This window comes from Xyrauchen texanus, chromosome 4 (genome assembly GCF_025860055.1).
Source record: "Xyrauchen texanus isolate HMW12.3.18 chromosome 4, RBS_HiC_50CHRs, whole genome shotgun sequence".
NCBI classification, from domain to species: Eukaryota; Metazoa; Chordata; class Actinopteri; order Cypriniformes; family Catostomidae; genus Xyrauchen; species Xyrauchen texanus.
Window position 1 is genome coordinate 26,196,916 of NC_068279.1, and position 102,214 is coordinate 26,299,129.

Below are 102,214 nucleotides of genomic sequence, written 5' to 3' on the forward strand. Positions count from 1 at the left end.
TCACATTCTTAAAATAAAGTAGTGATCCTAACTGACCTAAGACAGGGAATGTTTTCTATGATTAAATGTCAGAAAATGTATAAATGTTTTTTTTTTTTTGTATTTGGCGTATGTAAAATTCTGACTCGACTCAACCCTACTGACCGACTGGTGTCAGTAGGCTGTGTATTTGCTTGCTGTTTAAAGAATATTTCACCCAAAAATGTAAATTCTCTCATCATTTACTTACCCTTATGCCATCCCAGATGTGTATTACTCTCTTTCATCTGAACTCAAATTAAGATTATTAGTAGAAGTGTCTCAGCTCTTTTGGTCCATACAATACAAGTGAATGGGTTCCAAAAATGTGATGCTCCAAAATCCACATAAATCAGCATAAAAGTAATGCATAAGACTCAAGTGGCTACATTTAAATTAACTTGCATTCTTTGGCCCAAAAGAGCTGAAATATTCTTCTAAAAATCATAATTAGTGTTCTGCAGAAGACAGAAACACATACACATCTGGGAAGGCATAAATGACAAGAGAATTGTCCTTATTGGGTAAACTATTCATTTCATTTGGAGGTAAATAGTCTTTTTGACTTTGACCCTCTCAACGCTACTGATTAAAACAGATCGGAGGCGCTGTGATCTCTGCTGCTCTCTAGAGTGAAGCAACGGAACTGCAACACGGGAGTCCAGACCGGATACAAAACAACCGGAATAGACGGAAGCCGACCTGGCACATAAAAACGTTTTGAGAAATGGCGGCTGCTGAAGATAGTAACTATTTACAGAATCCCAGCGGTTCAGAGGCTCCGAAACTGTCGGATTTACTAGACCGGGGCTGGAAACTGTATGACGAGGTGGACAGCACTAATGAATCGAGCAGCTCAAACGCCGTGCAGGTGAAAGTGAAGCGCGGCATCATGCAGCTGGAGGAGGCGACGAGGATGGTCAGTCAGCTGGACCTGTTCAGGTTAGACAACAACGCACTCTGGTCGCACCGTCTCCACACTGCAATTAAACTCTCTCTCTCTATAATCAACGAGGCTGTCTTCACTGCAAGCGAGACACGGGCTGTTTATAATAGGAACTTTATATATTGCAGCGTAATGTCGCCAGCAGAGTGTGTGTGTGTGTGTGTGTGTGTGTGTGTGTGTGTGTGTGTGTGTGTGTGTGTGTGTGTGTGTGTGTGTGTGTGTGTTAATGTTAATGTTAATGTTTTTATGGAGTGTGATGATGATTCATAGTTCCTCTGTCACTCCATACATTTCAGAATCCACACCTCTGCTGCATTAATCTGTATTGAGAGATGGTGTGGTGCTCCGTCACGTCCACCCTCTGTGTGGGGTTGTGTTTGTTTACTTGGGGCATATTTAGGCTTTCATTTGTAAATGGAAACCCTCCTTACAAGAATATATGGCTATGTAATAAAGATTTCAACGCTCTCAAAACATTTCAGTAATAATACAGAATTATTTCTGTAATTATGACAAGATAATAGCTACTTGATTCTTTATTTGTCACATGATTATTATGAAACCACATTTAGATTAAAAGCATCACAGTTCTTATAGAGTTCTCTCATTATATACTGCAGTCGTAACGAGGCACTGGAGGAAATGGCCACAGCGGATGTGAAGTACCTTCTGTTGCCGGCTCTGCTGGGTGCTCTCACTATGAAACAGGTGAATCCCAACAAGAGACTGGAGCATGTGCAGACAGCCCGTGTCTACTTCATGGACTTCCTGGAGAGGTGCAAGGAATATGAAGTGTGCAGTTTCATGTTGCCCAGATCCAATGAGAACAAAGCCGACACTCCTACTGAGGAGCAGCCAAATCCAGTTGTCCCATTGCCAACATCACAGCCAGACCTTATTGCCATGGCAACACAAAGACAAGCCAAAATAGAGAGGTGGGTTAATTTGCTATGGATTTTGTATTTGGTTAATATTAAAATTAACAAATTGTGTTTAAAAGAAATGACATGTAGCCTTTATTTCTCACTTAGTAAATATTGCTTGTGTTTTTCAACAAATTATTCAAGTAAACAGTCAGTAAATAAGAACAAAGAAAAGCTATTTTATGTTTATTCTTCATTCACTTAAGACATAACCGTCAGTGTCTACATTGGCCAAACATGCAAGAAATGCATTTGATCATTCATGCGTGCAGTTGCATTATTGTGAATGCTGGTCACAGAAAATGCACACAAATATTCAATTAAAAAAAAAATAGTGTTTTGAAGCAAACGCCAGACTGAGTCTGTACTTGGTAATTCCAATACTGTAGAAAGACTTGCAGTATATAGTCAAATATTTGCATGTTAGTTTCAAAGTGCTGGTACTTTTGAAATTCCATGATACACTTAGTTGCTGCAGAATGTTTGTTTCTTTCCATAAATCATGCTAATATTTATGTAACGTTTATGTGCCGTATTTACTCTGTAAGTTGTGTCCAGGTTTAACCAACGTAAGGAGACTGAGGCTAAACTGAGTGAGATTAGAGGGCTGGTGGAATCCGGCTCAGCCGAAGAAGACGTGGTGAGAGATTTTTACCTGCTGCATGTGCGCAGGTGGATCACACTAGCACTGGAGGAGATTGACTCCATTGGCCAGGAAGTAGAGATACTGAAACGGATGGAGGCTTTCAAGCAGGTATTTGATTACCACTCTGTGTCTGAATGAGCACATGTTCTGTTAGGACTTTGTGTAATTATCCTTTTTTGTTTCTGTAGAGCGCGCCTCAGCCATCTCCACCGAAAAGACTTCCCATGAAGCCTTTTATCCTGACTAAAGATGCTGTGCAGGCAAAGTATGTGTGCATTTGGAATGTATCTGTCTGTGTAGTTGATATTGGTGTTTTTGAGTTTTTTTTATGTGTAATGTTTTCTCTGCGTACTGTAGAGTGTTTGGTGCAGGGTATCCCAGCCTTGCCACTATGACCGTTGATGACTGGTATGAGCAGCACAGACGACAGGGCTGTTTACCTGATCAGGGTGTACCACGCAGCGCAGGTGCTTATACTCATACAAACACATTCGGTTTAACTGAATCATGCATAACATAAACCTTTCTCTTTTGCAGACTTTAACTTCAATTCCTTTACGTTTCAATTTCTAATTCTTGTTTACACATCAACACACTGCAACATTATGCTTTTTTTTATTTTTATATATATATATATATATATATATAAGAAATTCACTTTTGACTGATGCATTTTAAATGTACAGATCCTCTCTTCAGGGAATATGGTCTAATATATGAATGCTTGCTCAGTTTTTAGTCCAATCAAATGCTCTCTAGAATAAGTATGCCCCTCCCCTAATACCATCTGTAATTGACAGGCTAGTAGCAGTCAGAACATGTTAATGGCTTTGATATAAAAATAAAGCCTTTTGGCTATTATTTCTTTTATTTTTTTAAAGGGACAAGCCTTTTGAAATGTACCATTCAAACATCCTGTTTTTAACAGAAAAATAAACATAACAGAAAATATGGAATATAAACTTTAAAAAAAACAATAAATAATGCGCACACGCATTTAAAACTACAAATCCCTCTTCACTGCCCCACCTGAGAACCCTTCCAAAAAGGCCAAATATCTACCCCAATTCCTTTTAAACAAATCTAGGTTTCCCAGCCTTCTGCATGCCACCCAACTTCCTGTTTTATTAGGAAATGGATCAACACAGGAAAGCCAGTTTGTGGGGCATTTAAACTAGCAGAATGCTTTGTCTTTCTCTCACAGCAGATGGTAATGCAGTGGATGACGAGAGAGCAGAAAGAGAGAGAAAGGAAGAGAATGATGATAAAGAGGCATTGCAGAAGGCACGTGACTGGGATGATTGGAAGGACACACACCGGAGAGGATATGGCAACCGCAAGAACATGGGCTGATCTCACTCTCTCTCTCTCACACTCACACACACATACATATACACAACCCTTCTGTTCCCAAAAATAAATTTCTCCCAATTCTGCCAATATGTGAAATGGACACAACAGAGGATGGCACTGTTGTGTTTAATTAATTTGGTTACATTTTTTCTAAACTGAGTTTGCATATTTGACATTCTTTTTATAAGGCTATTTAATTCTTAAATGTTGGTGAGCTGTAATGAGACCTTAACCCCTGGATCATCTTTAGAGATTTAAAAGGTGGATGCGTCAGTCTCTTTGCATATCTCTACTTCACTCTTTCCTATATTAGTAATCGTTTGTCTTTTCATGAATGTTGTTTTGAGTTCAACATTTGTGCTGTAAATTAATCCCAGTTTCAGTATTTTTGGATCATCAAACTAAAGTTTTCCTTATACTGTCAGTACTGGTAGCTATTTTTGTCAGAATCAGCCCACTCTGAAGATTGTTGTCACCCATACAATTACAATTATGTGCTATGTGATTTGGAGCTCACTAAGGTTGCATGTTATTTAACTGTTAGCAAATACTTGTAAGACTCAATGTTGTTTTCAGTTTCCAGCAGAGACAAGAGCAGCTGGATCCAGAATCAGCACTTTCCTGGACCCGGATAATGGGGTTCAGAATGGCTGAAGAATCTGTTGAAAATTTGGAACAAAATGTCTAGACTGCCTTTTTATTCTTAAATGTATTTATTACATTATCTGGAACTTTTCTTGTTCTCTCTCTTTGAAAATATTTGTAAGGTGAACCCCTGGTTCCTGAGTAAACCTAAAGGAAAGTTACCTATCTACAGCCTTATTCTCTGTTTGTGCCTCAGTACTACATATGTCCCTTGTCCCATATTTGAATATGCAGATTACTTTTTTTTACCCTTATAATGTTCAAGGGGGAAATAGTTCACCCAAAAAACTTAATTCTCTCATCATATATTCACCCTCCAGCCTTCTCAAACTTGTATGAATTTGTTTATTTTGCGAAACACAAGGATATAATGTAGATGAAGGATATACAGTGTATTCAGACCCCTTCATTTTATTTTCACATTTTATGTTGCATACTAAAATGCTTTAAATAATTTTTCACATCAATCTTCACTCCATACCCCATAATGACAAAGCAAAAGCCAGATTTTTGATAACTGCAAATTTATGAAAAGAAAAAACTGAAATATCACATTGACATAAGTATTTATACCCTTTGCTATGACACTTGAAATTTAGCTCGGGTGCATCCCATTTCACTGGATCATCTTTGAGATGTTTCTACACTTTGATTGGAGACCACCTGTGGCAAATTCAATTGATTGGACATGATTTGGAAAGGTACATGCCTGTCTATATAAGGTCTCAGAGCTGAAAATGCATATCAGAGCAAAAACCAAGCCATAAGGTCAAAGGAACTGCCTGCAGAGTTCTGAGACAGTATTGTGTCGAGGCACAGATCTGGGGAAGGCTACAGACATTTTTTGACTGCATTGAAGGTTCCCAAGAGCACAGTAGCTTCCTTAATTCTTAAATAGAAGTTTGGAACAACCAGGACTCTTTCCAGAGCTGGCTGCCTGGCTAAATTGCAATCAGGGGAGAAAGCCCTTGGTAAGAGAGGTGACCAAGAACCTGATGGTGGTTGAACTCCATAGATCATGTGTGGAGATGGGAGAAACTTGCAGAAGGACAACCATCACTGCGACACTCCACCGAAATGGGCTTTATGGCAGAGTGACCAGACTGAAGCCTCAGTGCAAGACACAAAATAGCACCTAAAGGACACTCAAGACTGAAATGAAGATTGAACTGTTTGGCCTCAATTCCAAGCATAATGTTTGGAGGAAACCAGGCACCGCTCATCACCAGCGCAATACCATCCCAACGGTGAAGCATGGTGGTGGTAGTATCATGCTGTGGGGGAGTTTTTCAGTGCAGGGACTGGGTCATGGTTGAAGGAAAGCAGAATGCAGCAAAATACAGAGATCTGTAATGAAAATCTGGTCCCGAGGACTCCGGAACTGGGCAGAAGTTTCACCTTCCAATAAGACAATGACCATAAGCACACAGCCAAGGGAACTCGAGATTGGCTTAGGGACAACTCCATGAATGTCATCGAGTGGCCCAGACTTTAACCCAATCGAACATCTCTGGTTAGACCTGAAAATGGCTGACCACTGAAGGTCCCCATCCAACCTGACAGAGCTTGAGAGGATCTGCAGAGAAAAATCCCCAAATGCAGGTGTGCAAAGCTTGTCGCATCATACCCAAAAAGACATGTGGCTGTAATCACTGCCAAAGGTGCTTCAACCAAGTACTGAGTAAGGGTCTGAATACTTATATCAATGTGATATTTCAGTTTTTTTTCTTAAATTAGCAGTTTTCAAGAGTTTTTGCTTTGTCATTATGGGGTACGGAGTGTAGATTGATGTGAAAAATTAATATTTTGAAGTATTTTAGCATAAGGCAACATAACAAAATGTGAAAAAATGAAAGGCACTGTATGTGTTTTTGTCTGCACAATGCAAGTCAGTGTCGTCCAAAACTCCAAAAAGGGCATAATGGACATCTATACAACTCAAATGTGGTTTGATTCATGTCTTATGAATGTCATATGATCGTTTTGGGGGAGAAACAAGGAATATGCAATATTGAGTAATTTTGTAGTCGAGTACTCTAACCCACAAAAAAACAAGTAATTGATTACTTGTAAATAACACGTAAGACGTACATGAAATCTATATTTTGTTTTATTCACAAACGATACCAAGAATAGTTTCAAAATAAACATTATACATTGTAATAAACACAATAAACACGCAGGGGGCCTGGAGATGGACTGCGATCATCATAGGGGTTTCGGCTGGGTGAATCTTTGGCATAAGGGTTACTAACAATTTAACTCCAACCTGCTGCATTGCTACAATCAAATAGAAAAACATACTAAATTAACCAGGATAAAAAATTATAATATGCTTACACACACACACAGAAGATCTCAAATAGGAAACATCGATGAATAGGTCAAGAAACAATTTATAGTTGCTAACATTTTTAATTTAAGATCCAAGAAACATTTAGATTCATAAAAACTGTTTAATAAGCTATATATGCTACAAGTAGTAACTACAATATTACATTAGCTCTTGTGTGTCAAGTCAAATTTCACTTTAGATCTTGATGTAGGAATATGAATGTATACAATGTTTTATGATCTATTCAGTAGTTATGTTGGCTTGGCTTCCTAGATGAAGACCAACATTTCTGATTGTAAATCCTCCGAGCTTTTAAGCTTCATCCACCAAAATCAGCACATATCTTCAGACAGTTTTGGACTAGTGTTCTATGTCTTTTCCAACTGATCAGAGTTATGGGATTCGCAGAGAAGAGAATTTGTAAAAATCCTGTAGACTTGCATTGACAATATTCAAATGAGTCCACGGAATGCACGTTAATTCAAACTCCCACTGTCAAAAGTTAAAATGTAAATAAACCCACAAAAGTCTTTGATCTGCTGTTGCTCACTCTCTTTCACTCCATCTATCTATCTGACAGTTTATCTGACTACAGCTGTGGCCAAACATATTGGCAGTGACATTATTTTTGTGTTTCGCAAAGTTTTCTGCTTCAGTTGTTGTGGTGTTGATTCACATTGTTTCTAGATTATTGTGCAGAGTGATCTGATGCATTTTAAATAATTGCTTTATCACAAAAACCCACATTTCACAGTTTTATGGCCCTGGCACAAAATGACCAGCTAACATAATTTTACTAACCATATCAGCAGCATCTGATATGTGTATCTGCACGCACAGTGAGGCGAAGACTTTTGGACAATGGCTTGGTGTCAAGAAGGGCTGCAAAGAAGCCACTGCTCTCCAAGAAAAACATCAAGGAAAGACTTAGATATTTTCTCTGATGAAGCCCCCTTCCAACTGTTTGGGACATCTGGAAAATCCATAGTCCAGAGAAGAAAAGGTGAACGCTACCATTAATCCTGTGTCGTGCCAACAGTGAAGCATCCTGAGACCATCCATGTGTGGGGTTTCTTTTCTTCCAACGGAGTGGGCACTCTCACAATTTTGCCCAAAAATACTGCCAAGAATAAAGAATGGTATCAAAACATCCTGCAAGAGCAACTTCTCCCAACGATCCAGGAGCAATTTGGTGATGATCCGTGCATTTTCCAGCATGATGAAGCACCATGTCATAGGCCAAGAGTGATAATGAAGTGGCTCGGAGATCATTACATTAAAATTTGGATCCATGGCTGGGCAACTCCCCGGATTTGAATCCCATTGAGAACCTGTGGTCAATCCTCAAAAGGCGAGTGGACAAGCAGAAGCCCACAAATTGTGATCAACTCCGAGCACCAATAAGGCAAGAATGGATCGCCATGAGTCCAGATTTGGCCCAGAAGCTGATATCCAGAGGTTATGAAGAACAAGGGTTAACTCTGTAAATATTGCAAAACTTTACCTATCAAGTTATTTTAATGTAGCACAATCAACTACCTAGGGGCGAGCTGGACCTCCCATTGGAGGATCACGCATTCGACTTGACATGGAAAAAAAAGCTGCAGCACTTTTAGTTTTATGCTATTTTATTAGATGCTAAAGAGACCTGTCAGATTAGGTAACAGTTTGGCATTCAGTGTGAATGAAGAATTTTTGTCACTTAGAAGTTCTGTGAAAGAAAGAGAGTTAATAGTTTATCAGGTTAGTTTCTGTACCACTTACCTGTATGGCTCATGGTGGGGTCTTCCATCAGCCATTCAATCAGGAGATGGATGAATACTATTGGATTAGCTGAAGAGTGATTAAGTACTTCGATTTTACAATACAAGACAATACATTATTAGAAGACAAATTACTTTCAAACACTATTCAGAACAAAGCTAACAACATTTGGTATTTCAGTTATTTTGTACAACATAGTTAAAAGAAAACAAATCACTTGAAATTTGAATTTTAAACCAAAAAGGCTTTAAGGTAGAAACATTCTAGCACTGCTATCTGTATCATTTTTTTTTTCCTTTTTGTATTCTGCATCAGAATGAGCTTTATTGCCAAGTATGCTTACACATGCAAGGAATTTGTCTTGGTGACAGAATCTTCCAGTGCACAAACAATAGGTCAGCAAGACAAAGATAATAATAAAAATATAGAAGAAAAGTGAATAGAAAATAAAATATATGCATATACACGTATGTATATTCATATTTTTCAAAATACAAATCTGTTATATACTGTGCAGTGCTAGGGAATGTAATGGCAGAAGAGGTGTGGTATGTTTGATAATATAAATCGACTAAGCTGTGTATTGCACATTAATTAATGCTCAATGGGGCAGTTTTAAATGTTCATGAGATGGATAGTCTGAGGGAATTTTTTTTTCCTGTGCCTATGTAGCATTACCTGGCCAAACAGGACCTATAGGGGTGGTTGGACATGGTTGTCATAGGAACATGTCTTGTACAGGTTTTGTATTCAGAGGAGGTTGACCCTTTGAGTATAAAAAATAATCACATGATATGCATTTTTAATAGTTTAAGGGTCACACAGTACGATCTTATGTCATATATCTTTTCTGATTAACAATTTTTGTATTGATTTACATACTGAACAAAGAAAAACAAAACATATATATACAGAATCAACAATTAATCCCCACTATCACCCCTTCCAATCCCCAACACCACTCTGGCCCCCAACAACATCCTAGTGGTCGTACATGATTATAGACACACACACACACAAAAATAATAATAGTAATAATCACACATCCAGCGATGTCAGATATCTGCCCCATTTCTCCATAAACAAATTACATTTCCCTAGTCTTCTAAATTAACCTTCTTCAAAAGCCACCACCCTCCCCATCTCCGAGCACGACTTCTGAAACAAGGGCACTCCAGCTGACCTCCAACCCCTTAAAAGAATCTGTCTGGCGATCAGGATGCTGGTTAGGACCAGGGGTGGAATACTGAAAAATCATACTAAAGTAGAAGTACTGTTACTTCCCAAAAATGTAGTGTAAGCAAAGTAAAAATCTCTACTTTCCTGGTAACTTATTATACCAATTAACACACTCTCTACATCAGGGGTCGGTATTATTAAAAATGAACAATATTTTCAAAAAATATTATTATTAAAATTTTTACCGTTTTATTCTATTACATTAATACTTTTAAAGCAACTAAAGTTATTCAGCCAAAAGTAGTGAGTGGTTTTCTTGTTTCCTTGTTAATGTTGTTTGATTAATAGCCTTTATATGACATTTTGATGCAAATACACTTTTTGTCCCACTGTTTAAATTAACTTTAGACATAAACGACTGCATTTACATTAAATCCTTATCAAGACGGGCATTGGTGGATTTGATCATTTAGCGCATTAGCGCACAAACATTAGCCGCCTGTCAATCAAACAACACGCAGCTACAGACGTCAGGAAATAAAAAGTCAATATTTTATATTTCATCGTGATCAACCAACCAGTGGTGCTCTTGCTATTGATGTAATGAACACCCCTGTTTTAGATGTAAAACATAGGCTAAATATAGAAAACTACTCTAAGTTTGATCGTGGACATCTCTATTTTCCGATAAACATCTAGATAATTTTATTGCCCAGTCCTATTGAAAACATTGCATTAATCTCTCACAGCAGCCCAATAATCTCAGTGATAGATAGTTCAATTACAGGCTACATTATAGACACATATAATCTAGTAATCAGAAATTTACCTCAATATGTTTCTTCAAATTAGAGGCAGAATTAATGCTGATATCTGGCTTGAGCAAGTTAAACTCACATGACACAATCAAGCAATTGGCCTTTTTCACTATGAAAAGCCCTGTCAGGTGCGGCCGAGATGTTCAGCTGTAAACTGTGCTTGAGGCATTCACCACAGTATGCACCAGATCTGCAGCTGCCATTCAAGTTTTTTACATGTGATGTGATGTGATTTGATTTGACGGGAGTCACGAGACTCTCCAGAGACAATAATGTTGAATCAGGACAGGGAAGTAGTGAACACAGACAATGGGAAAATAGCCCAGTAAAAGTGCAGTTACAGCACTTAAAAAATACTCAAGTAAAAGTATAAAATTTATAAACTACTTAAAAAAGTAAAATTCTTGGGGGAAAGTAGTTAATTACAGTAACGTGAGTATTTGTAATTCATTACTTTACACCCCTGGTTAGGACCCAACTCTTTATAAGTCTATTCTCAACATCGATGACCGCCCCATCGCCCAGAATAGTCTGGGGCAAAATGAAACTTGAGTGCCCAATACATCACACAGAAGACTCTGAACCTACAACCAAAACCCCTGGATCTTAACACACCCGCAAAAGTCATGGGTTATATCTCCATCCTCTGATTGGCATCGCCAGCAGGTGAGTGTGTTTTTAAGACCAAACCTATACAATCTAAAGGGGGTCCAATAGAATCTATGTAAAATCTTGAATTGCATAAAGCACACCCTTGCATCTCTAGATGCAGACTTGATGTTTTTTTTTAGAATACTAGCCCACTCTCCCTCCTCCAATACCAAGTTTAAATCTTTCTCCCATAATCTCTTGAGAGAAGTTGAAACTCTGTCCCCCAGATTCTGAATTAGTAGGGAGTAATACACTGATGCCTCATGACCTTTTCCAAAACAGTAATCACCACTCCCAGAGTATCTGCCACTTTAGGGGGGTGTATGCTACTCCCAAAAAAAGTACAGAGCAGGTGGTGCAGCTGTAAAAATCTAAAGAACTGAGATCTGGGAATCCCAAAATGTTGAAGCAGATTTTCGAATGATCTCAACATTCCGCTCTCATATAGCTCACAGAGTGTATTAATCTCCCTCACAATCCACTCTACATAATCTGGTCCATACCGAGTGCAAATGTGAGATAATGGGGTGTAACTTAACTTCTCCGATTAGTTTGATAGAAAGGCTTTGGAATGGCGAAAAATGGGCAAGAACTTCCTGTTCAATACAAAACCAGGGAGGGGCTCTCTGGAGGAAGCGACCAATGAGCCAAATGTCTGAGACCGAACACATAATAATACAACCAAATCTTGGGTAGGCCTAGCCAACCTTTGTCAATCGGCCTATGCAGCTTACTGAAATGCAATCTGGGACATTTCCCATTCCAAATGAAGGACTTCACTATGCTATCAAATTGCTTGAAATAAGAGAGGGGGACATCTATAGGTAGTGACTGTAGCAGGTAGTTGAATTTTGGATTCATTTGAATAACATTAACAATAACAATCATCGTTAAAATTTAATGAAGCCCACTTGTCCACATCGCTCGAAAACCTTTTTATTAAAGGGTCAAAATTAACTTACTAAATCACACAAATTTGCTGGGAATAAAATACTAAAATACTTAATGCCCTGTTTGGGCCACTGAAAGGCACCCTGCTGAAAAGCCGTTCTCTGCATTATGTTGTAAGAGCCAAAGCTTCGGATTTAGACAAATTAACTCTGTATCCTGAGAAATTAGAAAAGGAATTAATAATAGAGACAAGGCATAGATCTAGAACGGTCAGAGATGAATAATAAAATATAATCTGCGTAAAGCAAAAGCTTATGAGCTACACCTCCCACCATTACCCCAGGAAAATTATCCTTCTTTCTTTTCGCGGTTGCTAATGGTTCCAGGCTAAGACAGAACAAAAATGGGGAAAGAGGGCAACCCAGCCGGGTGCCCCTATCCAGAGTAAAATAATCTGAAATTAATCAATTTGTTTGTACCGCCGCTACCAGGTGTCTATAAGGTAACTTAATCCATCCAATAAAAGTATTCCTGAACCCATATATTTCCAAAATCTTAATAAGATAATCTAATTTTACCATATCAAACGCCTTTTCGGTGTCCAGTGAGATGGCCACGACTGGAGTCTGATCATTCGCCTCTGAACACATGATATTGATGAAATGCCTAATGTTATCAGAAGAGCTGCAGCCCACAATAAACCCAACCTGATCTATATGTATAAGAGATGTCATAATTTTACTTAATCGGTTAGCCAGAATTTTTGACAATATTTTTACATCTAGCTGGATCAGGGAAATTGGACTGTAACTCTTACACTCACTTGGATCTTTGTCCTTTTTAAGAATCAGAAGGATCCGGGCTTTTGACATGGTTTGTGGAAGCTTTCCATTCTTTAATGGTTCCTTATAAACTTCTAACAAAAGTGGATCCAGTTCTGAAGCATAATATCTAAAAAATTCAGTGGCAAAACCTGTAGGCAAGGCCTTAATTACCTCGCCAAACTCCTCCAAGTATATCTCATAATAAAGATAATTTTTTTGCTCAGTCATCAGTTTAGGGAGTTCTAATGGTTCCACAAAGTTTCTAATATCCTCATCAGAAGATGTGGAACTATAAAGATCAAGAATTCTTTAAAAGCATTATTAATATCAATGGCTGAGGTAAATATTTCACCACCAACAGATTTCCCTGAGGGAATGGTTGAAAAAGACTCTCTCTGCTTATAGAAAAAGCTTCCCTGCTTTGTCCCCTGACTCCAAGTATGATTGTTTTGCGCTGAATATCCAAAACTCCACCTTCTGCAACAAAATAGTATTAAATCTGGTAAATTTTCTGAGGCTATCTAATGACATTCGGCACTTCAGCTCTGCCTCTGCACTTTTAATATTTTTACACATCCTGTGAAGTGTCAATGTTGCTCTAGGGGTCTTACACACTTTTGCTTCACTATGATCAAGGACTGAGTCCATCAAAAGATTAAAGCCTCCTCACAATATTATATCATGAGGGGTGCCAGCGGCTTGCAACATCCCATCAAGATCTATAAAAAAGCCCTGATCATCAACGTTTTGTGTGTAAATATTAGCCAAAATCAAACTTTGCCCCTGAATTTCTGCTAAAACAAAGACACTTCCTAATGTATCATTACTCTGTTTGAGACATTTGAATTGTAGATGTTTGCTTATCAATGTAATGACCCCCCTGCTCTTACTTAAGAAAAAATGTCCACCCCATATCTTCCAAACTTTTTCAGCTTCCTGCGGGGAAAGATGCGTTTCTTGAAGAAACACTTTATCATATTTTTTACGTTTAAGAAAATAAATAACCTTTCTTCTTTTTATGGACTGCCCCAACCCATTCAGAATCCACATTTGAGAGAGAGACAATCCACTCATATTAACTTTTGACATATTGGAAAAATAGATTGTTTCAAAAACAAAATGATAAAGACCACATTCCAACATTAGAGCAACAAACAAACCCCGAACTTCCCCAGATAAAAAAATATTTAAATTAAAACAAAAATATAATTAAAATAAAGCAGAAAAAAGAAATGTGCGCATTAACCCCGTGCTCGACAGCGCCAACCGGCTTCCATCCCTCTAAACTCAAACAGTCCAATATACACCTACGAGAGTCCACGTGACAACATTGCTCAAGTTTTATTGCTTAAGTCCGGTGCTTCTATTCAAATTTTGGTGAGACAGAATTACACAACAGAAAATAATCTATAAAACAAACTTCAGCCCATAGGCGGGATTAACACAAAGATGTGTAGATTCATCCACATAACTATTCCGAAGGTGTGTTCCTCCACAAAACAAAACTCCAGCCGCTAGGCGGAACCAGCACAAAAAGAAAAAAGGTGCCCAGTTTCCTCGGACAGTGAAGTGAACGTTCATTGCATCAGGCTCACTCGGCTGTTACATGAGTGCAAAAAAATGCTCTAATCACTCCAATGTTTTGCAAGAAATATTCCACAGAACAAACTCCAACCAATAGGAGGTGTAAGAACAAAGAATGTGCAGATTCATCCACAAACTGTACCGAAGGAGAGTTACACCTTAAAACACACTCCAGCCACTAGGTAGAACCAGCACAAAAAGAAACAAAGAAGGCACTCAGTTCCTCGGACAAACAAGTGAATGTTCAGTGAGTCAGGCCCACTTGGCTGCATAGAAAGTATCAAACAATGACCTACTCACTCATTTTACTTTATGAAGGACATTGTTTGCTGTGGGCATGCAAATATGGTGCGGCCATCTGTAGTATCTATTCTCAATTTGGCAAGGATCATCAGTGCAAAAGCAACCTTCCATTGATGTAAGAGTTTCTTGCATTCCTTGAATCGATCACATTTCTCTCTTGTTGAATTCGCAACGTCTAGGAACAAGAAAATGTTGTGGTTCTTCCAAGAAAGCCTTGCGTTACTCAAGATCTTTATCGGATGATCACAGAAATTCAGCCAGAACTGATCAGGACCTGTCTCCCTCAGTGGATCACCAAGCCAGAACCCTGTGAGCTCGTTCGATTTCCAGCTTATGGCCTGTTATGTTGAGCAGACTCTGGAAGAGTCCGTCTAGGAATTTCACCATATCTCGTCCTTCTTCATTCTCAGGAACTCCAATAATTCAGACGTTGTTTCACAGGCTACTATTCTGTTAGTCTTCCAACTTTTCCCAAACGCATTCCAAGTCAATCTTGGTCGCTAGCGGGTTAGCAGCTAATTCCCTCTCTGATGACTCCAGATAATCAAACTGTTTCTCAATGTCCGACGCTCTTGTAACCACCTCAGAGAATTTAGTTTCCATGGCAGTGATCGATCGAAGTATTACAGCAAAATCCTCTTAAGTCAGCAACGACCTTCGCCAGCATTGCCGTCTTGCTTGACAGTTGGCGCTGAATCTCTCCCACCGCACCATCCAAACCAAGTCCCCAGTCTGTGGCCCTGTCTGAGGTATCAGCTTGAGTATGTAAGCATCTTTTAATGTCTCCAGAGCCCGAGGATTTTCAAAAAACAGTAATGGATGAGGGTGTATAGAATCTCCGGTTTATGCCATAAAAAGTATTAAAAACTAGCAAAGTGCACAGAGCTTGCCATCCACACGTCCAACCCTTGCATGCACCATGCGACTCTCTTATGTCATTTATCTTAATAGCCCTCATAAAGTCAAAAAATGTAAGAGAAAAAGTTCCTCCAACACTCCCATAAAAACATTCTGCTCTTCAAAATCAATTAACTTTAACTACATTAAAACAATTTCTAGAGTTACGTTTCTCGTTCTCACTCTAGGTTGCTCTTGGTTGATGATGACTGCATTATTGCGTAGACAGTCACCACCAGGGCAAAGGTCACTGTCGTCCATCTCTGAAAATGGTTTCCGTCAATGTAAAACTCACTTACTTGGTTGTTGCACCTACACAGAGAACAGAAAAAAAGGATCATTATTGGAACAAGCGTGAATTGTACAGGTGAAACTCGAAAAATTAGAATATCGTGCAAAAGTTCATTAATTTCAGTAATTCAACTTAAAAGGTGAAACTAATATATTATATAGACTCATTACAAGCAAAGTAAGATATTTCAAGCCTTTATTTGATATAATTTTGATGATTATGGCTTACAGCTTATGAAAACCCCAAATTCAGAATCTCAGAAAATTAGAATATTGTGAAAAGGTTCAGTATTGTAGGATCAAAGTGTCACACTCTAATCAGCTAAACACCTGCAAAGGGTTCCTGAGCCTTTAAATGGTCTCTCAGTCTGGTTCAGTTGAATTCACAATCATGGGGAAGACTGCTGACCTGACAGTTGTGCAGAAAACCATCATTGACACCCTCCACAAGGAGGGAAAGCCTCAAAAGGTAATTGCAAAAGAAGTTGGATGTTCTCAAAGTGCTGTATCAAAGCACATTAATAGAAAGTTAAGTGGAAGGGAAAAGTGTGGAAGAAAAAGGTGCACAAGCAGCAGGGATGACCGTAGCCTGGAGCGGATTGTCAGGAAAAGGCCATTCAAATGTGTGGGGAGCTTCACAAGGAGTGGACTGAGGCTGGAGTTACTGCATCAAGAGCCACCACACACAGACGGGTCCTGGACATGGGCTTCAAATGTCAAACGTCTTACCTGGGCTAAAGAAAAAAGAACTGGTCTGTTGCTCAGTGGTCCAAAGTCCTCTTTTCTGATGAGAGCAAATTTTGCATCTCATTTGGAAACCAAGGTCCCAGAGTCTGGAGGAAGAATGGAGAGGCACACAATCCAAGATGCTTGAAGTCCAGTGTGAAGTTTCCACAGTCTGTGTTGGTTTGGGGAGCCATGTCATCGGCTGGTGTTGGTCCACTGTGCTTTATTAAGTCCAGAGTCAACGCAGCCGCCTACTGGGACATTTTAGAGCACTTCATGCTTCCTTCAGCAGACAAGCTTTATGGAGATGCTGACTTCATTTTCCAGCAGGACTTGGCACCTGCCCACACTGCCAAAAGTACCAAAACCTGGTTCAATGACCATGGTATTACTGTGCTTGATTGGCCAGCAAACTCGCCTGACCTGAACCCATAGAGAATCTATGGGGCATTGTCAAGAGAAAGATGAGAGACATGAGACCAAACAATGCAGAAGAGCTGAAGGCCGCTATTGAAGCATCTTGGTCTTCCATAACACCTCAGCAGTGCCACAGGCTGATAGCATCCATGCCACACCGCATTGAGGCAGTAATTAATGCAAAAGGGGCCCAAACCAAGTACTGAGTACATATGCATGATTATACTTTTCAGAGGGCCGACATTTCTGTATTTAAAATCCTTTTTTTTTAATTGATTTCATGTAATATTCTAATTTTCTGAGATTCTGAATTTGGGGTTTTCATAAGCTGTAAGCCATAATCATCAAAATTATATCAAATAAAGGCTTGAAATATCTTACTTTGCTTGTAATGAGTCTATATAATATATTAGTTTCACCTTTTAAGTTGAATTACTGAAATTAATGAACTTTTGCTCGATATTCAAATTTTTCGAGTTTCACCTGTATAGCTGTAGCTGTAGATTATCATTGTAAGCCAAAAGGTGCAGATTACCGACAGAATGGTTGTCCATTGAAACCATTACACATGCTGACTTTATCATCACAGTTCAAAGTTTTTGAACAGGGGTGAACATTTTTTACTTCAGCACAGCTAAAGAAAAAAAAATTAACATACTACTGTAAGAGCAATGTAACTCAATTCATAAAACTATTTAATGTATTATAATGTGTAACTAGATATGCATATCAGCACACATTACATTTATTTATCATAAACTCAGCACTTATGTGCTCATACACAAATAATACATGCTTACATTGTGATGTCTGCCCAGTCACCAATTTTGCAACAATTAAGATGAAACACAGGTACAGTAAGACCTTCATCCTTTACCTCACAAACACTGCCTGTTACCTGACCTCCACCGCAGGCAATTGCAGAATAGGAACTTTGCACATGTCTCAGGTTTTTTATGGTGTGTGTATACACACCCAACTGAAATGTAAGAGCCAGAGCATGTGTATACAGGGCCGTGCAAGTTTACACACTTTTGAGAAATGCTGTTCAAAAATAATGCAATGATTTGTATTTTTTTTTTGTCAATGAACTTAATACAAATGGCAGTAAACACAAACAACTAAATCAATATTTGGTGACCACAATTATGCCTATAAAACAGCAGCAACTCTCCTAGGTACACTTGCAGTTTTTCAAGGTTGTTCCCAGCATTTTGGAGAATTTGCCACAGTTATTTTATGAACTTAAGCAGTTTCCATCTCTTCATGTTTTTCCAGGCTGACTCAATGATATTGAGCTCCAAGCTGTGTGGGGATCATACAATCCCTTTCAAATATTCACTTCAAATTTGCAGCAAATTCACCACAGATAAACTTCACATGCAAATGAGCTTTGTGGCAAACTTGCGGAAAATTGTCCATTGTTGCCAAAGGTTTGCCTGAGGTTCACCACTACCGGTGAATATCAGTTTAAAACCCTGTCTTGTCCAATTCACTATGGTAGGCCTTCGCTAATTTTTTTTAATTTAAAAGCAGTCGGAAAGGATTTGGCATGAAATTGCAGGCATACGTCACTCATCCTTGCATGTTAACGTCATGTAAGATCAGAAGAACAGGTTCGGTTGTATCACGACTCACAAACCGCTTGAGTGTCGGGGAAGCGCTAATCCATAAAGAGTCTTCTAGATTACTTTTATGTTTCCTTATTGTGATTTTTGGAGCTACAAATGTCTGATCACTATTCACTTGCATTGTATGGACCTACAGATGAGATATTCTTCTAAAAATCTTTGTGTTCTGCTGAAGAAAGAGAAAGTATTACAAATCTGGGATGGCATGAGGGTGAGTAAATAATGAGAATTGTATCTTTGGGGTGACCTATCCCTTTAAGCGTGCATCTGTCTCTCTATTATAAATCTACTGCCAAATAAATGTAAAATTTTATTATTGTAATTGTTATATTGCATATTATTTTCATGCTCAATAAAATATACATCATTATTGAATCTTTGTTTGTGTGCGTTGCATAGAAATTCTGTTGCAGTATTATGGTTCACTTGAATTGTAGATTACAATTTAAAAATGTAGTGTCTTGAATTTAACTCATATCAGACAGTTCACACGTTACACAGACGTTTTCGACAATACAAATATTAAAGTGTATTGTGCCATGGATAAAACACATGAATAATCTTATTAAAATATAATTGAGAGTTTGTTATCTTCCTCAAAGTAATATATCGGTTATAAATGTTTAAATGAATAACATAATATCAATGTGAAAATAGCACGTCGATTCATGACTCCAGCTGGTAAATACTGTATCTCAGAGACCTCAAACAAATGCGATTAATCCACGCAGAAGAGTAGCACTGAATCATAACTGGCATAAAACGTTGAAAGACAACCAGATCTTCTAGCAGATATTTGCAGGTGTGGTGACAAAGTGTGGCCCCAAAAAGTATTTAGGAGGGACAAAGGGTTTATGAATGACAACAATCACAATGCGTATGGTTCAGATCCATAATTTATTAATGACATTCTTCATCACTGAACCTTTTGGAGCCCCTCAAACAGGCTCAATAAGTCAAATAAAAATAATAACATGTAAAACGCAACCATCAGAACAGTACAAAATACAGTACAAAACAACTATGTGCAACACCATCACCAGCACCAAGACAATTTGGGCACACGTGACAGAGGCTTAATATAAGCGTGTTAGTTGTCTGAATCCATGTCACTGTCTCCTCCAATGGATCTGAATTCTTCACTGTCCTCCTCATCACTGAGCTGAGCCTGAGTGAGAACACTAGGCCCTCTCCTTCGCTCATCCTCATCCTCCTCTTCACTCATCCCATAACACCCCTCTCCATCCTGTTCTCCTGTCCCGGGGCTGGACACCCGTCTCTGCATCTGACTGTCTCCATCATCATAGCTACCATAGCTACAACACACAAACAGTGTAATGAGTGGGAGAATGTATATGTGGTACATGGCTGGGTACTCTGGGGTACTTTTTTTATTTTTATGTATGTGTTAATATAAATATAACATAACAAAATCAAAATATCCACTGAAACACAAAACAAACAAGCAAAAACGTGGTTAGTCGGCCACCAAAAGACTGCAGCATTCTACAATTCTGCAAACTGTATTACCATTTCTGAATATATAATAACGGCATTCTTAGTGCATTATAATGCATTCCTAATGCCTTATAATATGCCTTGCACACAAATGTTCTCATTCAATTGTGTGTGTGTCAAGTCAAGTCAAGTGGTTTTTATTGTCGTTTCAACCATATACAGTTAGTACAGTACACAGTACAGTGTGTGTGTGTATATATATATATATATATATATATATATATATATATATATATATATATATATATAGCACACAAAATAATGAATCCTAGTAACTATATTACTTCACAAAACAAATAAACAACAATGCAACAGTCAATAGCATAGAAACAAGCATGTAAATTGTCAGTTTTACACTAAGCTAAAATGTTATTTCTAGCAATTTTACATGCACGTTACCAGACACAATCACATTTTCTATCAAGAAAATTCACGTTGGATCATAATTTCTAGGAAGACTTTGATATTATGGAATTTTTTTTATTCTTGATGATAATTTTTGTATTGTTTTCCTGTAAAAATATCTTAAGATCCTTAAAACAGGATCAACTTGATTTATCTTGTTTTAGAAACAACACTGCATAAGATATTTAGGTTTTTCAGAGAATGTATTTTTAATGTATATTTTATGTGTATTTTGTCTTACTGTACTAGCAGAGTTTTTATAGTTGAATAGTGAAAAAAATCTACCAGTGCTGAAGAAGTAATCCAAAGTATTAAGAATACGTTACTGACCTTGAGTAATCTAATGCAATGTTCCAAATGACATTTTACTGCATGTATTCTGTAATCTGTAGTGGAATACATTTCAAAAGTATGTGTATGACTTACTTTCTTCACCAAATTTCTAGAAAAATAGAAAAACATCTTAGCTCAGTAGGACCTTAAAATGCAATTGAATGGAGATTTCTCTTTTGAAGCTCAAAAAAAAAAAAAAGACAGTCAGTATAAAGGTCATTCATACGACACCGGCAATTAAATTAATGTCTTCTAAAGCAACACCATTGGTTTTGGTGCGGAAAAACATCAATATTGAGGTACTTTTGTTTTTTTACTCTAAATCATGTTTCCGTTCTGCAGAGGTACGCGTGTGTGACGTAATCGTACTGGCATTTAAAACACACGAGAACTGACGCAAGTGCATCGAAGCCAGAAGAGCAGTGCTGTTTTAAAGTGAAGAGCAGGAACGCTGTACAGAAGCTTGGTTGGTTTTGGTTAAGATCTGTATGGACAATGGTGCGTTTGCGTACTCATCCTGGATGTCTCAACCAAGTGGAGAACGTGAGATTACGTCTGTATCCATGGCAATGCAAATACATCACACAAGAGACCACTTGGACTCCACCCTCTCATAATGCTCAATTGGATTATAGTTAAAAAGTACTTAAATATTGATATTTTTTCACACCAAAAGTGATAGAAGCTAGATTAGTAGAGACTAGAGATATTTTTCTATAGAATTAGACCTGTCTCTGCAAGCATGTTTTGAGTCCTGGTAAAAGATTCATAACTACCTCCTTCAGTTTCTAACTACCACATTCTGATCACTCATACAAGGTCTAAAGCAGGGGTTTAACCCTTTCAAGACCATGGACTCCCTTGGTGGATAGAGAGGAGCAGGGACCCCCTGTTACATAATGTATAACATTGAGTGTCGCATTTTAATAAGCATTGCCTATGATAACATGTATATAATACTAGGACTGGGTAAAAATATAGATTTTCTGATGCAATGCAATGTAATCTTCAATGAATGATATCAATATTTATTCTTATATCCTAAGATTGATCTATTACTCTATGGGAAACCCTCCACTACAACAAGTAAAGATCACTCGCATTTGCATCAAATACAACTAAAAATATCAGTGGTTGGTAAAAGTTCATATTTCACTCACCAGTGATTGTGTAGCAAAGTGAAGAAGTATTCTAGCATGTTCAACAAATCAATGTAAATAGTACAAACTATGCATGTAAACAAACATCCAACAAAATATAATATATGCAATATAATATCATATTTATTGATGAAATACATTGATTTGTTCATTTTTAAAAGCTAAGATGTAAAATAATAATAATTAATTATAATTATTAAAATGTGTATTTTTGTAATGCACCTAGTTAGAAGGTCCCCTATATAATTACCATTATAAGCTGGGAGAGAATTTCTTTCATATGTAAGCAAAATGGGCATTATAACTGAAATATACCCATTTAAAAAAATATCAAATCGAAAACAGAATCAAATTGAGAGCTTCTGAATCAAAAAATCTTTATCATTACCCAGACCTAAATGGGTTTGAAATCAAACAATTGGCAGAACCCCTGAAGTACTGCTGTGGACACCACTGTTGAAGACCCCTGGTCTAAAGAGACCTGTGATTACTATGGTACAAACAAAAACATATCAACACATTCTTACATTGAGGTAGTCACAGTGCACAGTTGTCCCCACACGTCTTTTCTTTTTGGGAGGAAGCTGTTGTTTTCGGAACTTCAGGACCAGAGATTTTCACCTCACTTCATCAGCACTACAACTTTACATTAAACAATCAAATATTAAGCCTCAGGACAATGCTACAGTGCCTAAATTCTAACACACCTCCACCACTGGTCAAATAAAAGTGTGTTACCTCTCAATGAGCTGCTTTCCGAGCACGATCTTGGTTCCTTCGACTTTGATGAGTTCTTCATTGTCATTGTGGATTACGGTCTTCTCCAGCTCCTCTTCCTGTTCTTCAGTCATGGCCACAGGATTAGAGGGCAGGGCATTGGTTTGGTAATACAATGGGCAAAACTTATTAGTCCTCATATGGCCAATTGCACCACAAGCTCCACATTTCAGCTGGAGAATGAAAAGAGTATTAGTTTCTTCGTGCAGGCAAAGATCAATGAGGAATGTACTCTTTTAAACAGTAGGAGACTTTCTGGAGAACATTTTTGCGAGTAGCAAGCACCTTCAGGTCTGGTCGTTCTTTGGCCTTCTTGGATTTTTTCTCAGGTGGACATTTAAATTTGTCTTTCTCCTGATTTCGTTTGAGGCGCCGCAGTTGCTCCTGAATCCTTCTGCGTTCCTTTCTCATCTCCTCTCTGTGCTGATCGTCAAACAACACAAACTTACGACTGCAGACACGCATACCCAGACACACAAAAACAAAGTGGTAACGCACAATTTAGAAAGGCTGGATTTCAAAACTTTCCAACAATATACAATTAAACAAATCAAAGTATCATCACTCTTGAGAATACAAACAGACTCTTACATGAAGTCATCGTCCTTTGTAGTGCATATCCGCAAATAAGCATCAATTACAGATGGTTTGTGGATAGTCTCACAGCGCACATACTCTTTGCCATCCTCATCACGGAATGTGCGATAAATCTTCAGTCTTCGCCCTGTCGCAGAGTTTAGGCTAGTGACGGAGGATGCGTCATCATCTTTGTGAGAGCTGATAGAAAGGGCACTCGCTACAATACACAAAAATATACTGTGTAATTAGGTACAAAGAAGGACATGGATCAGGGTATACAAAAATTTACCCTCACAGTAGCAAAAATATTATGGTACTACTAAACATTATGGAAGTACTATGGTACCATGTCCAAAAAAACATGGTATTTTTGTACTGCAAGTATATTTTTTTGTAAGGGGCACTTTAAAAAGTACCAAAAAGTATCATGGTACTTTTTACGTCTTTTGGACAAATACCATCTAAACACCATATTACGTGAATTTCAGTACTATATACATATATGTCTCAAAGTACCATGGTGTTACCATCTGATATCTTCACTGTACCATGGTACCACCACAGTCCTTTTTTTGTAAGGGTAGACATGGTCTCAAACATGCACACATACAGCCTTTGCGTCGTTCCTTGCGCCCCCTCTCTCTCTCATTGTCCTCTCCCATCAGCATTCGCTGAAGTTCTTTCCTCTCCTGTTCTTCTCTCTCTGCTCAGCTGAGAACTGGTCTTCTTATTCTGCAGCATGTTCTCAATGTTTTTGCCCATCTCCTCAAAATCACTGTCCTCTGCTGAACTGCTATCGGTGTCTGTGGACAACAGCTCTGTGGACTCCAACACCCTAAAACACATAATGTACTTGTGTTAATTGAGACTAAAGAGATAGTCTACCCAAAAAAGAAAATTCAGTCATTGATTACTCGCCCCTTTGTTGTTATAACACCACATGAATTTCTATTTTTCCTAAACAAAGAGACTCAGTGATGTCACACAAAATTACTATTCAGAAGTCGTGTGGTGGTGGTGTAGTGGTCTAAACCACATAACTGGTGAACTGGTAATCAGAAGATCGCTGGTTCGATCAACACAGCCACCACCATTGTGTACTTGAGCAAGGCACTTAACTCCAGGTTGCTCCGGGGGGATTGTCCCTATAATAAGTGCACTGTAAGTCACTTTGGATAAAAGCGTCTGCCAAATGCATAAATGTAAATGTAAGTCTAATAAATTTGTTCATGAGCGTTCACAAGAATAGCAGTTACACTGCACCCACTCGCGAGATGGGGTACTCCTGTTTAAACTCGCTTTGTTTATCTAAAACAGGTCCACCACAGTGATACTAAAAACGTTACACCACTGACTGTTTTTGCAGAGGTCTTGCTCTCTTTAGGCAGAGGTCTGTCTCACACACACACACTGGTTCAGAATGGAGAATAAGGCTGGGCATATAAATACATCTATTCTTGGACTAAAAACTCTGCAGACATGTTTAGTAAGTTCTGTTCTCTGGTTTATGTGTAACTTTGTTGTGTTCTGTTGTTAGTATGGCTGGGGCAGACCCGTTTTTAGATAAATAAATTTAGTATTCACCTGAATGACATTGGAATAATTTTTTTGACTTCTGAATTATACTTTTGCATTCTTCTAAAGCTTGAAGAGGTTGTCACCATAAACTGCCATTGTATGGCATCACGGAGCACAATTTTTTTTTCACAAGTACTCCCTTTGCATTTAGAAAAAAGAAAAAGTCACATTAGGCTATCACAATTATTATTCCTTTAACTATTCCTTTTAAGCAGAAGTCATCTGGAATGCAGAGAGGTGTAGGAGGCTGCAGAACCCTGCGGCATTCGCTAAAGTTCTCACTTGTTCTGCAGGTCAAATATTTTCTGGCACTCCTCTTTATAACGTTCCTGATGTTCTGCTATGGAGAACCGAGACCCACGAGCAAATTTACTCATAGGCCCCTCCCCTGAACGAGCCTGCTCTGTAGACATGGTCCTCACGACATCGATTACCTCCCAACGGGACAGTTTCTTTATCTGCATACACACATGTACATATTAGAAAGCTGGCAAAACACAATTTTAGTGAAGAAACCACAAAATTATCACCAAGAATTGTAATCATTAGGAATCACTAGCCTGCAATCAGTGACTTGGTATCTATGATTATATATTAGCACGTTAAGAGGACTTTCAGTGTCACCTCTTCCTCAGGAACTCCAAATTTGCAGAGCAGCTGTTTGGCATTTTTGAGTGACAGGCGTCTCAGATCTGCATCGGTTCCGGTAACAGTCTTTTTCTCTGGCTGGGGCTCTCGGTCATCCTGAAATAATCAGTGAAACACAGTGTGTGAAGTAAGTGTGTGTAGAATATTCTCATTTGTCTGAGACATTTTTAATTGGGCAGGAGCTGTGCCATATGTACCTTCTGCTGTGTAGGTTTATTAGGGACTTTAACATATGAGAATCCTTCTCCACAACCGGTGGGGTCTGCGACGCCTGTGACCTCCAGGAGACACTTCCCCTTCATGGCTGCAATGAATGCCCGGGTTGTGTTCCATGGAGCAGTGCGCACCTGATCATACACGTACATCAACATAAGCAAACAATCAAAGCAGACTTCCTCCAGTACAGAGACAATATGGAGATGTTCTCAATAAACTCCTTACCTCATCATCAATCTTCATCTGGAATTCTTCTTCATTTTCTTCCTCAGGTGCAAAGAACGACTTCTCACCGTACCCAGCATCCTGAGAGAAAAAACAGTGTACATTAGCTGGTGTGAATCGGTGAGAAAACATTGAAAGAGTCTGTGCATGCGTTTGTGGGCATGTGCATCTGCAACGCATGTACCTTTAGTCTCTGCTCTGCTACCTGCATACTGTAGTATGCACAGCACTGCTCAGGAGAGACCACTGCTCTGATCTCCTCTTCAGTAGGAAGCCGAAAATCAGGCTTCAGTACCCACCAGTTAGAATCCATGCCTGAAAAAGTGAACATGAGAACAGGGCAAACAAGACAGAGTTGAGTCTTGCTTGTGTGATTTTTTTTTTAATGGGATAGTTCACTCAAAAATGAAAAATCAGTCTAGGGGTCCAATTTTCATAATTTGTCTAATTATCGGAATCAGGGCCGTAACCACATTATACTTTGAGGGGGACAAGTCCCCTCCAGTAATCGGATATGGCCAGATATTTTCTTCTTTATGACTTTTATTAATTCAGAATTCTCCCAGGAGTCTTCTTTTAAAAGAGACTAAATTTAAAGGAATAGTTCACCCTTATGTTCTTTAAAATCTATATGCGGTCACTTTTTAGTGAAACATGAAAATAGCTATTTTACGCAGTGGTCCATATGAAGTGTTTTCTTAGCATTAGGATTCCTGAAGAAAATACTGTGTTAAGATTCTACTGGGAGAAAAAAAACAATGAGGGACAACGTGAAGGCAGTAAATCATTTTGTGTATTTTCTTTTTGCAAGCCAGCTGAAAATTACTGTCATGTAATTATAGACACATCAATGATGAAAATAATTTATATTTATATTTGTCTTTTCTTTTAGACAGCACAAAAAAGAATGAAAAGATGACCGAAACAGGCAAATTGCTAGCAATGCAGACACAGTGCATTTAGCGCCTTTACAATATTGAAGGACCAAAGAGGACCAACATATTTGTGACTTCAACACCCGTGGTACAGTTTAATTAAACAAATAAATAAATGTTCAAGACATGGTTATGGCCTTGATCAGAATCATCATTTTGTCTGATCTGATTGTCGATAAATTTTAAAATGTGCCCTGTTATCTCTGATGCTCTACCTACCAATTGAATGTTCTCTCTTCTTTCATCAATTGTTTGTCTATCCCTCTACTAAATGCCTCCATTTCACTGAAATAGTAAAAGTTGGGGGGATGGGGGGCACCTGAGACTCGTAGTGACGGATTAATTGACAACTGCTGTCAGACTCTATGTTATTATTATTCCTCACACGGTCGCAAGACGACATGTACATGAATCTGGCGTGGTGAGCTGGAACCTGCTTACGTCAGCTGTCACCGCTTACGTCACGAAGTACCGCAACAGCCAATAGGAAAATTCAACTGCAGTAGCCACTGTTCAACCTGAAGAGGGCAGCACTCAGACGTTTTTACACCATATATTGTAGAATTAAAACACTTTATACACAAATGTCAAAAAAATTACTTGAATCAATGACCAGTACTAATAAAGCCCCATGCTTACAGATCATTAACTAAAAAAAGTTGGTTTAGGGTTTAGTTACCCTTTAAAAACAAAAATGTTTATGGGAAGCTGGCATATGGGACATTTTTCCTGTAGTACTGGCTTCACATGGACCCTTTGCATCTGTCCACTTGTGAAGGTTGTTGGAGCTGGAATGTTGGGAGTTATTGGAGATGGGATGTTGGTGGTTGTTGAAGCGGAATGGTGGGGCTTATGGAAGGGTGCTTCTCCTTACACACATAAGTCAACACAGAGTTGGGCTTGCCAAAATCACTTTTTCATTAAACAAATAAACAAACTGGCTAACAGTTTGATTTGCAACAGGCTATCAGAAGCTAATATATGATTGTTTGTAGTGCCTTTAAGACTATAGTTAGCAACTCTAAATTCGGCTATGTTAACTTTGCTGTCCAATTCAAGACACCACAATTGTTTTTAACATTAAACAAATAAAACTTGATTCACATTCAGTACTCACACTCTGATTGTTGTCCATCTTGTATTAGTGTTAGAAATACTAGAAATACAGTCCTTGGTCATCCAATTCGCTAGGTGGAACGGTCACCAAAAAAAAACTAGGGTCCTGAAACTGCGGCCTCCTCTACTGCAGGATCAACCTACTCGTGATTCCACCGCCTCTCTGAATGGTTACTGCTTGTAGTCTGGCTCAATGTCCAGCCCACAGTTTTATTGGATTGGTTATATGTCACGAGTAAATAGCCAATCAACACAGTACTCTGTATTCATGGGAGAGAGGAAAGCAGCAAGAGAAAGGTGAATCACTGAGAGGACAAGTTGTTTTCAAAGGTTAGAATGCAGATACTGAAGTTGCAATAAACATCACAATACTCTACGCCACCGGTCACCAACTAGAGGACTATTTCTTCCAGCTGGACAGCTATAAATAACGGCAATGGTTGCACATATCACCATTTCTACACTTAAGGTTACTTTAAGGATAGCAGACCGTAACGGAGAAATACAGTGAGCAGCAATACAGATGGGTGGAAGAGATAAGGACTGATTTAACGTAGTTCTCGCCCGGATGAGTTGGTGTTTTTACATGTTATAGCTGATGATGGCATTGATAGAGGCTGCTAGCTAACCAACCTTAGGAGGTATAGCAAACTTAACGCCAACTTTGTAGCATTAAACCTGCGTTGTGAATAAACGTTGCCCTTTTTGCACTTGACAAAACGAGCTAGCCAGCAAACTACATGAAGAAACATCAATAATGCTGATTCTTGTCTGTTATCACATAACATTCAGTTAAGAACGGATTAGTTCATTATTTTTATTTATTTAAAGTTTCAGTTCAAAAGAAATGCTGCTAGGAGCTCCCTCCACTTTATTTTTGAAAAGATTAATAAATAAATACAAATTTAATTTTGATATGTTGTGTTAGAGTATTTTTCAAAAGATAATATTGAAATATTCTGTTTTGCAGAATTCATTAAACACACGTTCATAGGCATTTAAAAGGATGTTTAGTGTTAGTGTAAATTTGGACACAAAAATTAAAATTTTTACTGCAAATGTATATCGGCCCCAAATATCATTTATCGGTCTCCTTGATTACTAATAATCATTATAGGTATCAGCCCTGATAAAAAAAAATATATTAGTCGACCCCTAATTCGGTCACCATTTATTCACCCTCAAGTTGTTACAAACAAGTATGAAATTCTTCCGTAAACACAAAAGGTGTCAGTTCGAATATTAGTCTTAGACACTATCAAGGCCGGAACCATGTCTTGAACAATGGGGGGGAAACAAACAATTTTGGGGGTGTTGGGGGTGTTGTGTCATGGGTGTTGAGGTCACAAATATAATGGCACTCGGTCCTTTAAAATAGAAAAGGCGATAAAATGTTCATTTTCTGAATAAAGGCTTTAAACGTGTTAATATGTTTTTTAAATGCAACCAAAATGTGATAATTTTTGGTTTTTCATTCACACAGTACAAGACAAACACTGGGTCAGCATTGCTAGCAATTTGCCAGTTTCTGTCATCTTTTCTTTCATTTTAGTGCTGTATCAAAGAAAAGATTAATATAATTTGAATTTATTTTCATCACTGATGTGTCTGTAAAATGACACGGCATCAGCTGGTTAGCAAAAAGAAAATATACAAAATTATTTACTGTCCTCATGTTGTCCCCCACCCAATAGAATCTTAACACAATGTTTTCTTCAAGAATCCTAACAATGCTCTTTTACATACAAAAACACTTCATCCTACCACTGCTGTCAAGGTCCAAAGAGGAAAATCATAATTAAAATACCATAAAAGTAGTCCATACAACACAGAGCTGTTGTATGGCCTCTGAAAGCTTGGAACATTGTCATAAGTCATTTGGACTACTGTTATGATGTCTTTATAATGAACCTTTAATAGTACTTTATAGTATTTGTCCTTTTTGAAGCTCGACAGCTCCTACTCACCATAAACTGTTATTCTATGGAATAGAGCTGCTTACAATATCTATTTTTATGTTCCAAGAAAAAGAACAAAAAAAAAAAACAGCATATGGGTTTTGAACATATGGGTGAGTAAATGAATGAGTAAAATGTACATTTTCCATTTTTAGGTGAACTATTCCTTTGACTGGTGGCTCATTATTTAAACACAGACCTAACAAGGACATCCTCAAATAAAAAAAAGATGACTCTTATCTGTTCTAATCTTAGGGTGATAACGCTCTACTTAGTGTTTTATTGATCATTTTCATAGAAGACAATGTCAAGTGAATTTTCTAAAAAAACTCCTTAAAAAACCTGCCAGATTACCACATTCATTCTATTCCTTTACAATGTACACACATTTGCGCTTTATCTTAAGCCTGACATGCTACTCTGTTAATGTTTACACATTCACAATTATGAATGACCTCCAAATCACGTACTGAACATGACATATTTTCAAAACGGCGAATTTCGTCCAAATGGTGAATAGTTTACTTTTGGTTGGTACAACATAGTAATCATAAAACAGTGGTCAAATTTAGCATGTTTAGTTATACACATTCATCTTACATGACACTAACACTCTTAACTTGAACTGCTTGCTGATGCGTGCCACTGGAATAATCCATGAGGTTTCTGCTTAGCTTCTGAAGCTTGAGTCCCACCTTCATCGATTTGATTGGATTTCAAATGACATTGACGAACATTTTAGACTAATGAGCACGCTAAAATGTCAACTTTTTTAAAACTTTGTTATTCCTGCAACAACTTAATGACAACTAGAAGGCGGTGCATAATTGACTGCAGCAGAACAGCAACAAGGATATCAATTATTGGGGGGACAATCTGGCCAAAATCTGATTACTAATGGGGACCCCCTTGATGTATATTGTGGTTAAGGCACTGGTCACCAGTCACTTTTATTGCATCTTGTTTCCATACAATAAAAGGGCAATGTGACTAAGAGTGTCATTCTGGCTAACATCTCCTTTTGTGTTCCACAGAAGACAAAAGAAAAAAGGGTTTAGAACTAGGGCTGAAACAATTAGTCGATGTTATCGACAATGTTGACAAAAAAATTGTTGATACAAATTTCCATTGTCGAATAGTAGTTTTGATCTCATTTAACATAACATGATCACATTAAACATGAATGATGATGCACGGCAGCAGCACTGCAGCTCACGTCTGACTGAGGAGAGGAAGAATTACACAGCTCATAGTCGAGATGCACTCTAAATTTTCCAAACAACTTCAGGTGCATTATAGATTGCGAAGTACAAGGGAATTATACAAAAATACCAAATAAGTAAATACAGAAGCACACTCGTTGTGGAATAAGCAGAGCCAGAGCTCTTTAACCCTCTGGGGTCTGAGGGTGTTTTAGGCCCTGGAGAAGTTTTGACATGCCTTGACATTTGTGCTTTTTTCAGTTGCTTAAAAACAAATTAATGGCTAAAGTCTGATAACACTGTATTCTGCACAAACTGGGCTAAAGTAATATGTGAGCAACATGTGTACACATGTTTGTATTTTTGAGAAGATGAAGAACGTTTATGCATGGTTTTTGAAAAAACAAAAATTTTAAGTCATTGAAATAAGGCCATATAACACATACTAAACATTTGTCCACAAGTCTTTTGAGAACTGGATCTTGTAGCCTAGAGTTTTTGCTACAAATTTATGTGAAAACCATCCTGATCACTCATTCATACAAAACAATATAGTATCATATATAGGTCATATGCAAGGAGGCATGAGCTATAATGAATATTGATTGTAATTCACACCTGAGGAGACAAAAGACCCCTCCCCTGGACCAATCAACGAGGAATGTGACAGAAAGAGAATGAATGTGAGGAGACTAAATGATAAAAATCAAGTTTTAAGTTAAAAGAAGTAATCTGACTATACCTTTACTTTACATAAAGACTTTACTTAATTTTAGACACTACCATATAAAAGTTTTAGAAGAAGTCTCTTCTGCTCACCAAGGCTGCATTTATTTGATCCAAAATACAGTAAAACAGTGATATTGTGAACTATTTTTACAATTTAAAAGAACAGTTTTCTATTTGAATATATTGTCAAATGCATTTGTGATCAAAGCTGAATTTTCAGCATCATTACTGCAGTCTTCAGTGTCACATGATCCTTCAGAAAACATTATAAGATGGTGATTTTCTAATATGCATTTTACTCATTTAACCTGAACACATATTTGTAAGCACAAGCTTTGTTGATGATAATGAAGCAGCATAAACACTAGTTAAAATATAATCTAAACATTCATATTAATTTTATATCATATTGCATATCATATTTACAGCAGTTAATTTAAATACCTGCTTTAGCCAAAACAGCATTTAAATGTAAATAAAACTTGCTTATTAGGACATATTTCAAATGTCAATACTCTGAATCCTGGCTGCCAAGTCTGGAAACAGTCCCACTAGCAAAATATGTACATATTTATATAAAATAGGATGTCAACTAATGAAAACTAAATGACTTACTCGTCCAAAATTGTATCCTGGGCTGGATCAAGTCTCTCTTCAAAACACAAACGTTCATCGGAGTCCCACTCTTCTTCTGAGGAAAATTGTAACTCTTTGTCACTATCCATGAGTTTTCTCACTTGTGTATCGTGCTGTTTTTCAAACGTGCAGAAAAGTGAATGACTTTGTTTTTAAGGCACAGTCGGGGGCATTTACCATTTGCATTGATCGTCTCAGCACATTAGCGTATAAATGGCGCGCTCTGCTGGTGGGTGTGATCACATTAGAGATAATTCGCTGAGCCAGGTGAAACTGTACATTGCTTTGTTTCATACAGATTACATTGCAGGAGAATATTTGTTTTAAATTTGAATTATTTTATTTAAAAGTAGACATTTTAAGCTTTCTTTAGACATATGTTTCATGTTTTTGTGATAAGTATTTGCAGAGTTTCAGTTCATTTTTGTGACGCATTTCAGATATATGCTCGCAAACCCAGAGAGTGCTGACAACTCACCCTTTTTATTTTCTTTATTTTACAAAAGCACAAGATTTTGTTGTTATTGTGAGTGCACACAAATAAAAGTAGACCCTTTATAGTCTCTAATGATGTCTTCCACTTATCTGTATGCCCAAAAATGACGGAGAATTTTATGCTGTTTTTGCTGTAATGACGAAAAAAATCCAGCAGGACGCGCCGTCAACCCCAGAGGGTAAAAGGAAACACCTCGGCATTACATCTTAAATGCAGTTATATTTAATGCATTATAGCTTTATTTAAGTTCAAATAATATGGAAGCAGATCGTGTAAATAACACATTTCTGTGTGTGGTCAGCGCCTCTATGAGTTGCGTGAATGTCTCGATCTAGGGGTGAGAGATTGAAAATGGATCCGGCTGATGTACACTATGTCGCGGGGACGCTCATCACCCCCTCTCACAGAAGTATAACCAAGAGAAAAAATACACAAAATCCTTAACACAACATACGTTCTCTTAAAGCAAGTCTAAATATATTATATGTTGCTTAAGTAAATGTATCTTGTTTTAAGGAATTTTAGACAAACAATCTTGATAACAAGAGGATTTTTTTTTTTGTAGTGAATTTCTTTACTAAATTAAACTTTATAAAAAACAATTGTCCCTTTTTCTCCCAAATTGGAATACCCAATTCCCACTACTTTGTAGGTCCTAGTGGTGACAAGTCTAAGTTGCCGCCGCTTCTGAGACAGTCAATCGGTGCATCATTCAATCCAGCTCATTGTGCATGACACCATGGAGACTTCGCATGTGGAGGCTCATGCTACTCTCCGCGATCCACGCACAACTTACCACGCATCGTGACCATGAGGAGGTTACTCCATGTGACTCTACCCTCATTAGCAACCAGGCTAATTTGGTTGCTTAGGAGAACTGTCTGGATTCACTCAGCATGCCTTGGATTCGAACTTGTGACTCCAGGGGTGGTAGTCAGGGTCAATACTCGCTGAGCTACCCACCCCCCCAAAAAAATGTTTGCCTTTAATTCAATGAATGTCATTTAGTATTCTTAAAAGATGATTTGTCCACTTTTTTTGTTAGTAAGCACGTTTAATACAACCTTTTAATTCAGGGCGCAAGCTGAATAATCGGTTAAGAGCTAATAATTAATCGTGGCAATAATCATCAATATAATCTTTAGTTGCAGCCTTATTTAGAACAAGATGAAGGGAATCGTTTTTGATTAAACTCACCAGAGTTTTGAATCAATTCAGTGAAATTAACAGTTCAAACTGATTCATAAACTGAACTAACCAACTCTAGCAAAAATTGTGCAACAAAAGTTTAATTCAAATCCTTCCAGTACATTTCACCATCATAATCACTGAAAAATGCCAGTTAGTGAACTTGGAAACTTCATCTGAGGAAACTATTTTATATATATATATATATATATATATATATATATATATATATATATATATATATATAAAAAATAAATAGCATATTATATATATATTATATAAATTAGTGCTGTGAAAATGTTTTTGCCCCATCCTGATTGTGTATATCTAATACTAAATTTTTCAGAAATTTAACAAAATCTAACAAAGCAAGGGAAATCACTGTAAACACAATATACAGTTATTAAATGATAATTTTATTTATTGAAGCAAAAAAAGTTATCCAATACTAAAACTGGGCATGTATGAAAAAGTATTTGCTCCCTTGAAACTGAAACTGTGTTCATAATGGTGTTCAGCTTGACTAGACACATCCAGGCCTGATTACTGCCAGCCCTGTTCAATCAAATAAACACCTAAATAACACTTTTTCAACAGCATGAAATTGGCAAAAAGTTCTCACCCAGTAGCACACTATGCCAAGGTCAAAATAAATTCCAGAAATGATGAGGGAAAAGGTGATTGAAATCTATTTCAAAGGATCTGGGACTCCAAAGAACCACAGTGAGAGCCATTATCTCCAAATGGAGAAACTTGGCACAGTAGTGAATCTTCCCAGAAGTGGCTGACCTTCCAAAATTCCTCCAAGAGCACAGTGACGACTCATCCAGGAAGTCACAAATAAAAAATCCAAAGACAATATCCAAGGAACTGTAGGTCTCTCTCACATCAATAAAGGTGTGATTTGCCAAAACACACATTGATGATCTTCAAAGCTTTTGGGAGAATGTTCTGTAGACTGATAAGTTGAAAGTGGAACTGTTTGGAAAACAGGGGTCCCATTACATCTGGTGTAAATCAAAAAGAATTCCACAAAAATAACATCATACCTAAGGGTCAAGCATAGTGGTGATAGTGTGATGGTGAGGGGATGCTTTGCTGCTTCAGGGCCAGGGTGACTTGCAGTAATTGAGGGAAACATGAATTCTGCTCTCTACCAGAAAATCCTAAAGGAGAACATCCGGTCATCAGTCCGTGAGTTGAAGCTCAAGCACAACTTAATGCTTGATTTATGTAGCAGGACAATAATACAATGTCCACCTCTGAATGGTCCAAAAGAAGCAAAATGTAAGTTTTGGAGAGGTCTACTCAAAGTCCTGACTTGAACTTGATTGAGGTGCTGTGTGGCAGGACCTTAAACGTGCAGTTCTTGCTCGAAAATCATCCAATGTGGCTGAACTCAAACAGTTCTACAAAAAAGAGTGGGGCAAAATTACACCACAGCGTTGTGAAAGACTGATCTCCAGTTATCGGAAGCGTTTTGTTGCAGCTGTTGCTTCTAAAGGTGGTATAACGAGCTATTAAGTTTAAGGGGGCAGTTAGTTTTTCACATGGGTGATATAGGTGTTGGATAACTTTTTTGCTTCAATAGAATATATATATATATTTAAAATTTTTATTTTGTGTTTACATTTGCCTTTGTTTTATGTTATGTCTCGCTTGAAGATAAAAAAATATTTTGTACAAAACAATTTACAAAAATAGAAAACATCAGGAAGGGGGCAAATGTGTGTGTGTGTGTGTGTGTGTGTGTGTGTGTGTGTGTGTGTGTCCACATGAGAGAGAGAGAGAATTGAAGTGCACCTGTGCGTTTGAAGTCTGCACAAAGTTTGAGGCGTTTGCGGGTGCTGCTCTCAGAGTGAGAGGGAAAAGCCTTCTTTATGTCCTCCATACATATACGCCGAGGACGATCTTTACTCTTCCAGAACAGACGATATATAAACACCTACAGAGAGAGAGAGATTATTTAAATACACAAAAAGAGAGGGGGGGGGTAGACAATTTCAAACTTCTATGACTTCTGTGTTCCACAGGAACCGATCATTTTACTCCTGTCTTGTATCATCAGCACTGGTTAGCTGTCTTAGTCGGTCTCCAATAGACAAAAACTCTAACGTCCAAAGCTCTTCAAGCCCTTGCACATCTGTCTGAGCTACTCACAAATACACTGGTGCTTAATACTTTTCATTATTAACAGGCAAACATTATAACATGGGGAGAGAGAACTGGGTTCTGGTGTTACCTGTAGGAAGTCTCGAATGTATGTGTTGGCTCGTTTTGAGTTGGGTCCTGGCACCTCATAGAGAGGACACTCCTGTCCCACCACAAATATGTCTACCAATTCTCTGATGAAGTAAAAGATAAATAGGAAATCTGTCTCGGGCATCTTATGCAGGTAGATCGGAGTTCTGAACAAGTTATTTTCAAAGGCCTATGACAAACAAACATATATATATATATATATATATATATATATATATATATATATATATATATGTTTGTTTATATATATATATATACACACACACACACACACACACACACACACACACACACACACACATGTTGTGTTTCCATGTTTCATGGGGACTTTCCATAGAAATAATGGTTTTTATACTGTACAAACTTTATATTCTATCCCCTAAACCTAACCCTACCCCTAAACCTAACCCTCACAGAAAACTTTCTGCATTTTTACATTTTCAAAAAACATAATTTAGTATGATTTATAAGCTGTTTTCCTCATGGGGACCGACAAAATGTCCCCACAAGGTCAAAAATGTTGGGTTTTACTATCCTTATGGGGACATTTGGTCCCCACAAAGTGATAAATACACGCTCACACACACACACACACACACACACACACACACAAAAACACAATACATTTTAATTAAATTAATCAATAGCTAATTCATTTATAAAAAAAGAATGAAAACATGAGCTTAACACAGTATGAAAAGAGAGAAAAGTGTATGTTGTAGTAGTAACTGTCCAAATTGCAGTGTCATATTGTAAGAGTACGTGTGTGTGTTACCTGCAGCAGTTGTCCAGGGTGCAAAGATCCCAGGAATGGTGATGTATGACAGTAAACAGTCTATCCATATTTACAGTCAGGTGCTCCTGGGTCTTTACCTGGTTTCTGCAAACACAAGCATTGACAATGCCACCATTATCAGCATCTCATTAAAAAACATCACATTTACATAATTCCCAACACAATAGTAAACAATCCTTCGCAAAAGTTACAACCTCTGCTAATACCATAATTTTACCATAGTAATATTTCAGTACCTATGACTGTAATAATCATGACTGCTGTCACCATTTTCTTAGCAGAAATCATGGTTTTGATACAGTTAACCATTGTTTTATGCAGTAATACAGAAGTATCCATTTAGTAACCATAGTAATTATTCAGGGATGCAAATTCATGAGAGATGACAAAAGCCATAGCAGGTGTTCCAGATGTGTATTTGAGTTGATTTGTTTGTTGTGATTAAAGCTACACTATGTAACTTTATTTTTGTTAAAAATTAACAATGGTATTAATGAGGGAGTTAAAAAAAATAAAAATCCTTCTTCCAAATCATGCAATTACCCACTTTTTAATACACTTTGATAAACCTATAATAATGATTTATATTTTAGAGCTGTTGGGACGGATTTCATGGGAAATTGCATACATACGTCATTTGCCTGTGCATGTTCACGTCATTTCCATACACAGAGAAATTATACTTCGGTTACTGTAGCACGTGTGTGATGTGGGAGTAGCGTGAAGATGAAAGTTTGAAGCTGAGCATAGCAAATACCAAACCGTACTGAAACCGTGATTCTAAAACGCGATACAAACCGAAACGAGAGAAATTTTAACTGTTACACCCCTAGAATTTATAGTGACTCACTCTTTTGTAGTAGTTCTTGATCTTCGTCGCCATGCCGACTTGCATGAGAAGGGGAGGATGCTCCTCACTATAGTCTGCCAAAATCAGGTCTCCATCTTTTCCTGTCAGATCCTGTGCTGTACACATGAAGAACATGTCCCCTCCGCCCGAAGCCTGACGCTCCTGCTCTCGCATCTGAGAGAGATTTAAATTAAGTACATATTAGGACAAGTGTGAACTTGCATTAAATATAATTAAGTTACATATAAATTTACTCTGTCTCTGTATGTCTCTGACTAATGGTCGACAGATATGGGCTTTTTAATGGCCGATGCCGACATCCAGAGAGTAGGGTGGCCGATAAAATCTCAAAATGTTATATAGTAAATAACATACAACATATAATTGCTAAAAAAAAAAAAACTTTAACTTTGTAAAAAAAGGATCTAAAAAAAATATTGTATTTTAAAATGGTAGATAGCATTTTATTCTGATTTCTGTTTAGTCATCAAATTTTAGTAATTTATTTGCACATGAAGAAATTGTTAATATATTAGGAATAAAGAAATAACAGTGCATACAGTAGTCCAGAAACCATGGTCCACGTTAGCAAAAAAAACAAAAAACAAATCAAAGCAATTGTACATACATTGCATAGTGAAGAAGACATTTACTCATATTGCACGTGAAGTAGGGCTGCACGATTAAGACAAAAATCCTAAATGTCGATTATTGCCCTTGATATTGTAATCACGATTATTTATGAAGATTATTTGATGAAATTATGGTGACGTCACTAAGCAGGCAACCGCACTTCCGGGTTCTTTATGAACAGAAGTTTATGGGCTGCTCTGCAGTTTCTTTTAAGCATTACATACTGTAATAATGTCGGTTAATGTTACTAAAGGTTATTGTATGTATATATATGGTTCTAAGAATATATTTCTAGGTTCTTTTTGAACTATTGACAAAACCAGTTTTAATTGCAGTCAATATGCCTGTGTGTCATGTATCATGTTGATGTATTCACATCCTCACACATTTAACACCCTTCCAAAGAAAGTGGAAAAAAGTGCCATAAAAATCTAAAACTACCATCAGAAATGCAATACGTGTCTTTACTGCTTAAATTATTGGCCCACATACAGTAAACAATAATATTTTACGTATTCAATAGTCAAACTGAACAGACGACTTAGATTGAAGTTACTCAATTTAAAATCCCACATTGTGATATTGTTCACATAAGATCATCGCTAGATCATATTTGGTCTCAAATCGGTCTCAGCAGTTGCACTTCGAAAGGTAAAATCAGCCAGTTTGTGCGATTCATTAAAATTTTAATCTACTAACAGCAGTTGTATGTCAAATAGGTATTTATCTGAGCAGACGTGATAGCAAAGAAGATGGTTTGTGAAATAAGACGTTCAAGACTTTTTCTATGTCCAAAACAAGCTGACTTCAAAAACAAGCCACATTATAGCTGTTTAATACATAAATACAACTGATATTCTTTTATAATAAATTGTACACAAAAATTTAGCAATGCAACATTATTCAAACTCTCCCATTATAATTACTGAAGCTGTCACTCACTGTTTGAGCCCTGCAGCTCAGCACGAGCTCACTGACACGGAAATCAGTTATTTCAACCCTGTCTGTACATTGATTATAACTGTCGGGATCGTTTTATTTTTTTTACCTATGATATATAGAGCAGCGCGTCAAGCAACTAATTGAAAATAATTCAAAATTGCTCACCTTTGTTCTACAGCTTCTTTTCAAATGTTAGATGATGTTTCTTTAGCACTAATTTTCATGTGCCATCGCAAACAGAGATTAAACATACTGCAAGCAAGCATCTGGACGTCAGGCTATTTAAAACTTGTGCATAAGGATTGATTGTCATGACTGATTGGACTGTAGACTAACTGCATCTCTTGTTTGGACACTGTCGTTACATTGCTCAACGCACACGTCTGGGATTGGTTAGAAACTCAACGCTGCAAAAACACGTTCTAAATAGAAACCATTAATGCAACAGTAGACTTAAATTGAATAATCGTCAGTTTTCATGATTGCATAATCGTGACAGCCGTAATCGCAATCGCAATCGCGATTAGTTTTTCAATTAATTGTGCAGCCCTAACATGAAGCGCTTTTACTTTTAGTTGCACTCACACATTTGTGCGGATCCAGAACGAGCAGCAGAAATCTCCTGATATTTTAAACTGCCTGAGTCACCTGCTTGGATTGCCACAGACAGAACATCATGATTTGTGAATCAGTGGAACTTTTGATCCTAAACCTGAAGTTTTGATTCTGGCTGATATAATACATGCTTCAGAGGAAGATATTAGATGAGCACTTTACGGGAAGAACACACCGGTCTATTAATGTAGTAACATGATGGCACGTAACAACAAAACGAACCATGACTGGTCGTTTATATGTGTCATGCAAGCAGGCGATTTTCGGCACCCTCAAGAAACAAATCGGCCAAGTGGGAAAATGTATTTGCAGATCATTTAAAAAGTCAGAATATAGAATATTTATCGGCCTCAGCGATATATCAGTCGACAACTACCTCTGACATACAAAAAAACACACACATTAATGCTCAGACAATGTTAGTGCACCTTGGCCTTCTTCTTGATGTGTTTGAGGGGGGCTGGACTGGGTGCTGCCCGGGCTGGGACAGCGCTCCAAACGAGTACTTCTTCAGGGATGGCCGATGGAACAAGCGCAGTTTCATGGGTCCCATGTGAGTGGGGAAAAATGGCTGCCTCAACTCCACAGCAGGAATAGAGTGCTGAGACAAGAGGAAGAAATAAAGTGAAAGAAACAGCAATGAAGTTGGAAATCAATAATGTCAGAGTCAAACTGAATGATAAAATTCAACTGATTAATAGACCAGATAACTCAGAAACAGAAAAGTCATCTTTCAAAGACATTGAACATTCCAGGTAAAAATAAGGAGAATTAGTATCAGTCTAGTAACAAACTGTAAGCCATCAGTAAAGCTCTTTCTTCTCTCATTCATTCTATAACATCAAAGATGTTTGTGTAGTCGGTGTTCCATTGCCCTACCTGGATGATGTTTCCTCCAAAGCTTCCCCTGAGCCCCTGCTGTTTGGGGTAGTAGAACTCATCATTGGATAGATTCCAGGGATCTTTCATTTCTGGCTGGGAAATATTCTATGGTAGAGAGAGAGAAACAGTTCAAACACATCACAAATTTTTTCTTGCATCCTTTTTCCACATCCACAATACTACTTTCCTCAAGCCACATTGTTTCTCTCTCTGTTCCTCACCTGTTGAGGCTCATCTTTGATGACGCCAGTCTTTCCATGTAGAATACAACTTTTTTTCAGTGCCGTCTCTTTCTTGTTTTCTTTGGAGGGGGGAATGAGAGGCTCTTTCCTCTTTTTCATCTGAGATCTCTGTAGATGTAGATCAATGTCAAAAGATAAAATCCATATACACTAACATTTATTGCCATGAATGGGGAATGAGAGTCTTTTCCAGTCAGATCATGACAACACAGTTATAATATTTAAGAGTTCCTTAATATTAGAAACTCTATTGTATTTCTCCAGGGACATTGAGGGTCTGGATGTTCAACAACTGAATATGTAAAAGGTTACAAATTAAAAACTATATCGAGTATGATGTTTTCATCATTGGGGTCAAGGGTGAGAATGGGAGGAGAAGGGAGGCAGTCCATGCACTGATCATCCCAGACTATGTGGTCTTCCCAACGACCATAAACAAGCTCCTCATTAGCAATCGGGAATATGGAGAACCACTGGGTGTCATCCTCATGAGCAACTGATGGAACACAGACAAATAAATATGGACAGACAAATAAACCTAACACTGCAGTCAAAGCCTATACAGGAACAGCTGCTTGGCTTGAATAGTTCAATTTATTGATCATTTTACAGTAACAAATTTTAAAGTTACAGTACAGTGATATAACGGTCTTAAAATATGCACAGTCTCGGCATCAATTCTGTCCCCTAAAGCAGTGACTCCCAACCAGATGTACATGTACCCCAAGGGGGTAAGTAGGCAGGTTCCTGGGGGTATGCAAAACATGAATGTTGAACCAAACAAATTCACATGTATGGCTTAAAGTAAAAATAATAAAATTAGGGATTGGAAAAAGTACAGATTTTCAATTTAATCACAATCTTCATTTGAACAATCCAAATATCTATCTTTTACTAAATGCAAAGTTAGGCACAGAGATCTTTCGACTGCGTGTTGATAGTAAAAGTTTGGTTTGACTCCTGTGTAAGAAAAGAGTGGATATGCTTCAAATAATACACACAGCATCAAATCTTTAACCCTGACCTCAGAAAAGTGGACAATGGTCAGTACCTTGATGATCAAGGCTGTGTTTGTCTCTCTTGGAGCCTGTTATGGATGGAGTTTTGGCCAGAGGGGGAGGGGTCGGGGGCACCAGTTGAGAATTACTGCGACTTAGACCTAGAAACCACAAAAACATTTCACAGACACAGACCAGAAAACTATCAGGACAACCTAAATAAGGAAATCTGAAGGTACTAACAATACAATACTAAGTCCTAAGTATTTATGCATCCACCACACATACCTGTATGTGTGTCATTTGTAATTAGTGCATTTGAAGTAGACCTCGACAGTTAGTGGATTTTACCGATAAATGTGGTGGTGGAAAAGTCCCAAAACAGATTAATCGGCTGATAGTTTTTCAAATTCATTTATAGAAACAAGTATAAGATTTATATAAATATGATCACATTACTCCTATGTTAATGTCACCACACTGGCTGCCAGTCCAATTTAGAATTGATTATAAAATGATTTTTGTCTACAAATCATTGAACAACAAAGCGCAAATATATATCTCTGATTTACTGCATCCACACATTCCACCTCAATCGCTTAGATCTGGGGACCAGGGACTTCTATCTGTTCCCAGATCTAGACTGAAGCAAAGAGGCGATCAAGCATTTGCCATTGCTGGGTCAAAGCTCTTGAACAGCCTGCCTGTACACATCAGAACTGCTCCATCTCTTTCTGTTTTTAAAACTAGTCTTAAAGCATATTTCTTCTCACTGGCTTTTAATTCACAGTGAATCCATGTTGGATATGCTGACCTCTGAGTTATTCTTGTTTTTCCTGTGTTCACTTTTATATGTCTGTTTTTTTTTTACCCTGTATATGTATTGTACAGCACTATGCTCAACCTTTGTTGTTTTTTTTAATGTGCATTATAAATAAACTTTGACTTTCCTTACTATGACTGTGTTAATTTGAAGTATAGGGAAATGTATGCCCATGCAAAACTGTGTTGTGCTGCAACAGCTAATCGATAAAACGATAATAATTAATAATGAAAATCAACAACAAATTTCATTATCGATAAGTTGGATATGTGCATGGAGGAGCTTTGTCAGTAAAGTCAGTTTACGGCAGTGAAAAATGCGTTTGCATGATAACTCATTTATGATGAAAAATGACAGACTATTTGAAGCGGAAAAAACACAACCCAAGTTGTCCAGAGCATGAGAGCAATTTATAAAAGTCTCAAACAAGACCATAAAACATAAGTTTAATGTGGACCGGTTGCTGCATCAGGTGCGTTGACAGAGTGCTTGAGCTGTTTGATGTGCTACAGAGTTGTTTCTCTCCAGTGCATAACTTACATTTTCTCTCCACTGCATTTTTAGTCCAACACCAACTCTATGGATTTTTTGCACTTAAATGAACAGTATTTCAGAAAGTTTTATAATCAAAGGAAAGTGTTCTTTCACACTTTATCATTTCAGTTTAAAAACAACAACACACATTTTAATAAAACACAGGAAATACTGGTGGTTTTTTTTTTATCCGACTAATCAAATAAATAATAGATTATCAAAATAATTGTAAGTTGCAGCCCTAGTCGATTAGGTGTATAAATATGCATTTTCTAACCACGTGATGCACTGAGCATTAACATGTGTGACCTTGCATGTTTTCTGTTGCATTATGTCATTGACCTCTCACCCTGCTGAGCATTGTAAGCATTGGCATTACGGGTCATGCTAGTAGGCAGCCAACCGGCCAGACTGGCACGCTGGGTCTTCGTGCCCTTGTGTTTCACCTCCTCTCCATTCCAGATGATGTCATCCTCCCACTGCAGCTGGGTCACCATTAAAAACAACTCATCCTGCATTGGAGGGACCTCCTCCCCCTGCTAACACACATACACAAATTCATGTTAATTGAGTGGTTTGTGACAATTACAATTTACATGAACTTTCACTTCATTAAAATCTAAATCAATCCTAAATATATCAATGGAAAATGTTTCAATGAAGTATAAAGTACTATATAAAAACACAGAGGGCACCAGACCTCAGAATGAGCATCTTGGTGTGATGCCTGCTCGATGACTGGCGCAGATGCTGGTGCATTTGCAGTAGTTTTTGATGCTGTGTCAGTACTGTCCTGCTGTTGGTCATCTCTGAGTTTAAATCCATAATGGAAGCCACTGGTACACCAAGCATGTCGTACCAAAGCTGTGCTGGGCCGTAACGCCACTCTGCCACCTTTGGCCTCACCTCGGACACTTTGTCACCCTCACCAGATACCTGCATGAATTTAGACTCCACTGGAGCCATCATGGTGATCTAGAGAGAAACAATCACATACAATAGTGTTTTTTCACTTTCCATCACTTCATTTTTTGCTATGGCAGAGTAGTCATGAAAGGTTTTATCTGGTCTGGATTACCTCATCTTCAGACAAACATTGCTCTGGTGGTGGAGGACGGGCATACTCATAGTCCCAGGCTGATTTTTTCTTAGCATCTCCCTCAGGTGGATGAATCAATTCATTGTCACCTGGGGCCTTGTCTACCTGTGGCTCTCTCTGCTTTCGTTTCCGTTTCCTACGAGCGCTTCGCCACACAGACGGCATGTTCTTACCAGGACCAAACAACCGCAAGAACCGCAACACCTAGTAGATCACAAACATTTTATATCTTCATGAGACACTGGAGGTAAAATTGGAGTACCGATTTTTAAAAGAATATTTCAGCTATTCACCACTCGGTTCTCCCGATGGCCAGTCCGCCCCTGATCGGCCCCAAAGTGCGTCGGCCCACAGGGAAAATGCCCGGTATGCCAGATTACCAGTCCAGCCCTGCCTCCCATCTACCGGTGATGCTTGATTCGACTTCCCTCGTCTACTACCTGCGCAGATCAACAGCGCAACTGGGTTGTATGTTGCCAGGTTGAGGTCACAAATAGGTTGATATTTGTGTGATGTGTCGATTGTGTGAGTAGGATGCGTTTCATACAAGATCTGGCAACTGGACAACCTTGGAATAATATATTGATGTGATTATTCATATAACAAGGTTTGGGTCATACAAATTACAGGAGTTTCCCAGGAGAAATAACAAAAATCGGAAGATGGTGAAATACGGGAGACTCTGGGAAAAACGGGGAGTGATGCCAGGTATGCATTCTGCTGTGGAAATGACTTTCACATTCAGCCCCTACTGATCAGGGTGGGTCAAATGTGGAGATTGATCCAAAAAAGGATTTAAATATTGATCCGTTTCTCACCCTCACCAATCATATCAGTTAGAAGACATGGACTGAACCTCTGGAGTGATATGGACTACTTTATTCTGACTTTATTTGCTCTTTGGAACTTCTGAGTTCTGGTGACCATTCACTTGCATTGTGAGGACCTACAGAGCTGAGGTATTCTTCTAAAAAATGTAATTTGTGTTCTGCAGAAGAAAGAAAGTCACATACACATCTGGGATGGCATTAGGATGAGTAAATCATGAGAGAAATTTCATTTTTGACTGAACAATCCCTTTAATACTGAGAGATGTAAGCAGAAGCATGTCTCAGTCACCTTTCCAGGTCTGAACTCAGGAAAAAGTTCTGTGACTCCAGGCAGGTCTTTAGCCGCATCTTTCTGCATAATGCCCGCAAGAGGGAGGGTGAGACACGTCTGTCTCCTGTCCTCCTGTCCCTGAACCCCAGGGCGGTCGATCACTCTCACTCTCACTGTCTGATGAACTACTGAAGTCAACCTTATCTCCCGCAGATGACGGAGGATGCCATACTCCACATCACCCACTAGAGAGAAAATGCAGAAAAATGGAAGAAATCAGAATAGGGAACAAGCAAAAATAGACAGGTGAGGAAAAAGGATATAATATAAAATCAGCCCAAAGCATCCCACAAACAAAATCCCTCTATATGATGATAACAAATGTTGATTATTCTCAGACTAATTTATCCTCAAAAGAATGACATCAACTGAACATTCTCTTTTACCAGAGCTGTTCTGAGTGGGTGTATCCTCTTTCTTGGCAGGGATTGGCTGGCTAGGAGGAGGGGGTGGAGGCATGAGTTTGGCATCAACGTCCTCACAATCAGCATCATAGTCAACCTCTTCATCTGCACACCAATACACACACATCAGTAAGCAAGGTGTGTGTGTGTGTGTAAGTCAGAATTTTCAGTTCTGTATCATTTGCTGTTCTTACCTGCTCTCCGTGCTGGCTGCAGGCTGCCCATGGCCTGTCTGTATTTACGGGTTTCATCCTCAGCAACTTCACTGATATCAGAGTAATCAACAGCATCTTCAGTGCTCCTTACCCATCCTACATTCGCACACATAAATACTAAACATGTTATAACTTCCAAAATCTGAGCCTTTGTTTATTCTTCAGGATGAACATTCAGGGCTTGATCAAGGGGTGGAGAATACTGTTCCTAAAATAACTTGTTACTGAACATGTCAGAAACACAGACATCTGTGTTTCTGACATGCAGAAACACAGACATCTGTGTTTCTGCATCAATGTTGCTCTGGTCTGGCTCCTGGTCAGCTGTGTCCTCCTCACTGGCTGTGATCTCTGTAATGAGTGAACCCAAACCCAGAGAGCCCAGACCATCCAGGTGCTTCTTTGACTCCTGGTGCATGCACACACACACGCATGCACGCACGCAGAGAGACAGACAGACAGGAGAGAGAGAGAGAGAGAGAGAGAGAGAGAGAGAGAGAGAGAGAGAGAGAGAGAGAGAGAGAGAGAGAGTATTGACAACAGGGATGGGCAACTAGTCGTCTAACAACCAAATAGTTAATTACTTTACCCCTTAAGCACTGTTCATCATTAAATCACGTTACAGTTGTTCCTGGTCAAAAGTGACCGGAAAAAATAAACGTGTAATTTTTTTAATTGTTATAAAAGAAATGTAACAACTCTAAATTAAATCACATAAAAGCACAAAAGTTGTGCATTTTGTGTTGGTTTTTGGGTATTTAGACCCAATTATAATTTTTTAAACATTAATAGTTTTGCAGCAGTACTTTTAAGGGAATGAATCATGATACTTAAGGATTTTAATATACTGACACAGGGTTCTCACTCCAGGACATTTATACAAAATCCTGCAGCGCAATCCGAAACAACACTAGAGAAATTTTAGTCGAATCCAGTGCTGCAAAACAGAACATCACAGATGTGAGATATGGCTTTAAAACACTGTTATAACTATTATTATTTAACTACAGTAGTAAAATATTGTTGTCTTTTCCCCATTTCAAGCATCCATTTAAGTCAAGCTTTTATCTTGGCATTTCTGTATGTTTCTGAAGGTAGTTTCTCACATCCTGATAAGCAGTTTACAATATAGCCTAGTACAGGGCTAGTCAACTGGCGGCCCATGGGTCAAATACGGCCCACCAATCATCTTTGTCTGGCCCTCCGACTGATTTTTTATCAAATAGTTTGGCCATCTGAAATACCAGAGCATTCGCGATCCTCAGCAATCAATGGTGAGTTTACCCAGAGATGGGTCACTCCTATTTTAATGAATGGGTGAAATTGGAACACCCAACCAAGAATCTCTAGCACTCAACGGTCAATGGATGTTGAAAGGAAGTCCCACCTTACAGGTAAAAGAGCCAATAACCTTTCAGATACAAACACTACCTGTCAATCATCTCGATTGACATGAACGTTCATGTTCATTGGTTATACAAGCCAGAAAAGTGTATTTTAAGGGTAATCTGAGGTAAAGAAGATCAGTTTAAGATACCTGCCTTGTCAGATTCTACTGCTGATTTGAAAAGAGTTATTTGATCGTAATCTTGACCGTTTTTGAGATTTCGGTGTTACCCCATTCAAGTAGATAGGAGCTGCACGGGCAAGACTGGAAATAGCCTCCCAGGGGTGTTCCAAAGATGGCCGACAGTGGCCTTACTTGCTAGAAAGACTTTGGTTTAACAGCGCTCATTGGCACATGCAACCACATTCAGCCATCATCAGTTGTCCAGACCTGAGCACATGTTTATGCTTTTCTGCCGATAGTTTAGTTACACTGCTTTGCTAAACATGGATAGCACCACGCAGGTGAGAATTTGATTGCGTCTTTTTCAATCAAATGTATTTATATAAATTACTTAGTTGTGTGGAGTGCGGTCAAATCTACAGATGTAAAAAATTATCACCGCAGTTGTTAAAGAAATGTTGTCATCACAGAGGCACATCAAAGAGAAATCGATTATGAAAATTGAACATTCAACAAAAATGTGCTGAAAGTTTGCTTTTATTCACTATTCTTGAAGTGTCAAACAGGCGTATCTCATCAGTTGAGGGTCGGTAGTTCTAGTAAAAACAGTGATACGTGAAACTGAATCTGCAAATATCTTGATTATATTTTGTTCTATACAGCTGTGAGTCAGCCCTCTCAATCACAAACAGAATAAACACAGTGTTTTCTTCTTTTGCCCTTGATTATCTGCACAAAATTCTTGCTCCTGGACTGGCTAATTTTATTCACTGAATAGGATGATACTTTATAGGGAAAATGGATTAAAATTAAATTTAAATGCATTGTTAAGTAAACATGACATTTCTATATGACCATTGCTTTCATTTTTGGGTTGATATTGTGAAGGCTTTAGCAGAACTAAATGTATCTCCTTGGATTTCATAATGTGTAAACAATAGCACTAAAATTATTATTATTTCAAATTAAAGTTGATAAAAATATTATTTGTTTGTCAAGATTAAAAGACATGGTTATTTTTCAGCCAGATTGTATGAAGGAATTTATGGCCAGAAATTATAATTCAATATAAATTATACCCTGTGACTATTTTAATATGAATAAATGCACAGTATTACAGGTGTTTTTGAAGTAGCTACTTACTTGTAATGAAAGAGCTAGCTAAGATAAATACTGAAAAACAAATTAGCCCCCTCAAAGTTTTAATCTGGATAATCTGGCCCCCGCAAGAAAGTAGCTGAAGAGCCCTGAGCTAGAATGATAATTAAACACAAAACAAGCTTTGATTTAGCTAAATAAATATAATTGCTTTCTGTGCTATGTGCTTCAGAGTGTTCTGCTCTCTGTCATCTACTATACACACACAGCATGCATGATGATCATGATGAGGTGTTGTCAGTGTATGAGATTCACACATAATTTTGAAGGGTGCAGTACATTTCATGTATTGATTAAATCACAGAATTCTGCAGTTTAATAATCACACTAATATCACGATTTTAATTTGATTAATAATGCATTCAAACATTCATTTTATTCTCAAATATGTCAAATTCAGTGACATTCCATGTTTCATATGTCATTTTTATGACTGGATCCTGTCCGTGTTTTTCACATCGTGGAAATAATTGCACCCTACATGTGGCAACCACATAATAAGTGGACTCAGATCGTTGAATTTATTAAAATTTATTCACCGTGCACCAACCTTGGGGTGTGAACTTTTTAAATCCGCAGTCCGACCATCATAATTTTCTACAGTTTACAGCTCAGATATTTTTGTAGTAAACACAACAGCAATGTTGGAACGAAAAGATATATATTTTGCATCTCAATATCTAAACTATTTCCTTGGAGCAAAGCAGAGATGACAACAGATAATCAGATAATGTATGTGACAGGGCTTCATTCTTTTAAGTCATCCTTTATGTTGTTTCACAATGCACAGCAGTGAGCAGTGACAAAACTATAAAAAATAAAATATATTTGACTATTCCGAGTCCCAATCGTTACTATGTTTTTGTACATGTAAAAAAAAAAACCTGTTAGCAACACGGTCACAAAATTTTAATTATACTAAAATATATTCCAAGGCAATCAATTATTTTCCAGGACATCTAGGTATTTTTAAAACTTTCCATGACTTTTCCATGACTGGAAAACTGCACTAAAAACAGGTTTTCCAGGATGCATGGGAACCCTGTGACAGCGTGTTGTGCTTTAGCATGCATTTAGGCAGACAGCAAGATAAACTCTAAGATCTTGCATCTCTAAATTCAACCTCTTTAAAGCACCATCACTACAGCCATCCTAGCATCACTTGTGTAACAAATTCTAACTCCTCAACAAAAAATATCACTAACAGTACTGTCTGATTTAGAAAAATAAAATGTTTCCACTGCAATGGTGTTGTTATTATGTGTATTCTGTAGGCCTCCATATTTTCCCAAGGACTATGATAATTCTGTGCAATAAAAGTTTATAAATATCCTTTCTGTTTTTGAACACAAAAATGCATCCTATGTGAATGCCCCTAAAAATGACAGCCTAGTTCACCAAAAAAATGAAAATGTCCTTAACATTTATACACATATATTATGTTGTTCCAAACCACATATGACTTTATTCTGTGGAACAAAAATTGAGACATTAGGCAGGATATTAGTCTCTTCTCCTCACAATTAAGTTGAACGATGAATGAGGTCATCATTCTGTGTTCCATGAAAAAAGAAAATAATGCAGGTTGGAAACAATGTAAATGTGGGTACATTATACACATTCCTGTGTGAACAATACCTTTAAGCAGCATGTCTGATTGGGGTCTGGTGGACCCCTCTCCATCACACTCTCTTACCGTATCCAGCACGCTGTCATCCTCCAGCTGACCGTTCTCATTGATGTTGCCAAACAGAAACCCTGTCAAGTGGAAGGGGCGGTCGTGGTCCTCATCGCTGTCAGAGTCTGACATTCTAAACACACACAAAGAAAATATATCAGCATCCATTAACGCTCCAATCATGAATCAATCCAGATTGTGCATCACTGAGCCACTTGTCAGATCTGCTAGTAAGGAATTCATTTAGCACACACAGCAACTTACTGTGCAACATTTATTTAAAAAATCGTCCTGGATCTCGAACCTCCAGCCTTTCAGTGTTCAGCCAAAACCTTTCACCTCTACACCACACCAACAACAACCTCCACAGACGTATACCCACCAGCTGGACAATAAATCAGGATGAATGTAACATATAGGCGGTGTAAACCCTCCAAATAATTAGAGGGAAATGAGTAACTAAACAATGTCACAGACAGTAGTACATCACTACAGCACAGTAACCAATGGAGAAAAGTTAAATTTCTACAGACAGTAAAGGAGTTTTGCAAGTATTTACATTTTTACTCTTCTCACACTCCTCCCTTCCCCCTGTCTCGGCACTTTTGCCTTTACTCCTATCCTCAATTGTACACACTGTTATGAATTCACCACAATAATCTTTGAACACACGTACCGTTCCTCTGCTGCTGCTATCCTAGGGGTCTGGCCGGGGGTTTTGCAGTTTATTAAAACTGCAACTGCAAATGACTGAAACGTTCCTGCTTGCGCAAACAGAAGCAGCGGTGCCATGTCTAGAGGGGATCCCTCCTTCGTCAATCTCGCGAGATTCTTACACGGTGTTCATTTGAAGTCGCGCAGCAACGAGGAGCGCTCCTAAAGCATTAATTTAAATAGTCTGTTTTGATCAATAGTCATTCTTGATGACCAATTCAAGCTCTAAAATAAATATTCAACAAATTTGATAGAATTCGGCTCTACACCTGCTAATGTAGGTCATAAGATATTGTTGGTCAGTGGAGAAGTATCAACCAGTTCTTCTGTTAAGCATCTGACTGGGGGATTCATATGAGGTGCCCCTAGGGACATTATTCAGAATTACCATGCACATACACATATGAAACTAAATTCATTCACATACTATACTGAAATGCTCACACACACACAAGTGAAAAGCTCTCACACACCCAACTGAAACGCGCTCACACACACAACTGAAATTATTACGCTCACACACACAAGTGAAAAGCTCTCACACACGCAACTGAAACGCTCTCACACACACAACTGAAATTATTAAGCTCTCACACACACAAGTGAAAAGCTCTCACACACGCAACTGAAACGCTCTCACACACACAACTGAAACGCTCTCACACACACACACAACTGAAACGCTCTCACACACACAACTGAAATGCTCTCACACACACAAGTGAAGCAGCTCACACACACAACTGAAGCAGCTCTCACACACACAAGTGAAATCGCTCACACACACAACTGAAATCGCTCACACACACAACTGAAACGCTCTCACACACACAACTGAAATGCGCTCACACACACAACTGAAATCGCTCACACACACAACTGAAACGCTCTCACACACACAACTGAAGCAGCTCTCACACACACAACTGAAATGCTCTCACACACACAACTGAAATCGCTCACACACACAACTGAAATCGCTCACACACACAACTGAAATCGCTCACACACACAACTGAAGCAGCTCACACACACACAACTGAAACGGCTCACACACAACTGAAATCGCTCACACACACAACTGAAATGCGCTCACACACACAACTGAAATCGCTCACACACACAACTGAAGCAGCTCTCACACACACAACTGAAATCGCTCTCACACACACAACTGAAATGCTCTCACACACACAACTGAAATCGGCTCTCACACACACAACTGAAATCGCTCTCACACACACAACTGAAATGCTCTCACACACACAACTGAAATCGCTCACACACACAACTGAAATGCGCTCACACACGCTAACTGAAGCAGCTCTCACACACACAAGTGAAATGCTCTCATACATACAACTAAAATGATTACACTCTCACACACACAGCTGAAAAGCATTTCAGTATGTTGTATGAAAGCATTTCAGTTGTGTGTGTGAGAGCATTTCAGTTATGTGTGTGAGCATTTCAGTTGTGTGTGTGAGAGCATTTCAGTTGAACGAAGCACATTTCAGTTGAAGCGGAAGGTGGTTAAAGTACCCACTCCACTCCAGTTGGTGGCAGTAGTGTATGGCGTTTAATTTTGGACAAAACAGCGCATAGCGCAAAAACACAGCAGCGCAAGTGAATTTCAACAGTGTGAGCACCATGACACAGCTTCGCGCGTAAAATTTAAACCTGCAGAACTTGCAAATCACAAACTCGAGCACAAAAATATGATTGTGCACACAAATTAACAAGTCCCACACACGCGCGAGTTTTTTCTGCACGCGCGCAGAACTGTACACACGCACGAGTTCCATACAATGGGAAGCCAAACAAAGCAAAAGTGGGACGAGACAGCGGGGGTTTACAGAGCTCGCACCGCGCTGACATGTCATCTGCGCGGTTCAATGGTCCGAGCCGCGCGGCCAGTTCGTCAGCGCAGCGCGGACGTGTTTCCTAGCGACACCCAATGGGCAGCGCGGCGCGAACAATCCTCAACAGCGCTGCGCTGACCAATTTAAACAGCGCAGCGCAAACCTTACATGCAAATTAATGTACAATAAAGAAACCCTCCTTCCTTACCAAAAATTGGTTCTCTGCTGAAATTTAGCAGTTTTTCCCTACAGAAGACAAAGAAGAAGAAAGACAACATGAAAATGCATACATTTCTTATGTTTAATAGTGTTAGTAAAGAGTAGTGTTGTGCGTCGATACCCTACTTTGAAGAACTGCACATATGTATAGAGGCTACGGAAAGAGCTGTACAAAGCAGAAACTTCAATGACTTTCAATATCGTAGTCGTCTTGAGGAGCACGCCAACCTTCTGCTAAGGTCATTCTAAAACATTAGATATATATATCACAACACTACTCTTTACTAACACTATTAAAGATAATAAACATAAGAAATGTATGCATTTTCATGTTGTCTTTCTTCTTCTTTGTCTTCTGTAGGGAAAAACTGCTAAATTTCAGCAGAGAACCAATTTTTGGTAAGGAAGGAGGGGTTTCATTATTGTACATTAATTTGCATGTATGGTTTGCGCTGCGCTGTTTAAATTGGTCAGCGCAGCGCTGTTGAGGATTGTTCGCGCCGCTGCCCATTGGGTGTCGCTAGGAAACACGTCCGCGCTGCGCTGACTGAACTGGCCGCGGCTCGGACCATTGAACCGCGCAGATGACATGTCAGCGGTGCGAGCTCTGTAAACCCCGCTGTCTCGTCCCACTTTTGCTTTGTTTGGCTTCCCATTGTATGGAACTCGTGCGTGTGCAGAAAAGAACTCGCGCGTGTGTACAGTTCTGTGGCGTGCAGAAAAAACTCTCGCGTGTGTGGGACTTGTTAATTTGTGTGCACAATCATATTTTTGTGCTCGAGTTTGTGATTTGCAAGTTCTGCATGTTTAAATTTTACGTCGCGAGCTGTGTCATGGTGCTCACACTGTTGAAGTTCACTTGGCGCTGTGTTTTTGCGCTTGCGCTGTTTTGTCCAAAATTAAACGCCATACACTACTGCCACCAACTGGAGTGGAGTGGGTACTTTAACCACCTTCCGTTTCAACTGAAATGTGCTTCCGTTTCCACTGAAATGCTCTCACACACACAACTGAAATGCTCTCACACACACAACTGAAATGCTTGCATACAACATACTGAAATGCTTTTCAGCTGTGTGTGTGAGAGTGTAATCATTTTAGTTGTATGTATGAGAGCATTTCACTGTGCATGTGAGAGCTGGCGTTTCAGTTAGCGTGTGTGAGCGCATTTCACTTGTGTGTGTGAGAGCGTTTCAGTTAGCGTGTGTGGCGCGATTTCACTTGTGTGTGTGTGAGCGCGTTTCACTTGTGTGTGTGAGCGCATTTCAGTTGTGTGTGTGAGAGCCGTTTCAGTTGTGTGTGTGGCGCATTTCAGTTGTGTGTGTGAGAGCGATTTCAATTGTGTGTGAGAGCGCGTTTCAGTTGTGTGTGTGAGCGCATTTCAGTTGTGTGTGTGAGCGCATTTCAGTTGTGTGTGTGAGAGCGCATTTCAGTTGTGTGTGTGAGAGCGCGTTTCAGTTGTGTGTGTGAGCACATTTCAGTTGTGTGTGTGAGCGCATTTCACTTGTGTGTGTGAGAGCGCGTTTCAGTTGTGTGTGTGAGCGCATTTCAGTTGTGTGTGTGAGAGCGCGTTTCACTTGTGTGTGTGAGAGCATTTCAGTTGTGTGTGTGAGAGCGTTTCAGTTGTGTGTGTGAGAGCGTTTCAGTTGCGTGTGTGAGAGCTTTTCACTTGTGTGTGTGAGAGCGTAATAATTTCAGTTGTGTGTGTGAGAGCGTTTCAGTTGCGTGTGTGAGAGCTTTTCACTTGTGTGTGTGAGCGTAATAATTTCAGTTGTGTGTGTGAGAGCGCGTTTCACTTGTGTGTGTGAGAGCATTTCAGTTGTGTGTGTGAGAGCGTTTCAGTTGTGTGTGTGTGTGAGAGCGTTTCAGTTGTGTGTGTGAGAGCGTTTCAGTTGCGTGTGTGAGAGCTTTTCACTTGTGTGTGTGAGAGCGTAATAATTTCAGTTGTGTGTGTGAGAGCGTTTCAGCTGCGTGTGTGAGAGCTTTTCACTTGTGTGTGTGAGCGTAATAATTTCAGTTGTGTGTGTGAGAGCGCGTTTCACTTGTGTGTGTGAGAGCATTTCAGTTGTGTGTGTGAGAGCGTTTCAGTTGTGTGTGTGTGTGAGAGCGTTTCAGTTGTGTGTGTGAGAGCGCGTTTCAGTTGTGTGTGTGAGCGCATTTCAGTTGTGTGTGTGAGAGCGCGTTTCAATTGTGTGTGAGAGCGCGTTTCAGTTGTGTGTGTGGCGCATTTCAGTTGTGTGTGTGGCGCATTTCAGTTGTGTGTGTGAGAGCGCATTTCAGTTGTGTGTGTGAGAGCTGTTTCAGTTGTGTGTGTGAGCACATTTCAGTTGTGTGTGTGAGCGCATTTCACTTGTGTGTGTGAGAGCGTTTCAGTTGTGTGTGTGAGCGCATTTCAGTTGTGTGTGTGAGAGCTGCTTCACTTGTGTGTGTGAGAGCATTTCAGTTGTGTGTGTGAGAGCGTTTCAGTTGTGTGTGTGAGAGCGTTTCAGTTGCGTGTGTGAGAGCTTTTCACTTGTGTGTGTGAGAGCGTAATAATTTCAGTTGTGTGTGTGAGAGCGTTTCAGTTGCGTGTGTGAGAGCTTTTCACTTGTGTGTGTGAGCGTAATAATTTCAGTTGTGTGTGTGAGAGCCGTTTCACTTGTGTGTGTGAGAGCATTTCAGTTGTGTGTGTGAGAGCGTTTCAGTTGTGTGTGTGTGTGAGAGCGTTTCAGTTGTGTGTGTGAGCTGTTTCAGTTGGGTGTGTGAGAGCTTTTCACTTGTGTGTGTGTGAGCATTTCAGTATAGTATGTGAATGAATTTAGTTTCATATGTGTATGTGCATGGTAATTCTGAATAATGTCCCTAGGGGCACCTCATAGATTCAGGTTCTAATCCATCTAAATGGAACTTTATATTTTAATAAACAAGGATTGTATCTGCACCTCAGTGGACATACGACTTGACTGGAAAAGAGCGCAAGATACTGAACTTGCAGCAACAAGAAGCGTTTGTGCCCATTCTGATTTCCCCAAGTACATCACCGTGGCACATATGTTGCTATCTTCTTATATCTGTATAATTAACGCATAAGATGTTTTTAACATTAAAATCAGTTAATGAGCATGCCATAATGGGGGCCTGGGTATCTCAGCAAGTAAAGATGCTGACTACCTGGAGTTGCAAGTTTGAAACCAGTGCATGCTGAATGACTCCAGCCAGGTCTCCAAAGCAACCAAAATGGCCCAGTTGCTAGGGAGGGTAGAGTCACATGGGGTAACCTCCTGGTGGTTCTCACTCGCGGTGGAGTATGTGATGAGTTGGCATGTTTACTGCGGAGAATACCGTGAAGCCTCCACACGTGCTATGTCTCTATGACACGCTCAACAAGTGATAAGGTGCATGGATTGATGGTCTCAGATGCGGAGGCAACTGAGATCCACCCGGATTGAGGTGAGTCACTACGCCACCACCAGGACTCAGAGCGCATTGGGAATTGGGCATTCCAAATTGGGGAGAAAAGGGGGAAGAAAAAATTAGCATGCCGTAATTTTACCCAGATCAAACCTTTCACTCAACTCTCTGACCTTCATTGTTATCAAATCACTGCGAGGAAATAAACTTTATATTCTTTTTTGTTTAATATTATATAGTATTAAAATTAAATATTAAGAGTGGAGACAGGTAAAATGATGGGAAAAAACACACATGCATATATACCGCTCTCGCAGATATTGCGGCAACTCATAAAAAAGGTAGTTTGTCTTTCATTTCTATGTTTCCATCAGACTATTTGAGCGCAAGAAGCTGCAGGTATGTACAATTAGTGTAAACAGTTATTCCGTAATAATAGTAATAATGTTATGCTATTGATATTATTTAAGATTTTAATGCTCTCTATCATCTGACGCGCGCGTCAAAAGCACCAGGGCATCAGAATTGAATGCACATGCGCGAGAACTTGACGGGGGAGGGATCCCTTCTAGACATGACAAAGCAGCGGTGTGTGTTTGTGTCCTGTCCGTGCCGGTTGGTTTGTCTCTCCTCAGTTCTAATAATGAGACTGCAGTGCCTCATTAGTCAGTCTCTCTCTTGATAGACCGCACAGCACACACACTTTTCTCTGTTCAGTCTAAGATGCTGATAATTACCTCCATTAATTGAGTTAAAATCAAACGAAGCAAAGTGATTAAACAGCAGGAGGTCCTGAAACACATTAAACTGTTTTCTTCACTTAACTTTTTAAATGAAATGAATTATGTGATACTGTTCATTGATTATATTCCACGATAATAACATTGTACATGTGGTGCTGTGAAGACTGCCATGGAACTACTATGGTGTTTCTTTCCGTATTATAATAAATGGTGATACAATAGTACTTATTTGTTAAGGACATACTGTCCTAAACAAGTGTTAAGCATTCAGGCTTCCACATTAGATCATTACTCTAAGAACAATGCCTCAACACAATCACACATATCCACAGCTGACAGTTCTGTTTATCTGTGATGCTTTGTGAAGAATGTAAAAGAGAGGCAGCTGTTCTTTCTTTTTCTCACTTGTTTTCTCTCATTCCCTCCTTCTCTCTGCTATTACATTCTATATGCAGAGAAACATTGACAAATCTGATATGAAAAAAAAGGAGCCAGGCAGTCTGGTTTAATTTTTAAAACTGGTTTATTTTGTCATGCAAGTGGAGGTATATTCTTTAAAATAATTACAATTTTAAAAAGTAAAAACTGTCTAATACAAAAAACAAAACAAAAAATTGTTTCATTAGTGTCATAAAAACACAAATGTTGATAAAGCAGCCTTTGGCAAAAACAATATACAAAAGGTAGACCTTTAACATATAAAATGTAAATGTGGACCCAAATGAAGCCTAAACCTGAACTTTGAGTGTTTGTGTATTCTAACTTCAGTCTGAATATTTTGTAATTGAGGTGAAGGACAGAGAGCTTATCTCCTTCCTCAACAGTTCGTTGCACGGCACTTCATTGCAGTGGATCAACATTTAAGTTGTCTAAAATACAAAATAACACAAATAGTAGTGGCACTTAAGATTCAATAATGGGGTTGTAAATTCTGAGTATTCAGGAAGGGCAAGCTAAACATGGAAAGTTCTTCATTACTTCCTCAAGAATTTTATACAACAGCACTTTATCCCTTCATTAACAGCTCTAATAGGAGACAGGTGAGCTACAACAGCTCTCTGTAATGAACATAGCCCACTGTAAACTTTCAGCAGCCCTTTCCAGCAATTCATGTCAGCTGGCACCTAAAGTAGCACCCTAGATGAAATGAGCAAGCAAGGAGGCATTTGTGAGATGTCACAGGAGCCAAGCTCTGGCTGAGCCTCTAAAGGCACACTGGGATTTCATAGCACTTCCTGACTTGAAAGGCAATCAACCCAAGAGAAGTCAGTGATCATTTACTGGTTACAATATAGGGAAAACAGGATAGCATAGCACCTATGCCATTCAAACCTATTGGTCTTAGTGTATTGTGTTAAGACACCACACATACTGTATTAGTGGTGTTGCAAGGCCTCATAATGTTTATGTTAGTTTGTAGAGGAAAAGTAAATGCTGTGAAGAGAGTACAGATGTGTTAAGGGAAAAACGGCACCTTCATTGGTTTTAATAAGACACCCAGCCATATTAGACTGAACTGACACTTTGGTGCATGAAATATCCTCTGAGTGTTTCCTAAAAATCATCTTTTTTTGTCTTTATGTGCTGGGGTTTTAAGGCATTCTGGGAAGGCAGCGGTCGTCTATGCCTGTAGTCCTTCAGACAAATACATTTGCTGCCTCTGTCTGCCTGCCTTCAGATTACAACACTGCAGTGCTGTAGTTATGTCTTAGGTGATGATATGCATGTAAAGTTCAAACACAAATACACAAGCACACACAGTCTCAAACTCACTCATTAACAGTCTGTGCACCTATTGCTATCTGTAGTGTAGAGATACAAACATAAATTGGTAGTGACACACACTCACGGAGTCAAATCAACAAGACGATCACATCTAACTTCCATTCCACTCCTCATTGAAACTCACTAACCCTCTCTCTCACACACACACACACACACACACACACACACACACACACACAAACCCTCCGGTAGTTATAACAGCACACATTTCTTGGTATGCTTCTTTGCGTTGGGGTAGAGAACAGCTCTAACAGCCTCGTTGAAGACCTCTCTGACTCCCTCCTGCAGAAGTGCGGAGCACTCCAGATATCGGACCGCACCGATGCTGCGAGCCAGCGTGCTGCCCTGCTGCGGGGTGGTTGGACTCATTCCCTGCTCCTTCAGCTTCTCCAAGGTCTCCTTGTCCACACGCAGGTCTCTCTTAGTGCCCACCAGCAGCACAGGTATGCCTGGGCAGTGGTGGCACACTTCTGGGTGCCATTTATGCCTAACATTGGCATGAGAGGAAGGACTGGCCACGGAGAAACAGATGATGAACACGTGCGTTTGTGGGTAAGAGAGGGTTCGCAGGCGGTCATACTCCTCCTGACCGGCCGTATCCCACAGGTTAAGGCTGACAGCGCGACCATCCACACAGGTCTGAGTGCTGTAGTTGTCAAACACCGTCGGAATGTACTCATCTGGGAAGGCATTAGTGGTGTAGGAGATCAACAGGCAAGTCTTTCCCACTGCACCATCACCAACGACAACACACTTTATGGTCTGCATTTTGCTGCCTGCCTGCACAGGGGTCCCTGAGAGAGAGAAAAAGAGAGGGAGAGATTTCATAACCCAGTGAATATTAACCAACCCGATCTGCTGTCTTTGCTGATAACACTCCATACAGAATACAACAGCGGATACTGCCGTTTGGCCCAATGTTATTGGCCTGCATACAATTCTATTTACAAATCCGTTCGTTGCAAACAACAAAACCCCAAAAACAAAGTAATAAATCTGTTCAGCTAGTGAGTTAGCAGCTGATCCGTCGAGTGAATGCCGGCCTTAATGAGACGATGTTAGTTTGCACCACATAAACATTATGCATGTTGGTAAAAGTGTATTTTTAAAAGTAAGACTTACTGTGTTTGGGTGGCCCGAGAAGCTGGATGAGTGTTTGCTTTGAGCTGCTCAAGTTTCCATCATCGCAGCGGTGAAGGCGCTCTGCTAACCAACTAGCGGATGAGACTCACATTAATCTGTTAATAAACATAAACAATCAACTCTAGAAGGTATGTAACTATGCGTACTAGTCGTATAAAACCTGAGCGAGCGAGAGCAGTTTCAAAATACTATCAAATGAACATAATTGGCGGTAATTAAAATATATTCTTCACTGTGAATCGTACTCCTTTTCTCTCACTGGCTCATTCTTCAACTTACGGGTAACGCACAAGACACTGAGGAACACGCCCATGTCGCAAGGATCTGTGGGGAATGGAGTGAAAATTCAGAGCGTAAAAACTACAACAGTATGTGATCGGTATTTAAAAAAAAAAAATTCTTAGAGTAAAGTAAAACATTTCTAAAGTGGAGTAGCTGTCTGGACACAGAAATTCCTTTTGAAATTCTTAAAAAAGGTAGTTCGATGATCTTTTATTGTTAAATCTTTAAATAAAGAAATAAAGACTGAAACAATTTGTAGCTAGTTTAAAAAATACATCATATCTTTATGAAAATTCACAATTTGTTCATGTCAAATGGAGTAATGATCAAATCATATGTAATTTATAATATTTGTACAAATATTTTCCCTTTCTTTGAAAACTTAATTACTTTAATTATTAAGTTGTGTACTCGTGTATATTCCATGTGCAAAGAAAATTATTTTATTACCTTGATGGTTACACCACTTAATTAAGCACATTTTTGTAGAACATGCTAAAAATAATTATGATTATGCAGTTAAAACAAATTATGAAACCAACATTTACACAAATATTAAATTTCTATGAAATTGACACATGTTTTAAAAATGTTTGTTATTATTTCTTTAACTTCATCAGCTTGGACAACCTTATTTGTCAATTACATACATTTATCTGGTGCTTTTACATGGAATACATGTAACGGGATTACGTATTTAAAATACAAAAATAGTTACAGTTACAGTTTTAATAATTGGTAATTAGAATACAGATTACATTCCAAAAATATTTTGATTACTGAAGAGATTTCTTTTAATTTTATTGTAATTTGTTTAATTTCATATTTTGTCCTTTCAGGTGGAAAACATTTCTACATATAAATGATGCAATCCAAAGTGCATTTGAACAGCAGTGAAACACTTTCTTATGATGTGTTACATTCATACGAGCAGACAGAGAAGTAAGTTTGAAGTCAGTTTGGAGCAGAAGAAATAGAAATAAACCTTGTGTAAATTGTCAGCTTTACACTAAGCTAAAATGCAATTTCTAGCCATTTTACATGCACGTGTTACCAGACACAATCATTATTTTATCAAGAAAATTCACGTTGGATCATAATTTCTATTTTTTGTTAAGACCTTTGATATTAGGGCAAAATAATTATTCTTGATAATAATTTTTGTATTGTTTTCCTGTAAAAATATCTAAAAATACTTAAAACAAGATCAATTAGATTCATCTTGTTTAGAAACAGCACTGCATAAGATATTTAGGTTTTTCAGAGTATGAATTTTTAACATGTGTATTTTGTCTCACTCTACTGGCAGAGTTTTTAAGGTCAAAACAAGTGAAAAAAATCTACCAGCGTTGAAGAAGTAATCCAAAGTATTTAGAGTATGTTATTGACCTTGAGTAATCTAATGAAATACATTACAAATTACATTTTACAGCATGTATTCTGTAATCTGTAGTGGATTACATTTCAAAAGTAACCCTCACAACGCTACAAATACATTTTTTTATTTGTGGCTTAATCAATAATGGGTATAAGAAATTTCCTTTTTTTATTATTGAAACAATCACAGTAAACAAAAGACAAGGACAATTTGTATTTACAAAAGTACATCTTTGACAGTCCAAAATGAGGAATGGTCTAATAATGACTGTTTTTTGTTATTGTAAGATGTAGAAATCATGTGCCTTTAGGTGTGTTTAACTGTCTTTACCTGTTCTGTGACCCACCCATGATCAGCTGTTTTATTTCAGAATGTGTGTGTGTGTGTGTGTGTTATTTGAGAATGTATGGACATTTCTTAAATGTTAATGTTCACAGTTAATACAGCAGTAAACTCAGGAAATCAAACCCAGACATTTAAGAAACAAATATGTGCAGACACCTCCCAACAGATAAAGTATATTTTTAAATCCCTTGTTTAACAAGTTGAATCACTTGAGATGTAGCCTAAATATTTATATAGTTTTATATGCCAAGTTAGGAACTTAGGAAAATCTCCACAAGATTTAGCCTATATAGGTCTATTTTATTAAAGCAGTTGTTAAGTTCAGTTTTATATTCAGTTCTTTATTAATTAATATGAAGAAATGGCAAGACAGGCAAAGAAACCATTCAAACACTTATGTTATTAGCTGTAAAATTGACTAATGTGTGAAGAAAAATGTATTATTTGGGCCAAATATGTAGGACAATATCTTTATTTTCTTGTCCATTTAAGAATTAAAGGGAATAACCTTGAAATGTTCAAGTACTTATTAATTATAAATTATATTAATTTTATTCTACGTACACTTGTCCTCTGGCTCTGTGACAATGTAGATGCGCTGTTAGACGGCTGGGGGCGCCAAATCTCCGTTTCATCCACTGTGACCCAACCATCTAAGAAAAGCGATCTAAACTTCCCCATAGAAAAATGGCGACTTGGGGCAGGTTAGGTGTTAGTTTGCGGAATATACTCAGAAGTTTGTCGTCTCACAGAAATGTATGGTATAGTCGTGCTGTTGGGGTGGGACTGCTGGGCGCTGTTTTGGCAGGTGGATTTACTCGTTATAAGTATGACACATCACACATCGTGTACGCGGAGGAGGCGGCGAAGGTAAATAAACTAATCAGACAACTTTCAAGTTAATGCTAACTAATTTCTTAATGTTGCCCAATAACATGTTATGACAGCCTCCCTGACCTGGAGTCTGTAGCCTGTAGCTTGTTCTGTCATTGTGTTACTTATCATTGTGTTACTTATCATTGTGTTACTTATCATTGTGTTACTCATCATTGTGTTACTTATGTTTGTTGTTCGGTATATGCATATAAAGTGAGACCAGTAGGCATTTAAAAATATAAAATTGGTGTTATACACCTTTTTTCTAATTCTCAATAAAAATAGCTTAATATGCCCTGTTTTGATGTATTTAAATATGTGTGTACATCTTGGAGACGGTTACTTCATTGATATTAAGTTATAGGTGGGGCTTCTGTCAAGGTAAACTGAAAAAGCTACGTGTCTGGTGGTTATTCTACCTAACTGTATGAGTAATGAAACATTGCCTAATGATTAATGTCTTGAACACTGGCAGCCAAAAGTTTGGAATAATGTACAGATTTTTCTCTTATGGAAAGAAATTGGTACTTTTATTCACCAAAGTGGCATTCAACTGATCACAATGTACAGTCAGGACATTAAAAATTTGAGAAATGACTATTACAATATGAAAAATATGTTCAGAACTTCTTGAACTACTTCAAAGTGTTCTCATGAAAAAATCATCCATGTGCAGCAATGACAGCTTTGCAGATCCTTGCCATTCTAACTGTCAGTTTGTCCAGATACTTCCTGTAGCACTTGCCATAGATGTGACAGTCTTGTCGGGCTCTTCTCACGTACCTTACATTCTAGCTGATCCCACAAAAGCTCAATGTGGTTAAGATCCATAACACTCTTTTCCAATTATCTGTTGTCCAATGTCTGTATTTCTTTGCCCACTCTAACCTGGCTTTTTTCTGCAATTATTCCCATAAGGCCTGCACCCCCAGGGCTTGACAATAAGAAATGCCCAATGGCCTGGGGCCAGTGTGAGAGAGATTCGGGCATGCCCGATCAGGCCAGTGCTGCATTTATAACAAGTTGTAAGCAGACACAAAGCGAGAGATTACAAAAATTACACTGGTTTACTGGACACAGTGAGGCACAGTCTGTGAGAGTGTGCAGACACTGATCATGCTCTTATAGAACTGTTCTCACTCTTTTTCCAAGTGACTTAGCAGCAGCAATTACCAATGAGTAGAAAATGCCGGGGTGAAAAAAAACACTTCATGAATTTTGGAGCTTCAGAAATTTCTTTTTAAAGCCATGATGGTAAAAATAGCAAATTTTTTTGTGTTGTGACCAGTGAAAATTTTGGCAGGGCAAGTAAATATCTGAAGCACTGGCCCGGACCTTTGTATGAATTCTTCAGTTTTTTGTCAATTTAAAGCATTGTATAGCTTTCATTCCTTAAAACAATGATTGACTGACCAGTTTCTAGAGAAAGAGTTTTTTTTGTTGCCATTTTTGACCGAATAATGAAGATTATTTCATACTGTGGCAACTCAAAAACAAACACAAAGACAATGTTAAGCTTCATTTAACAAACCAAATAGCTTTCAACTGTTTGATATAATGGCAAGTGATTTTCTAGTAGCAAATTAGCAATTTAGCATGATTACTCAAGGATACGGTGTTCGAGTGATGGCTGCTGGAAATGGGGCCTGTCTAGATTAGATAAAAAAATAACTTTTTCCAAATAGTGATGGTGCTGTTTTCTACATAAGTAATGTCCTGACTATACTTTATGATCAGTTGAATGACACATTGGTGAATTAAAGTACCAATTTCCTTCTGAAAGATCCAAATCTGCACATTATTCCAAATTTGTGGCCTCCAGTTTGTATGATTTAAACAAGGTAAAAATGTGTTAACAAAGCCAGGACTACAACACAATATAGCTGAAAGCAATATCAAATTAGCTCAAACATTTCATAAATGCACATGAGAATACACATTTAATGCTAAAATGACAGTAAACTTCACAAAAATGGTATACAAATGAATCTGGCAACGTGTCTGTTTTGTCAAGAATATACAGGATGATTTTGCTGCATATTCCGATTTAATGTAGCACATCCAAGTTTATGTATTTATTTATTTATTTATTATTTATCCAATTGACAATAATTTCAGCTTTATTGAAAATCTAAATATGAGGACATTTGTCTCATTCTAATTCTCTTCATATTTGTTTGTTTCAGAAAGCGGAGACCACAGTGCCAACAGTTTCAGCAAGGCGTCTGCGATTTAACCAGTTTGCCTCCATGATCTATGAACATGAGCCATATATGACACCTAGAGACTTCCTCCATTCAGTCATGCTGGAGAAGGTGGACCGTAAGTGACCAAAGACAAACAAACAAACAAACACTCATACTGATGCATACATCCACGTGGAAATGCAGATACTCTCAAAAATTACTTGTATGCACTAGTGATGCACCATAATATATAAATTAGAATGTGATATTGTAAATTCCTTTTGTATTCGACTATACTGTTATATTACTTTATACTTTGGAAAGACATACTTTCATCTTAAAAAATATATATATTGTCAATTTTGATTTAAACTCTTGTAGGGCTGCTATCCGCTGACAAAAAATCCATAACAGTGAATGAACTTTACCTGATCACTTAAAAGCCTGCTGAACTACTATGTTAAGCACACACATTTTAAACCAAATGTTTAGGTTGGTTCATTCTGCTATTAATATACAGTATGTATTTTACAGTAATTTCCAGACAATACTAAGACCTCTATTCAATTCAATTCAATTCAATTCAATTCAATTCAATTCAATACTTTATTGCCATACAACTCGGTACAAGTTGTTAGGGATTTGCTACAGTGTGCTCATAACAACAAGATGCAACCAAAGACATAGAACAATTATATACACAACGATATCCCCCACGGGATGACACTTGACACAGACAGATAAAAGTAAAAGGAACACACCGCTCACCACGTACTTGGATGACAGTCCAGTATGCTATAGTGGCTGATGTCAGATAGGAGTGACAATTACATACGAATACAGAGCGCAATCCACAACTCTACAATAGATAGATAAAATCGATAAAAAACACTGATGGTTGTCATAAAATATATAAAAAAATATAATAAAACACTATAAAAACAATTAGTGCCAATAATGCAAAAAAATATGCAAATACTGCAGACTCGTTAAGAGAGCCTTTTTTCCATAAGTGACTGGTTCATGGGTTGAGGGCTGTTAAGAGATTTTATAGCTCTGCAATATGTACTATTGAGGAAGCAGGAGGTTTTTGTCTTAATAGCTCTTAACCTTCTTCCTGATGGAAGTATGGAGAAAAGGTAGTTGGCAGGGTGAGTATCATCTTTGCGACGAATACGGGCCTCGTAGATCTCACAGATTGGGGAGAGTTTGCAGCCAATGATTTTTGAGGCTGTATTCACTATCCTGTCTAGCTGAGACCTCTGCTGGACAGTAGAGTTGCCATACCAGACAGTAATAGAAAAAGTAAGGACACTCTCGATGGCAGCTTGGTAGAACTGCAACATACCCTTGCAAGCAACTCCAAATTTCCTCAACTGTCGAAGGAAAAAAAGCCTCTGATGGGCTTTTTTAGTAATGGTAGTTATGTTATCATCCCATTTTAAAGATGATGATATCAGTAGTACCTAAAAACCTAAAACTGTCCACCAGCTCCACCACCTCCCCATTAATGTACAGGGGCTGGGACAACTTCCCCCTTCTACGGAAGTCAACCACTAGCTCCTTAGTTTTGGAGACATTTAACTCTAAATTGTGGTTGGAACACCATTCAATCAATGCGAGGACCTCTTTCCTATAGGCAACATCGTCGTCCCCAGAAATGAGCCCCACTATTGTTGTATCATCTGCAAATTTAAACATTTTAACAGATTCAGTGTGTGATGTGCAATCATCTGTGTATATTGAATATAAAAGAGGTGACAAAACACACCCCTGAGGGGCTCCAGTGTTAATATGCTTAACATTAGAGATGTTAGAGATGTGCTGACACATACATTTTTCTCCACACTCCCTCTCTCTTTCTCACTTATACTCTTATTATATTTACATCTTTCTAGTGTGAGTGAGTATCACAGTACAAGTACTTTGAATCTTGAAGTAATCACATCTGCATGTTAGGCCTTGTATTCATTAATTCTGAGCATAATGTACAAAGATCTTTCAAACACCACGATGGGCCTCAAAACTTTTTTTTTCCCTGTTAATTCTCACTCTCACTATAAAGCAAAATATTGTCTCAGCAATCCTCAGTCTTCCTCTCTTACAGACAAACTACAGAAAAAGACGCTGACCAAAAGAGTGAGTGAAATCCAAATAAGCCCTCATGAAAGTTGTTCTAAACATGAAGAGATTAGCTCTAAATGAGAGCTATTAAAGTGTGAACATGCATAAAGTTGTATTTGTTTTATTTAGCTGAAAATCTCTTCTGACACCATCAAAGCTAGCTAAATTTTGCTGTCTGTTCATAAAGCCGTTTACTTTTGATTTTTACCATGGCAGGATGTGGAGGAGATGATGAAGGTGGCTTCCAAGGCTGAGGCAGGAAACAATCTATTCAGAGGAATCGGAGACAAAGGTAAATGTTAAGCAAACACCTGTCTCACCCATGACAGAGTCCACCTGCCTCAATAAAGTGCCATGGTCTGTGTGAAACTTCCTGTCACTTATGGTTTAGAAACACATTTCATTTATGTTCCATTTTTGAGGGTTTTAATTCATAACTTTGAATTTGTTTTAATGCAGGATATCGTTTTTGTGTATGTATGTGCATGTGTATATGAGTATAAATAAATTGAATGTTAATTCATCTTCTTTTCTTAATTGTGATTTCAGGGCTTATCTCTTACACAGAGTACCTGTTTCTCCTCACTATTCTTACAAGTAAGTGATTTCCACCCAATATAGTTCAGTACCAGTCCCTCATCTCTACATCACCGCCTAGATGATTTGTGCTTTTAGTTTCTCGTTGATCAGGTAGACACAGATGAGTCTTTATCTTCGGCAGTGATAGTTGTGTAATTCTTTGTAAGTCTAACCTCAAGTTTCTCCACAGTCCCAAAAGTCACTGAAGACTGGTTGTTAATCATTGTAATCAGAGGGATCTGGTTAAAATGTTCTGTAATTGGTTAAATACAATGAGAGGAATGAGAATAGATGTACATTGATGCTGCATGAGATAGAGCTTGCACTATAAAGTGCAGATCATGGAACAACCCAAAGCATCATGGGGCATTCACACTGACAGCGACTTCAGTTACAAAGCAACTGGAAATTGCTTTGAAGTGAAATTATTTGAAGATATTTTATATTAGGGGAGTGCAGAGAGATTATTTAGTAGAGAGCAGAGATAGTTGTTGTCTCTACCCACATACACGGTTATATTATAAGAATATGCGGATAATCGTGTCAAAAAGTGCCAGCATCAGAGTGATTTTGACTGATTCATACATTGATAATCATTCATCTTGATCATGATTTGATGCATGATGCACTTCTGAAATGTATATACAAATTGTATTGCTTCTAGAATGTTTATTTTTAGCAGCAAGAAAATTCCCAAATTAGAATGATATCTTATGTAAGGGGTAATGCACATTCAGCCAGTAATCACACAATAAACCAGACAGGATGATCAGTGATTAGTCTTTTATTAGCCTGAAGGTGTTTATTTTGTGATAACAACTGGCTGACTGTACATTATCCCACTTATTACATGGATACTAATCAAATAAATAAAAACATGGACATAAAATATTGATTTGCATTGAAATTTGGTAATTTGAGAAGACAAAAATCACTGAACAGCTGAAATCAACCTCCGGGGTTGCGTCGGAGTTCTGTTGGAGTTTATTTTGTCTGATTGCTTATTCAGCCTATTGCAATACTACTTGCCAAATAAACAAATAAATGGACATGAAACATTGGTTTGCACTGAAATTGTGTAATTATGTGAGCGGAAAGAAATTGCTGAAACATTGATTGGAGTTAAAATTATTTTATTAGCTTACTTGTAGAGATCGCACAGTGATCCGAGAAGCAGGAGAGACAGCTCGCACTACCCGGATAAGCGGTCTGATATGTGGATGTGCGGTTCTTTCAGAGCAATATCGGACAGCTGGATGGTGCCATTGAACAATCAGAATTGAGTATTCCAGAGAGCAGAGATGTAATAATAAATTATATCAGATATTTAAAATGTATGGCCAGTTGTGCACCAATAACCTTTGGACATCCAGCAGTATGAGCATCTACTGATGACCAAATAGAGATCTGGGGACATCCTGTACAAAAAAAAAAGCAAACATTCACTGTCTGAACGCGGCAATACAAACATACCTTAAGTTAAACTGTTATGGAAGGACAGTTTCATTCTTATTTCAGTCACATGTTTAGAGCTGTATGTTCAAGGGTGTAGATTTGGCTTGAACATTGGGGTGGAAACTGTATGAAGAATTTACATGTTTCCATTGATTGTGTTATTGATATACAGCTTACTTATCTCCCGGCAAATATATTGCTTTGTGTACATGTGCACATAAGATTGCTTGTTCAGTGCTTGCTTATGAAAAATGAAGTGTCTTCTGATTCTTGTTTGATCTGAGGGTGTACTAAAGTATACACTGTTACACCTTAATCATATCACAATTGGATCACAGTTATACATGTCAAATTGACTGACTGTGTGTGTGTGTGTGTGTGTGTGTGTGTGTGTGTGTGTGTGTGTGTGTGTGTGTGTGTGTGTGTGTGTGTGTGTGTGTGTGTGTGTGTGTGTGTGTGTGTGTGTGTGTGTGGTTTACGAGGACTTTTGTTTATGTAACAAACTGGTAATCACAAGGGTATTATGCTATAAATATGGTTTGAGGATATTTCTAGTGTCCCCATAATTCAAATCGCTTAAAAAAACATACTAAACAATGTTTTATTGAAAATGTAAAAATGCAGAAAGTTTTTATTGAGTGTTAGATTTAGGGGATAGAATCTATAGTTCATACAGTATAAAAAACATTATGTCTATGGAGAGTCCTCCTTAAGGATAGCCGCACCAACATGTGTGTGTGTATGTGTGTGTTTGTGTGTGTGTATGGGTGGGGGATTCTTGTTCAGATGAGGGGTTGCAGATTACTGCAGATTACTCGCAGATTACTCGCAAATTAGAAGTCATTGCTTTGACTGAATTTAACTGCATTGTGATTCCAGAACCTCAAACAGGATTTCATATTGCTTTCAAAATGCTTGATATTGATGGCAATGAGCATGTGGACAAGAAAGAGTTTCAGAAGGTATGGCATGTCTTTTCACACCTAATTTTGTATGATATAATTTCAGCAACATGCTTTCTTCCTATTGAAACTGATTTGCGGAAATGTTGTTCAGAATCCATTTGTTTTTATAATTCGTTATAAATTATAATGTAACGATAATAATAATAATCATTATAGTTTTATATGTCACAAGAACTGTGGAATGTAAAAATGGCCTGTGGACGAAAACGTTTTTGGAAAGATTTTGAGGAGTTTGAGAGTGGAGTAGTGTGGTCTTTTGTGTCTGTCTGATGATGCTTTGTGCTTCTCTTAATGCTGACATGAGATGATCAGATTGGTGTCAGGTATTTGGGCATGGTTGATGCATGAAAGTGCACCATGAGAGCTACATAAATAAAATTGTACTTCGTTTAAATTTGGTTTAACATTTTTTATCTGTTCACATCAGTGCACTATGTGGTAAAAGTTGAAGAATCACACAAGCCTAAAAGAAAACAATTAACTTAAATGAATAGTTCACCCGAAAATTATCTCATCATTTACTCACCCTCATGCCATCCCACATGTGTAAAAAGTATGAGAGAATTTTCGTTTTTGGGTGAACTATTCCTTTATAGATCAACATCCCCTTGTCCCTTCTGTATAGTATACACTAGAAGGATGAGTGAATCAGGGCCAGTTACATGAGTGTGCCTGACTGAATCTTTACCAGCAGTCTAATAGCTTTGCTCTCTTCTCTAAAGCTGAAGAAAATAATTCGCCCAAGGAAAAAGCTTCTAAAGCAGGGTGGGACAGAGGTAGGTGTATATTTGTATCAGCAACTTTTCACAGAAATATTAACATTGAAGCTGTTAAATAGCATTTCTAAATAAAAGTTATTTAGAAATGCTTTTATGTTCTTTACTTCTCTACCAAAACACTTCCTAGTTGTGTTAAATATTAAAGTTAAAAGTTTATATTGTGCTGAAATATCTGCTATATGTTTGTAAACATTGCTTTATTACATTAGTGTGTAAGCACACTATGATTGGTACTATTCCTAGTATTGTTTGTCTGCAGGGTTCAGACACAGTTGATGAGGTCAACACCACACTACAGGTGTTCTTCTTTGGGAAAAATGGCAAGAACAAACTCCAGTACAATGATTTCTGCAGGTACAAATAACATTTCCTGTGCCTGTAAGGCAGTCATTGCTGAGGCAACCATCACTATTTCTATTACTCATAGGGATGGGTCAAAATGACACCGAATGTGATGAAAATGTTCCAAATATGGGGGATGCTGGGATGAGCCAGTGGTGAATTCCTCTGTAGCAATAATAAGTATTAATTAAACCTATAGCTGTCAGTCTGTACAAAGTTTCAGAGGCAAATGGTGTTGAATGTGTTGCAAGTATGAAGTGTTTTTTATTTTGTAGAAAACAGCAACAAATGTTCAAGATTTAGAATTTATTTAAAATCAGTGATCCAAATGAAGTATTTGACCTAAATGGACGATACTTAAAAACACCACTCACAATTTCTTTAGAAAATGTATAAATCTAGCTTTGTCTGTGTTATTTTAAATTTAATTATTTGGTAAAACATTATACTGTGATATAAATTATAGTGTCTTTGTGACAAGCAACTTATTAACTTGCCTATACCATTAAACTGTGGAGTTTCCAATCACTTTTACTTGTTTTTGTGTATGATACAAAAATAACATAATTCTGGGGATTTCTGAATTCCAAATGAATATGTTTAAGGTGATGACATTACATATTATATGTTAAATATAGACTTAGAGTTGTAGAATACAACAACTTATATTCTTCATATTAAAGGTAATGCTCGCTACATAGAAGTGATATGACAATATTCTGTTTTAACATTTGTTTGGTGTTCAAAGATGTATTGCTGTTCAAGGAATTGTTATTTTGTGCAGGTTTATGGAAGACTTGCAAGCAGAGGTGCAAGAAATGGAGTTCCTGCAGTTTTCTAAAGGGATGAAGACCATGAGGCGGGAGGACTTTGCTGAATGGCTACTTCACTTCACCAACGAAGAAGACAATGAGGCATACTGGGAAAACATGCGGAAGAGGATCCCCGCTGGACAGGTAACATGTTTTAAACATTAACACTGATAACCCAGATTCAAGTTAATTTGCCACTTGATATTAACTGGAATTGTTTTTATCTAATGGTTCAACTGTAGGTGAGCGTTTGCTAGTCAAACTGTAAGAGGTGAACCCAAGATGATTCACAGCTGTAATTAACTGACTAAGGCAGTCCAACAAAGTACTGCATGATTCAACATTGTTATTTGAAAAGGGAATAACACTTTGAGCATTACTGTATGTCATTGGAAATGTTACAGTCTCAAAGTTTATTTTAATTTAGTAATAATGTTTTGTCTTTGTCAGAACATCACCTTTGATGAATTTAAAGCATTCTGTCTCTTTACCAACCACCTGGAGGACTTTTCTTTGTCAGTCAAAATGATTAGTGATGCCAGCAAGCCAATTGGAATAGGTAGGAAATCTGGATGAGGATATTTAATAACCTAATTCTAGAGAATGTCCTGAATGCAGTTCTCCTCAGGGCATTTCCAATGTCTTATTTACCTATTATGTATTTGAGTGATTGCAATGCATTGCATTCTCCATTTATCTGTATCACCATAGCTCAGTTCAAACGAGCAGTGAAGATAGCTACAGGTCAAGAGCTTTCTGAGAACGTTTTGGACACAGTGTTTAAGATCTTTGACCTGGATGGAGACAACTGTCTAAGTCAAAAAGAGTTTCTCGCCGTGATGAAAGACAGAGCACTTCGTGGGCTCAGGGTGAGAAATAATCTAGCTCATCAATTGAACATTCATTCACAAAAAAAATTGTTTTTACATTATAATGTTGTGCAATTATTAATTGTATCAAACATTATTAGAGTTAGAAGTGATATTGATTGTAAAAGTTGACATTTAAACAATTAAAGGATTTGCAGAACAGTTAAGAGTCAAATCTAACACTACTGAATAATTTGGCAGATTGCGTGTATTAGCTCAGAGCGGTGACAGGTAGGCCTAGATTTCAGTTGCATCTCTGTGTTCCATAGGTTCTACCCCAGTATGGCTTTTCTGATTACTGGAAATGTGTGAAAAGAGAGACACTGCAAGCAGCTAAAGAGGCACTTCGGAACACCGGCAGCCCTGTCTAACAGGAGAAGGTCTGGCTGGCATACAGTATGTGACTGGTCAACTGTGGTTCTACAAAGTTCATATGCTTTTGGGGAGAAAAGTAATACATAATTACTTGCCTACAAATGCCAGGGTTTGTTTATCTTGACTAGTTTTGATGTATAATATTAATGAATACATTTCTAAAAAATATTTTTTACACAAGCCCAAAATATATTGCTTATGAAGTGATATTGTTATTGACACAAACTTATTAAATTGTCAAAAATTAAGATTAATTGTATTTAAAACAAAAAAGGTAGTTTCATGAATGAGCTTTACCAGAAATCTTGAAATAAGAGGTTTCACTACTTGCCAAATCTATGTTGTTGTTTTTTGTTTTTTTTTCAGACGATTTATTTTGTGAAATGTTATGCAATTTGAGGCCTGTGCACACTCCCACAAGATTACACTGTTAGTTTGCAAAGCTTTTGCTTGTCTGGATTGGACATAACTATGTAATGACAAACACGTTTTAATTGTATTTCTTACATGGGATATGGCTGTGGTATTGTTTACATACAGTATAACCTTCATTGTGTCTCATGTTACGCTTTGATGTTAATGGAAATAATAACATTATCCTGTGGATAATCTGCATGAAATGAAGATTTAATGAATCATGTCAAACCTCTACCACACTTTTTCTGGGTGTAGTTGGTGCTGTTTTGTGATTTAACAGTAATTTACTAAATAATTTGCTGTTATTATACATGGCAGCATAAATCACGAGTGGTCAAACTAACCACTTCATTAGAAAACTCTTTGAGATTTGTCCTCTTTGATTTTCAGTTATGGAATTGATTTGACTGAAATCCAGTTTTCTTCATTTAAGTAGAAAGACTGCTGTTTAGTTAGTCACATGTGGGGAATATCAGTTTAACTCCTTTCTTATTTTGGTTGTTGGGGTACTGTTGTTATTATTATTGGGACACTATTATGTTTTCAGTCATTGCTTTTTCAGATTTGTCAAAATCTTTTTTATTTGTTTTAATATCACAGAATTGTGCTAGCTAACAAATGTGGTTGGTAATTTAATTTAGAAAGGAGACGGTTAAAAGACTATCACTTAATTATTCCTCCTTTCACATTTAGAATTTGATAGTTTTGTTAAAAATCTAGTTGTTACACACTAGCCAGTCCCAAAGTTAGTTCCCTTCTTCGATGAAAAAACAAAATAAATAGTCTCTGGAAAAACTCTTTGAAGTTTTTCCAGAGACTATTTGGCTCGTGACGTCAGGAGGTCTCTGGCGCTCTGGCTCACAATTGGTCCAGGGATGCTGCGCGAGAGCTCCATCACCCAGAACAGCAGACGCGCGCTGACCAAGACTCGCGTCTTTGAAACAAAATCTCCAGTTTTACACTCCAAAACAAACGGACTGACAGCGATATCCGCTTCACATCCCGTCCAAAAACTTCCACATGAAACTGTAACGAGGCAAAAGAAACAATCACGCTTCAACTCTTTCTTGTTCTGCGCGTTAATCTCGGTTTGTTTATGTTTTCGTAGTTGGCCAGCGCGAGACAACGATTTCGACAATGTTTTTGGAGAGGGCGCTGCGCGTGAGTGTGTGAGGAAGAGGGGGTTCGCTGAATACACAGAGAGACATCTCAAGTCTCGAGTGCGCGCTAATGAATTGACTTGACTGATCTGAATGGATTTTTCTATTTGGAGCTTTAAATAGCAATAGTGGACAGCGAGGCAGAAACGGACACTTGCAGCATGGCATTTTTATAACATTTAAAGCTCCAAGAAACATACGGACGGCTCGAAGAGGAAACGCTGTTTGAAAGTGGTTTTCGTTGCGGTTTTGTGGCGTAAATAACTCCAGCCGGTGACAAAATGATGGCTGGCGGGGTAGTTCAGCAGAACGGGATCTTCTCCACTCCTCGGCACCTCTCACAGTCACCACAAATGGACTCGGACCCCTCCGATTCTAGAAAGAGACAACTGGAAACACCGACCGAAGCGAGCAGCACCAAGCGCTCCAACACCGGAGGTAAGCTCGACAGTTCTCGGGCCTGCTGCTGTAAATAAGTCTGTCAAACGAGCCACTCCAGTCAGCTTAAGTGTAGCCTAGTCTAGGTTTAGAATTGCATAGGAAAATAACTACTAAAACTTTTGAAATAGGTAAGACTGCAAATAATCCATAGATTTTTGACTTTAGACCGCGGTTCGCATAGCAATACCGTTTAAAAGACGTGGAAATAAGACTGCATTGACTGTGATCGTTTGCGTTTAGGCAAAATAATTAATTAATTTGATTCATTAAAATATATATTTATATTAATATAAACCTGACTAGCCCTTGGTGTTCGGGACTGACCCGGTGGGGTGATGTTCAGTGTGGTGGTGGTCTCTCCTCTGGGAGTTGAGCTAAACTGAGCAAAAAATGAATGAAAGGGAGAAAGCGCACATGCTGCTTTAGTTCAATCCCTATTCACATGCAGAAACAAAAGATTTCATTCCTTACCATGTGGAGCATCTTAATACATATCCCAAAGTGAACTGGGGACTATTTTGATTTTTGAAAGGTTGACATTATTTGTTGCTGATATATTACAAGTCACTTGAGGACAATACAGTACTACTAAACATTGTCAGACGTCCTTACCTTTACGCTTGTAAGTCAAAAAGAGGTTTAGGGTGTTTTTGGCAGGTTAATAGTCTGTTAGATATATTCTTATTCCATTTTATTTCTGCATGATGGTGTGAGTCATTGCTCTTTAAATAATAACTGAAAAGGTAACGGGAGAAACACGCAAAGTTGTGTATGTCCAGGAGCAGTTCCTTCAATCTGTGCTTGCGTGCATATCTGAAATGTTCATCGCCTTTCCAAGACTTTCCCACAGTGGCAGCTGCGGAGGGTTGAAGGGTGTAAGACTTTACCTAACAATTGTCATTGTTTTTATTTTTCTGACTGTGAAATAAACTCAAGTTTTCAGTTCATTTTTGAAGACCTGTATAAGTTTTGGATTGGAGGAAAAATAAAAAGGTTTTCGTTAAGTCGTGTGTACATGTGAGTTTTGCTTTAGTTGAGCGTGATCCGTGGGGCAGCTGCTGCTGTGGAGACTCAGTGCAGCTGTCCATCGAGAGTTTGGACCCGACATCACCCTTCCATGCTCAGCCAGAGTGAATAGGAAAACACAAAACAAACACACACACACACACACACACACACACACACACACACACACACACACACACACACGAGAGAGAGAGGCGGGTGTTTTTCAATGCTGAGAGTTTGACCTCCAATGAGGTGAGTCGAGCGTTGTGTTGAAGGTTTGTGAGTTGATTTGTATGAAGAAAATTAGCTAGATAAACGGTGTTATTAACTAAAGCAAGTAACACATTTTATTATCATGCTACTGCTCATTATATGTATAATTAATACTGATTTAAGTTAAATATTTTTAACTTTGCTCTAGCGACAAAATGTAGGCTACATAATTTAAAGGCAATTGTACAATTAAACTTTTTTATCATTAATTACGTAGTACTTTAATTACTATGATTTTATGACCCATTGTTATTATTATTAAAAGGATAATATCATACTACAATATTCATAATGCTACTAATAATTTACAATACAAATATACATGATTTAAATGTCACTTATTTCCTTTTGTTGTTAGTAATTATTGGTGTTAGTGCATTTTTATAGTCATGTGTAGACCAAAGGATATTTGGGATATATTATAACTGTAGTAAGATTTCAACCCATTTCAATCTTCAATGTTAACCTTTTCACAATTCAATTTGATGAAATTTTGTTATGAAATTGAAATGTGTACATTTATAAAACTAGTTTTTATATTTTTGAGTGTATAACAGTTTGCAAATCCTTTAACACATCAGTAGATTATCAGTGCAATACAGCACAGTAGTAAAAAAAAAAAAAGAAAAGATTATAATATGTAACTATACCTAGATTGTGTAGTGGGAATGTAGTCTTAGGTGTATTAATATAAATCATGTATGTAAGTTTTTGTGGAGACATTTTACAGATTCGTCTTTTATTTGCACAGTCTCTTTGTTCATTGGCAGTTCGGCCCATCATTCATTCTATCTATCCACCTTACTGGCTTTGTTAATTAAAACAATCATGTCAATGAACACTCCCTTCCCCCTGCAAGACCTTTGACCTGATGAAAGTGAAGAGCAGGATGGTAACTGAGTGAGATCCCTCTTTATGCCCCCTTTAGTAAACAGCCATTGATTGCTGATGCTAATTTTGCCAGTGTACACGCAGTTACTTTGTGTGTGTGTGTGTGTGGCCTCTTACCAGATGCAATTGAAATGATATGTTAATGTTGCTAATGGAGGTTTTGGCAGAGCTATTTATGTTGGTGTGTTTTTGTGTGAATTAGTATTAGATCAAAAGGTGTGAGAGAGAGGGAGCAAAAGAGGGAGAGAAGGACACAGGTGCCCTTGCAGTGTGCGGTGACGTGAGTTGACTGTGAATTGGGCAGGTGGTGGGGAGAGGAGGGGCTAGAAAGAGAGAGGGAGAGGGTGCATGTATTCTAGAATGTCCAGTGGATGTGTTGAACGTGATTGGTTTTTCTAAGTAAAGTAGCATCTCTACTCTCTGCATGCTGCATTTGAGACACCCAGCAGAGCGCATCAATATACCTCTATGGATATGTAGAGAATTTATCAACCTCAGCTGAAAAAAGCTACTATGCAAATGAAGTATGACAACTGGGACCACGCTTATACACCCTCCCCCACCAAGCGCAGTCGCACACCCGCGTTGGGTATAGAGTCGTAGGATTTATAGGCAGTAATTTAGTTGGCCGGCCCCTTGGCGCTCTGCGGCAGATCCTTTCTGCCATTTTCAAATCTCTCTCTCTCTCTCTCTCTCTCTCTCTCTCTCTCTCTCGCTGTGTTTCCAACATGGCCATCCAAGGAGTCCAACGCCTCCCAGTTTTTGCTCTATACCTCCTCTCCGCTCACGCAAGGTCACTCCCTTGCACTTTCTCTCACTCTTTCTCTTTTGTTGGCTCTCCACAGCCTCCCTCCATCCTACCTTTTCATATTTCACCTAAACGTGAGCAAGGTGCTACGTCTTTTATAGTGCTGCGTCAAAGGGGCAAAGAGGAAGAAAGCCTTGGTGTGTATATGTGTGTGTGTGTGTGACGCTGGGGAGGGGTGTGGGGTGATTGGACACGCTAGGTGCCTCTCTGTAGAATGCAGCACAGTGCTGGAGCTCTCTCTGAATATGGATGAGAAGGAAAGCAGAGGGTGATGCAGTAGGAAGATTCCCCCCTTCAGTCTGCCTCTGCCTGAACAATACAAGCCTCTTCGCTTCAAACACACACACACACACACACACACGCACACACGCACTTTCATACACATACTCACACACATACACACACAGCAATTGCATTACCATCACACACAATCAGAGAGAGAGAGAGAGGAAAAAGAGAGAAAGAGAGAGAGACGGGGGCTGACTGCGGGTATGGAGGGGAGGATGCGCTGACGTTGTCCCCCTCTCGGATACGAACCTGGGGAAAAAGGTTGACTGGCCACATTCCTTGACGGCAGCAGAGCTCCTATGATCAGCCTGCAGTCGGGTATCGCTCACTGGTACAGCCTCTAAGTGTCCATGGATATCTGAACACCACCTCCAGTACAGTACAGCAGAATGGGTAAGAGATTCTGTCCCCTATTGTTGACTTGTTGAATGTAAGAGAGGTGTGTGCAGACGAGTTGACCATTTTTCTTTTCACTCTCTATTCTTTCGCCCTTTCTGCCCTGTCCTCTGCTGGTATATCTTCATTCATTCTCTGGGAAGGAGAGGCTTGGTTGTCCTTGCAGTGTGCCTAGGACAGGCCCTCCTTTTCACATGCAGAGTGTGTGTGTTTCTTGGGGGTGTGGGGGTTTAACAATGCAATCTCTCTTGACCCACTCCCTCTGTGTGTTTGCATGACACTCTCTTCACACAGTATATGGTGTACGTGTAATCATAGGTTTGAGTCTGAGAGCGTCTGTGAGCGTTAGCGGCTGTGTAAGTACGGCTCGCTGGCAAACATCAGCAACAGATTGTATTATTTACTCAGACTCTCACTGTTGAAAACCTGTTACACCAGTGTTTCTTACATCATTGCCGCAAGCAGGGAGAGCAGCGCTCCCAAAGCGCTGCTCTGAAATCAGAACTGCATAAGAATGTGCTAAGGTGTCCCTTCTAACAACAGGTAACAGACAGCAGCCCTTTCCCATTGGCTCTTTTTGCCTTCAAAATGTCGTTGTGGAAACCATTGTGAGGCTATTGATGGCCAGCCATGATGGAGAGAGTGAAGTTTTCGCTCCTCGATGGCCAAGGTCAAACAGTCCCATGCCGTCACCAATCTGTAAATCGGCTGCTAGCATATACGGTGAGAATCAGTGATTCAGTTCCTGCATTTGACAAGAAATGTCGTGGGTGTGCTGGTTAGGCATACTTCATTGATTATGAGAGCCCTGATTGCCCTTTCGTTTTCTCTTTTGTTTCCATGTCTTATGAACTCGCTTGCTCCTTATCCCTCTGGCTGCACTCTTCAAAAAACTCCATCATGGATTCCTGAGCGTGTGTATAATGTGTCCTGTCCTCTTCCTCCGATCACTGCAAACTTCCCTCATTAAATCGTCCCTGTAACAGTGTCTGCATTCATTCCATTCACACTTGCACCGTCCCCTTTAACAGACCAGTCATTGATAAGATCGGGATCTGCCCAGCTGTGTATGTGTGTGAATCATGGCTGCAGAGAGCATTGTGGATTGGAATCCTATCATTACCTGTCAATCGTGTGTGGCAGAGAGCATTGAGTCGGGTAAGTCGGGCAATGATGTAATGTGTATTCCACTGCGCACCTGGAGGGCTGCAGAGGACAGGTACAGATTGAACCTCTCTGCGCGGTTTCGTTCAGATCCTCATCTTGTTCACTACCCCCTCTCAAGGGCCCTGTGGAGAGAGCTGGTGGTTATCGTTCCCTTGCGTGTTGAGCATTTGTATATGAGTGTGTGAAGTCTTTATGAGATTAAGCATTTGTTGGACGTTGTGTGTGTGTGTAATCAAGAAACATGAGGTCAGTCCCAGTGCAGAGAATAATAAATCTCTCACCCTATGACATTTGCACTTATTCATTTAACAAATAATTTTTTTTAGGAGTGACTGAGCACAGAGCAGAGCCAGTCAGACAGAGAGAGAGGGAGAAAGAGAAGAGAAGAGAAAAGAGAGGGATGAACAAAAGAATAGCAGTGCTGCAGATAACAGCTTTTAGATCTATATACATCTATACAATTTTTATTTGGCCTTTTACACAGTGTAATGCATTTCCATAGAATTGTGTGGAAATGTGAGTGATTGGGTACCTCTGTGTTTTTCTCGAATTGTCTTTTCCATTTAAATTCTGCTCAAGTATCTTTCTAACAGTGCATTGCACATTCAGCTGCGTATTTAGGGATTTGTACTGCGTGTAAGCTTTCTTTCTTTCTGTCTTTGTTTTTCTTCTGTCTTTTTTGTCTTTCTGTTTGACCTGATTATGCATTACAACTGAAGCTAATGTTTGCTTTGATCCTGGTTCCATCTACTAACTGACCCTCCCACTCTTGGCTTGATTATATATGCTTGAGCTGAACAAAATATGTCTTTGGATTTCCCAGATCCTCTGATTTTATGGTATTAATGGGATTTCTTACAATGTTGACCAGACTTGCCTTCCAGTGAGAGTGTGTTGTGTTTCTGAAAGAACCACACAATTGTTCCTCATCAAATGACTCACAGCAGCAATATTGTACAGGTAAAAGTGGTGTTCAGCTCTGTGCTATGTAGCGGACTTCAGTGTGATTTGGAATGTATCAAGCGTTCCCATAGGAGAGTCAATCAGAGTTGCTTAGAGACCATAATATTTTCACCTTCTATCTGCCACCCCTCCCCTCTCCTCTTCTCCTCATCTGTCCTCTCTGCTTCTAGCTGCTGTATTCTTCTACCACTCTCTGAAATAATCTTTCTTTTCTGGTATAATATTCTTTTCTTCATTCCAGACAAATCTTTTTCATGCCATTTTTATTTTTCAGCTTCTTCCCTTTACTCTTCCATCACGTTTTTTAAATGATTGGCTTCTTTTGTTTATTAGTAGCGTGCTTGCTCTTATCCTGCTTACATCCTGCAGTTCGTGTTCTCTTCTGTCTAGTGTCTCTCCTTCTCCTCTCTCTTCTTCCTCTGCAGTGGTACAGGGTCAGCTGCTGGATATTGGGGGTATTTGAGTCTGCAAAATGTCTTAAAACATCTTATCTGTCTGATTTTCTACAGTCTCCAAAAGACACTGATATAATACTTTTACACTGTTTCCCTTTGGTACACATATGTTTACACAACACACTAATGCACTTGAAAGCATCTAAAATACCATATTTACTGCAAACACATTTAAAAGGTTTGTTTGAGTTGTGCCAACACAATGTTTTAGTGGGCTGTATCAGATGTCCAACATGGCTTGAGCATCAGGTTATGATGGAAGTTGTTTTAATGTTTAGCGCCAAAGGTTTTGTTTGTTGACAATAGTACTCAATATTGAAATCTCTGTTATGAACATCCCTTGGCCTAGTAATGCACTCTGGGCCATATGTTTTGTTTGAGATGTCTAATATTGCTGTGGGAGAGGGAAACCTAGTCCCCTCCGGGAACCTGTGACTGACTAGTGTGCTGTTGGCTGGGTTCTGCAGGAATAATCTGAGGATTTAGCATCCATATGCTCCTGCCTGAACCGCCTTCCAGGCAATTACCCACAAGCCCATGGCCTCAATATTGTGAAGCACTACAAACTGCCTACACGCACACACCACCCGTCCCACCCACTACTTAATCCTCAAACTTCTGTCTTTGATACTGTACCACGATGCTGAGGATCTGAGCAGTTTGTCAGTCAGCTGACCATGTGTGTGTTAGAGAGAGAGAGTGAGATGGCGAGGAATATAGTGTAGGCCACAAAACGCAAAGATAGTTTGGTTAAATTTAGACCTCTACCAACCCAAAGCAGGTCACTTTAGCTCTGCATGGGAAAAAGTGGGACAGAGGCACAATCTGAAGGAACTCATCAGGGAGAGAGAAAGAAATGTGAAAAGAGAGAAAGTGAAGAAAAGAATCAGACAGTACCCTCTCATGTTTAGTTTGTTTATTGTTTCAAAAGGACCTGTATTGAGGTATAATAATTCTTTGTTCAAGTAGCCTCTGGTTGACTTCATACGGTTTGCAAACTGTTATATAATCTTACTGCAGAACTGTGTTAGACATCCCAAAATTCCTGTCTGAAATCAACAAAATGACTTCAAAATGCACATCACTAACAATATAAAAAAATACTTTGATATTTAGTACTATCTACTATGCATATAGTAATACTAATACTAATTATTTATTATTATGATTATTAATAATAATAGTATATTAATTATGTAGTAGTTATTAAGTAGTTAGTACTATAATATTATTACTACTACATTATGGAGGATGTGTGTCTGAGAAGTTTTTTGCTTGTGAGTTCTGATTGGTAATTTCCAAACAAGTATAAATAAATTTCAGGTGAAATTTGTGTCAGAGATGTTCAGTCAAAAACATTCACTGTAAAGATGCTTTTATCTCTAATTCTTTTTTGTTTTCTGTGTGTGCAGAGGAGGGTGAATATTTCCTGAAGGTGTTGATTCCCAGCTATGCTGCTGGTTCGATCATAGGTAAAGGGGGACAGACCATTGTCCAGCTTCAGAAAGAGACTGGAGCCACCATCAAACTGTCCAAATCTAAAGACTTCTACCCAGGTATCGTGCATATAAATGCCCATCTTTGGTTGATTATGTCTGGCTTTAATGATGATGGACATCATTTCAGAACTTACTTATTTGTTTATTATACATAAACCACTCCTTTATATCTCATCTATTTATACTTAATGTTATTAGATCTATGTTATAAATCCTTACAGTTAAATAATTTTGTTTATTGTTGAACAGATGTCACAGTTAATAAGGACTAAACTTGAAAAAAAGGTTTCCCCTTTCTTATCAAAAACTATTTTTCAATGGATAGGGTTCTTAAATTAGATATATTGGTAGTGGGAAAACATTCTTGATGTTACATGGTTCCTTAGATCATCCCATATCATTTCTTTTTTTGTTGTTTTTTTGTTTGTTTTGTTTTTAGAGCAGTGTCTCCAAACCTTTTTTTGTCTTATGTACCCCCAGTCAAAAAGGCTCAAGTACTTCTTCATCAACACCAAACCAGAATTCAGTTTATCATATTAAACTGGATTTATCGTTGTCATTAATATGATTACACTCACTTTTTTTATCATATAAATATGTACTGAAATATTCATAGTCATTTTAATTGATTTAATGTTATGTTTTATAGGGTTTTATCTTTACATGTAGAGAATAAAAATTATTTTGAAAATATAAATAACAGGTTCTCTTATGGCATCAGGCTGTGAGACCTTTTTAAATTGTAATTGGAACCTTTATTTTTAAGAGGGAAGGAGTTTTTGCAATGCAAGGATTAAAGAGTTTTGAATGTGCTATTTTATTGTATAAACAATCTTTACCTTTACTGACAGACATTGATTTTCTACATAAGCAGATTTTTGCATACTGAATTTTCTAGAATCTTTTTGAGATGAAAGTGTTTAAAGAGCAACAAGTTTGTAAATGCTCAGAATATTATGCAGTAGGTCTGACAGTCGGCTCAGAGCTCATCCATGGTAGATTAGTGCGTATATATCTGCTTACAGGTGTTGGTCTGTTTTTGTCATTTACTATAGTATCGTTTACACCAAGTATGTCATTAAAAAGCTGCTTGATATTGTAGCCTGAAAAAAATAAACCTGCAGAGAATGATAATGTAAAATGTGCCCATATGGGGGGAAATATGTGAGAAAGCGAGAGAGAGAGAGTGTGTGTGTGTGTGTGTGTGTGTGTGTGTGTGTGTGTGTGTGTGTGTGTGTTTCGCAGCTTTGAAGTGTACATCTTACTATTGTGAACATATTTTGTCTGTGAATAGCTAAGTTTTCATTCATTAAACACACACACACTTTACAGCTTTAGCTGTCTCGAGACCACCTGTTCTGACATTCACCCTTCAACTAACACACACATTCTCGCTCTCCTTTTCCTTAATTGTTTTCTTTGCAAATTCCCCTTTCCACCCAATGGAACAACTAATTTAACACATTGTACTTCTACTTATTTCTATTCAGTGTGTTTATATTAACAGCACAACATCACAGTACAACACAATGTATTATACAGCACAATAACACAGTGCTGCTCTGGCACATACACCAGCACATCCTCAATCGTTCTTTTCTCTGATATAATAGCAGCTTCCCTTTCAGACCTCATTTGTCTTATGAGACACTGAAAAGGAAACATTTAAACTGTCTCTGGTGCACAAGAGAGCTTTAAAAATAATTCACCTACAGCTGAGCAGTTTTACTCCAGCCAGTATATCCTTTACCACACACATACTGAAGCATGTCACACTCGCGCATGTACATTACAATTCAGTCTTTTCTTAAAACTCCTATAACTTCAGACACTTATCGCAAACCACACCTCCTACAAGCAAGAGAAGGACTGAAATTCTATGTGCTTTATTGAAGCATGCTTCATAGAGCTGGTGGCACACACACATTTGACTTCTATTGTATGGTAACACTTCACAATAAGGTTCCATTTGTTAACATAGTTTAACATCAACCAACAATGAACAATACTTTTACAGCATGTGTTAATCTTGGTTAATGTTATTTTCAACATGCCTGTATACTACTACATGTTTAAAATCAAAAGTTGTATCTATTAACGTTAGTTCATGAACTATGAACTAACAATGAACAATTGTATTTTTATTAACTAACTTTAATTCAATATTAATAAAAGCTGTAAAAAGATATATTGTTCATTGTTTGTTCATAATACCTACTTCATTAACTAATGTTAACAAACTTATTGTGAAGTGTTATCTATTGTTTTTATACTGAGCTTATGATATTTTCTGTCCCTTGCCCTTACACCTAAACGTTCTTTAACCCTCACACAAACCTTTCAAATTTTTTTATAATTGAATTCAGACATTATTTAGTATGATTACAATGTTTTTCCTCAAGGAGACTGTTGGCTGGTCCCCACACTGTAAGTGAGGTTTTACTATTCTTGTGTGTTCCCCCACAATGCAAGAAAAACCTGGCCCACACACTCTGCTGTGTGTGCTGTGCTTTAGATAAGAACAAGTGTTTGTGGAGCAGATGTGTGATACTCAATCTGGTGGTAAAAAAGCAGAGGAGCACAGCTGAGGAACAAACGCTTGGTCAAGTATTGTATGTCACATACGCACAACCATCTCTCTGCACTGTTGCCCGGAAACAAACACACACTACCAACAACCTGCATACCCCCACTTCCCACATCTCTCTCCCTCCAAAAAATTAGAAGATGATCATGATAGTATATTTAGGACATTGATGATTCTTTCCTCCCCAAGACTGAACAAATCCTAACTTGAATTCAGGCCGACAATACGCAGTGGATTGTGTAACAGGAACACATTTTCGATTTCATCTCTCTGGCCATGGAAAACTGCTTCCAGCCAGTGACAGCTCTGTGGGTTCTCTCACAGTTACTACAGTATTCTGGACAGGTCGACTGCTTCAGGGCTATGAGATGGCAGAGATTAGTTGTGTGTGTGTGCGCGTGTGCGTGCGTGTGTGCCCGCGTGCCCACCTTGAACATTTGTGTGGTGTGTGGTGTGTCCTGTGGGAGTGATGAAGTTATAGAAGACAAGTTCCGAATTTTAAGGATTCATGATGAATAAAATCATGCAGATATTTCATTTACCCTGTGTTACAAGTCTTTCTGATACAGTTCTGCTCGTACATTTACATACAGAATCATCAATATGTTTACCATTTCGCTTAATTTAGGGATTGTTTAATATTGCCCAGATTAAGTTATTTGGCATAACAGATGCATACACACATTTACATATATTCCACAAGACAAAATGATAAATGAACCCATATTATCCCTTTTCAAAAGATTACTCCCAGTATATTTACATCTTTTGAAAAAGATTATTTCGTTAATTTAATGTATTATTTTGTACCTTGTAGATTATACTTAAATATTTGTTATGCAGCTTCTTCAGGGCAGTACTAAGAAAAATAAAAAGACATTTCATGGTCATTCAACAAAAGGTTTGTAAATGTCTAAGCAGAATTATTTGCATATTATATTGAACAAAGAATTTTTGTGTTTCCATTCCTTTTTTTTTTTCATTTTAAAGCATCAAATCACAACACTGGGTCAGTCAGAATCATTTATAATATTAGTTTACTTGTATGCTTTAAACATACTTTTTTTTCTTTACATACTGATATTATGTGTTTTTATAGTGGCTTATGTGATTATTTATATGTGTGTACATGTTTTATTTCTCAGGTACGACAGAGCGTGTTTGTTTGATTCAGGGTACAGTGGAAGCGCTAAATGGAGTCCATAACTTCATCGCTGAAAAAGTTCGTGAGATGCCTCAGAGCAGTCAAAAGACCGAGCCAGTCAGCATTCTCCAACCACAGACTACTGTTAACCCAGATCGCATTAAACAGGTTAGTTTTGTAAGGCTACTTTTCCACTACTCCACCGTGTTTTCATCAAACCCCAACATGTACAGCAGCAGTACTGTGCAAAAGTCTTAAGCACATTAGATATTTCACAAAAACATTTGTCTTAAGATGTTATTTTATATCTTCTGCTTTAGTGTTTCAATAGGAAATATTAATTTTAGATTTCCAAACATTTCTTTGCAACTAGAAGTAGAACAAGGAGTCCTGCAAAACATGGTATGACCCCACAAAGCCTGGGTCTTGGATTACATGAAGAGCCTAAATACATAGAACTGTGGCAAGTTCTCCAAGATGCTTGCAGCAACCCAACTGCCAACAACCTTGAAAATATGTGTGCAAGTGTACCTAGGAGAATTTATGCTGTTTTAAAGCGGTCACACAAAATGTTGATTTATTTTTGTAATTTTCACTGCACTTTGTATAAAGTTAATTTTTAAAACATCCTTACTATACAACATTTTTCACAACTGCATAAACTTTTGCACAGTATTGTAAGTTTATGTTACTAGTTAGACTTTTATGCATTTGTAAAAATCTGAATCAAATGTGCAGACAAGTTATTCACCTGAACCATATTTTAGTCCAGTAATGTACTATCGTTTTTTTGTTGAATAACAGCACAGACACATCAGCTATTTGAATATCAGCAACGCTGTAAACTTCTGGCAGATATACCGGCCCAGTGAAGGCAGAGGGCAGGACAGGCTGGTGATTGTTCCCCAGGGAAAGAGTGGTAGATAGGGGCAGCAATGTGTGAGAGCAGTGGGTTATTTTTACCTGCTTGATCCTGGCAGAATGAGAAAGAGAGAGGGAGTGAGAGAGAGAGAGAGCAGCTGCAATATAAGACCAGGGATCAACAAATGGCTGATATAAGCACTAACTTAAGAGCCAGACCTTACATAGTCACACACACAAGCATACAGAGTAACATATTGAAAATGCAGCTCCTCAAACAAATTGCAGCCATTCACAAACATTGTCAGGAATTCAAAAAGTGAGCACAGAAAACAAGCATCCACACATAACCAGTATGTGTGCTTTTTGAGTTTAGGGATCTATTTTTGGTTCTGTGTGCAGTCTCATGCATGTAATTCTGTTCCTTAATCAAAGTGACACTCCCCCTCCTCCACAGGCCAAACTGATCGTACCCAACAGCACTGCAGGGCTCATCATCGGTAAAGGTGGGGCTACAGTTAAGGCTGTGATGGAGCAGTCGGGAGCCTGGGTGCAGCTTTCTCAGAAGCCTGAGGGAATCAATCTGCAGGAGCGCGTTGTGACGGTGAGTGGGGAGCCGGAGCAGAACCGCAAGGCTGTGGAGATCATTGTTCAGAAGATCCAAGAGGACCCACAGAGCAGTAGCTGTCTCAATATCAGTTACTCTAACATCACTGGTCCTGTGGCCAACTCTAACCCTACCGGTTCCCCCTTCGCCAACTCTACAGAGGTCTTACCCAATGCTGCGGCGGCAGCTACGGCCTCAACGCTGCTTGGCCAGGCGGGCCTTGCAGGCATGGGAGGGTTCCCTGCCACTATGTCTAGTCTCTCCGGTAATGATCTGCTTGCCATTACGTCTGCCCTGAACACTTTGGCAAGTTATGGCTACAACACCAATATGTTGGGGCTAGGCCTCAACCCGGCCGCTGCGTCTGGAGTTCTTGCTGCTGTTGCAGCTAGTGCCAATCCTGCAGCAGCAGCTGCTGCCAACCTGCTTGCCACATATGCCAGTGAGGCCTCTGGAGGGGGCGGTCACCCTGCAGCACCTAGCTTAGGGGGATTCTCACTGGGCTCTCTAGCAGCTGCCACAGGGGCATCTAATGGGTACCTGAACCCCTCATCCCCATTGGTGGCATCGTCTCTGCTTGGCACAGAGAAGCTGGCAGAAGGTGGAAAAGAGGTGGTTGAGATTGCTGTGCCGGAGAACTTGGTCGGTGCCATATTGGGAAAGGGCGGCAAGACTCTGGTGGAGTATCAGGAGCTGACAGGGGCACGAATTCAGATCTCCAAGAAGGGAGAATTCATTCCAGGCACTCGCAATCGCAAAGTGACCATCACGGGGTCACCTGCGGCAACACAGGCAGCCCAGTATCTCATCAGCCAGCGAATTACATATGAGCAAGGGGTCCGTGCCACCAACCCTCAAAAGGTGGGCTAGAGGTGGACCAGAGTGGGGAGGGGAACAACAAAAATGGGAAGTGAAGGAAAAGTGAGAATGAATAGATGACTGGATAAATGAAAGAGAGGAAGAACGGGATGGGTTGGAGCAAAAAATGTGTGTGTGTGGGGGGGGGGGATCAGAAAGAACTGTGGAGATATAATTTGTTTGGGGAGAAATGTGATATTTTGTGACTGAAATTCTGCTGTATTTTTAAAAGATGTGTTTAGTTGTGTAGGTCTGAGTATTGAGCCCTGGGGGACTCAGAGGAGAAGTTAAAACTTCCTCTCTCTTAGCTGGGGTTTTTATTATTCTGTTTTCAGCTGTTTGCTTCCATTGCAGATTCCTTACAGTTTAGTTCATTACCTGATCCACACTCAGAGCAAGGAGACTTGAGTTTGAAATTGTACCATTTTATTGTTTTGATATTAGTGAATTCAGTCTCCACAACTATAGTGTAGGCCTGAAATGAAACAGTTATCTCGTTGGGTCAGATACTGAGAAGATACCTATTAAGCATTTTACTAACTCATGATTTGCCCCTTTTTGGTTTCAAATGAGACTTGATGACACCTGCTGAAAGCTTTCAATCTGCATTACATAACTGGATCTCTATGATTATGCTCCATCATGGTTGGTTCACACATGATCACACCAATTTCTTTTAGATTTACTCAAACCTGTGATTCCAGGTTGACCTGAATGTATAAAGACTTCCTGATATTGTTGGGTTTTTTTAATATGTAAATTGAGGATCAAACTGAGATGCTGTTTAGAGTAGATACCTAAACTTCAGCCACAGACAGACAGAATATGTCAAAGGTCAGATACTCAACATTAGAGAACAGGAATGTAAACCACACACACACACATTACACAGACACACCTATACACATCTGTATATCAAAAAAAACTTGCAAGTGTAGTTTCATAACAAGATCCCACTATGGTGCTATAAGAAAACACATGCGATCAAATTTTGAAGAGATTTTTTTTTGTTGTCATATCTACTGATTTTAGGATTTATGGTGTTTCTTGTAGTCTTCATGAGGAATTAGAGGGCATATTGAGTGGATATTCAAAAGATCACACCAGAAGAGAGACAAAACAGTTCGATTGTAAAAAAAAAAAAAAAAAAAAAAGTCTGTTTGACTAACTAACTTTTATCTACAGCTAACGTTTGGACACACTACCAAGGAATTTAAGTCCTTAGAATCCTGAACTTGAAAAATAATTGGACCTGTTTAGACAGATGTACCTCTTAACTCTTCCTCTTCCTCTGATTGGAGGAGCCAGGCAATGTCTGTTCCTGTTTCGTTCAAATGGAGCTCAGGTTGTCATACCTCATGTTTGAGAAGGAGAACGATTTACAGTTTGTATGCAGTGCAGCAAAGTCTTGGGTGCATTACAAATGTTGCCTCATTCACATCGCGGTTTATCCCTGTTTGCATCAGGCTGGCAACAGAGGGGCAGTTAAGGTAGTGAATGAGAGGCTAAAATGCCATACAGCTTTTGTGACCTGTTTGAACAAATTCGAAGGCCGGAGGATACCACTGTAATGACTGTCAACCTTCAGCCTTCTTCTGTATAGCAGTGTTACTGCAAGGCAAACTCTTGCAGATGAACTGATCTCATATCTGCTTCCTTTGAGAAACCAAATGTCTAACAGCATTGAGACTGCAGGCCATTGTGTCAGACACACGGCTCCTAAAGTTTTGCTGGAGAGTTATTTCCCACCGCCTTTTCCACCGATCAACAGGTTGTTTTTTGGTGCACCGAAAGGTGGTGATAGTTAATCATTAATTTAATCCACAGTTGTACACTGCATCAAAGTGTTACGCTGCTATCAGCATTTTCGGTCTTGCCAGCAATTGGCTCTTGCATGGGGAGTGAGCAGGAGCTCCTGTACAGAGCGAACGATCGTCTCTGAACAACACTGTGAATCCAGCGGCCTGACGCCATCGCAACTATGGAATGTACTGTACATATTTCACACCATCAAGGGTGCATCTGTTAAGACACAGCATGACGGAATAAAGCAATGAAACAGAGCGAGCACAAGAACACGGGCCACAAGGTCCCGCTGTAGGAACGACTACCTGTAGTTTACCTTGCTCTTTCACCAAACTGGAGGTCACCGAGTGTCAGATTCCCCTGCCGCGCCCAGTCCTGTCATTAATTAGCAGATCACCGTTTGAACCCTGTACTTCTATATATAACAACACTGCACAGCCCAATCTACTGCTGACCTACATACACACTCTAAAAGACATTCATCATCTCTCTCCAACTACAAGCCCTCTAATCTACTCTGTATTGGGGGAGCGGAAACGTAGAAAAAGGAAGGAAGAGACATAGAGAGATACAGTATAGAGAGGGGGAGAGAGTGACCTATTTATATCCATTGCATAATTGCAAGTATTTCTCATCTCTTGTGATTGCTGTTTTAAAATAAAGTTTGAAATGCAGTGCCATACCATACAGTTCATATATTCCCTATAATTATTTACTGTATTTGAGTACCAGCCAAAAGACACCAGGTTTTTAGAGTATTAGTTATTTTGTTTGGAGATCAAACTATGTACCTGATTTCAGAAGCACAAGCACCAGAGTTGGTGCAGCAATATGAGGGTAATAAGATTACTGGCAAGGGAGATTCATTTATATTCTGAAAAATACATTTAATTTAGTTGAAAATAAACTTGGTGTTTAGAGATTTTGATTATACACTCATGACATTAGGAGTAAGTCCTTCTCTCACTCTCTCCTAGTCTCTTGTCCTCCCTCTGTCTTTGGACTACCTCTTTTTCTTCCTGCCCTCTATCTTAGAGCCCCTTGTGTCTTGCTCTTTTACCAGTTCTGTTTTCTGTTTTTCTGCTCCTATCCCCTCTCGCTTTCTTCCTCTCCAGGCTGCCGGTCGCCACGGATGTGTTGTGTGTGTGTATTGTGGAGGTTGTGTCTCTCTGCAGGGGTCGAAGGGTATTCTGCCCTGTGTCGTGAACACCATACCTCTGTAAAAATACACCACATAGTCCAACATTAATACTCATTATTAGATTCTCGTGCTCTTATTGAAGTTCTGCCTGATAATGATTCATTACTTTAAACAAGCTAGAACAGGCAATCTGTATGCTGAGAGAATCTATAGAGATGTATCAACCCAGAGGAAGGTTTTTTAACTCTGGGTGGGGTGGGGGGACAGCGAAAAGGATATGGATGAGATAGCCACCTCAATCTAAAATGATGATGCCGCCATTGTTTGAGCTCAGTGTTCTCTCTTCTCTCTCTGAGAGCTATCTATGATCATTACTGCATTTTTCCTTCATTTAAAAAAAAAAAAAAATGAAACCGTGGAATCTGTCACGTCTCATGTTCTTTGTGTACTTTGGTGTAGTTCCTCTAGTTTGTGGTCTAAATGCAGTCTTGCGCTGTTGGTTTCAGTGTGTGATTTATTCGTTATACTCATGTGGATGATGAAAGTGCCAATCAAGCCTGGTTAAGATTAGCTTTGCGATTTGTTTGTGCATTAGAGTTGCTCTTTTTCGAGTACTGTGTCCATATCTACGTCACTGATTATTTTAGATCGACTTAAAATGTAAAGAACTATTGGAAGCAATATTGTAGCATGTTGTCAAGTTTTGTGTTTTGTTATGTCTGTTGTATGAGCCTTTGGATTTACTACAAATTTTGAATGAATAGGTTTACATGTACTTTTTGTATTACTGTAAGTTGAAAAAAATAAAAAAATGCTGCTATTTGATAAGTGAAATATAAAGAAATATTTTAGTTGAAAAAAAAAAAAAAGTCTGGTCTGTTGATTAGGATTGTGCTTGTTTTTGACCAGGGGTATAAACGAGGTGTATCAATATTAATTACATAGATGCAGTAATAATAGTCAACCTGTGCCAAACTAGACCTTCACAGCTTCTCAACATGTAGGTGTGTGATGAAACATTAGATATCGATTACTTATTTAGAAGCATTGAACAAGTGCCAATCAATCAATATCTTTTAGTTCAAATGAAAAGATAATCAATGAAGGAAAAAAAGTTGACAGCGCAATGTTAGTATTGTTTTACCCCAGCTGCATAGACTAAGAGAAGAATTGTTTTATGCATCCATATGGTTTTAATACACTCAGTAGGGGCATCCTGTGCATTTGTTTGACCTGTGGCTTCCGCACTGCTTTTAAGTCATATTGTCTCTGTAGGTCGGCATGGAGTAGGCATACACATTATAAACATGTTATTAAGCATTCATAACACAGCCATTTATGAAAGTGTGTTTTGTGGATTTAGGTGTTATCTTTTTGCACGTCTCTATTGCATGATATCCAAGTGAATTATTGAGGGGTGGGAAATCAAAACATGAAAAAATTTACAAATTGTTCTGTGTCTTGTGATGCTCTGAGACACAATTCTGCATGTGTCCTCAACGGAGCACCCTTTCTTTTTGTCACTTCATTTGTTTTTCTCTGGTTTGTACTGCTTATGTTTTTTCTCGGTCAGATGGGTGTGTCTTTTAAAGGCCAATACACATAGGCCTAAGAACTGCAGTGTAACCATGGGAACTGGAGTCAATCAGGAATTTATGAAAGCAAAAGGATTCCAGTTTATGACAATGAAATGCGTATGTGTGAGACTCCATCTCTCGGCCTCTAATTTCAGGGGGAAAATACCCATGCATGGTAATGTCATTTCAATTCAGATTTTTTGGCTATATTGTCATATTTTTTTCATACGAGGAATTGCATTCATTGGTTTTCAGACTTCTCTTGTTTCTCAGCTTGATTCTCCTATCCCCACATGTAATTTATGAATGTATTTACATTTGCATAAACTGAAACAAAATGTTATTTCAATGTTAAATGTCTTTTAGGTGTGATGTTTACAGCGGAGGTTGTAAAGTTCATGTAGCTCGATCATATCTGTCAGTGTTAGGAAGGCCCAGAGCCACATTAGCACCCAAATTCATTTCTCTCTTCCTGTCTGCTGATGCATCAAATGCACTTTACTGAGCATTAGGTCCCATCACAAACACACACAGTGTAACCTTCTACTGGATGCAAAACTGAACCAAGCAACCTGTTTTTAACATGGGAAAACTTTGACAGATATATTGTTGTTTTTCCTGTTGTTGTGTTTTTTATTATTTGCATTCTTTGGTCTTTGTAAATGAGTTGTACTTTTTTAGAGTGTGTTTATTTTTGTATTTTTGTTCATTTCGGGTAGGAGAGGTCAGAAGGAGAATGTATGATAGATGTCCTGCATTCCACTGTCTCTCCTACTACATTCCCTTCTGTGCATGTGTGTTAGAGAGCGTGAGTGAGAAAGTTTGCATGGGTGTGTGTTTGTGAGTGTCTAGATAATGACACGCAGACACTATTGTTACCATTGTAAGTGCCAACTGTGTGAAGCTGAACTGCTTTGAAAATGAAAGCTGTTATTTTTTATTTTCAAAACTGTAAGTTCTGTTCAGTTTAGAGGAATGGAAAATAAATTGCAGAAACCTCTGAAAAGTTTCAGTGTTCTCCATTCATTGAAATTTATGTTTCAGGTCACATCGGTTTTGTACATTTAGATACATTTACAGGTAACACTAGGTTGTATACGTTAACATTGTTTAACATGCACTAACAATGAATAATACGTTTACAGAATTAAATAAAAATGGTAATTTTCTGCATGTACAATAAAAAATTTATTTGTAAAAGTTGTACATGATAACATTAGTTAATACATTATGAGCTAACAATGAACAAATAAAAATTAAGATTAATTGATGTACTATATTGTATATTTCTAAGTTAAGATTAATAAATGCTGTAAAACTAATTATTGTTAATTGTTAGTTCATTATACATTGTGAATTACTAAATGTTAACGTGTGGACGCTTATTGTATAGAGTGACCAATTACATTTTTTGTAATGCTATCCAGTTTTTAGCCATAATTCATATTCATCTTTGACATATTTAGACAATGTGCTGTACGCACTTAAGGTTGCATGACAACTGATTTTTATAGTCAACAAGCCCAGTATTCGTGTGGAATCCGACAAGTCGTGAAGTCATTACACCCCCAAAATAACCACTGGACTCCAACATAAAGTGATTTTCTAAACTGTCGCCCAGTCGTGTTTTTGTCGTGACAAGGTTTTGCTGATCATGTTGAAATTCAGCAACACAGTTGCTCAAACTAGCAACAGCAGGTATAATTTTAAAAGATTATGCATAGCACTAGTATTTCTGTTATACAGTTAAAGTCAGAAGTTTACATACAACTTAGCCAAACACATTTTTCCCAATTCCTGACATTTAATCATAAAAAGCATTCCCTGTCTTAGGTCAGTTAGGATCACTACTTTATTTTAAGAATGTGAAATATCAGAATAATAGTAGAGATAATTATTTATTTCTGCTTTTATTTTTTTCATCACATTCCCAGAGGATCAGAAGCTTACATACACTTTGTTAGTATTTGGTAGCATTGCCTTTATATTGTTTAACTTGGGCCAAACATTTTGTGTAAACTTCCACAAGCTTCTCACAGTAATTTGCTGGAATTTTGTTCCATTCCTCCAGAAATAACTGGTGTAACTGAGTCAGGCTTGTAGACCTCCTTGCTTTCTTTTTCACAAACTCAGTTCTTCCCACAAATTTTCTATCGGATTGAGGTCAGGGCTGACCTCAATTGTGATGGTCACTCCAATACCTTGACTTTGTTGCCCTTAAGCCATTTTGCCACAACTTTGGGGGTATGCTTGGGGTCATTGTCCATATGGAAGACCCATTTGTGACTGAGCTTTAACTTCCTGGCTGATGTCTTGAGATGTTGCTTCAATATACCCACATAATTTTCCTTCCTCTTGATGCCATCTATTTTGTGAAGTGCACCAGTCACTCCTGCATCAGAGCACCCCACAACATGATGCTGCCACCCCCATGCTGCACGGTTGGGATGGTGCTCTTCAGCTTGCAAGCTTCACCCATTTTCCTCCAAACATAACGATGGTCATTATGGCCAAACAGTTACATTTCTGTTTCATCAGACCAGAGGACATTTCTCCCAAAAGTAAGATCTTTGTCCCCTTGTGCATTTGCAAACTCTAGTCTGACTTTTTTATGGCAGTTTTTGAGCATTGGCTTCTTCCTTCCTGAGCAGCGTTTCAGGTTAGGTCGATATAGGACTCGTTTTACTGTGGAAAAAGATACTTGTCTACCGGTTTCCTCCAGCATCTTCACAAGGCCCTTTGCTGTTGTTCTGGGATTGACTTGCACTTTTCGCACCAAACTACACTCATCTCTGTCTCTTTCCTGAGTGGTATGATGGCTGCATGGTCCCATGGTGTTTATACTTGCATACTATTGTTTGTACAAATGAATGTGGTAGTTTTAGGCATCTGTAAATTGCTCCCAATAATAAACCAGACTTGTGGAGATACACAAATGTTTTTCTGAGGTCTTGGTTGATTTATTTGTATTTTACCATGATGCCAAGCGAAGAGGCACTGAGTTTGAAGGTAGGCCTTAATATATATCCACAGGTACACTACAACTCCAATCTACATTTACATTTATGCATTTGGCAGATGCTTTTATCCAAAGCGACTTACAGTGCACTTATTACAGGGACAATCCCCCCGGAGCAACCTGGAGTTAAGTGCCTTGCTCAAGGACACCACTCATTTTGATCAACTGGAGTTGTAATTCAAATCAGAAGGCTTGACATAATTTTCTGGTATTTTCCAAGCTGCTTAAAGGCACAGTTAACTTGTGTATTTAAACATCTGACCAACTGGAATTGTGATATAGTCAGTTAAAAGTGAAACAATCTTTCTGTAAACAATTGTTGTAAAAATGACTCATGTCATGCACACAGTAGATGTCCTAAACAACCACCTCACAGAAGTGTAGGAGGTGACATCGTTTCAACAGATTTGTAATGTTGGAGATTTTAAATTGTAAAAAAAGAGTTTGACACTGGAGAGCACCATCATTGTTCCATCAAAATAAAAGCTTCAGGTGAAGTAAATATGACAGGAATATATTACTAATGTATTAAATAAATCCTCAAAATAATAATAATTCAGTATCATATTATAATAATAAACTTGACTGGAAAATAATTAATAATATTCATCTAGGTTCAACTAAGTTGTAGTTTTTGCACATCATATTCATTTACAAAATGTTTTGTAAAAATATAGACAGATAAATATTGCTTTTTAAATACTGTATTGGAGCATATAAATTATATTTATTTTCTTTTTAATTATACCATTCTTCCTTGTGTTCATTCAGATTAAAATCTTTGGAAAACATGTATTCATTACATTTAACTAGATTTGTATTTCTTTAAACATTTTGACTACTTGAAAATGAATTATTTTTAAGATTAGGATTTAAACTCACTTTATGTCATTTTCCCTGGTTGTATGCGGAAAGGGGGCTGGACGGTTGCTTGAGGCCTCGGAAAATGTAACCTGCCCCAGCTTGTTGATGCGTTGTATTGTTGAACAGAGCGACAGAATAAACTAACACCATTTCTGAAGTGCATTCTGTATGTGCTTTATTTATTGGGAGTCTGACAGATCAACACAGCCTACATTTGAGCCACTGCAACTTTTCAGTGCAGAGCCACCAGGCTCCACACCCGCGGTATTTCCTTCAGACGTTTTTTAAATCACATGATGAGCGAATAGTCGACTTCAGGCTGACAGTCTCGACTACGTTAGTTGTACAGATACATCTGACCACCTAAATCTCACATAACATGGTGCCTGTGACAGTAGAGCCAAAAGAAACTGATCTTGAAGCTCTCTCCCATCACACACACACACGCACGCACGCACACACAGACAGAGAGAGAGGTGTTTGTGTGGTAATGCTGTGTGGAAGTGGTATGGTGCAGTGCTGCAGTTTGACGGCGTGGTTTAAGTGTCGTTATGCTGAAAGGGCGAGATCAGAATGAATCAAAAAGCCTGCTCGTGATAGTGTTAGTTCGCTTAAAGCCAAAAAGCCCATGTGCATTTTTTAGATGCATAAGCAAATGACAAATGACAAATATATTACAATTTTAATAGAAAATTTGCACAAATGATTGCTTATAAAATATTAGCATGATAAAAAGATAATAGGACAGACTATGTACATGTTTTACTTGTTAATGAATTCAATTTAATTTTGTACTGCTGAGCTGAAAGGGGCTACCTGGTTGCCTTGGATACCTCTTGGAGCCATACCTCAATTGTCCTGTTTCTTGCTTTATGTAATTATATAGTATCATTTTATTTTATTTTATTTTATGATATAATTGTATTATTTCTTTATTATTTGAACTTAACCAATACATTCACTGTATATAATAATTAGGTAAAAAGCAATTAAAGGGATCGCCTCAGTGGTTGCCATAGCAATGAGACCACTTTATGTCGCAGTTGTGTTGTTATATACAGACAGTAGTCAGAATGAGGAAAATCTGATGCTATCCAGATTAACACTAACCTCAGATACTTTTATTGAGTAAACTTTAAGTATAGCTAAACACTAAACAAACACTATATAGTATAAAATACAGTACACTATGCAAAAGCTTGGCCAGTTAACCTAAATAATGTGCTTCGTGAGGTAATATCTAAATTTAAAAAATATGATTTAATAGGACTAAGTCAACCAAACTACAACAGGTTACACCAAGGGTTAGATCAAGTAAAAATAAATCCCTAAGGTAACAATTGCATGTTACAATTTTTACAGTGCATACTATATAACACACAAATCCTGATGTAATAGCAAAATGGCATACTATAAACTATAACTATAGCACTACCAATATCTAGCGTAGTTTGTGGATGATCTGTGTTCTGCCTGTAGCAATACCACCAAGAAATATTCCTCTAGTTTCAGTTGTTATGCTTTTCTTTTATACTCTGGCTGCAAATTACAATAATAGAGTGAGAGAAATAGACTGTTTTATTCATTAATTTTTTTAACATTAGTCAAATAGGTGTCATCCAGTGGGAGTTAATGCATTAATTGAATATTGTTGAACAACTAAAATGAATCTAGTTGGCCCAATGGGACTAACTCTGTGGGTCGTAAAATCAATTGTTTTCTGTTAGTGTTTAGTAGTAGCAGTAGCACATTTCATTATAACAGACCCAAGGGCTCATTTTCACCACACAAAGCTCATGACAACCTATTAAGCCAATATTTGATGAAGAATAAAAGAACAGAGGGGGTTATTTTATCATGAAGAAATTTAATTGAGGCTCCCACTGTTGCCCAGTCCTTTAGAATCTCAGTTTTATTAATGCTTTTCCATTTGTTCGGTCTATAAACATACACATTTCACAGCAGCAACTCTGTTTTATGAAGAACTGCACTGCACAAATCAAGCTGTGTCTAGATGCAGCACTGTCCATGATGCAGATTGAATGTAAGAGGTTGGTAACCTAACGCATACTTGGAGAAGCCAAAACTTTATCATACCATGTCTTGTTAATACAGTGCACAATGTGAACTTAACAGTACATCTTCTTTCTGCACACAACACCTCAATAAAAGCACCCAAAATCAGGCATCTGGTAGCCTATCTGTGACAGAAAAGGACTTTGTGTGTGTAATGTTTCTTGACATGATTTTTTTTTTAAATTGGTTAGGTGTCCTGGTGTTTTTTAACGAATGAGATTCTGCATATCTGTGTATAGATTAGGGCTGTCAAACCATTCAAAATTGTTATTGCATTATATGAAATGCAGATTATTTAATTGAAATAATCGCATGCATCAATATTTGCCATGAAAGGCCCTTAAATAAAACTAACTCAATATCTAATGAATAAGCAATTATAAAATAAATTAAAATAATTGTAAATACAATAAATATAATAAATAAGAATACAATATAATAGTGCAGTCCAAAATAGTGGGTCAAAATTCAAGTAAAATCGGACAACAATGAGCCTGTTTATATGCACACCGATACACTGATAACTCCCAAAAATCTTTTTATTTAAATATCTGACAAAGCATGAAAATTGCATTGACATGAAATTTGAAATAATCAAGTTATTCTCTGTTTTTGACATCAAACCACAAAGAGGCATGCACACAACACCTGCATACATTGGATAATGCGGTAATGCCAGTAAAGGTGTTTACATGTATGTGAAATCTGGGTAATGGGCAAAAAACTTCTGATGTCGATCAATTTATTCTTAAACCGTTTAGGACCATACATTGACAAATGAAAGCCGTTTAATGCGCTTACATGACCACACACGTTGTCTGCTTATTAAGCATAATTGGTGTAAGAATGTGCATGTACCCACAGTCAGTTATATAATAAATTGTGCTATAGCTCAGATGAAGCGGGAAAAATGCTATTGAGTATGTGTCATGTCAGTATCTAAAATGTGATTGGCTGTTATACCAGAAAGTTGGGACATCTATTTCTATATCCAGATGTGGGTAGAACTGTACAATGTGCGTTGCATGGACAGCTGCAATTGCACTTACTGCCCCCTGCTGACTGGGACTCCTAAAAACATGAAGGTGGTGCAGTACTTTAAGCTCGACTTCCTCCGTTACTAGGAACATTTCTTATTGATTAATTTTAATGTGGTATTTTTTAGATAATTAATGGCACTGAATGAATGTGTTAAATCAACAGCCCTAGTTAAGATATTGATTGACCCTTTTATGTATTTTTTGTGAAGACAATTTAGGGAGCCTGAAACAAAGAATCATTCTCTGTCCCCTCTCTCTCTCTCCACTCTGGCCTTCAATCTGCATGATTTTTATATTGCGAA

At 38.3% G+C, this 102,214-nt stretch overlaps 4 protein-coding genes and 1 pseudogene across 7 annotated transcripts; 3 read left to right on the forward strand and 2 right to left on the reverse strand.

The window, feature by feature from the left end:
• Nucleotides 1–722: 722 nt before the first annotated feature.
• Nucleotides 723–7,381, forward strand: LOC127640619 (immunoglobulin-binding protein 1-like). Of its 2 annotated transcripts, none has more exons than XM_052123282.1 (6): nt 723–960; nt 1,585–1,899; nt 2,446–2,641; nt 2,722–2,798; nt 2,891–3,000; nt 3,738–7,381. In XM_052123282.1, the coding sequence occupies exons 1-6, from the start codon at nt 746–748 to the stop codon at nt 3,884–3,886; spliced, it is 1,062 nt and encodes a 353-aa protein (XP_051979242.1). In that variant the 5' UTR covers nt 723–745; the 3' UTR covers nt 3,887–7,381. The 2 variants fall into 2 exon arrangements, with proteins under 2 accessions (XP_051979242.1, XP_051979250.1); XM_052123290.1 differs by having other exon boundaries at nt 3,741–7,381.
• A 12,551-nt stretch (nt 7,382–19,932) lies between these two features.
• LOC127641096 (transcription initiation factor TFIID subunit 1-like) lies at nt 19,933–52,145 on the reverse strand (annotated as a pseudogene).
• An 8,098-nt stretch (nt 52,146–60,243) lies between these two features.
• On the reverse strand, nt 60,244–61,473 carry LOC127640820 (rho-related GTP-binding protein RhoG-like). Its single transcript, XM_052123494.1, has 2 exons — nt 61,179–61,473; nt 60,244–60,850 (listed from the first exon to the last, which is right to left on the reverse strand). The coding sequence occupies exon 2, from the start codon at nt 60,822–60,824 to the stop codon at nt 60,249–60,251; it is 576 nt and encodes a 191-aa protein (XP_051979454.1). The 5' UTR covers nt 60,825–60,850; nt 61,179–61,473; the 3' UTR covers nt 60,244–60,248.
• A 2,393-nt stretch (nt 61,474–63,866) lies between these two features.
• On the forward strand, nt 63,867–75,245 carry LOC127640593 (calcium uptake protein 2, mitochondrial-like). Its single transcript, XM_052123235.1, has 12 exons — nt 63,867–64,074; nt 66,267–66,402; nt 68,374–68,405; nt 68,607–68,682; nt 68,940–68,987; nt 71,304–71,386; nt 72,112–72,165; nt 72,428–72,522; nt 73,295–73,466; nt 73,773–73,881; nt 74,034–74,191; nt 74,461–75,245. The coding sequence occupies exons 1-12, from the start codon at nt 63,892–63,894 to the stop codon at nt 74,560–74,562; spliced, it is 1,248 nt and encodes a 415-aa protein (XP_051979195.1). The 5' UTR covers nt 63,867–63,891; the 3' UTR covers nt 74,563–75,245.
• A 1,170-nt stretch (nt 75,246–76,415) lies between these two features.
• On the forward strand, nt 76,416–90,498 carry LOC127640565 (RNA-binding protein Nova-1-like). 3 transcript variants are annotated; one of them, XM_052123197.1, is made up of 4 exons: nt 76,416–76,581; nt 84,246–84,389; nt 88,065–88,231; nt 89,382–90,498. In XM_052123197.1, the coding sequence occupies exons 1-4, from the start codon at nt 76,425–76,427 to the stop codon at nt 90,399–90,401; spliced, it is 1,488 nt and encodes a 495-aa protein (XP_051979157.1). In that variant the 5' UTR covers nt 76,416–76,424; the 3' UTR covers nt 90,402–90,498. The 3 variants fall into 3 exon arrangements, with proteins under 3 accessions (XP_051979157.1, XP_051979170.1, XP_051979164.1); XM_052123210.1 differs by lacking the exon at nt 76,416–76,581 and adding an exon at nt 79,831–80,245; XM_052123204.1 differs by lacking the exon at nt 76,416–76,581 and adding an exon at nt 81,307–81,406.
• Nucleotides 90,499–102,214: the final 11,716 nt, after the last annotated feature.

What these genes read in the sequence shown, in the direction of transcription:
- LOC127640565 (XM_052123197.1), top strand. Translation starts at nt 76,425, where the DNA reads ATGATGGCTGGCGGGGTAGTTCAGCAGAACGGGATCTTCTCCACTCCT. An exon ending in ATCTAAAGACTTCTACCCAG is followed by an intron (nt 84,390 to 88,064) that starts GTATCGTGCATA and finishes TTTATTTCTCAG; the next exon opens with GTACGACAGAGCGTGTTTGT. An exon ending in ACCCAGATCGCATTAAACAG is followed by an intron (nt 88,232 to 89,381) that starts GTTAGTTTTGTA and finishes CCTCCTCCACAG; the next exon opens with GCCAAACTGATCGTACCCAA.
- LOC127640619 (XM_052123282.1), top strand. Translation starts at nt 746, where the DNA reads ATGGCGGCTGCTGAAGATAGTAACTATTTACAGAATCCCAGCGGTTCA. An exon ending in AAAGATGCTGTGCAGGCAAA is followed by an intron (nt 2,799 to 2,890) that starts GTATGTGTGCAT and finishes TGCGTACTGTAG; the next exon opens with AGTGTTTGGTGCAGGGTATC. An exon ending in GGGTGTACCACGCAGCGCAG is followed by an intron (nt 3,001 to 3,737) that starts GTGCTTATACTC and finishes TTTCTCTCACAG; the next exon opens with CAGATGGTAATGCAGTGGAT.
- LOC127640820 (XM_052123494.1), bottom strand. Translation starts at nt 60,824, where the DNA reads ATGCAGACCATAAAGTGTGTTGTCGTTGGTGATGGTGCAGTGGGAAAG.
- LOC127640593 (XM_052123235.1), top strand. Translation starts at nt 63,892, where the DNA reads ATGGCGACTTGGGGCAGGTTAGGTGTTAGTTTGCGGAATATACTCAGA. An exon ending in ACAAGAAAGAGTTTCAGAAG is followed by an intron (nt 71,387 to 72,111) that starts GTATGGCATGTC and finishes TCTTCTCTAAAG; the next exon opens with CTGAAGAAAATAATTCGCCC. An exon ending in CAGCAAGCCAATTGGAATAG is followed by an intron (nt 73,882 to 74,033) that starts GTAGGAAATCTG and finishes GTATCACCATAG; the next exon opens with CTCAGTTCAAACGAGCAGTG.